The sequence below is a fragment of the Lepidochelys olivacea genome, assembly GCF_965140295.1.
Source record: "Lepidochelys olivacea isolate rLepOli2 genome assembly, chromosome: 1".
Classification (NCBI taxonomy): Eukaryota; Metazoa; Chordata; order Testudines; family Cheloniidae; genus Lepidochelys; species Lepidochelys olivacea.
In genome coordinates this window covers 214553732-214697910 of record NC_140411.1, presented here as the reverse complement: position 1 = coordinate 214697910, position 144179 = coordinate 214553732, and the positions used below count along the sequence as shown (strand labels likewise).

Below are 144179 nucleotides of genomic sequence, written 5' to 3'. Positions count from 1 at the left end.
TCCTTGCCAAACTCCATGTATCTCTCTCAACTGTCCATATTTCCACTGGATATTGAACTCTTCTGCACTTCATGCCCTATACTGTTGTGTAGTGTGACTGTGATGGAGGAGTGATGCCTGTACTGTCTATATAGCCTGCAAATAGCTTGGGATCCTTCAGGAGGAAAGGTGCTGTGTACGTGAAGTTGTTTTTGCTGCTAACTCATGAATTTCTTCGAAGACACCTTATCAGCTACTGAAAGAGCAGACAAAATGCTTTTCCCTGGAAACTTTCTCATGGCCACTGATGGAGGCAGAGGTGTCAGAGCGGGGACGTCACAGGAACATTTATCAGCTTATCTGTGAGCTGCAGAGGACAGCTCTGAACCCTTGAGGCCCATGATTGTGACAGGAGTTGTAGAAATGGCAATACTGGCTTTCTTCCTTTTCCATGTACAGAACTCTACTCTTAAGCAGGCCTTGCATTCCTTTCCTCTCCCATCCCTTCTCTGGGCCCCCAGGATGCAGTGCAGGGCTGTCCTGCAAGCAAAATAAACTGTGGCACATGTTGTGTGAATTATGCTAATATAACACATCGTAGAATGTTCTCTGTTCTGTTATAATGCTGCAGCCTGTCCATGTCAGGGGAAAGGGTTGGCCCATTGGCATGAGGGCCTGGATAGCAGAAATACAACAGCAGTCTTCCCACCGATGAAGTGAGCTGTAGCTCACGAAAGCTTATGCTCAAATAAATTGGTTAGTCTCTAAGGTGCCGTAAGTACTCCTTTTCTTTTTGCAGATACAGACTAACACGGCTGCTCCTCTGAAACAAAATTATGAATTTGCCATAAAAAACAGGAGGGTTTTTTGTTTGCTTGTTTGTTTTTAAATGTTGGTTTCTTTGTCTTCTGGTTCTGGAGCCTTTCAGGATCACTGGGTTCACATTTTCAAACTTTTCTCTGCAACCATGAGAGCTAGAAACTTCCTTCTATTTTTATATGAAAGCTGAGATTTTCCAGTAATTGCTTGAATCTAGGAGCTGAGACATAGCGCAAAACACCAAATACTGTTAGAGCTAGCAAGAGTGCTGACCATCCCATTGTCATCTGGAGAAGGGAGGAGTGGGGGGAGTGAGGAGAGTCAGGACACACAGACAGCATGAGGCTGTCAAACTGTGGAGGGTGGAAGGATGACCCTATGGGCAGGGTGAGTTCACCTCTTACCAATAGGCCAGGACTGAGGATGCCATTCAGGGTTTCCACAAAAAGAAAAGGAGTACTTGTGGCACCTTAGAGACTAACCAATTTACTGTTACTCTGATTCAGGGTTTTGTCACTCCATTCTGACCAGCCAGTAGGTGGCAGAGCCCATCGGTGGCAGAGAGTGCTGATGGAGATTCAGTGACACGCCCAGCTGGCACCCTGCTTAACCCCTTATCCATACCTTCCCTCCCTCTTTATGTACACTATCTCTTCTACTTTCATTCCTCCACCTGCTTCTTCATCTCCAACCATGAATGAGGACAGAAAGCCTATGAGGCTCCCCATGCTCAAATGGCAGGGAAACTTAGCCAACCATGGCAGGGAAAAGGGGAAGGAAACTCTAGCATTCAAGTCAAGGAGGGATAGTGGGATAGTCTAACTCATAGCAGAGGAGGTGGCAGACAAGCTTACAATAGGACTAGGGCAGGGAGGGTGGAATAGTGTCATTTCTGTGGGCCCTTTGGAGAGAAGGAAATGGCCAATCCAGCCTGGAGCCAGAGCACACTTAGGCCAGGAAGCTGAGTTTGTATGAAAGAGGCAGAAGCTGGATCAGGGAGCCTGATATCCATGGAAAGGAGAGAAACCAGAAGTAAGGGTGAAAATGGAGAGGGGTGGGGGAGATCAGGGGAAGCCGGGAAAGGACTGGAGGGCGGCAAGACTGGAGGGTTGGATGGTGGGGGGGGGGAGGGAAGGAGGCAGAAGGGGAGACAGGAGGAAAGGAAGAAGGAAGGTGATGCAGAGAGAAAAGAGCAGGAAATATGTGAGAGCCAGGAAGAGAGCAGGGGTGGATAATCATGGGGAGGGAGGAAAAATCAGGGTGTTCAGGGCCTCAGGGAAAGGAGGGCAGGAGATAGAGAGGATTGGAGCTGAAAGCCAAGAGGCAGGGAGGAGATCAAAGGTGCAGGTAATAGGAGAAGGTGTTAGATAGAAATTGTAAAGCACCTACCTCTTCCTATTATTGTCATTTTCCCTGGGCGTAATTCTGCCTACTGAGAATGCCTGAGTAACTTTAATGCCTGGTTTTACTGCTGAATTGGGAAAGGTTTCTAAGAGCGAATCTGACTTAATTATAACATCACTTCAGGCTAGATCCACTGAGTTCTCGTTTGTGTATACATGAGTTCGCAAACGTGATACTGAGTTTAAGCTTTTCACACAAGACGTTATAAGGACTCAAGCTAATCATAATACTTAGAGCTTGTATAGTGCTATTTGTGTTCAGGTGCTAATTACGCGATGCAGCTCCAAAAAGGCTAATACAGCAGTTCCCAACCTTTTGAGGGTTGCATCCCCTTAAACCTGTCTGTGCCCTCCCCCCCTCCCCCCGCCCTCCCCAAAGCTGGAGCTGAGAGCAGGGCTGTGGCTCTGGGGCAGGTGGGATGCGGCCAGGGATAAGGGAACTAAGGCTGGGGCTGCAGCTGGGGATGGGGATGGGGCTTGGAGCTTGGCTGCGGCCAGGGGTCGAGGCTAGGGGCAGGAGCGCAGCTGCAGTTGGGCTGCAGTGGGGGCCGGTAGCCAGTCCTGCGGCTAGGTGCGGCTCCACTTCCAGCCTCTCCCCCAGCTTCGGCCATGGGCTGGGAACAGAGCCGCAGCCAACAGCCACGGTTGGGGGCTGGTGCAGGGCCAGGAGCAGAACCACACCTAGATTGGGGAAAGGGCCAGGTGCAGGGCCAGAAGCCAGAGGCGCAGCGGGGGGCAGGACCGGAGCAGAGCTGGGGCAGGGATGGGCTGCGTGGCACTCTCTCCCCACCTCCTGTGGGGGCTGGCACAGTCGCCACCGATCCTCCCTGGATGTTCCTTCACGCCCCCCCTAGGGAGGCACATCCCACAGTTTGGGGACCTCTGGGCTAATAGTCTGGGGTGAATTAACAGGAGTGTCATAGGTACGACACAGGGGTTGATTGTCCCGCTCTACCCACTGGTGAGGCCTCAGCTGGAATTCTGCATCCAGTTCTGGGTGCCACACTTTAGGAAGAATGTAGATAAATTGGAGAGAGTCCAGAGGAGAACAACAAAAATGATAGAAGATTTAGAAAACCTGGTCTATGGGGAAAGGTTAAAAAACTGGCCATGTTCAGTCTTAGAAAAGAAGACTGACGGGGGACCTGATAACAGTCTTCAACTATCTTAAGGGCTAGTATAAAGAGGATAGTGATCAGTTGTTCTCTATGTCCACTGAAGGTTGGACAAGAAGTACTGGGCTTAATCTGCAGCAAGGGAGATTTAGGTTAGTGTAGCGGGGTGGTCACCCCGCTCCGGCCCTGAAGGGGTTAAAAGCAGCTCTGGAGAGGGCTGCTGCTGGGAAAAGCTGAGTGAGTAGCTGACCACAGGTGTAGCCAGCTTAATCAGGGCCCAGCTGGCCCTTATAAGAAGGCTAGGGGCCAGGATCTGAAGGAGGCTTATTCTAGGCCAGAGCCAGGGCAACCTGCAGGCCTTGGTGAAGACCTACCTACTGGGGCTGCAGACAGGCAACCTGGGAATAGGTAGAGGTAGAGGTAGAGGCAGAGGCAGAGGCAGCGGCAGAGGCAGCTGATCCTAACCCCTTGCCAATGATGAGTGGCCATTACACTGCAGTCTGCCCCAGTGAGCGGGGGCTAGATGACGACTGGCAGTAGCCACTGAGGCAAGGTGGGTTTAGAGGGTTGGGGGTTCCCCAGGGAGGGGACACCCAGAATGTTGGGGCAGAACCACTGGGTAAAGATCACTGGGGTCTGGGAGGGACATGGGGCCAGTGGGAGGCAAGACACTGGCCTGCAGAGGGTGCTCCGAAGGCTGGAAAGGGCTAATTCCTGGACCAGCAGCAGGAGATGCTGCACTGGTGAGGCATTGCATTACTACAGTTAGATATTAGGAAAAGACTTCTTAACTATAAGGACAGTTAAACTCTGGAACAGGCTTCCAAAGAAGATTGTAGAATCCCCATCACTGGAGGTTTTTAAGAACAGTTGGACAGACACCTGTCAGAGATGCTCTAGGTTTACTTGACCCTGCCTCAGAGCATGGGGCTGGACTTGATGACCTCTTGAGGTCCCTTTCAGCCCTACATTTCTATGATAGCTGTGATTCTATAAAATTCTGCCAACACTCCTCTGGGGTGCTGCTTTCCTATTCAAAAAAGCAAACCTTGAACGACTTTTATTTTAGATTATGGGAAAACAAAACACGGTAGAACAAAAATAAGATCCCTGCAAAGGAAAGCACAGTGTATGTATCTCCCTTATAATAGGCTGGAATCACTCAGAATACAAAATGGATGTTGTTGTATAATGCACAGATTTCACCAATTTAAAGGTGCATTACACAGAAACGAAAGACATCATGATTTCAAGATACACACACATACTTGTGATGTATGCAAGTAAGAATAATTATCCTCATTTTACAGACAGGGAAACTGAGGCAGAGAAGTGAATGACATGCCCAAGGCCAGCAAGTCAGTCATAAGACCTGCATTAGAACTCAGGAATCCTTCCTTGCAACCGCATACTTAGTCCTCCAGAGTACACCACCTACCCAAATATGTGCTAGAAACTGAGCTACCCACAGTCCTAAAAGGTAGTGTCTACTCTCCAGTTATTTTTTTTACAATTACAGTTGCATCTGGCCAGAGAAAATATCACATGATATATGATCTGAAGTGCAGTTTTACTGTGAAAAGTGATTAGGTAAAAATGTTCCCTTCCTACCCAACAGACCTGCTCCTTTGGGATATTCAGAGTAAAATCTGCTGAATTTAATAACAAGGCAGATATTTACTGCTTTTTACTCATGTTTGCCTGCAGAGCCAGCACAGCTCAATGAGAGGAAACTGGAGTCTATTCCTTCTTGTGCACCATCAACAGCATGGGGAGGAGGTAACCAGCCCTCTGTGGAGAAAGAAATGGTTCGGGACTATTTAGAAAAGCTGGACGTGCACAAGTCCATGGGGCCGGATGCGTTGCATCCGAAACTGCTAAAGGAGTTGGCGGATGTGATTGCAGAGCCATTGGCCATGCTGATCGGGGGAAGTCCCGGACAACTGGAAAAAGGCTAATGTAGTGCCCATCTTTAAAAAAGGGAAGAAGGAGGATCCTGGGAACTACAGGCCAGTCAGCCTCACCTCAGTCCCTGGAAAAATCGTGGAGCGGGTCCTCAAGGAATCAATTCTGAAGCACTTAGAGGAGAGGAAAGTGATCAGGAACAGTCAGCATCATGGATTCACCAAGAGCAAGTCATGCTTGACTAATCTAATTGCCTTCTATGATGAGATTACTGGTTCTGTGGATGAAGCGAAAACAGTGGACGTGTTGTTCCTTGACTTTAGCAAAGCTTTTGACACAGTCTCCCACAGTATTCTTGCCAGCAAGTTAAAGAAGTATGGGCTGGATGACTGGACTATAAGGTGGATAGAAAGCTGGCTAGATTGTCGGGCTCAACGGGTAGTGATCAATGGCTCCACGTCTAGTTGGCAGCCGGTATCAAGTGGAATGCCCCAAGGGTCTGTCCTGGGGCCGGTTTTGTTCAATATCTTCATTAATGATCTGGAGGATGGTGTGGATTGCACCCTCAGCAAGTTTGCAGATGACACTAAACTGGGAGGAGAGGTAGATACGCTGGAGGGTAGGGATAGGATACAGAGGGCCCTAGACAAATTGGAGGATTGGGCCAAAAGAAATCTGATGAGGTTCAACAAGGACAAGTGCAGAGTCCTGCACTTAGGACGGAAGAATCCAAGGCACCGCTACAGACTAGGGACCGAATGGCTAGGCAGCAGTTCTGCAGAAAAGAACCTAGGGGTTACAGTGGACGAGAAGCTGGATATAAGTCAACAGTGTGCCCTTGTAGCCAAGAAGACCAATGGCATTTTGGGATGTATAAGTAGGGGCATTGCCAACAGATCGAGGAACGTGATCGTTCCCCTCTATTCGACAATGGTGAGGCCTCATCTGGAGTACTGTGTCCAGTTTTGGGCCCCACACTACAAGAAGGATGTGGAAAAATTGGAAAGAGTCCAGCAGAGGGCAACAAAAATGATTAGGGGACTGGAACACATGACTTATGAGGAGAGGCTGAGGGAACTGGGGATGTTTAGTCTACGGAAGAGAAGAATGAGGGGGGATTTGATAGCTGCTTTCAACTACCTGAAAGGGGGTTCCGAAGAGGATGGCTCTAGACTGTTCTCAGTGGTAGCAGATGACAGAACAAGGTGAAATGGTCTCAAGTTGCAGTGAGGGAGATTTAGGTTGGATATTAGGAAAAACTTTTTCACTAGGAGGGTGGTGAAACACTGGAATGCGTTACCTAGGGAGGTGGTGGAATCTCCTTCCTGAGAAGTTTTTAAGGTCAGGCTTGACAAAGCCCTGGCTGGGATGATTTAATTGGGGATCGGTCCTGCTTTGAGCAGGGGGTTGGACTAGATGACTTCCTGAGGTCCCTTCCAACCCTGATATTCTATGATTCTATGAACAGAATTATTCATTAAGTTCCACCTGAGCAAACTCATTGAAGGCAAAAGGGCTGCACAGGTGACAGGGCAGAATTTAGCCTGCAGACCCCTTACTTGTGGTGCTGATGTCTGAGCTGGAAAGAGCTCAGTTTGACTCTCAGAGCCCAGGCATCAGAAATAAACATATTTTTACCTGTAAACTGAGCCCATTGGATCTGGAGTCACTGAGAGCCAATAAACAAGAAGCCCCATGATGCCATTTACAAGGAATCATTTTTCAGAGTAGAATTGTTTTCTTGAAACACTTGTTCCCTTGAAAAGATTTTTGGAAAATTGGTAAATGCACAGTGTTAGGGTTCCTTCCCCACTTTGAACTCTGGGGTACAGATGTGGGGACCCGCATGCAAGACCCCCTAAGCTTATTTTTCCCAGCTTAGGTTAAAAACTTTCCCAAGGCACAAATTCCACCTTGTCCTTGAACAGTATGCTGTCACCACCAAGTGATTAAACAAAGAATCAGGGAAGAGACCACTTGGAGATGTCTTCCCCCAAAATATCCCCCCAAGCCCTACACACATAAGGGCTGCTCCATAGACTCTGGCACTAGACTTCACTGCCCTGACCCTAGGGGCATAAACCGTCACACTCTGGTATAACTAATTGGATTGAGACATTCTGAAAAACAATGCTGTAGGAAACAAAGGATATGTAGTACACAGGTGTAAATCAGGAATAAATGCTGAAGTCAAAGCAGATATACTGATCTCACTGAGAGGAGAACTGGGCCCAGAGATTGAACAGTTGCACATACATACAGTGCAAGTGGAGATTCAACAAGTGCAAGTGGAGATTTCTGGGTGCAGCAAAATTGTAGGGGAAAGTCACTCATTTGGGGCCCAATTCTGCAAGGTTTTCAAGTTGCAGTGGGGGAGGTTTAGATTGGATATTAGGAAAAACTTTTTCACTAAGAGGGTGGTGAAACACTGGAATCATAGAATCATAGAATATCAGGGTTGGAAGGGACCTCAGGAGGTCATCTAGTCCAACCCCCTGCTCAAAGCAGGACCAATCCCCAACTAAATCATCCCAGCCCGGGCTTTGTTAAGCCTGACCTTAAAAACCTCTAAGGAAGGAGATTCCACCACCTCCCTAGGTAACCCATTCCAGTGCTTCACCACCCTCCTAGTGAAATTTTTTTTCCTAATATCCAACCTAAACCTCCCCGACTGCAACTTGAGACCATTACTCCTCATTCTGTCATCTGCTACCACTGAGAACAGTCTAGATCCATCCTCTTTGGAACCCCCTTTCAGGTAGTTGAAAGCAGCTATCAAATCCCCCCTCATGCGTTACCTAGGGAGGTGGTAGAATCTCCTTCCTTAGAGGTTTTTAAGGTCAGGCTTGACAAAGCCCTGGCTGGGATGATTTAACTGGGAATTGGTCCTGCTTCGAGCAGGGGGTTGGACTAGATGACCTTCAGGGGTCCCTTCCAACCCTGATATTCTATGATTCTATGATTCTAAGGTGTTGACCGCCTCCTGAGAGCTGTTGAGTGTTCCCAACTGCTATGGAAGTGCATGGGAATTGAGGGTGCTCACCAGCTCTCAGGATCAGACCATGGAGGTGACCTACAAAATGACACCAATGTAACTGGCCCTTTTAAGAGCAAACTGAAAATCAGGCCTCACTAGCATGTATCCTCACTTTAAAATGGAACCTCCACCCATTGAATTCCTTGTCAAACCGCCCATTGACTTTGGAAGGAGTTAGGGTCAAACCCTTTGACTACTTCATCCAGGCTTGCTCATTTATAAAAAGTAGATATAGTAGAAATAAAACAGGCTTGGAGAAGGGCAACAAAAATGAGAGATGTTTGCATGTGCATATATATGTCAGGGGGGATTTAAAGGAGTCAGGATTAACAGATTAAAAAGAGCAAAAGTGTAAAATGCCACTGGCAATGAAAAGAAAACAGTGAAAATGGTGGGGGGGGGAAGGAAATAAAATTTTAATGTAATGTACTGAAGGAACTCAAAGTAGGAGAGGCAATTAATTTAGGAAGAGTCAAAATTTCTTTAAACCTAGAAAGAACAGCACTTGCAGTTAAATTAGCTAGGATAACAATTACAAGGCCACCAGTATATGCTTCTCGGCATATATTGACCATCATCAGTGGTCAGGAAGAAATGTGCAGCTATGGTATTGCATGGAAAGAAAGGTGATAAGCTGAGACTGTGAGGATCCATGTAAAGTGCACAAAATGATCTCTTGCACTGGAGTATTCTGGGCTGCTAGAGCTGTGATGCTGCAGACTGGGCTATCTGGCCATGCTCAATAAAACTGCCATAGTCTCTGCTCTGAGAACCTGTGTCTCGTCTACTAACCAAGATAAAGACACAAAACGCTTTGGCTTTGGCTTCCTGGAGTAGCCTTCTTTATCTTTAGAAACTACATCCCGCCTTCTCTCACTCTGTGCTTCCTCCAGCTGGCCTCATAAAACCTCATATTTGCTAATGATATGTGTGACGCATGGATAGAAAGGGTTAAACAGCTTGCAGGCTGAATGACTTAGTCCTGTTAGAAAGGTATGCAAATGATAATTAGGGCCATAAATAGGCTAGAACTTTGAAATGCAAACCTATATTGTTAGAAGTAATACTAATTGTGTGTATCTTAGATGCTACCCATAAACAGACAGTTCCTGTCTGTCACTGTAACTACTGATTCAGAGATCAAAAGGGAATATTAACATTTGGATGAATCTTGGGTAAAATAATGTCATTGTCTATATGTCATTGTCATTGTCTTTTTGAAGTTTGTGATAATGGATAAATTTCTCTTTGTTAATTTGTGTAACTAATTACTGGTGTTTAGAAAGCAAAAGGTTACATCAAAAGCCTGTTTACCCAGGATGCTAGAACACTGTATAAAAAGACCCGTGGGTCCTGATCCTGTTTATCTCAGATCTGCTTAAACTTCATCTTTGAGTCACAAGACTGAGGTCCCAGTTATGCTGGTATGACCTTAATATGATATTTGGACATTGGATTATAACCTATGAACTGAATTCTAAAGGAGCTCTTTGAAACTACAAAGCTCACCATTTCTGCTGTTTTCAGAGTAACAGCCGTGTTAGTCTGTATTCGCAAAAAGAAAAGGAGTACTTGTGGCACCTTAGAGACTAACCAATTTATTTGAGCATAAGCTTTCGTGAGCTACAGCTCACTTCATCGGATGCATACTGTGGAAAGTGTAGAAGATTTCTGCTGTGAATCTGGACCTCGGTGAATTGAACTCACATCTGTACATATATTGATCTTTTAACCATTCTCTTGCTTGTTTGTTTTTTAATTTTTAGTTTAGTTAATAAGAATTGGTTGTAGCATGTATTTGGGTAAGATCTGAAACATGCATTAACCTGGGAGGTAATGTGTCCGATCCTTTGGGATTGGTAGAACCTTTTCTTTAATTTGATGAAACAAGATTTTTCGGAAATCATCATGTTTGACTTAGGTACCTCGATGGAGGCCTGAGACTGGGTCACTTTAAGAGAACTGTGTTTGGACTTTGGAGTAACCAGTGAGGTAATAAAGAAGCTGTTTTATGTTGGCTTGGTAAATCTAAGTATTGGAATATCCACCAGCTTTTTGGGGATCGTCTGCCCCATTCTTTGCAGTCCACCCTAATTGAGTGACCACAGCTGGCCCCCACTAGGATCCCGGTCACAGTATCTATAGGTCTATAGGAATCTAATGGCTGCTGAGGGAATTAACCCATGATTAGAGTTGGTCAAAACTTATCCAACAGAATTTTTTCTATTTGAAAATGCTATTTTGTCAAAATTGAAACTTCCAGTGGAAACATGTCAGTTTGGACAAAATTTCATTTTAATAAAATGTAAAAGCATTTTTACAATGAAATGTTTTGACTTTTTAATTTAGAATAGTGTTTTGTATCAAATTTTTTTCTCTTAAAAGTCAAAATTTGAATGAAACTTTGATTTTTATTGAAATGAAACATCTAGTTGTGTTCTGTGGAAAATTCTGATTTAGAATGAAAACAAATTTTTCACAGAGCAGAAATTCTAGTCCCTGTGCAGCTCTACTAACCTAGGGTCCCATGACTCAAAGCAAAATGGTTTAGTCATATTCCATTCCGTAATCATACTGAGATACCCAGACTTCCCGACCCGCTGCTATAGTGAAACTGGGGACCAAGAGGTGAAAAGCTCCATATCCCATCCCCTGACTGTTCTGAGCTTCCAGTCCCCCCAGGAGCCTTGACTGTGATCTTAATTCTGTTTCTGGGAGACAAGCAGCAGGTGGGTCCCAAGATGAATGGATACAAACACAGCCATGACGATCAACAGACGGAAAATCCAGGAGCTCCAAAAGAAGAAGACATGGTGGCGGGATGGACCAACTGACAAATTCTCTGGGGAAACAGGAAGCGGGACAGGACTCAGCAGAACAAATCCAAGGGCCATCAGTTAGCGTTCCATGCAAACTAACACAGGCTAAATAATTTCACTTTGAAAACTCCATCTAAGAAAGCAGGGACAGGGTGGAAGCAAGCATAAACTAACCCAAAACTCTCACTCCAAAAACTTGGACCTTTCACCCCAAATTTCAACTACCCCCATAATTCTTCTCACTCAACTCAAAATTTGCATCCAAAAATTCAGCCCTGGCAAACCTTCAGCCCTCACTCCTTTAAAACTCCCTCCTCCTCATGCTTCACACAAAGAACCCAAACCACAGGGTTTCCAGGGCTGTGAAGAGCCAGATTAGAGCCATTCTCCCAATCCCACAACTCCTGCCTCGCCCCACCCCCAGCTCTCAGATCCCTTCCCCAAAGACTCCCCTCTCCCAGGCTTACTCTGCTACCCTACAGTCCTCCATAGAGTCATAGAGGACCACCACATCATCTTGTCTGACCATTTGTAGATCACAGACCACCAGCACCACTCAGCACCTACACACTAAATCCATAGGCTTTCTGCCACTGGTGGGAGGCAGGAAGGAGAGAGACATGCCTCCCACAAGGGTTTACTATCCTGGTGATGTTCCCCTCCTCATGGCTAATGGACTCAGGAAATCATTCCCACTTTCTCCCCATCACCAATTACCCTCTGCAAGCCCACTTTGCCTTGGACTGGGGAGAATAAGGGGTTCCTCAACCACAGGGATCAGGGGTGGGATCAAGACAAGACCTTGAGTCATACCTGGGTCTGAGCAGACCACCACCACGGCATTCACATCAGCGTGGAGCTTCCTCTCTGACAGCCATGAGCTGCACTGAGAGATGTTGTGGTCTGCAGGGCCACAGAGTAGGCCATGGAGTGCCAATGAGTGGCCTGATGCTGGCATAGATGATGTCTCCAGAGGTGATCCACAGCCCAGACTGCCACAGAGGATGGAGGAGGATGCGGTGCTCCAGCCCAGGCTGCACACAGTGCCCCATCTGCCATGGAGAAATACCTCTACACGCCCTACACAGGGGCCTTGGTCACCTACCAGGCGCACACCAGAGATATCTGCAGGAGAAAGGGCAAGGTTGGGGACAAGTACTGCAGATTGAGACTGGCCCTGTGTCGGAGAGATTTTGTTCAGTACCACAGCAGAATGTGGCCTCCAGCCACACAGGACCAGAGCCTGGTCCAAAGCTGAACCATGGAGATTCCAATGCAGATCCACACCCCAGCTGTTTGCACACCACCGCAGAGTCATGAGCATCCCAGTGCTTATCACACACTGTGCCCCAGGTGGCTTCATGCAGTACCTCCAACCACCCAGTGCAGGGGTTGTCTCCACCTACCAGTCGCACACTAGAAATATCTATGGGAAGAGAATCAATGAGAGGAGTCAATGTACTCCTTTCCAAGGGCTGAAATTCTCTCACACTCTCCAACGTACCAGTGATCTGTCAGTTTATATATAGGTAACCTGAACTGAAGTAGTTCTCAGGGCTGGTAGCCACCTTTCCTTATTCCCTTACAGTCTTCTGCCACTATGTGATCACTTGGTGTCTTGCACTCCCATCCTTTTAAGCTCACACACATCTCAAACTATTGCACCATGCTCCAGTGGCTAGGGCACAAAACTGGTGGACAGGAGACCTCACTTCCATTCCGATCACTGTGTGATTTTGGGCAAATCACTTAACCTCTCTGTGCATCTGGAAAATGGGGATAATTATGTTTATCCACTACTGTAAAATGTTTTGAAATTAAGTAAAAAAATCTCCTGTATAGGTATGAAGTACGGCTGTCAATTAATTGCAGTAAACTCACACAATTAACTAAAAAAAATTAATCAGCATTAATCAGTTTTAATCACACTGTTAAACAATAGAATACCAATTGAAATGCATTAAATATTTTGGCTGTTTTTCTACATTTTCATATGTACTGTATTCTGTGTTGTAATTGAAATCAAAGTGTATATTTTTGATTAAATATTTGCACTGTAAAAATGATAAAATATTTTTTTCAATTCATCTCATACAAGTAATGTCATGAAAGTGCAATTTACAAATGCAGATTTTTTTTGTTACATAACTGCACCAAAACCAAAACAACGTACAATTTTAGAGCCTGGAAGTCCACTCAGTCCTACTTCTTGTTCAGCCAATCGCGCAGTCAAAGAAGTTTGTTTACATTTACAGGCGATAATGCTGCCTGCTTCTTACTTACAATGTCTCCAGAAAGTGAGAACAGGAATTTGCATGACACTTTTGTAGGTATTTACATGCCAGATATGCTAAACATTTGTATGCCCCTTCATGCATCAGCCACCATTCCAGAGGACATGCTTCCATGCTGATGATGCACATTTAAAAAAAATATGTATTAATTAAATTCGTGACACAATTCTCCCCCAAGGAGTCTTGGCTGAACAAGAAGTAGGACTGAGTGGACTGGCAGGCTCTAAAAGTGTACATTGTTTTATTTTTGAATGTAGTTTTTTTTACATAATTCTACATTTGTAAGTTCAACTTTAATGACACAGACACTACTTGTATTAGGTGAATTGAAAAATACAATTTATTTTGCTTGTTTACAGAGCAAATACTTGTAACCAAAAATAAATATAAAGCACTGTACACTTTGTATTCTGTGTTGTAATTGAAATCAATATATGTGAAAATGTAGAAAACATCAACAAATATTTAAATGGTATTCTGTTATTGTTTAACAGTGTGACTAATCATGCAATATTTTTTTAATCACTTGACAGCCCTCGTGCAAAGTATTATTAATTATTATGTGACCAGTATGCAAGGTTAAATGTGGTAGTAAGAGCCTAATATGCAGAGAGAGAGATCTCTCCCACAGATCAGTGAGATGAAAAGAAGAGCATGCCTAGGGAGGTTGTAGACTCTCCATCATTGGGGATTTTTAAGAGCAGGTTGGACAAACACCTGTCAGGGATGGTCTAGATAATACTTAGTCCTGCCTTGAGTTCAGGGGACTGGACTAGATGACCTCTTGAGGTCCCTTCCAGTTCTATGATTCTGTGATTCTAATGGATTCCATTTCATTCACCTTGAGTTTACAGCTTCAGAATTAGGAGTCAGACACAATCTGCCAGCAGTTGTCTGGGAAAACATGGCCAGAGAGTAGGGGTTGGCGATTACTGTCTGATTTAAAAGCCACTAAAAGTTAGAGAAACAAGACGAGCTTAAAATTGTAAATGTGATATAATCCATCACATTGTCTTCTCTATAACAGGAAAGGCAACAAAAACCTCAAATCCGAATTATTATTAGTGATGTGGCCATTTTAAGAAGTAACAAATAGAGTCTTTCCAAAATAATAATATCCTAAAAAAATTCTTTCCAATTTTCCACAGTTTCTGGACCCCTGCACATTCCCTACTATTTAAAGGTCAAAATATCAAAAGCAATTAGAACTGAGTGAATAAGGAAGCATAAGCTTAGTGAATGCATCTTTGTTTTCAATAAAAAGCTTAATAGGGCAGTTCAGTGTTCACACTGGAGTATGTCCAGTACAGTTGATTGTGAAATGTTTTTTCCCTATGAACTTTTTTATTACAATTTTTTTTAATTTGCTACACAAATTTTTGAGTTCTCAACAAAATTTCCAAAACTGACATTTTCTTGATTTTCAGCAATCAGAGTTGATTTAAGATTAACTAATATAAACTACTTTTAAACTGAAATAAGAGCCCTTTGCATTGGTTTATCTAAATTATATGTTAAGTTAAACCCAGGGATCTTTCTCATGCAGACAAGGCCACTGTCTTCCAAACTGACACATTTCCCACCCAATGTGAATTTTTCATGCTAAAATTATAACTTCCCCACCTTTCTGAAAGGAAACCAGAGAAGTCAACATGCTTCCCTAGCAAGCACAGTACCATCTGCATTCAATGTAACTGGCTGATCAGAGCTGCAGACTCACCCTCTGCCATGAGGTCCCCGTCAGAGAGAAGGCAGAGTAGGAGGAATCTCAAGGTGGATATCATTATCCAAATTAATTCTTCACGGTGCCCCAGGAGAGGAGATGTGTGAGCAGGTGACTCCGGACCACAGTTAGTGCGGCTTATGTCACCACTGCAGAGTGCGAGTGCTGGACAATCTCTTGACTTCCTGCCATTCAGCTCTGCAGTCACCCCCAATGTAGTGGCTTGTGACCACAGCCAATGTCTCATGCAAAGTGTTGGCTGTGGGAAGTAACTTGACTTATTGTTATCTGGCTCTGTGGTCTGGCTCTTCAGCCTGGGGTCCTTAGGCTGCTCTCAGAGTTACAGAGACCTTGGAAACTTAGCCATAGAAGTTACTACTACTAATTATAACAACTGGTGTTTCTATAGCACCTCTGAACCTCAAAGAACTTTACAGGCATTATTGAATTTACCTTGAATGGGGCCTGATTCTGCCCTCACACTGTTGGAAATCAGGAGTGACACATGGGCATTACACTGGTGTAAAATTAGTAGCCTCCATGCTTTCATAGAATCATAGAATATCAGGGTTGGAAGGGACCTCAGGAGGTCATCTAGTCCAACCCCCTGCTCAAAAGCAGGACCAATCCCCAATTAATCCCCAATTGGAAGCAGGGATTTGAAATTAGGTAGCAGGAAAGGGGTCAATATAGTGAAAAGGATTTGCTTTTTGCTAGCCCTGTGAAAATCCACCCAAATTAAACACTTCTGGAAACCATCATTTGCACATGTGGTTTCTTAGGATATATCTACACAGCTTACAGAAGCGAGCCTCGCAGCCTGGGTTGACTGACTTGAGCTAGCAGGGCTCATGCTAGTGCTCTGAAAATAGCTTTGTAGAGAGCACTTTGAAGTTGTGAGTTGGGCTGTGGCTCAGGCACTGAAGCCTAGGAACAGGGGTTTGGCTTCAAAGCCCAAACTCCAACCTGGCCTGCAACTTCAAAGCATTGTCTACACAGCTATTTTTAGAGAGTTAGTGCAAACCCCATCAGCCCGAGTCTGTCATCCTGGGCTGGGAGGCTCACTCCTGCTGGGTAGAGGCTGACAGCATTCTGGCGCAAAACTTCTTTTACCCTTCTTCCTCACCAGAGCTCACTGAGCATGCTTTAGCCTGGGGCCGAGCAGGACTTTTCCTGTAATTGGTCCTTGTGGCTGCTGTGGGGCTAGATGCGGGGATGGAGACTAGGGATCCTGTCTCCGCTGTGCACTCAGTGACTCCCTTCTGGCACCTTGGCAGCGAGGAAGAGAAGGAGGAAAGAACATGATTGAAATGCAGAGGGATTGGCAACGGGGGGGGGGGAGGGGAGTAGAGGGAGATCAAGTCAGAGGTGGGGGGGATAGAAGCAAGGACAGCAGAGGCAGAAGGAGGCATATGTCTCTTCCTGTAAATGGCTCATCACATTGTTATTTTGCTGTGTTAATGGACCCCCCCCACACACACACACAAAATGTGTCTGTGAAACCTATTTGGCTGATTTTCCTTTATCTCATCCCTGCTGCCGATCGAAATTTATTCATCAAAATTTTTTTGGTCAAAAACAGCTTTTCAACAAAAAGGAAAATTTTACATTTTGAAGAATTGTGTTTTTGTCAGAATGTTTAGTGGAAAAAAGGCATTTCCCAACCAGCTCTACCCTGCTGCATGAGTAGGAAGACATCCCAGAGTGTATTGCTCCATATGGTACTGGTGCTGTCCTCTGTGCACTCCCTGCTCACTACAGGATTGTACCCAGGTTGTCCCAGGGTACATTGACACCCTTTTAGTCAGTGGGGTGCATGTAGACACACAAATATCATTTACACATAGTTAAAGGTTAGAAAAGCTGCTGCTGTGTGGGTGCTGCTTGCTTGCATTTGCTATAAGCAGGTCAGATGAGAATGCCACAGCCTGGTTACAATGCACATCCATCCTTGTACTGCGGACCAGGCTATAATTTTGCATTCCTTTATAACAGAATTCTGAAGGATTCTAGAGACTGAACTGTGGAAGAATTTCTGGTCTGTTTATGGTTCTGGAGCTCTGCCAGCTCAGAACTGCAGAGACAGCCTGATGTCTTCAATTACTGATTGCATTTTCTACTTGAGCTGGAGAACTCCCCCCTGCAGCCTTCACACTCACTGAAAGGCATCTCACTCAGCTGGCCCGTGCTTGCCAGGGACAGATCTGCTAGGCCGGAAGAATCCCATGCACTGATACAGGCTGGGGACCAACTGGCTAAGCGGCAGTTCTGCCGAAAAGGACCTGGGGATTACAGTGGACAAGAAGCTGGATATGAGACAACAGTGTGCCCCAGTTGCCAAGAAGGCTAACGGCATATTGGGCTGCATTAGTAGGAGCACTGCCAGCAGATCAAGGGAAGTGATTATTCCCCTCTATTCGGCACTGGTAAGGCCACATCTGGAGTATTGTGTCCAATTCTGGACCCCCTACTCCAGAAGGGATGTGGAGAAATTGGAGAGAGTCCAGCGGAGGGCAACAAAAATGATCAGGGGGCTAGGTCACATGACTTACGAGGAGAGGCTGAGGGAACTGGGGTTACTTAGTCTGCAGAAGAGAAGAGTGAGGGAGGATTTCATAGCAGCCTTCAACTACCTGAAGGGGGGTTCGAAAGAGGATGGAGCTAGGCTGTTCAAAGTGGTGGCAGATGACAGAACAAGGAGTAATGGTCTCAAGTTGCAGTGGGGGAGGTCTAGGTTTGTTGGATATTTGGAAAAACTATTTCACAGGAGAATGGTGAAGCACTGGAATGGGTTACCTAGGGAGGTGGTAGAATCTCCATCCTTAGGGGTTTTTAAGTCCTGGCTTGACAAAGTCCTGGCTGGGATGATTTATTTGGGGTTGGTCCTGCTTTGAGCAAGGTGTTGGACTAGATGACTTCCTGAGGTCCCTTCCAACCCTGATATTCTATGATTCTATGCTAGACCTAAAGAGTATTCCTCCATGAACTGTTCTTCCTCCTGTAAGCAGAGTCTGAATGAGCTCTCCCCTGACATCTAGTGACGCTCTGGGGGAAAAGACGTCAGTAGCAGACTCTGTTTTCATAGACGTGCCTGGTGCAGCATGATGCTTTGCCAAAATGATCAATTTTGGCTGGTTTTGGATTACAAATCACTCTAGTATTTGAATGCAGGGGTAAGGAAATGTTGTCATGCTTACTGTCTGAGTTAAAGGGCAGCAGAACTGTGCTTGGCCTGCCCTGATTGAGGGGGTTATCCTGAACTGAACCTCACTTGCTAAGCAAAGAGAAGGGATGCCAAATTCCAGGGAAGCTGAGAGTGGGTGGGACAGGTGTTCCTCGTGGTGGATTGGTCTCTACCTAAAGAGTCCTAGACACTCTTTGACCTGCCCCTTTCTAGTGGTTAATGGCAGAGCTAATTAGACTCAATTAAAAGCCATTGTTTCTTGTTGGTGATTCCTAGTGCTGACATCACTGCTGAGTGGGTCTAAAAGCTAATCCTTAGCTCTTGCCTGGGAACAGTGAAAGAAAACACAGAGACTTCACTGGCTGTGAGGTTCCTCATTCCCTGCTGAATTTACTAAGAGCCATGTTAAGGGGTGGAACCTCAGCCGGTGACATCACAGAAGCAGCAAACAGTGGTGACCAGTGGCAGCAGAGTGGCAGTGGCTAGCAGTGGTATAGAGACAGTGGCAGCTGTGAGCCAGTTGCAGAGGCAGCAGCAGAGGCATTGTTTGATTCCCCCAGGGGTGGGAGGTGAACCCCTGTGAACACAGCTCTGAACTCTGGGTCTTTGCCAACCAAGTACAGCAACTGTGAGTGGAGTGCAGCAGAAGGAGAGGGGAGTGATGTGTTAAATCATTTGTTGGACTTTCACACACAAGATTGGAAACTGAGGCAAAGAACCCAGCCCAACATACTGTGCAGTCAGGTTTGCTTATGGTCACATGCTTTTGAATGTGGTTGTGGCATTTTCCCAAACTAATGCTGGATTCCCTTTCCCTTCTAATAAAAGTTCTCATTTGTTGACAGACTCGGTGCTTGGGAGTGGGGAAGTATTGCCTCTTAGAGGTGCCCATGGGTGGTGTGACATTTTCCCAGACCACTGGGTGGGGGCTTGAGCTAGTTCTGTATTGTATTATTAAGAGGAACCCCTTGATATTGAACCTGGCCCTTGTTGCTGCTGACTCCACCTGGTAGAAGGTTATACTCTTGCATGCATGGGGTGGGGCTGGGGTTTGCAGGACTGGTTTGAGTAGATGTATATGGAGATGGGGCCACATCATGACCCTTCCAGCTCAGGGGAGGTTAGTCAGAAAAATTAATCTAGACTGGGGTAATCTCAGCTCTTTTGGAATTGCACTACAGGGGCTCCTCTTCCTACATCTTTCTACAACTCTCCGCAGAGGCAGCCTCAGACATGGGAGGTCATGGGAATGCAGTTCCAATGGAGTTGTGATGCCAGGAACTGAGGAGGGAGGAACCAGGGGACCTTGAGTCAGTACAAAGAAACATAGATGTTGTGACTGGGGTCCTGGGGGGCCACTCTGAGATTGGCAATCAGGGCAAACTGCAAAGAATGGGGCAGACAATCCCCCAAACTGGTGGTTATTCTAATACTTAGATTCACCAAACTAGTAACAAAACAGTTTCCACAATACCTTACTGGTTACCCAGAAGCCAGAACTACAGTAATAATAAAAAAACAAGAGACAGAAAAGGAGATGGCAAAAGAGGGACCATAAAAATTTAGAAATAAGAAGGGAAGAGGACATTTGGTGGTAAGAATGATGTTATTTATTCCTTGCATATGAAGCCATATTCTGAAAGGTGCTAAGTGCTCTTAACTCCCACTGATTTCAGTGCGAGTTTGGGGTTGCTACTTCTGAGACATGAAATGTTATTTTTATTGCCCTTAGGTCAAATCTCTGCCCACAGCCTGAGCAGATGGGATGTGCACAGAGGAAGTGAGTTTGCATAGGGTCTTTGTAGATGGAATCCAAGTCCTCACCTTGCTGCACTTGCCACTAGCCTGCCAGTAGTCTGACAGGCAGCAGCTTCTTGGCTCCTGATTGGCTCTCCACCCTATATAAACCCACAGGGCATTCCAGGAAGTGCCCACAGAACGGCATGGATCTCCAACCCGGACCCTGAACCCATGCACTGTATAGCAACCCCTCTGACGGGAAAAAAGCGCCATCACCACCACAGGCTGTGTTTCTACTGTGGAGGATCTAGCCATGCACTTGCCAACTGGCCACCCCGCGGTCTAGTACTATGCAGTTTGGGAAACAACCACACCCAGACCTGGTAGATGTGGTTGGTCAGGGTGAGTCCTGAAATAATGCCCCTGTCATAAATATAAAGGGAAGGGTAAACACCATTAAAATCCCTCCTGGCCAGAGGAAAAACCCTTTCACCTATAAAGGGTTAAGAAGCTAGGATAACCTCGCTGGCACCTGACCAAAATGACCAATGAGGAGACAAGATACTTTCAAAGCTGGAGGGGCGGGGGGAGAAACAAAGGGTCTGGGTCTCTCTGTGTAATGCTTTTGGCAGGGACAGAACAGGAATGGAGTCTTAGAACTTAGTAATCTAGCTAGATATGCGTTAGATTCTGTTTGTTTAAATGGCTGAGAAAATAAGATGTGCTGAATGGAATGGATATTCCTGTCTTTGTGTCTTTTTGTAACTTAAGGTTTTGCCTAGAGGGATTTTCTATGTTTTGAATCTAATTATCCTGTATGCTATTTACCATCCTGATTTTACAGAGGTGATTCTTTTACTTTTTCTTCTATTAAAATTCTTCTTTTAGGAAACTGAATGCTTTTTCATTGTTCTTAATATCCAAGGGTTTGGGTCTGTGGTCACCTATGCAAATTTGTGAGGATTTTTATCAAACCTTCCCCAGAAAGGGGTGCAAGGTTTTGGTGAGGATTTTGGGGGGAAAACATTTCCAAACGGGCTCTTTCCTAATAAAATAAAACCAGTTAGAGGTTTGGTGGTGGCAGCGAAAGTCCAAGGGCAAAAGGTAAAATAGTTTGTACCTTGGGGAAGTTTTAACTTAAGCTGGTAAAAGTAAGCTTAGGAGGTTTTCATGCAGGTGCCCACATCTGTACCCTAGAGTTCAGAGTGGAGAAGGAACCATGACATGGTGGCAGAGCAGTGAGATCAACTTGAAATCGTTTTGAGATTTTTTGAACCAGAAGCACAGATTTGAAAAGGATTTTTTTTCCTTTGGGCTGCTGGAAAGCAGGTTAAACTGAAAGCAGTTAGAGGTTTTTTTGCTCTGCTTTGGGGCCAGAGCAGAGACAAAACAAGACTACAAGAAGGATGTCCTCACACTACAAGAAGGATGTGGAATAATTGGAAAGAGTCCAGTGGAGGGCAACAAAAATTATTTTAGGGGACTGGAACACATGACTTATGAGGAGAGGCTGAGGGAACTGGGATTGTTTAGTCTGCGGAAGAGAAGAATGAGGTGGGTTTTGACAGCTGCTTTCAACTACCTGAAAGGGGGTTCCAAAGAGGATGGATCTAGACTGTTCTCAGTGGTAGCTGTTGACAGAACAAGGAGTAATGGTCTCAAGTTGCAGTGGGGGAGATTTAGGTTGGATATTAGGAAGAACTTTTTCACTAGGAGGGTGGTGAAACACTGGAATGTGTTACCTAGGGAGGTGGTGGAATCTCCTTCCTTAGAAGTTTTTAAGGTCAGGCTTGACAAAGCCCTGGCTGGGATGATTAATTGGGGATTGATCCTGCGCTGAGCAGGGGGTTGGACTAGATGACCTCCTGAGGTCCCTTCCAACCCTGATATTCTATGATTCTATGATTAAAAGGGAATTGTCTTTTGTGAGCTGGAATTTTCTCTACCTAAAGGCAGGGTAGTCAACCTCCTGCAGGGAAATTCACAAGTCTTCACAGACCAGAAGTATTTTTTTTTTTTTACCTAAGAGCAACTAGAGGGGTTTTCTGCCTATTTGCCTGGAGACAAAGGTGTAAGGGGGTTTTGGGGTTTTTTTTTTTAGGATTTCTCTGTAGGCTGACAATCACTATCAGAGAATATAGGTATCATATTACAGCACACCAAAATTTTACAAGCCAAGGGTTTTTTTTGTTTTCTTTCTAACTCTCAGGTGTAAAGTTAGTTAAAAACAGAGAGGTTAGGATGACAGACTCCACGGTTCAACAAAAGCTGGAATTAGCCAGATTTGAGGCTGACGAAAAACAAAAGGAACACGAAAAACAGGTAGGACTCAGATGGATGGAGATGGAGGAGAAGGAAAAAGAGAGGAAGCATGCATTGGAGATGGAGAAGGCAAAGGCTCAGCAGAATATACCAACAAACCCTAGCAATCCTTCTCCAGGTACCACTTCCCATCCCAGAAAGTTCCCCACCTACAAGGCAGGCGATGATACCGAAGCCTTTTTAGAAAACTTCGAAAGGGCCTGCCTTGGGTACAGCATCTCTACAGACCAATACATGGTAGAGCTGAGGCCGCAGCTCAGTGGACCCTTAGCTGAGGTGGCGGCTGAAATGCCTAAGGAACACATGAACCAGTATGAACTGTTTAAAACCAAAGCAAGAGTCAGAATGGGGATAACACCCGAGCATTCCCGTCAGCGGTTCAGAGCCCTAAGGTGGAAACCAGATGTGTCATTTACCCAACATGCCTACCACATTGTGAAACATTGGGATGCCTGGATATCAGGAGCAAGTGTTAAATTTCCAGAAGATTTGCCCTTCCTAATGCAAATGGAGCAGTTCCTAGAGGGTGTTCCTGAGGAAGTAGAAAGATACATCCTAGATGGGAAGCCCAAAACTGTAATCGAGGCGGGGGAGATCGGAGCCAAATGGGTGGACGTGGCAGAAAAGAAAAAAACTGGTCGCAGTTGGAGCGGATACCAGAAGGGACAACCTCAGACCACCCCCTACTACCGGGGGCCACCCAAAGCCCCAACTACCACCCAAGGAACCCTCCAGACACCTTATCGTCCTGCCACCCCGTTCTCCAGCAACCCACCTCGCTCCAGTGACCCATCAGCTGGATGTTGTTTTAAATGTAATGAGCCAGGGCATGTAAAGGCCAACTGCCCCAAGAACCCCAACAGATTACAGTTCATTGCACCGGAATCACACCAGAGGTCCTCAGGCCCAGATACCTCCCAGATACCCTTGGAGCAGAGGGAAACTGTGAGTGTGGGCGGGAAGAAGGTCACCTTGTGGAGGGACACCGGAGCACAAGTATCAGCTATCCATGCTTCCTTAGTGGACCCCAATTTAATCAATTTAATCAGGGAACGGATGGCCAGGATCCCCTGGGAAAGGAGTCCAGGAGAGCTGGCTGTATTTCAAGGAATCCCTGTTGAGGTTACAGGGACAAACCATCCCGATGAGTCGAAAGAATAGTAAATATGGCAGGCAACCAGCTTGGCTTAATGGTGAAATCCTAGCCGATCTTAAACATAAAAAAGAAGCTTACAAGAAGTGTAAGGTTGGACATATGACCAGGGAAGAGTATAAAAATATTGCTCGGGCATGTAGGAATGATATCAGGAGGGCCAAATTGCACCTGGAGCTGCAGCTAGCAAGAGATGTCAAGAGTAACAAGAAGGGTTTCTTCAGGTATGTTGGCAACAAGAAGAAAGCCAAGGAAAGTGTGGGCCCCTTACTGAATGAGGGAGGCAACCTAGTGACAGAGGATGTGGAAAAAGCTAATGTACTCAATGCTTTTTTTGCCTCTGTCTTCACTAACAAGGTCAGCTCCCAGACTGCTGCGCTGGGCATCACAAAATGGGGAAGAGATGGCCAGCCCTCTGTGGAGATAGAGGTGGTTAGGGACTATTTAGAAAAGCTGGACGTGCACAAGTCCATGGGGCCGGACGAGTTGCATCCGAGAGTGCTGAAGGACTTGGCGGCTGTGATTGCAGAGCCATTGGCCATTATCTTTGAAAACTCGTGGCGAACCAGGGAAGTCCCGGATGACTGGAAAAAGGCTAATGTAGTGCCAATCTTTAAAAAAGGGAAGAAGGAGGATCCTGGGAACTACAGGCCAGTCAGCCTCACCTCAGTCCCTGGAAAAATCATGGAGCAGGTCCTCAAAGAATCAATCCTGAAGCACTTGCATGAGAGGAAAGTGATCAGGAACAGCCAGCATGGATTCACCAAGGGAAGGTCATGCCTAACTAATCTAATCGCCTTTTATGATGAGATTACTGGTTCTGTGGATGAAGGGAAAGCAGTGGATGTATTGTTTCTTGACTTTAGCAAAGCTTTTGACACGGTCTCCCACAGTATTCTTGTCAGCAAGTTAAGGAAGTATGGGCTGGATGAATGCACTATAAGGTGGGTAGAAAGCTGGCTAGATTGTCGGGCTCAACGGGTAGTGATCAATGGCTCCATGTCTAGTTGGCAGCCGGTATCAAGTGGAGTGCCCCAAGGGTCGGTCCTGGGGCCGGTTTTGTTCAATATCTTCATAAATGATCTGGAGGATGGTGTGGATTGCACTCTCAGCAAATTTGCGGATTATACTAAACTGGGAGGAGTGGTAGATACGCTGGAGGGGAGGAATAGGATACAGAAGGACCTAGACAAATTGGAGGATTGGGCCAAAAGAAATCTGATGAGGTTCAATAAGGATAAGTGCAGGGTCCTGCACTTAGGATGGAAGAATCCAATGCACCACTACAGACTAGGGGCCGAATGGCTAGGCAGCAGTTCTGCGGAAAAGGACCTAGGAGTGACAGTGGACGAGAAGCTGGATATGAGTCAGCAGTGTGCCCTTGTTGCCAAGAAGGCCAATGGCATTTTGGGATGTATAAGTAGGGGCATAGCGAGCAGATCGAGGGACGTGATCGTTCCCCTCTATTCGACATTGGTGAGGCCTCATCTGGAGTACTGTGTCCAGTTTTGGGCCCCACACTACAAGAAGGATGTGGATAAATTGGAAAGAGTCCAGCGAAGGGCAACAAAAATTATTAGGGGTCTAGAACACATGACTTATGAGGAGAGGCTGAGGGAGCTGGGATTGTTTAGCCTGCAGAAGAGAAGAATGAGGGGGGATTTGATAGCTGCTTTCAACTACCTGAAAGGGGGTTCCAAAGAGGATGGCTCTAGACTGTTCTCAATGGTAGCAGATGACAGAACGAGGAGTAATGGTCTCAAGTTGCAGTGGGGGAGGTTTAGATTGGATATTAGGAAAAACTTTTTCACTAAGAGGGTGGTGAAACACTGGAATGCGTTACCTAGGGAGGTGGTAGAATCTCCTTCCTTAGAGGTTTTTAAGGTCAGGCTTGACAAAGCCCTGGCTGGGATGATTTAACTGGGAATTGGTCCTGCTTCGAGCAGGGGGTTGGACTAGATGACCTTCAGGGGTCCCTTCCAACCCTGATATTCTATGATTCTATGATTCTATGATTCTAAGTCATGCCTGACTAACCTAATTGCCTTCTATGATGAGATAATTGGCTCTGTGGATGAGGGGAAAGCAGTGGATGTGTTATTCCTTAACTTTAGCAAAGCTTTTGATACTGTCTCCCACAGTATTCTTGCCAACAAGTTAAAGAAGTATGGGCTGGATGAATGGACTATAAGGTGAATAGAAAGCTGGCTAGATTGTCAGGCTCAACGGGTAGCGATCAATGGCTCTATGTCTAGTTGGCAGCCGGTATCAAGTGGAGTGCCCCAAGGGTTGGTCCTGGGGCCGGTTTTGTTCAATATCTTCATTAATGATCTGGAGGATGGCATGAATTGCACTCTCAGCAAGTTTGCAGATGACACTAAACTGGGAGGAGTGGTAGATACACTTGAGGGTAGGGATAGGATACAGAGGGATTTAGACAAATTAGAGGATTTGGCCAAAATAAATCTGATGAAGTTCAACAAGGACAGGTGCAGAGTCCTGCACTTAGGATGGAAGAATCCCATGCACTGTGTGACAAAGCTCTGTCGTTGCCTCCGTGGGTCCCGCATTTCCTGGCGGATTTCGCTAGCCTCAGAGGCTCACTGTGACCCTCCACGTAACACTTCTCTCTCTAGAGACAAGGGTCACAGTCTACTGAGCCATTTTCATCATAAACCAGTGAGGAAGGTGAGGAGAAGTTATCCTTCCTATCCACAGTCTCTGTTGTCTCCCAGTCTCAGTGATTAATCAGGGGGCAAAGGGGTGGGGGGGAGCCCGGGCCCACCCTCTACTCCGGGCTCAAGCCCAGGGACCCTGATAGTATCAGCTATGGTAGCTGACCTTTTAGAAACATGACATGTACAATTCCCTGGGCTACTTCCCCCACAGCAGCCCTCACTTCCTCAGGCTCCACTTCACCCTTACCTCAGGGCCTCCTTCCTTGTGCCTGATATGGTGTGTACTACTCAGTCTCTCCAACAGTGCAACTTCCTCCCACAGCTCCTGACATGCACACCCACCGACTAACTGGGAGGCTTTTAACTAGTTTCAGCCAGCCCCTGATTGGCTTCAGGTGTCCCAATCAACCTAGCATTCTCCCTGCCTTCTGAAAAGTTCTTAATTGGCCCGAGGTGTCTTAATTGACCTGGAGCAGCTGCCATTTCACTTATCCTGGTACCAGGGATTTGTTTGGCCTGGAGCTAATATATCTATCTCCCACTACTTTTCTATAGCCATCTGGCCTTGCCCCGTCACATATCCCCCCCGCCCCCCCTCCCCGCTCAACACCATAGAGTTGGGCAACTTGGGACACCAGACACTATGCTCGTGACAGACCATCAGCGTTGCCATGGTGGCATCAAGCCCTGTGCCGTATGCGGAACTGGAATGGTTGGAGGGATAAGAACCACCTGGTGACTCTCGCATTCTTTTCGTTACTCCACTGCATCCACTGGAGGGGTGCATGGTCCGTCACAAGATTAAATCGCCAACCTAAGAGGTAATAATGCAGTATCTCCATAGCCCATTTGACAGCAAGGCATTCTCTCTCGACTACTGCGTATTTCTGTTCTCTTGGGAGAAGCTTCCTGCTTAGGTAGAGGATTGGGTGTGCCTCTTCTCCCACCATTTGCGACAGAACTGTCCCCAACCCCACCTCGGAAGCATCTGTTTGTAAAATAAATTCCCTGTTAAAGTCCGGGGCTATGAGTACGGGGTCATTACAGATGGCCGTCTGAAGGTCTGTAAATGCCCCCTCTGCTGCGTCGGTCCACTTTACCATGTCTGGACCTTGGGCCTTCACCAGGTCCGTTAGGGGACTTGCCCTAGTGGCAAAGTGGGGAATAAAACGTCGGTAGTAGCCTACCACACCTAGGAACGCATGGACCTGCTTCTTTCAGGTCGGCCAGGGCCAGTTTTGAATTGCCTCTAGCTTATTCGTTTGGGGCTTCACTATGCCCCTTCCCACAATATATCCCAGGTACCTAGCCTCTGCTAGCCCTAAGGTGCATTTAGCGGGATTAGCAGTGAGGCCAGCTCGCCTTAAGATGGGCAGTACTGCCTCAACTTTCTCCAGGTGGGTTCCCCAGTCTGGCGTATGGATGATGACATAATCTAGGTATGCAGCTGCATAACTAGTATGGGGGCGCAGCAGCTTATCCGTGAGGCGCTGGAATGTGGCCAGGGCCCATGTAACCCAAAAGGGAGGACGGTGTACTGGAATAGCCCATCTGGGGTGGAGAACGCTGTCTTTTCTTTAGCTTCTTTGGTCAGAGGAATCTGCCAGTACCCTTTTGTCAGATCCAGTGTAGTCAAGAATCAGGCACTACCCAGTCGGTCAACCAGTTCGTCGATGCCTGGTATGGGGTATGCATCAAACTGGGATATTTCATTCAGTCGGCGAAAGTCATTACAGAATCTCATGCTACCGTCAGGTTTAGGCACTAGAACAATGGGACTGGACCACTGACTGTAGGATTCTTCAATAACCCCTAATTCTAACATTTTCTTTACTTCGGCCTTGATTTCTTCTCTTTTGGCTTCTGGGATTTGGTAGGGTCTCAATGTTACCTTGGCTCCAGGGATCGTGTGGATATGGTGATAGGTCTCAGTCATCCTCCCTGGTTTTGTAGAGAACACATCTCGGTTGTGATTAATCATGCCGGCTGCCTCGATCTTTTGGATCGGCGTCAAGTCAGATGATATCCTCACTTGCTCGTGTAAGTTATCCTCCTGGGGAAGGGTCTCCTGCATGACTAAGCATGCCTCTCGATCATACCAAGGTTTTAGAAGATTGATGTAGTAAATTTGCTCCGATTTCCAGTGGCATGGCTGCCGCACCTTATAGTTCACCTCTCCCACGGCTTCGATTACTTTGTAGGATCCCTGCCACTGGGCCAACAGTTTACTTTCTGCTGTGGGCACCAGTACCATCACCCGATCCCCTGGTTGGAACCGTCAAAGCTTCACTTGGTGGTTATAATGGGTTTGTTGGGTCTCCTGTGCTCTCTCCAAGTGTTCCCGTACAATGGGCATAACTCGGGCTATCTGATCTCTCATCTGCAGTACATGCTCAACTATGTTCCTTCTGGGATTTGGCTCCTCTTCCCAGGCTTCTCTGGCTATATCCAATATGCCCCGAGGGTGGCGCCCATATAGTAGTTCGAATGGAGAGGAACTCGTGGAGGCTTGCGGAACCTCCAGATGGCAAACATGAGGTAAGGCAATAGGGTATCCCAATCTTTCCCATCCCGGCTCATCACTTTCCTGATCATGGCCTTGAGGGTCCTATTGAACCTTCCCACAAGGCCATATGTCTGCGGGTGGTATACAAAGGTCCGTAGGGCTTGTACATGGAGCAATGAACAGAGATCTTTCATCAACTTGGTCACGAAAGGTGTCCCTTGATCAGTCAATATCTCCTTGGGTAGCCCAACCCGGGCAAAGATTTGTACTAGTTCCTTAGCTATTGTCTTGGAAGCTATGTTGCGGAGGGGAACAGCTTCCGGGTACTGGGTTGCATAGTCCAGTACAACAAGCACATGTTGGTGGCCCCAAGCTGTCTTCTTTAGGGGCCGTACCAGATCCATGGCTATCCGTTCGAAAGGAACCTCTATTATTGAAAGAGGTATCAAAGGAGCCCGCAAGTGTGGGCGAGGGTTATGTAACTGATACTCCGGACAAGAGGTGCAGTATCGCCAGACATCTTCATGTACTCCTGGCCAGAAGAACCTCTGCAGGATCCATGCCTGGGTTTTCTCTTTCCCTAGGTGTCCTCCAAACAGGTGACTGTGGGCGAGACTCAATATGGCTTTTTGATGTTTTCGTGGCACCAGAAGTTGTTGTATCTCTTGCTCCTGCACTTGTACCGCGTGGTACAGGAGATCTTTCTTCACTATAAAGTAAGGTCCGGGACCCTGGACCTTCCCATCCACGGATATCCCATCGATCTCGGCCACCTCTTTCCTGGCGTTATCATATCTGGGGTCCTCCGCCTGGTCCAGCCCAAAAGTCTCTCTTCCAGGACTAACCTGCCTAAGCTCCCAGGGGCCGGCTTCTGCTTCTTCCAACAGCTCGCCGCCATCATGGCTGGGGGCAGCCTCTGGCTCACCTTCTGTGGTGGAAGTTTCTCTGTTGGCCGCTCGTGTCCATATGCCTACTAGGGAGGTCTTCTGGCCCTGGGTCAGGATCCGGGTTCCCAAGGCCTTCGCGGCCCTGCTCTCTTTTTTTGTCTACAGCAGGAAACCAATCAATTATTGATGAGCCAGGCGACCCAAGATTGTGCCCTCTTGAGAGAGGTGGTGGACCAGCTGAAGATCCTCACCACCCAGGCCCGGGGGTCCGACGGGACGCCAACCCTTAGGGCCACTGATTATCTGCCAAAGATGACATCAGGAGATGACGTAGAGGCATATCTCCTCTCATTCGAAAGGACTGCTCAGCTTGAGGCATGGCCCCAGGAGCAGTGGGCCATCATTCTCGCCCCTTTCTTGTGTGGAGAGGCTCAGAAGGCCTACTCTGACTTGCCTGCCACAGATGCCACTGACTATACCCGTCTGAAGGCAGAGATCCTAGCACGATCGGGGTAACAGTAGCGGTAAGGGCCCAGAGGTTCCATGAGTGGAAATACCAGGAGAACAAACCCCCGAGGTCCCAGCTATTCGACCTCATACACCTCATGTGGAAGTGGTTACAGCCCGAGGCGTGCAGGCCGGAGGAGATTTTGGAGACCCTGGTCATAGACCATTACATGTGGGGACTGCCGCCAGATCTCCGCAAATGGGTAGGCCAGAACGATCCATCCACGTATGACGAGATGATCACGCTGGTAGAAAGATGGATGACAGCCAGGGAACTGACCCGACTACCCAAGGAAGGCCCCTTTTGAAGCAAACACTTTACCCCAACCCTGGAAGGTTGGTCAGCCAACCCCCCAGTGAGTCCTAGGTGGAAGAAGGGGGGGGGCGAAAACCAGTGGGGACCCCAGAAGGAAGGGATTTGCCTGAGTGGGGGGAACCCCGGAACTAAACCCCCTAACCCCCAGGATAGGGGAGTGATTAAAAGCAATTATAGATGTTGTGCATGTGGGGAGTGGGGACACATAGCAGCACAGTGTCCCAGCACCGAGGAGCCTATCCAATGTAACTTGGGGGATTGGGAGTTCCCATGCTCCCTTATCCACCTTGCAGGGGTCGCATTAGCCCCGCATAATTACACCAGGACAGTGAGGATAAATGGAGCAGAGACTACAGCGCTTGAAAGATGAAAGATTTGTTGGGAAAATGGGTGAAGGGTAAAGAGGTGGCAAATTTTGAAGGAATGCTTGATCTTGTTGCTCAAGAGCATTTCTAGATCATATGTAAGGCTGATGTAAAGCAGTGTCTATGGGACACAAATGTAAAGTCTGTGGATGAGATGGTTCTATTAGCTGATGCCTTCAAACAGACTCTAGCATCTATTGAGGGCAGGCCACAGAAGAGGGGTTTAAAACTGGTGGGAAGGGAGGATCCCATTTTGCCCCTGGGAAGGGAGAAGGGGGTTGGGAGCCTAAATATCCTTTTACACAAAAAACATTCCTCTAACCCTCATCCCCAATCTCCTGTAAAAGCAGAAGAGCCCAAAAGGTGCTATCAGTGTAAATTCCACTGTTCACCTGAGGAATAAATGCCCTGTGCTAGGAGGAAGCAGGTAACCAATAGCTCATGTTAGTTCTGCTGTCCTCAACACAGAAACCCCCCAAGCAATTGAAACCTATCATATTGGTTCTGTGAGGTTAGCCTCTGCAGAACCAGATATGGAGCATGTTAAGGCTCTCCAAATTAATGGCAGGGAGTACTTGGGGCAGTATACTTGTTCAGGGGCTTAATCTCCAGATCACAACCTGAGGGGTATACCTGGGACTATATTTTTAAATGCCTCAAGCATTATCTCTGGATCTGCGTGTTTGATTCCACCTGCATTGTTTCATAGCTTCCCATCTGTGCATAAATCAAGGTCACTGCACAAATGTCCCCACTGATTGCCAGGGGCAGGGACTAACTTTGCATTTATTTACTTTGTTTAAGGTTTCTAAAATGCACCAGTTGCCTGGTCTTGGGGGCACACACAGGAATTAGGAAAATAGAAATTGTTTATTAACAAATAATAATGCACTGAGACTCTTGTCGCAGCAGACAGACCTTCACAGTCACCACTAGCAGCATCTCAGGTAAACGGGTGAGTAAACAGGGGGCCTAATTCTGTCCTGTGGGTCAGCAAATCAGGATTTAATCCCACCAGTGTGAGGAATGAGCACTGGAGCCTTGGTCTGTTCCCTGGGCGCACCCTGCCCCCAGACATCCAAATCCAGGAAAAGTGAGTGGAAGGATCTCAGATGTCATAAAGGGAGAGAGGTGGGTCCAAACTACAGGGGGGATTATAGAGCAACACCTTGAATTGCACCATGCAATGAATGAGAAGCCAATTCAGATATCAGAGAACTTGTGTGCTATGGTCCCATGACCTACAGCTCTAGTGAGAGAGAAGATAAACGTGGTTCTGCAGTGTGCCCATGCACAGCACAAGAAGGTAATGCAGTGAGAAGATTACAGAGCCATGGAGAACTGTGCTGGGTCCACTTCACAGACTAATCATTCCAGTGATGTAGCTAAACTCAAATGGATAAAGGCACTTCTTGTCACAGATGCTACCTGGGGATTTAGGAGTAGACTTGGAGACTGTAGAAGAGTGTCTCACTGGCTGGTGTGCCCCCACATGGCTGAGCATGAGGTAGCAGGCTCTTCTTCTCTGGCTTCCCCTTCTCCTGGCTCGTGGCCTGCTTTTTCTCATGACTCTGACCAAGTCACTTTCAGTCCCACCCCTTCCGGGGTAGCAGCGAGTCCCACAAAAATGGTCCATTGATTTCATGCCAGGTCTTTGGCCCCTGACTCTGGGCCCAGGGTTCCTTACACCCCTTGTCTCCAGGCTTTCACTAGTAATTACCCTTTGTATTAGGGGTTTCATGCCACCTTACTTAGTGGCCACTAGGGATCCCTGGCCCTTCCTCTACTCTTGGTTCCAGTCAAGGGACTCTGTAGCAAACAGCAGAGGTCTGTTTCCTCAGACTCCTTGCTGCCTCCCTGGACTGCTTCTGACCTTGGCCTGTCTCTCAGACCTTTTCTACAGCTTCTGTGACAGGGGCCCTGTCTGGACTCTGCAGCAGTCTTCTTTCCATCTCTATAGCAACAATGCCTCCCAGGGTGCCTTCCTTGTGGTCTCCCAATGTCTCTCCTGGCCTTTTACCAGGGTTCCCGTCTCAGAAGAGGATCCCATGGTCTGGTCTGGTATGCTTCCTGCTTTCCTACAGCCCTGAAGCCCTTTCTTTATATTAACCACCCAGCTCCTCCCCAGCTGGGACTCATCCTTAATTGGGCCTCACCCACCCCACAGGTGCAATCAGGCACTAATTTCTCTCTGGCTTCAGTTAGTTCTTTCATTACCAGTGTGGGGTACACCCCACATCACAGGGATGTAGTAGTCACACATGTTGCAAACCTCACTGGCAGATTGGGGAGAACTCCTTCAATAAGGGAGATAACAGCACCACCCCCTTCCTTCAAATACTTCCCTCATCTACCAGTATCTTCAGCCAGCTTGTTCTCACTATGGCCACCTAACGGCTAGAGCAGGGTGACTGCACCATTCATGTGAGATAGAAAAGACACATCCTGATAGTGCCACTGCCCAAAACAACTCTTGCATCTCAAGAGAATGCAGGCAGAAGTCCAGCAACAGAGTGGGGGCTACTCAGTTGATTTTACCTAATGCAGCATGTATCTACCCTATGGCTCAGGTGGTGTATGTGTGCATTCGGTGCAAGGAGTTCCTGGCCCTCAGAGACCATGTACGGGCTTTAGAGACCAGAGTGGCGGAACTGGAGGAGCTGAGGGAGACAGAGAGGTATATCGATGAGACTTTCCGGGACACAGTAGAACTGTCCCACCCCCAGTCTGACAGCCTCTGTGCTGTTGAGGAGGATGAAAGTCCCAGGGAAGGAGAGCATCTAACTGGAGCAGAGGGAAACAATCTCATAGTTGAGACCCTCCTTCCAGATGATGTTGTGGTATCCTCTCACACTGAGGATACCTCTCCGGGGGAGGGAACTCCAGCTATTAGAAAGAGACAGGTATTAGTAATGGATGATTCAATCATTAGAAACATAGATAGCTGGTGTGATGGGTTGGATCACAGAAACCCCCTTGAAGCTGCCAACTGATGTGCCAAGACTACTTCTGCCCCTGCTTTCTTGCCATGGCAGCTTGGGACTTCAGTGCCCTGCCTGGTTTGAGCCAGACCCACTAGCCTGCTGCAAACCCAGACCCAGGTCTGAACCATGTCCCCTAACAGCTGTAGGCTTAATTGAAAGCAGCTTAAGAAGTGTTCCTGTCTTTAGCACTCAGATGCTGAACTCCCAATGGGGTCCAAACTCCAAATAAATCTGTTTTACTCTGTATAAAGCTTATACAGGGTAAACTCATAAATTGTTCACCCTCTATAACAGTGATAGAGAGATATGCACAGTGCCCCTCCCCAGGTATTAATACATACTCTAGGTTAATTAATAAGTAAAAAGTGATTTTATTAAATACAGAAAGTAGAATTTAAGTGGTTATAAGTAGTAACAGACAGAACAAAGTGAATTGCCAAGCAAAATAAAATAAAACATGCAAGCCTATGCCTAACATAGTAAGAAAACTGAATACAGATAAAACTGCACCTTCAGAGGTGTTTCAGTAAGCTTCCTTTTACAAACTAGTCTCCTAGTCCAGCAATCACTCACACCCCCTGTAGTTACTGTCCTTTGTTCCAGTTTCTCTCAGGTAACCTTGGGGGTGGAGAGGCTATCTCTTGAGCCAGCTGAGGACAAAATGGAGGGGTCTCCCACGGGCTTAAATAGACTTTCTCTTGTGGGTGGAGACCCCCTCCTCTCTCCTATGCAAAGTCCAGCTCCATGATGGAGTTTTGGAGTCATATGGGCCAGTCACATGTCCATGCATGACTCAGTTTTTACAGGCAGCAGCCACTGCCCACATGCTATCTTGAATGTCTCCAGGAAGACTTCTTATGTGGATTGGAGCATTCCAAGATCCATTGTTCATTAATTGTTTCTTGATTGGGCACTTAATTTGCACATTCCTTTCTCAAGAAGCTGACCAAATGCTTTACTAAGGCTACTTAAAAGTCAAGCAAGTACACAGCCAACAGTCAATACTTCAAGTACAAAAATGATACATGCATACAAATAGGATGAATAGATTCAGTAGATCATAACCTTTATAGAGATATGTTATATGGCATATGTAGCATAAAACATATTTCAGTTATGTCATATATACATTCATAAGCATATTTCCATAACACCTTAGGGGGTGCACTATCACAGTTGGGTTTGCAATGACCAGGAGAACTGCATGGTGACTTGTCTGCCTGGTGAATCTTGCCCACATGCTCAGGGTTTAGCTGGTCGCCATATTTGGGGTCGGGAAGGAATTTTCCTCCAGGGCAGATTGGAAGAGGCCCTGGAGGTTTTTTGCCTTCCTCTGTAGCATGGGGCACAGGTCACTTGCTGGAGGATTCTCTGCTCCTTGAAGTCTTTAAACCACGATTTGAGGACTTCAATAGCTCAGACATAGGTGAGATTTATTGCAAAGTGGGTGGGTGAGATTCTGTGGCCTGCGTTGTGCAGGAGGTCAGACTAGATGATCATAATGGTCCCTTCTGACCTTAGTATCTATGAATCTATGGTACAAAGGTTGCGGATCTCTCAAGGAATCTAGATGTGTAGTGCTGGGGAGGAGTCGGCGGTCGTGGTACATGTAATACCAATGACATAGGGAAGGATAGGCGAGAGGTCCTGGAGGCCAAATTTAGGCTGCTAGGTAAGAGATTGAAGTCCAGGACCTCCATGGTAGCATTTTCTGAGATGCTCCCAGTTCCACACACAGGGCCAGTTAGACAGGCAGAACTGCAGACTCTCAATGCATGGATGAGATGATGGTGCAGGGAGGAGGGGTTTAGATTCATTAGGAACTAGGGAAACTTTTGGGAAAGGGGGAGCCTATACAGGAAGGATGGGCTCCACCTAAACTAAAATGGAACCAGATTGTTGGCACTTAACATTAAAAAGGTCGTAAAGCAGTTTTTAAATTAAGGGCTGGGGTACGGAGGAGCACATGGTTTGGCCATCCCTTGGGGAGGATCTATTAATAGAAACTCTCTATGTCCAAGTGAGGATGAGAGGATGGAAAATGATAAAATACAGGCAGGGTCTGATCAGAAACAATCAAATAAAAAAGAGTCCCATTCAATCACATCATGTAATGGCAGACAGCTAAAAGGAGATAAGTTTTTAAAGTGCTTATATACCAATGCTAGAAGTCTAAATAATAAAATGGTTGAACTAGAGTCCCTCATATTAAATGAGGATATTGATATAATAGGCATCACAGCAACTTGGTGGAATGAGGATAATCAATGGGATACAGTAATACCAGGGTACGAAATATATCGGAAGGACAGAACAGGTGGTGCTGGTGGGGGAGTGGCATTATAGGTGAAAGAAAGCGTAGAATCAAATGAAGTAACAATCATAAATGAATCAAAGTGTACCATAGAATCTCTATGGATAGAAATCCCATGCTCTAATAATAAGAATATAGCGGTAAGGATATATTACCAACCACCTGACCAGGATGGTAATAGTTACTGTGAAATGCTCAGGGAGATTAGAGAGGCTATTAAAATAAAAAACTCAATAATAATAATGTGGGATTTCAATTATCCCATATTGACTGGGTACATGTCACCTCAGGATGGGATGCAGAGATAAAGTTTCTTGACACCTTAAATGACTGCTTCTTGGAGCAGCTGGTCCTAGAACCCACCAGAGGAGAGGCAATTCTTGATCTAGTCCTAAGTGCAGCACAGGATCTGGTCCAAGAGTTAAATATAGCTGGACCGCTTTGTAATAGTGACCATAATAGAATTAAATGTAATATCCCTGTGGCAGGAAAAACACCACAGCGGCCCAACACTGTAGCATTTAATTTCAGAAAGATGAACTACAGAAAAATGAGGAGGTTAGTTAAACAGAAATTAAAAGGCACAGCGCCAAAAGTGAAATCTCTGCAAGCTGCATGGAAATTTTTTAAAGACACCATAATAGAGGCTCAACTTAAATGTATACCCCAAATTAAAAAACATAGTAAGGGAACCAAAAAAGAACCACCGTGACTAAACAACAAAGTAAAAGAAGCAGTGAGAGGCAAAAAGGCATCCTTTAAAAAGTGGAAGTTAAATCCTAGTGAGGAAATTAGAAAGGAGCATAAACACTGGCAAATGAAGTGTAAAAATACAATTAAGAAGGCCAAAAAAGAATTTGAAGAACAGTTAGCCAAAGACTCAAAAAGTAATAGCAATTTTTTTTAAGTACATCAGAAGCAGAAAGCCTGCTAAACATCCAGTGGGGCCACTGGACGATTGAGGTGCTAAAGGAACACCCAAGGACGATAAGGCCATTGCGGAGACACTAAATGAATTCTTTGCATCGGTCTTCCTGGCTGAGGATGTGAGGGAGACTCCCAAACCTGAGCCATTCTTTTTAGGTGACAGATCTGAGGAAGTGTCCCAGATTGATTTATCATTACAGGAGGTTTTGGAACAAATTCATAAATTAAACAGCAATAAATCACCAGGACCAGATGGTATTCACCCAAGAGTTCTGAAGGAACTCAAATGTGAAATTGCAGAACTACTAACTGTAGTCTGTAACCTATCATTTAAATCAGTTTCTGTACCAGATGACTGGAGGATAGCTAATGTGAAGCCAATTTTTTAAAAGGGCTCCAGAGGTGATCCCAGCAATTACAGGCCTGTAAGCCTGACTTCAGTACCTGGCAAACTGGTTGAAACTATAATATTGAACAATATTGTCAGACATATAGATGAACATAATTTGTTGAGGAAGAGTCAACATGATTTTAGTAAAGGGAAATCATGTCTCACCAATCTACTAGAATTCTTTGAGGGGGTCAACAAGCATGTGGACCAAGGGGATTCAGTGGATGTAGTGTACTTAGATTTTCAGAAAGCTTTTGACAAGGTCCCTCACCAAAGGCTCTTACGCAAAGTAAGCTGCCGTGGGATAAGAGGGAAGGTGCTGTCATGGATTGTTAATTGGTTAAAAGATAGGAAACAAAGGGTAGGTATAAATGGTCAGTTTTCAGAATGGAGAGAGGTAAATAGTGGTGTCCCCCAGGGTCTGTTCTGTTCTGGGACCAGTCCTATTCATAAATGATCTGGAAAAAGGGGTAAACAGTGAGGTGGCAAAATTTGCAGATGATACAAAATTATTAAAGATAGTTAAGACCCAGACAGACTGCATAGAGCTACAAAAGGATCTCTCAAAACTGGGTGACTGGACAACAAAAATTTAATGTTGATAAATGCAAAGTAATGCACATTGGAAAGCATAATCCCAATTATATATAAAAAATGATGGGGTCTAAATTAGGTGTTACCACTCAAGTAAGATTTTGGAGCCATTGAGGATAGTTCTCTGGAAACATCCACTCAATGTGCAGCGGCAGTCAAAAAAGCCAATGGAATTCTGGGAATAATTAAGAAAGGGATAGATAATAGGACAGAAAATATCATGTTGCTTCTATATGAATCCATAGTACGCCCACATCTTGAATATGGTATGCAGATGTGGTCACCGCATCTCAAAAAAGATATATTGGAATTGGAAAAGATTCAGAAAAGGGCAACAAAAATTATTACGGGTATGGAATGGCTTCCGTATGAGGAGAGATTAATAAGACTATGACTTTTCAGCTTGGAAAAGAGACGACTAAGGGGAGATATGATTGAGGTCTATAAAATCATGACTGGTGTAGAGAAAGTAAATAAGGAAGTGTTGTTTACTACTTCTCATAACACAAGGATGAGGGGTCACCAAATGAAATTAATAGGCAGCAGGTTTAAAACAAATAAAAGGAAGTATTTCTTCACACAATGAACCTGTGGGACTCCTTGCCAGAGGATGTTGTGAAGGCCAAGACCATAACAGGATATAAAAAAGAACTAGATAAATTCATGGAGCATAGGTCCATCAATGGCTATTAGGCAGGATGGGCAGGAATGGTGTCCCTAGCCACTGTTTGCCAGAAGCTGGGAATGAGCAAGAAGGGATGGATCACTTGATGATTACCTGTTCTGTTCATTCCCTCTGGAGCACCCGGCACTGGCCACTGTCGGAAGACAGGATACTGGACTAGATGGACCTTTGGTCTGACCCAGTAGGGCCATTCTTATGTTCTGACTCTCTCCCACACCAGCCTAACATAGACTCTGGACAGAAGAAGTTACACAACAGAGTCTTGCAGAAGGGCACACAAGAGTTCTTGCAGGGAAGATGAGCAGTTAGCCAATACCAGAGCTGGGAGAAAACCTGGGAGGGAGGGGTTTCTTATGAAAAAAACCCTTTTTCTTTTGTTTACATTCAAATTTTTGCCAGAAAATGTCAATGAAATTGCAAACATTAAAAAAATTCCCCTCACCCTACCTACCATAACTCTCTGGGATCCCTCTGGAAGGAAAGAATGAAGCCATTCAAGGAAGTTCCCTCCACCCCATCATGGCAACAGGGCCAGAAAACCTTAGCATCAAGGGTCTCAAAGGCTGATGGCAAATCTCAGAGATTCAGCACAGCTAGGAGAATATCAGGAAATGAAATCAGAGCAGTTTCCATGCTATGCACAGTATTTAACTTCACTGAGACAACCTCAGGAGACCTCAGAGATCTCCCCAAATTCTTCCCCACAACCGTTTCAGTAAAGTTTCCTAGAACATGGAAAGTAAAAGCAGGGCCAGAGTTTGCAAGTATGACAGACTGAAGACATGGGTTCTTGAGTATGGCCCTACCAATGGCTCTTTTGAAACAGGATGGTTTTTTGCTCTTCCATTGGAAGGCATTAATAGTTTCAGTCAGCAGTGAACACAGTGTCCCCTCCATTGCATGAAAGGCATTGGTGTAACATGGAAGTTACAGGCTAGAGCTCCCCAGAACTTGACAGTACTACAGTCAGCCATTTTGTGTGTTCAGCCACTGATAGCTGAAAACCAAACATCACATAACTTGGAAAAATCTTAGGCCTTTGTGAGACAATGTAAGATAGCTGCATATTTGCAGTTTGTTAATCAGAATGAAAAAATGAATAAAACGTTATAAAAAAAGAATGAGTGAATAGCGAACTTAGTTTTAGGTGCCCCTGACATATTGTTGTTATGGCTAGAAATACTAATAATAAGTAGTTTATTGAAATTAAAGGAACTGGTAACCCAGTAAAGGTTATTATTCTGACTCACTTAAAATCACTATAGGTTATATGTTTTATTAAAATTAGCTTTATAAAAATTCAGTAAAAACCTCAAAGCAGTCCCAAACCACTTTTCTAAAAAAAGAAAAAGTTTTCTAAACTCCCTATCAGCTGAAAAAAGCCCCTAAAAGTCCAGCTAATAATTACTCAAAAACATCTCAAACTGTAACTATATCTAAAATATTGTAAACCTATTGCTTATGTCTGTGTGCTTAAATCTAATAGTTTTAAATAAAAGCATGCTTGCTTATATCAGTCATTTATCAAACAGAAACTGCTGTGTTCCCATTAATTTATTCCTAGCACCACCTAAAATAAAACAAAAAGAAAAGGAGTACTTGTGGCACCTTAGAGACTAACCAATTTATTTGAGCATGAGCTTTCATGAGCTACAGCTCACTTCATCGGATGCATATCGTGGAAACTGCAGCAGACTTTATGGTTAGTCTCTAAGGTGCCACAAGTACTCCTTTTCTTTTTGCGAATACAGACTAACACGGCTGTTACTCTGAAACCTAAAATAAAACAGTTAAGTTAGCACTGTTTGGGGTTCTAAAAGCCCTGGGTAACACTGTGCTAAATGCAAGTAATACACCATAGCAAGTGAGCTGTTCCAGGGTATATGCTGAAGGACCGGCTGGATTTTTTGTGACACTACAGGATCAAAGTAAAAGCTGGTCAGTAAGAGTCATGTCAGCCATTCTCCTGCAGCACATGACCCCCACAGCTGCCTTTTTGAAATGCCTCAGCAATGACGTGGGCCTTAGTGGGGCGGTACAGTAAGGTGTGTGATGAATGCTAGTTACATCCTAGGCAAGATGGAGGCCCCCGTCACCTGTGCTGGGCTTCTGCAGACCAAAGTCCAGTGTGGGTGCAATGAATGTGTTGTATCAATTAGTTCTTGGTGTCCTCACTGTTCTGTAGGGGAATCATGGGATCGCACAACCACTACTCATCCCAGCCCCTGGCTCTGTCAACCTATGAAGAGATTAGGAGGAGTTTGTCCACAAAAAAACCTCAGTCATGTTTTCTCTTTCTGCCCTCTCAACTCCCAGCAGGTTCTGTGCCAGTGCTCCAGATGTTCCTGTGGGAACGTGCTTCTAGTTATATGGCTAAGGTACTAACCGTTCTGTGCCTTAGCTCTCCCTGTGCACCGGGGATAATGACACCTGACTCACAGAGATGATGTGAGGATAAATTGATGAATGATGCTCAGATACTACAATGAGGGGGACCATAAGAGTACCTAGAGAGACAGACCATTCAGTTGACAGATATTGTAAAACTCAGCCAGGATGCTTATTTGTCTCAGTATGTTTCTGCTTCCAGTACAGCCTCTTTCTGTTACACTCAGAATGGACATGACCATATTTTTGAAAAGCTCAGTAGGGCTATGTTAATCTCCTCAGAAGTTCTGCTGCTTGTTTTCACTTTCATTAGTGATACTAGGACAATTGTCTGAATATCTTAGGCTGTGTGTGTGTATGTCTGTGTGTATTTCACAGGAAGTATCAATTTCAGCAAAATTTTGGACAGGAAATTACTTAAATGTATTATTTCAACTTATATATTGTATTATAACACCACACAATATCCCCACACACACACTCCCACGACAACACCCAACATATACACATTCCAGCAACGCCCCACCCTATCACACACAAAACCAACATGTGCTCAACACCCTCCACACATATCACACTCAATTCACACCCCTCACACATCACCCAAGCCACACACAACACATAGACAACATACACTACACCACCATCACACACTTCATCAAACACCCCACACCCAACACTCATCTAGCACCCACACACCCACTGTCAGACACACACACACACAACACATACACACCATCACACACACATGTTACTTTAGCACCCTCCTGACCAAGATGGAGTTTGCTGTGCAGGCAGCTCTGGCCAAGAAAAAGCATGTGCAGGAACACAACAGGGAAATTGCCTTCCATCCCAGGGGCATCTGTTCCACACACCCTGGAGTGAACACACAGACACACTGGAATAATACAGTGAATATAGGAAAGGGAAATATTTATTCACAGAGGGATGAATGGAGAAAAACAACAGTGGAGAAAATAGGGGGAGTAGTAAGACAGGGTTACATTCAGCTAGGGTTGCCAACTTTCTAATTGTACAAAACCAAACGCCCTAGCCCTGGCCCTTCCTCGAGGACACGCCCCTGCCACACCCCTTTGCCGAGGCCCTGCCCTCCACTCACTACATTCCCCCTCCCTTGGTGGCTCACCCTCCATCACCCTCACTCACTTTCACTGGGCTGAGGCAGGGGGTTGGGGTGCGGTAGGGGGTGAGGGCTTTAACTGGACATATGGGCTCAGGGGTGGGGCCAGAAATGAGGGGTTTGGGGTTCAGGAGGAGGTTCCAGGATGGGGGTGGGGCAGAGGGGTTCAGGGTGTGGGAGGGGGCTCTGGGCTGGGGAAGGGGGTGAGGGGTCCAGCTGGGGGTGCAGGCTCTTGGGTGTGGCAGTTGATGACAGGTTTGGGATGCAGGAGGGGGCTCCAGGTTTGGGGGGGCTCAGGGCTGGGGCAGGAGGTTGGGGAAGGGAGTTGGGCCATGGGCTTACCTCCAGTGGCTCACGGTCAGTGGTGCAGCGGAGGGGGCTAAGGCAGGCTGCCTGCCTGTCCTGGCACCGTGCTGCACCCGGGCTGGAAGTGGCCAGCAGGTGTGGCACCTAGGCGGAGGTACGCAGGTGGCTCTGCGTGCCGCTGTCTCCCACAGGTACCACCCCCGCCCCAGCTACCATTGGCCGCGGTTCCCGGCCAATTGGAGTGCGGTGCTGGTGCTCGGGGCAGGAGCAGCGCTCAGAGCCCCGTGGCCCCCCACCTAGGAGCCAAACCTGCTGATGGCCGCTTCCGAGGTACAGCGCAGAGCCAGGATAGGTAGAGACTAGCCTGCCTTTGCTCTGCAGCACCGGCGACCAGACTTTTAACTGCCCGGTTGGTGGTGCTGACCAGAGCTACCAGGGTCCCTTTTTGACCGAGTGTTCTGGTCGAAAACTGGACACCTGGTCACCCTACATCCAACGCAAGGCTCCACAGGCCCAGCGGTACCACAACATGACAGGACAGACACCTAGCACTGCATCTACACTCAAAGTTCAGGAGTACTGGACAGAGTTCCAGTCTGGCAGTGAGTCTTGGGTGCTCCTGGTCATCTTTGGTGCCAGTGAACTTTCCCCAACAAAGCCCTCTGGTGCCCCCTTCTGCCGCTCTCTGCAATGCCACACAGAGCGATAACTTCTCCACTTAGCTAAATACAGTCTCTCTCCTTATTCCCAATGCAAGGTCACAAGCCTCAGTACTCACAGCCCCGTATCGCTCTGGGCAACAGTGATAGTGGGTCCAGCTCTGGTTTGTCCTTCTCAGGTGATTGCTCCCTGGCAGGATGCTCCTCCTGGCTCCTGTTCTGGGGTTTCCCCAGTCAGTCACTCTGTCCCTCCCAGGCTGCAGGCAGGTTCTCGGCTGCTTCACTATGTGATGGCCTGCTCACTGTAGCCCTCTTGTCTTGAGCTACGGACACACCCATCCTGGTTTTAATAGGGCCACACACAAGGTTTTAAAGGGACCACGCTCTTTAAACCCCAAGGCTATTACACATACAACACAACCATATCACACATACAGAGGCATTTTAACCTTCTCTTAGATATTCCCCTAGAATATCATCTCTAATTCAAGGTCTCAGTTCATATATTTAACCAAGAGCTTCAGAGGTTTTTAGGCCCCGTTGAAATCAATGAAAGTTAGGAGCCTAAATACATCTGAAAATCTGGGCTTTAATGATTTGGGCCTGGGACACCTCAGGGATTCCCTCATATTCCATGACTGCATTCATCACCTTTGTCCCTCAGGCACAATGGAGCTGTCTCAGGCCAGGGGAAAGCTCATATGTGCAACAGACAGTTTTTGTAGGTGGGGTGCATCGGCGGGCTGATCAAAGACTTTAGAACAAACTCCCACAGGATCTACAAAAATCACCTGAACCTCTTTCTGTTCCACTTGCCAGGGGGCTACTTCAATCTGCCTTCACTAACAGAAGCTTGTAGCACATCATAAAACAAAACCACCAATAACTGCCTGTAACCCTCCATAAAAATCTGTATGTGCTTTTTCTCTTAGGGGAGGAGGGAGAATGAACCACACATGATAACAGAAAATAATGTCACTTTACTAAGGCCCTTTTCTGACATTTTGGGGTTTCACCCAGACCAGTAAGGGGTTGCGTCACCGCCTGTCCTGTAACCCTGGGTGTCTCTGTCCTGTGCAGCTTTGGCTCAGGGCCCTGACATAAGCAGCCTGATCACACCCTGGCTTCCACCACCCTGTTTACTCCTTGAAGGGTGACACCAACCTCACCCTTTCAGTCCACAGACTCCTGAAAATCATCTCCCCTGCAGTGCCCAGTCCCTCTCACTGTACCCTCACATAAGTTATTGCATTCCCTGCCTCCAGAGAGACAGAGTACACACAGCAGCCCGATAGTTTGGCTGAAAACCCACACTTCAGCTTAATGCATAACTCTGAGATGTTACTGTAATCAAACAAAAAAAAATGTTTATTAATGAGGGCATAGGCTGGAGTGATTACAAGTAACAGATAGGAAAGTTTACAAATAAAACAAACAAAACATACTTTCAAGTGACATTTAATTCTAGCAAGTTACAATCGTTGCCTGATCAGTTTCCTAAGTCACATCAAATCATCAGCATCCCTGGTCCCCCACACCACAGGACTCAACTGTCATAGGCTTGAAGGTGCTGTGACCTGTTGTCTGGGATGGATGACAAAACAACTTTTTGCCTCTGTTTATATCTTCTCAAAGTCCACTGACCCTGTTTCAAGAGGTAGGGAGGCTTTCTGGGAGTGTAGCCTCCATCCCGCATCAAGATGGTTAATTGGTCAATTCCCCCCATGATGGCTTTGTTTACCTTGCTTATAAATGTCCTTTTCATTGTCTTAGGTCACACCTTGCTTAATTTACACTGGAGACTCAGTCAAGCTGCAAAAACACATTCCTTTCTTTGAGAAAGGCAGCGCTTAGGCATGGTCTGCCAAATACATTTTAGAAATATATCTCCAGCACACATCTTTATTTCTTCACACCCGTATATACATCATGCCATTATATTAATGAGCAGCATGTTAGCAGTTTGCATAGAACATCTTACACAACACCTTTTAGATACAGATTATGAGTGAATTGGAGCAATGAGAGTGTCAGGCCCGATAAGAGTTCTGGTATAGTGTGCCCTCTGCCCATTGGCTCCCTGGGTCACAGGAGGGAGGCAGAATGAACACACATGATGAAAGACAATAATGTCACTTAATTAAGGGCCTTCTTTTTAGATTTTTATTTTGTTTGAAATTTCCAAGGAATGTCTCAGTGTTTATTTCAAAAATTAAAAAATGGTGGAAAATCAGTACAAAAAATTAACTTGACAGTTAGCTGGGGAAATATCAGGGAAATATGACTCTCTTCTCCTAAGATTTTTTTTGTGCATTTGTTTTTTAAACTTTCAAGCCCCCCTGACCCCCCAATATGTTCTGAAATGTAAACAGTTACAGTTTTTTGTTTTTAACCCATTTTATCATAAAAAGTAGTTCACTACCTTTATTTTGCTTTGACTGCTGATGACTATCTGCACTATCTGTACAGCTGGTAATATGTATGTGGTGGGTGTGGGATTGACACCAGTACATACACAACACTCAAGTTGTTCCAGTGCTTTTGACCTGGCTTCCCACTCTGGAAGGAGAGATGGTGGCTTGGTAACCTGGGTCACCCAGGTTACCAAGCTGCCATTTCTCCTGGAGCAGCGAGATGGAGTTCCAGCACATCTAAAAGTTGGGTAAAAATTATTAAAAACGGAATAATGATTTTTGTAAAACTCAGCAAATGTTCATTAAAAATCAGTATAAACCAAAGATGAAGGTCCTTACACTTAATGCACCACTGAAAGATTCTCCAGTGCTAGAGTAATAGGCATGGTATATGAATTTGTATAGAGGAGAAGAGAAGAGGATGGGAAGGGGGTATCTTTTTAACTGCTATCTAATTGTGTGTGTGCATTAAGGTTCCTATAAATAATGTCCATTTATCCTCCTGGATTTTAAAGGAAAGTCTGGAGTTTGGATGGCGGTTAGGGGCCATCTCTGGAGTTAGGATTATTCTGTTCCTGGGTTTTTAATCATTACCACACGACTGACGGAACGTTCATTCTCCATCCAACACCCTATTGAACAACCTGCAATACCGAGAGGTGACATTTTGCAATTATTATTTTTTGGTGGTTCAGACTCCATCTCACTCCCTTATGATCCCTTGTGCACCTTGGGAGAGAAGCATCATTCCTGGAATCAACTTTTTAAAAGGATTCAATATGAAAAAGCAGAAATTCACAATGAAGAAATATTAGGAATAAAAAAGCAGGACAAGATCCAGGCAATCTGATCAATGAGAAATTACAGGGAAAAATCACAGACCCCGTCTCAGTCACACTTATATTTCTTGCAACTACATAAAACCCCAATATAAAAGGTGACTGAACTAGATCCGTGGCAGGGACTATCTCTGATGCCCCCATGCCCAGTTAGCATTTAGAAGAGAAAGAGTCTAATCATACAGCATTTACATCCTCACAGGATATTTGATTGGAACTCAATCATTCTTATGTTGATGTCTTAGGGACGACAGCTTCAACATCATCATAACCCGGGTCTCCAGGAGGCGGGAATGGGCCATCTCTCTCAGTCCCCGAGGCCCCTTCACTTCTTAGGGAGTGCAGATTCCAATCTGAAAATATCAAAGGATGCACATTACAGCCAATATATCTATTCTACACCCATGGGCACTCACCTAACATGGGTGAGCAGCCTATAGTATGGGCTGTGAATTATCCCCTCTGTTCCTCTGATTGGGATCCTGACAGGTTTAATTCATTATGTCATTCTGTTCCACAAAGAAAACATCTGGGAGTAGATTCTCTCCATGCTGAGATCTGCCGGGTGCAGAAGTGTGGGGATGTCAGTGACTTGATGACACCTTCCTGATGATTCAGTAGGGACTGCTCTAACTCCTGATAGCTGGCATAGTCCCTAAGGGGACATGTGCCAGGTGAGACCTGGGTGGGGGGAGGAGCAGGGCAGGGTCCCTACCCCAGGGGACATGCAAAGGCAAGTAACACAAAAGGGGAGGATGTCATAGAGTTCATCCTGCCCACACAATACATGTTTACATGTTATTCCCATCAAGTACAATGAAATGCACATTTCATCCCAACACACTTTCCTCTGAGGTACAAAGTGGAAGCTCAGCCCCCAGCCTCAGACTGTGAGGTGCTCTGGTACAATGCTAATGGAGCCATTTGCATATTGAAGAGCATGGTTTCAAACCTGAAGCCAGGCCACTAACTAACCCCATCTCAGGGCCCTCCTCTTCCCGTTACCATCCAGGGCACTGCCACCTTGTTTGGAGAAAAGACACTCAGGTCCTGATCCTGCAAATAGACTCATGTAACTTTGCTGATCTGGACAGTCCCACTGAAGTTGGCACTAGGATGGGGCTTGCAGAGGCTATATCCACCCCAAAATTTATCTTAGCATCCCCATAGCCACCCAGTAGCAGCTGCCACTCTCCAGTCAACTATCTCTGAAGGCAGAGTGGAGAGAGTGGCAGCTTCTGGCTGGGTGCCCAGCTCCAGCAGCAGCAGAGAAGTAAGCCCAGGTGGGCTGCCGGGGTGCCCAACAGCAGCCCCCAGCCCATGTCCCTGCCTGCCGAGATGAGCCATCCAGGGCAGGTGGACAGTCTGGAGCTCCCCACAGTGGCCTAGACTGACCTGCTCTGGCCCAGGCTCCTGGGCCCCGCCTCCCAAGGGCTCTGTTAGCCGGGAGCCAGGTCTCCCTGCCTGGACAGCTTTTAACGGCTGCAATCAGCCAGTGCCTGGCACTGGCTGGCTCTGGCTTCCAGCCTGCAACCTGGCCCGGGGGCAGGGCAACAGAGAGGGGTGGGACCCCATGGTGAGGAGGAGCACAGACCCCATCCACCCCCCCGCGCGCAGCGTTTTCTGTCTGGCCCACCTCAGTCCCCTCACCAGGAAGAGGCTGGTGCCACCCTTGAGTCAGTGAGAATATTCATATGATGAGAGTGACAAGTGGGCTCCAGTGTTTGCAGGATTAGGGCCTTATCTAGGAATCATTATGTATTTCAGTCCATTTAAAAGTGTTTAGCAGAAGTCAGAGTCGGATACAGCTGAGAAGATTAGTTTAACAATAGCTGTATTTTAGTGAAGTGACAGTGACCTCTAGTGGTCAATAGAGGCTGTCCCAGGTTATTTGCTCCCAATACATAGGCCCAGCAACGTTTTCTGCAATTTTTATCTCAAATGTGTCCACACACAGAGACAAGGAGAGAAGATTCCTCACAGCCATCGTTTTGGCCAGCGTCACTTCCTTGCTGCATAACCCACATTCCCACCTGGAGATTGTTCCTGTGGGTCACGGGGAAACATGGACATTTCCAGCACTGCCATCTCCAAGTGTTTGGAAATCAGGAGTAAGACCTCACATATCATGAGATTGGCTTAAAAATCTTGAGATTAAAAAAACATTTTGGTTTCCTTTTGGTTTCTGTTTGTCTTCTGGTTCCTAAGCCTTTAGGTTAAACTTGGTTCATGATTTGTGTTAGGATATAGATATTCAGGCCTGTCTGCAAAGGCCTGTACTTTAAGAATTTAGGTGTAGTCTTATCACTTGGCTAGTTCTAGAGGTATAAAAGAAAGAATCAAAATCACTGTCTGCCGGTGTAAGGTCCTTCTCTTACTGTGACAGTCTGAGGCCCTGTGCTTAGGCTAAGGCCTTTGGCTAAGCAGCAGAGGCAGCCATAAGCTAGGAAGCGAACAGTCACATCCTCACATTCCAAACTAGTCACATTGAAATAAGGTGCTATGGGGCTGTTAGGAATACAATCCTGTCCTGATAGTGCCTATCACCTCCAGAAAAAGGGAAGTGCCTAGAAAATGTAAAAGGAAACTTAGTTTGATAGCATCCTGTCTGGCAAGAACTCACTTATCAATAGCTAGGATGTGAAATCCTCACTTCTGTATTGTCTTGTCATTATAGTTCCCACTTTGCTATTGTTTGTCTGTATAATCTCTGTCTGGTTCTGTGATTGTTCCTGTCTGCTGTATAATTAATTTTGCTGGGTGTAAACTAATTAAGGTGGTGGGATATAATTGGTTACATAATCATGTTACAATATGTTAGGATTGGTTAGTTAAATTTCAGGAAAATGATTGGTTAAGGTATAGCAAAGCAGAACTCAAGTTTTACTATAAGTTTTACTGCAGTCTATCAGGAAGTGAGTGGGTGGGTGTGTGGGGAAAATGGGAACAGGGAATGTGGGTAAGGAAATTGGAGTCATGTTTTGCTGAAGGGGGAGATGGGAACAGGGAATGTGGGTAAGGAAATTGGAGTCATGTTTTGCTAAAGGGGGAGATGGGAACAGGGAATGTGGGTAAGGAAATTGGAATCATGTTTTGCTAAAGGGGGTGATGGGAACAGGGAATGTGGGTAAGGAAATTGGAATCATGTTTTGCTAAAGGGGGAGATGGGAACAGGGAATGTGGGTAAGGAAATTGGAATCATGTTTTGCTAAAGGGGGAGATGGGAACAGGGAATGGGGGTAAGGAAATTGGAATCATGTTTGGCTAAGGGCAGGAATGGGAACAAGGACACAGGTGTAAGGCTCTGTGGTGTCAGAGCTGGGAAGGAGGACACTAAGGAAGGAAACTGGAATCATGCTTGCTGGAAGTTCACCCCAATAAACATCGAATTGTTTGCACCTTTGGACTTCAGGTATTGTTGCTCTCTGTCATGCGAGAAGGACCAGGGAAGGAAGCGGGTGAAGGAATAAACCCCCTAACAATTTGAGGCTTCTTTCTGCAACCATGAGGGCTAGAAAACTTCCTTTTCTAAACTGAAAGCTGAGATTATCATGTAACCATCTAAGTCTAGGAGCTGCATCTTTTACCAAATATCGGGCAAGTCTACACTAGAAATTTAAGCTGGCCTATCTTAGGTCACTTACGCCACCGCAGTAATTACTGCGATGGTTTATGTATACGCTGTCCTCCTTCTGCCCATCGTGTGGGTCCTCACCAGGAGCTCTTCCACAAACTTAAGACGGGCAGTGTGGGGGGCTGAGGAGCCTGGTTGCCCCATATCTCTTGGCTTCCCTCTGTTGGGAGCCAGATCCCCACTCCCTGCTTCCAGAAGTGTGGCTGGCCCCCTGGGCTCCTGGCGGGGAGCTCTGTGCCTGTTGTCCAGGTGGCTCCTGGGAGCCCAGGCAGCAGCCCAGCTGGGAGTGGGGAGCCAGGCAGGTGCAGCGCGGCTGGGAGAAGGGAGCGGGGGAGCTTGTCAGGCACCACCCAGCTCGGAGTAGGGAACAGGGCGAGTGTAGCCTGGCTGGGAGCAGGGAGCTCCCAACCCAGTTTTTTTTTGTCAATTTTGTCTAGCATGGAGCCATGAAATTGACAGGAATGACAGCCATCAGCTGATGTACTTGAGGCAGTGTCTACACAGACATTGCATCACTCTAACTGCACTTACATAAGCCCCATGCCTCTCATGGAGGTGGAGTTATTATGTTGGTGTAGTAGAGCACTTACATCAGCAGGAGCAAGGCTGTAGTGTGTAGTGTCATAATTAGGTCGACGTAAGCTGCCTTACATTGACCTAACTCTGTAGTGTATACCAAGCCATAATGAGACTAGCAATCAAACTGCAAGAATTGCAACAGGGCTTTTCCCCCACTCACCCCTCCATGAATCCCTGTTCCTGTCACTCTCTCCAGGGGCCCAAGTAACTTCTGGGGCACACTGCCCTGAACCAGAATCATCTTCAGGGTCAGAAACTTCTCTGATATCATCATAACTATCCCCTGGGACATCTCCAGGCAAGGCAGGGCCCTCTGAAACAGAGAATTAATGGTAATGAGAAGAGACCTTCCACTGAATAGAGAAATAAATTATACACGAGGTAGGAAGAGCCCCGAGGTACTGACACTCCCACAATGATAAGAGATCATAAGTACCCTTCTCCCCTCGCAACCTCAGTGTCAGAGGAATTTTATACAGGTCACATTTATCTGACACATTTTAAGGACTTGATGTGTCTGTAAATTGCTGGATGGAACCTAAAGCAGAAACCCAGGTGGGGATGTGGGAGATCTGGAAAGAGGTGGGTGGGGGTAGGGTCTATGTCAGAGGAAGATTTCTGCACTGTAATTTGTTATTATACTAATTATATATCAATTAGTAATTAGTAACAGATAAATGACACTTTAATTTGATCTGTTTATCACCCACTTCCTAAATTTTCAATTATGATTAAAATCTTGTTTTGTTCCATTTCCCTGAACTAGTCTGGCCCATAAACCACCCTTCGATCTGCAGCCTCTGGAAGCTGTGCCACCAGTTCAGGACAAGATATGGGTCTGTGTGTGAAATCTGTACATCCCTTCACATATCACAGTGCATGTGAAACTCACATCTAGATCAGTGGACCCAGCAAAGGCAGGAATGGTGGAGAGGGACCGTTACTGCAGAGCAGAGGGCTGTGCCCAGAGAGATTGTCCCCTAATATTGTGAGTAATGTTAGTGCACGTGAAAGTGAGGGCCAGGGATCAGTGACTGGGATCGGGCAGTGTGGGCAGGGGGAGAACAACCTTCTTCTAGAGTCACACTGGTTGGCTAATGTGCCTCTATTCTGACCTGTGGCACCACATGCTTTGCTACTTCTTGGTCCTCTCAGTGCATCTCTGGACTAAACCGTTGCACACAGCCATGCTTTATGGGAGAAGAGTTTGTCAAACAGCTGCTTGCAGAAGGCTTGATCCTGTGAAGTGCTGAGCACTCTGAGCTCCCACTGATCGCAGCAGGACTGAAGATGCTCAGCACCTTACAAGAGCAAACCCATAAAGCACAATTTTTGTGTCTACAAAGACAATATTATTAACTTTTTCCTGGGATAATGCTGCTCCCAGAAGGCAGATTCACTCCTCACCTTGGTCGTCTGGAGTCTGGGGGTCATCATTCAATGCAGGCTCCTCCACGTTATCGTAATCCAACTGAGACCCCCCAGGGGAAGCGCCTTCTGGAAAAGCAAACACAACACTCAGCTCCCTCTGAACACACCCAGTTCCTGAGCAGGTTTCTAGTTCCCCATTAAGTGCCTGTTGCATTGGAGTCCAGGCTGTTTATTATGGTGTTTGTAGGAGAAGTCACAGGGTGATCAAGGAGAAAAGGGAAAGTCATGGACATTCTGCGAACTAGGAGTGGTGTCACTGTGACAGGTTCCCCCTGGAGTGCCACCTGGAACTGGGGTACCACTGAGCCCTCTGACTCACCTGCCTCTCACACTGTGTTGCTGTGACAAGCTGCAGACCCACTCCCAGACCTACACTTTGACCAGCATCACACCCAGCTGCAGTTACATGCAGGCTCTCTGACCAGCCACTGTATGAACCAACAATAGAGAGGCTACAGCCAAAACAACTCCCAGCTTCCCAGTCCAGGACCCCAGAGCTGTACCACCCTGCCCTGGTTCAAACCCCGGCCACTATGAATTTATTATCCAGTTTGCCTCCCCCTCAATGTGCACAGGAAATGCAACAGCCTTTGCTCCTTGAGCTTACATTTCCAAGCATTTCATTCCAACTCACTCATTTAGATAAAGAAAAAACAAGTTTACTAACTACAAAAGATAGATTTTAAGTGATTATACATGATAACAAACAGATCAAATCAAATTACCTAGCAAATAAACAAAAATGCATACTAGAAGGATAGGATTTGACTTAATTTCTCATCCTGACTGATGATACAAGCAGGCTTGCAGATTCTCAAGGTAAAAGCTGCATTTGCTTTACAGCTAGGAATCCCAAGGTTTTCATACACAGGCTAGAAATCCCTTTAGCCTGGGTTCAGCACTTCCCCCAGTTCAGTCTTTTGTTCCTTTAGGAGTCTTCTTGTGTCGGGAGTGAAGAACCATGGATGATGTCACTTCTTGCCTTATATAGATTTAGCATATGGCAGGACCATATGTTTTAATCTTGGTTCCCAGGCCAGTTTGTGGAAAAATACAGACATCCCAAAATGGAGTTCAGAGTCATGTGGCTTGGTCACATGCCCTTGCATACCTTGCTGAGTCATAGCAGCCATTACTTACAGGCTGTCTGGAGCGTTCTCAGGAAGTTTAAGCTATTCCACAGCCCATTGTCTTTGTTGATGAGCCATTGGCACTGTCTGCCTTCTTCATTATAGTACCTGAAAGGCTGGCTGTAGGTGTGTTCCAGAGTAAGCCCAATACAGATCCATAGTCAATATTTATAACTTCAGATACAAAAATGATACATGCATACAAATAGGATAATCATATTCAGCAAATCATAACTTTTCCAATGACACCTTACATGACCTGTCTTGTACAAAATGTTTCATAATTATTCCATAATCATATTATAATATCACAATGAAGAATATGGGGTGCAGTGTCACAGCAACCTTTACTTTCTCATAAATAGTTTGGGGCCCATCCCCAGTGAATCCAATAGCAATGTTGTCAAGCCCTTCCATGGGATCTGGATCTGTGTTGGTGCTAAGCTAACACTGGACACACTGACTGGAAGACAGTAGCTGCTGCACTAGAACTGACCTTTGTGAATCCAACTGGACTATATAAACATGGTGTAAAATCTCTAAGATTATATGGGCTAGATTGTGATTCGGGCTTGTGTTCATGCCATGGAAGCAGGTGGGTAAGACCATGGGAACAGATTAGCGTTTTGTTTAATGCTCGGTGCCAGATGTGAAATTCAGATTCTTCCATTGCAAGCAAATATTTCTGGGCCCCATTCCTTGCAGCTCCTCCTGTGGGGGAGGGTACCATGAACTGCACACAGGAAGAGCCAGGATTTGATCACATATTTCCATTACAGGGTTCATCAGAAATCTTTGAAAGTCTGGTTAAATCTGATCCCATCAGAAGGGATACAATCAGTGCTGGGCCATGAAATCGAGTGAGGGGAAATGACAGCTTTTACAGAAAATGCTGTGGAAATTAAATTCTCCACCCAGATTTGAGTCTTTGTATGCCACCTTACCCCATTACCTTGTTCTGATCCAGAATCGTTTTCCCCCTTACTGTCCCCGGTGTAATACTGCAGCTTCGTCACTGAATCCTCTGCATAGGAGACTGGAGAGACAACAAATGAGATGTTATCAAAGTGAGAGCAGCTAAACTGACCGCTGGCTGATGCACTCGGGTCCTAGAGCAGGATTTACAGCATCAGTATATTCCAGGCATACCCAGACCAAGGCTCTTCTACAGTTGAAGTGCAACCCGTGAAGAAACTACGGTCTAACACAAGTTGTGGTTAAAATTAATATTAACACCAGTTTTTTTAAAAAGCTATACAAATCAGTGAAAGAATTTCAAAATTGGTTTTCTCTCCTACTGAGTGAACCCGATAGTGTGAGAGTGAGATTCACAGAAAGAGAAGCTCTCACTCATATGTGCATTATGTCCGGAAATTGCATCATTCTGTATTCAAAAGTTGTGCTGCGTTGACTTCGGGTGTTTGTGATCTCCCTGCATTCTGCAGAATACAGGCTGTGTTAACTGTTCATATGTCACATTTCAATAGTTTTAGATTTAAGTTTTAACCCTATGTTAATTTCGTGGATAACAATGACATCTTCAGATTGTAAGAAACACAAGTATGAAGAAGAAAACCAAAGTTTTAAATCAGATTGGGAGGAAGATTTTGATTCACTATTAAAGGTGGCAAACCCCTGGGCCTTATCCGCAATGCATCGCTCGCTCATTACAAAGCAAGCAACTTGAAAAGTCATTATGAAACGAATCACAATAAATTTTCATCTAAATACCTTTCTGAATCAGAATTAAGGAAAAACAAGCTAGCCGCATTAAAAATACACCTAAATAGTCAGCAGACACTACTTTCAGCTTTCAGTAAAGAAACTGACACAACGACCAAAGCTAGTTTTGTTATTTCATGAAATAGTGCACATGCTCGCTTGTGTGAATCCCCATATAGTGCAAATGATTGGTTAGTGTTTTTACATAGCTATGTTTTAAGTAAAATAATTGGTTAAGGTATAGATAAGAGAAATCCTTATTTTAATTACATAATGAGGGTCAAAAGACAAGCTTGTTGGAACTTAACTCAAAGAATCAATCCTGAAGCACTTGCATGAGAGGAAAGTGATCAGGAACAGCCAGCATGGATTCACCAAGGGAAGGTCATGCCTGACTAATCTAATTGCCTTTTATGATGAGATTACTGGTTCTGTGGATGAAGGGAAAGCAGTGGATGTATTGTTTCTTGACTTTAGCAAAGCTTTTGACACGGTCTCCCACAGTATTCTTGTCAGCAAGTTAAGGAAGTATGGGCTGGATGAATGCACTACAAGGTGGGTAGAAAGCTGGCTAGATTGTCGGGCTCAACGGGTAGTGATCAATGGCTCCATATCTAGTTGGCAGCCGGTATCTAGTGGAGTACCCCAAGGGTCGGTCCTGGGGCCAGTTTTGTTCAATATCTTCATAAATGATCTGGAGGATGGGGTGGATTGCACTCTCAGCAAATTTGCGGATGATACTAAACTGGGAGGAGTGGTAGATACGCTGGAGGGGAGGGATAGAATACAGAAAGACCTAGACAAATTGGAGGATTGGGCCAAAAGAAATCTGATGAGGTTCAATAAGGATAAGTGCAGGGTCCTGCACTTAGGACGGAAGAACCCAATGCACAGCTACAGACTAGGGACCGAATGGCTAGGCAGCAGTTCTGCGGAAAAGGACCTAGGGGTGACAGTGGACGAGAAGCTGGATATGAGTCAGCAGTGTGCCCTTGTTGCCAAGAAGGCCAATGGCATTTTGGGATGTATAAGTAGGGGCATAGCGAGCAGATCGAGGGACGTGATCGTTCCCCTCTATTCGACATTGGTGAGGCCTCATCTGGAGTACTGTGTCCAGTTTTGGGCCCCACACTACAAGAAGGATGTGGATAAATTGGAGAGAGTCCAGCGAAGGGCAACAAAAATTATTAGGGGACTGGAACACATGAGTTATGAGGAGAGGCTGAGGGAGCAGGGATTGTTTAGCCTGCAGAAGAGAAGAATGAGGGGGGATTTGATAGCTGCTTTCAACTACCTGAAAGGGGGTTCCAAAGAGGATGGCTCTAGGTTGTTCTCAATGGTAGCAGATGACAGAACGAGGAGTAATGGTCTCAAGTTGCAGTGGGGGAGGTTTAGATTGGATATTAGGAAAAACTTTTTCACTAAGAGGGTGGTGAAACACTGGAATGCGTTACCTAGGGAGGTTGTAGAATCTCCTTCCTTAGAGGTTTTTAAGGTCAGGCTTGACAAAGCCCTGGCTGGGATGATTTAACTGGGAATTGGTCCTGCTTTGAGCAGGGGGTTGGACTAGATGACCTTCTGGGGTCCCTTCCAACCCTGATATTCTATGATTCTATGATTCTATGATTCTATGAACTCTAGGATACAGCTCAAGACCAAAGCTGCTAGGACTTTTTAACCCTGCAGGACAAGACTGTGCAGAAGCCAGAGCACAAACAACACGACCCTGACTGGCCATCAGGAGACGTCCATCTGTTTTATTGGGAGTGGTGAGCATAAGATGCTTGGTGTGTGTATTTTGTTGATTTGTTGCTAATTGTTAATAAATACTTGTACATGTTTAAGGATATTTACTGTGTCCTGAATCCATCTGGAATGGGTGTTAGCCCTGAGCCAACAGAGGGGTAGAGTCTTGAGCCCACAGAAGGATAAAGTTGGGTCCCTTATGCCCTGAGTACCCATGAGGATGGGGGGAGCCCTATATTATGCCCTGAGTACCCACAAGGGAGGGTAGGGGCGGAGTCATAAATTGTACAGGTAACACCACTTCTTAAAGAAAAATACTCCCTCTCCCTGTCCTGAATATAGGGGGAAGGGTAGCAATCTTTATTATGAAGTATCATAAAATCTCTCCTTGGCAGCTGTACTGGATTGCCTTACCTGTAAAGGGTTAAACAGTTCAAATAACCTAGCTGGCACCTGACCAGAAGGACCAATAAGAAAAGAAGATACTTTCAAATCTGATGAAGTGAGCTGTAGCTCATGAAAGCTTATGCTCAAATAAATTTGTTAGTCTCTAAGGTGCCACAAGTACTCCTTTTCTTTTTGAGGATACAGACTAACACGGCTGCTACTCTGAAACCTGTCAAATCTAGGGGGGAAGGATTTGTTTGTTGTTCTGTATGTTGTTCCTTCTCCAGATGGAGGGAGAAGCCAAGAAGGTACAATATCTTCTGAAACATATACCTGGAATAATCCATCTAAAACCACAGAAAATGTAAGTAGTGCAAGGAAATGCGTTAGGTTATTTCTTGTTTTGGCTTGTGAATTTCCCTATGCTACATAGGTAGTTTCATTCCTGTTTTTGTAACTGTGAAGCTGACCCCAGAAGGGAATCCTCTGTGTTTTCAATCTTTTTATTACCCTATAAAGCTACCTTCCATCCTGATTTTGCAGGTGTGATTCTTTTACTTTTTTCTTTATAATAAAAGTTCTTCTTTTAAGAACCTGATTGATTTCAGGGTCCTAAAGACAAAGGGTCTGGTTGAGCTCACTTTGCTAAGGCAACTGGTTGGTATTTTAGTCTCAAGCCTCCCCAGGAAAGGGAGTGAAGGGGATTGGGGGATATATGGCGAGGGGATAGGGATTCCAAGTGACCCTTCCCTGAATTTTTGTGTAAATCACTTGGTGGTGGCAGCAATATACCGTCTAAGGACAAGGAAAGAAATTTGTGCCTTGGAGAAGTTTTAACCTAAACTGGTAGAATATAATCTTAGGGGGTCTTTCTTGCAGGTCCCCACATCTTTACCCCAGAGTGCAGAGTGGAGAGGGGGGACCCTGACACCCCCCCTTGTTGACACCCCCACATTGCTCCAGCAGTTTTCAAATGATGCTGTAGCCTGGCCCCAGAGACAGTCACTTTCCTGACCCACAATTAGTTACACTCCAAGGCTACGGGATGGGCAGATGGGACTGGCTGCCCTGAGAATGGGGTCTAGCAGAGTCTGCTGGGGAGGAGGCTCACCTAACCAGATGCAAATTACTGTTTTGTGGGGCCCTGGGCCAGAGCAAGTGGGAGCCCCTCCCCACCCTTTCTATCAGTAGTCCGCTGCCTCTGCCCCTGGCGCTCCTGCCGAGAAGCGGGGTCAGGTTGTGGGGGCTTCCCCCCTCCCTGGCAGGAGTGCCACGCAGGCATATGGAGTGAGGCAAACTCTGTACCTGATCCCGTTCCCCGGCAGGAGAGGCAGGCAAAGCAGATCGTGGTGTGGGAGCACTGATTTTTCCAGAGCCCCGCAATTGTCCGGGGACCCTGGGCACAGGCCCCGTTGGCCCAGTTTCTAATCTGTCACTGCACCTACATGAGTTCAATAACTGGTCTCTTCACAGGCCCAACGCCCACAGCAGTCCAGGGTTCACAGAGCTGGTGGCTGAGGATATCTAGCTGTGGGTCACGGTCTCAAGATGGAAAGTTCAGTAGGAATGAGACACACACCTGAGTGACCCAATATCTGCTTCTCTCCCATCAGGTTATAATCAATCTCCTCATACACGGGATCTGAGGGTCTTGTGGCACCTGAAAAAAAAGGACAGTGTTTACATAGGGTCATAGAAACTATAGATAGGAAACCCTATTAGATCATCCAGTCCTGTGCCCTGGGGCCAGTCCAGGACTGATCCCTACAGCACATTCCTAATGCTCTGTCCAGTCTACATTTGAAAGGCGACGGAGACCATGTTCCTTTCCACAACAATCCTTTGAAGATGGTTCCCACGGGCTAGTTCACTGTCACAAGTCTCTCCTCATATTTAGCCTAAAATTTTCCCATTGTACATTAATCTCATTAAATCTTTGTTATTCTCCCTGGTATCACCTGAAATAATTTCTCTCCCAAACTGGTGTTTACAGCTATGAGCAAAATAGCACTTACATATATATACTTAGTACTTCTACACATGCTGCCTAGGGACTGTGTGGGCATTAACTAGCAAATGTCTTTGCACTTTTTAAAAAATGAAAAGTGCCAAATATTGGAATTGTCTTTGATTTTTTGGCCATTATCACCCAAGCTCTTTTCCAGCATTTCTTCTTCCTCAAACCCTCCCTCCTACTGAATCTCTCTGTTCACTGTCCTCCCTCACATGCACTTTCTTGTACTTTCCCAAATGTGATCTCTATTTTTTGTCAATATTTACAGTCTTTCTAATCCCCTATTTATTATTTCTCTGTCACCACTGCTCTCAAATGCCCCCAGCTTAGTGTCATCTGAAAGAGTTATTGCTCTCCTGGTCATTTCTACAGCCAGATCATCAATGACAATATTAAATAAGACAGGACTTAGCATAGACCTGAGGTCCCCTCATAGTTCTGCCAATGCCCCTCTCCACACCTGCAGCTCCCCCGCTATTGCAGAGGCATTTCAGACAGTGACACTAATCAGGACCTACCTCTGTGCTGTGCCCTGGCCCTTTGCACCTGTGCACCCAGAATGATTAACAGCAGGCAGAGAAGGACCCCCAGGATAATGCAGACGACAACAGGCACCGTGACTCTCCCACTGTCGGTCAGAGGACGGCGTGGGGGAGCTGGGTGGAAATGAACATACAACAGGGAGAGATTATTCTGTGAGAGTCAGGGGGGCCCAGGGGAGCTCATCAGTGTATTATTGAACCACCTAGGAAGCAGGGTAATGGCCTGGGACCCAGTCTGTACACCATGGGGGCAGCTCACAGGCTGCTGTTTAAATCATGGGCCCTGCACCGGGGGCTAGAACCAATAGACAGGAATTGTCCTGCTCAGCACAGCCTGCAGCTCCCACCCGGGTGTCATTCACCCTTAGATTTCACACTCTGTGTAAAGAAGCTCATTTTCTTAGGGTGGAGGTTCCAGCTCATTCCCCTGCGAGCCTGGCAGTAAGTAAATTTAACCCTTGCTTGGAAGAGAATGTGTTACCTGTTGTAGCCGGTGAAGCTGTTGTCTCTGTCACGCCTGCAAGGGGAAAAGGAAGGAGAGTTGGAGTGTGGAGTGAGGGGGTGATGACATGCTGTTACGTGATTGTTCCTCTGAGTCCCCATGTGCTCTGCACATCACCTACATTTCACCCATAATATATTCCTCACAGCAGCACAGGCTTAGCGGCTTAGCCTGTGCCGGATAAAGGAAGCAACGTGGTCTGATGCCCTAGCACTTTAGAATAAAAAAAAGTCCCAACACATCCTGTCTTTTAAGGAAAAAGGAGGCCTGGTCTGTGGGCAGGAATGGGGACCCAGCTGCTGTGACACCTGCTCCCCCTTAAAAATTATATAATAAAGCAGAAACATCTCCTGTCACTCACCTGAGCAATTCACTGCAGCATCTTCCTTATGACCACAGTTACTCTCACCCCAGGGCTTGGCAGGACAGTCCCAGAGAGATGACTCTGTCCCTCTGCAGTTCAACGTCTCCACCCAGATGGGACCAGTCCCCTCACCGAATGCAGCCTCGCCCGGAGCAGATACAGCAGATCCACAGCCCAGTTGTTTACACACAACGTTAGCATCTGCCATGTCCCAGGAGTCATCACAGACTGTTCCCCAGGAGCCACGGTACCAAACCTCCACTCTCCCCGAGCATCTGTCCTCTCCTCCCACGACACGTAACTTCTCCTGGTCTGGAAATACAGAAACCTCACATGTTACTGGGACAGCTGGGAATGTCCTTAGGGACTGAGGAGGAGACACAGAGAGGCAGAGATACCTGTGCAGTCTGTAGAGTTCGGGCATTCAGCAAATGGATTCTGAGATGGTTTCCCTTTCCCACCTATGGAGATAAAACACTGAGGTGACTGGACTGGGCAGCATGTGTGCTGCAGGATACAGTAGGGTTTACTGGTATTTCAAACCCCAATACCAGCACTTTATAAACTGGCCAAAAGCTAAAATCTGGTAATTGGGATAATTAGCTCTTCTGGTGTTTCTCTGGATTTTGAAGTCTTTGATCAGTTCCCAGCTGGCATGCACGTGTCTTTATGTAACTGGCAGGACAGTATATCTAAGGGTTTGTCTACACTTGAAATGCTACAATGGCACAGCTGCACCACTTCAGAGTACACACGACCTATGCCGGAGGGAGGGGTTCTCAGTGTAGGTAATACGCATCCCTGACCTAGTGCTGTTTACATGGCATTTAGGTTGGTTTAATGACATCGCTCAGGGGCATGGATTTCCCCTGGCGCAAATTAGCAGGGTCGACTTAATTTTCTAGTGTAGACCAGCCTGGAATCTACTCCATCTCCCCACTCAGACAACATCCCTGAATCCCCTGCACAGTGACTGGAATGTAAACAGACACATGAATTGAAACGCACCTTCATCACTGCAGGAACCAATAGAAGAGGAATATTAATACTCAGAACGAGCTATGTAGGAGTTGCAGGTCTGTACCTTCCCACACTGAGAGGCAGTATATTGACACTGGTTATGGCACTAGAATAGGACTTAAAAGACCTGTGTTTTATCTTTGTCTCTGCCTTCAATCTGTTGTGTGATCTTGGCCAAGTTAATTCATCTCCATGTCCCTCTGCATCTCCTCTCACCTGCCTTGTCTGTCTCAGCTGTAAACTCCATATGGCAGTGCCTCTCTCAGTCGGTGTTTTTACAGTGCCTGGTGCATTGAGGCCTTGGGGACTTTAGGTGTTACAGTGATATAAATAATGCTTCAGACACGGATCTATCAATGGACTTCACAGCCCAGACCTCAGATTGTTATTCCCAGGAAGATTTTTAACCATAAAGGCACACTATTGATGTTCTTTAGTCTACTCCTGGGGGAATTCTGCACCAAAATGTTAAAAATTCTGTACACAATATTTTAAAATTCTGCAAATTTTATTTGTCAAAATAACACTATATAATCATGCCAGTTTCAATTATTTTGGTAATTTATTTCAAAATACCTGTCAGCAAGTATGTCTGTAACAATACAGACACAGACAAAAATTCCCCAGGAGTAGAGAGTTAAAGAAACTCCTATGACAACCCAGTTCCTGTTTCTCTGCCCCCTCGCCTCCCTCAGAGACCCGAACCCCCTCCCACCCAGAGCCCAGATGCGGGGGCCCCCTGGCCCAGATTCCCACACCTTCCCGCCCCCGGAGCCCAGCCGCGGCGCCCCCCCCTTTGCCAAGATACCTGCTCCCTCTCTCGCAGAGCTCAGTCATGCCCCCCCCAGCCCAGACACCTGCCCCCTACCCCTCAGAGCCCAGGGATCAAGAGGAAGAAACAGTCTCATGCTGGGTCCCCAGCTTGTGTGGAGTTTCCTGCATGCCACCATCTCCTTCCCTCAGGGTGTGCTGGGAACTGCAGCTGTTGGGAACTCTCTACCTTCCTCCCCCTCCTCCCAGCAGTGTCTTCTATGTGCGAGCTGGGCTCTGCTGGGTCCAGCGGCCCCTAGTGGTGGCCAGCAGCACTGCAGCCCATTTCTGTGGGGGGAAAGGCAATTCTGTACACATAACATTAATTTCTGCAAAATTCTGCATTGCGCAGTGGTGCAGAATTTCCCCAGGAGTATTTAGTGGATAACTCTTACTGGGTCTCACTATGGGACTGATCCAATACCCATGGAAATCAACAGGTAAAAAAGGTGGTCTTGAGGTTAAGGCATTGGCGTAGAACACAAGTGGTTTGCAGCCAGTTCCTGGTTATACTACAGACTCCTTGAGACAGTTTTTATATCTGTTCTCTATCTATAAAATGGGGATAATAATGCTTTCTGGAAAGCAGTGTTCTTGTTTGGCTGACACTTGAGTTTGCCACAGTAGACAGCAGGATTCTGATCCCAGTTTTTGCAGCTCTGAAGTGGAGTATGAAACACTGCTTACTAACAATGGCAGTGAAGGGCTTTATTTGTTAATAGTGTTTATGTACCTACATAAGGAGAAGATTTCTGAGAGCAGAAAGCTTTTTAATCTAGTACACAAAAGCCTAACACGATCCAGTGGCTGCAAGGTGAAGCTAAATAAATTCAAACTGGCAATAAAGAACAGTTTATTTAACAGTCACCATAATTAACCATTGAAACATTTTACCAAGGTGGCTTCTCCATTACTTGAAGTATTTAATTCAAGATGGGAGGATTTTCTAAAAGACATGCTGTAGCTAAACCAGAATGTATAGGCTAGATCAGTGGGGTTTGTGAACCCCCGGGGGTTTGCAGAACATTACAGGGGCTTTGCCAGAAAAATTTCACTAATGGCGGCCAGAGGACCCTGGGCATTGGAGGCAGCAGGTGGGACAGCCGGAGCCCCAGGGAGAGCGGGGCCGGGCAGTTGGGGCTCGCAGCCTGAGCCCTGCCCCCATCAGCAGGAAAGCCAGCCCCCTGAACCCCAGTGCTCTGAGCGGGGCTGGCAGCCGGAGCCCCAGGGAGAGCAGGGCCGGGCAGTTGGGGCTGGCAGCCTGAGACCCGGCGGTCAGCGGGACCTGCAGCTCGAGCTCAGTGGAGCTCAGTTGACTGGGGTGGTCAAGGGGGTGCAGCAGCAGGAGCCCCACGCAGTGCAGAGTGCGGAGGAAATTTCAACTTAAATCCCTAGAAATATTCATTTTTAGGAGGGGGTTCACGAGATTTCACAATTTAGTGAAAGGGGTTCGCGGGCTGTTAAAGTTTGGGAACCACTGGGCTATGCAGGAATTACTGGTTAATATTCTATGGCCTGCCATATTAGATTATTTTAACAGGCTCTTCAGACCTTAAAATCTATGATTTGATTACTTCAATTTGATTACTTCACTGGGTGTTGGATTAGGTCATAACTGATCATGCTGTATAATGTGTATTTTTTAATAATTGATTTCTATGTTTGTTATTAACAGACTACATTCCTATCTCTATAACTTCAGAAACTGAAAATAAGTTTGTGCCATTGCTGAGTATGTTAAAAGAATATAACTATGAATTTCATAAAATATAGTGAAAATAAAAAATACCACAATTATATCAAAACCTGTCAGCGAGTTAGACTTGTGGTTTGAGAGTTTATATAGTATAGTTTACTATTTACCTGCACAAAAGATGTGGGTTTCTTGTCCTCTGGTACTACATGACTGCTGATTCCATGGGTCTGACGGGCATTGCCACAGGGAGCTGTGCTGCTTATTGCACCGAATGCCATCCACCCAGGTGGGGCCAGAGCCTATTCCATATGTAAAGTCTCTTAAAAGAATCCCACTGTCTCCGCAGTTCAAATGTTTGCATATAAGTGCCCTGGTGACGGCATCCATGGGACTGTTGCAAACACTGCCCCATGTCCCATTGTAGAAAACTTCCAGCCGCCCAGCACAGGCACTGCCATTCACCAGTCTCAGATCCATGAGCCCTAGAAGGAAATGCAGTTGGCTGTGACATTTTCTGATTCTGAAACACAATGTGGTTTGAAGGCTGAATCCCTGAGATCGCTAACAATTCTTCTACAGAAGCAAGATTCATTTCTCAAGTCAGAGAGACTTTTATGGAGACCAGTGACAGACATATTAACAATGGAATTGGTATTTAAAAGACACCATTCTGGTGGATAGAAAGCTGGCTAGATTGTCGGGCTCAACGCGTAGTGATCAATGGCTCCATGTCTAGTTGGCAGCCGGTATCAAGTGGAGTGCCACAGGGGTCGGTCCTGGGGCCGGTTTTGTTCAGTATCTCCATAAATGATCTGGAGGATGGCGTGGATTGCACCCTCAGCAAATTTGCAGATGACATTAAACTGGGAGGAGTGGTAGATACGCTGGAGGGTAGGGATAGGATACAGAGGGACCTAGACAAATTGGAGGATTGGGACAAAAGAAATCTGATGAGGTTCAGCAAGGACAAGTGCAGAGTCCTGCACTTAGGATGGAAGAATCCAATGCACCGCTACAGACTAGGGACCGAATGGCTCGGCAGCAGTTCTGCAGAAAAGGACCTAGGGGTTACAGAGGACGAGAAGTTGGATATGAGTCAACAGTGTGCCCTTGTTGCCAAGAAGGCCAATGGCATTTTGGGATGTATAAGTAGGGGCATTGCCAGCAGATCGAGGGACGTGATCATTCCCCTCTATTCGACATTGGTGAGGCCTCATCTGGAGTACTGTGTCCAGTTTTGGGCCCCACACTACAAGAAGGATGTGGAAAAATTGGAAAGAGTCCAGCGGAGGGCAACAAAAATTATTAGGGGACTGGAACACATGACTTATGAGGAGAGGCTGAGGGAACTGGGGATGTTTAGTCTTCAGAAGAGAAGAATGAGGGGGGATTTGATAGCTGCTTTCAACTACCTGAAAGGGGGTTCCAAAGAGGATGGCTCTAGACTGTTCTCAGTGGTAGCAGATGACAGGACAAGGAGTAATGGTCTCAAGTTGCAGTGGGGGAGATTTAGGTTGGATACTAGGAAAAGCTTTTTCACTAGGAGGGTGGTGAAACACTGGAATGCATTACCTAGGGAGGTGGTGGAATCTCCTTCCCTAGAAGTTTTTAAGGTCAGGTTTGACAAAGCCCTGGCTGGAATGATTTAGTCGGGGATCGGTCCTGCTTTGAGCAGGGGGTTGGACTAGATAACCTCCTGAGGTCCCTTCCAACCCGGATATTCTGTGATTCTATGATTCACCAATAGTTACACACAATGGTACCCAAGATTCAGAATTTAATACATGTTCTAAAGCTAAGGTAATAATACAATATTTCCAGTACCCCTTGATATTAACTGTTGTCAATGTAGACTTTTTAATGGTGACCATTGCAGGTGGATAGGTCAGGAAGAAAGACAGACAGAGAAATGGAAAGGGAGATAAACTTTCTGTTATCCTCATCTCTCTCCCCAAACACCCATATACTTCATTAAATTCCCTAGTAACCAAACTCATGAGATCATTCACAGAACAGACCTGAGCAGAGAACTCCTGCGTCCTCTTTGTGTCTGCAGTTGTGCTGGCCCCAGCCCCGGGAAGGACACTCCCAGAGATCAGATTCGTTCCCAGAGCAGTTCACATCATCCAGCCAGATCTGCCCGGATCCTTCCCCATAATGAGCAGAGACAGTTGCATTGATGGCGCGTCCACATCCCAGTTGTTTGCAAACAACATTGGAGTCTGGTAGGTCCCAGGAATCATCACAGACTGTTCCCCAAGTACCATTGTAATGAATCTCCACTCTCCCGGCACAGCGACCTGGCCCATTCACCAGCCGGATCCGCCTGCTCCCTACAAGGATGAATCCCAGTGGGTAATATGTAATATAATGATAACTGAACAGCTTCCATGCAAACCAATGATGCTGCTCCAATGGCTGAAATATTGAAATGCTTTTAAAAGTCTGTCTTTAACATGAAACATAAAGAGAAGAAGTCTGCAGAGTTAGAAAGTGATTAAGGCATGGTAAAGAGATCTTAAAAGTGCATAAGGGAATAAGGCTTAATCCTGAATGCTAGATTTACCTAGGAGAAAGAACTAGCTGAGAGTTTGTGGATTTGCAGAATCAGTCATGCCTTCAAAACTCAAATCTTTTCAAACATGTATTTGAAAATAAGTTTAGAGGGCATTCAAGGAATTATTAGCTCACAAGTTTGCTTAAGTACTAATAATTATGTTTGTAAGTGCTGAAGAATTGGGAGGTACTAGAAGATTAGAGGAAAGCAAATATGGCACCAATTTATTTTAACAATTATGTAAGAAAGACAAGTGATCCTGATTACTACTGTCCTGTAATTCATATTCCTATCCCGAATCCAATGTAACCATAAGCCATTAGCAGCTGAAATTTACAAACAGGTCATGCTAAGTACCTTATACTGCTTTTTAATAGCTATCACATCAATGGATGATAAGAATACAATAGATGTAATAACTCTGCATTTTAGTAAAGCATTTGATAAAGTTTCTCACAAAATCAAGTTTTCAGCATTCAGCATTCTGACTTAGATATGATTTTGGCTAGGATGTGATCAGCTACAGGGATGAACACAAAATATAATGATAAAATGGCAATATGTTATATATAGCAAAAGTCTCAGATTATACAAAACTGGGAGAGACTATGAACACTGAAAAGTGTGAAATCATAAGCAAAAATATAAAGCCCCATTATATACCATTAACTTCTAAATATAAATCCACACTAAAGTCAAAGGAGAATTGTGCTTACATCCTGATGACACTATATGGCAGGGGTGGCCAAACTGTGGCTCACAAGCCACATGCGGCTCTTATACCATTAAATTATGGCTCGCAAGTTCCCTCCATCCCCCCTTCTCTGCCTACCACACCCGGGGCAGTGCAGGGCCGGGGGGAGCTCCGGACCTCTGCCTTGCAGTGTGGTGGTGGGGTAGGAGCTTCTGTCCAGCAGAGAGGAGGGTCTCAGGACTTCAGTCCTGTGGGGTGCACCTGCTGAGGCTCGGGGCTTCAGCAGGAGTGGGACTGAAGCCCCGAGCCCTGGCTCCTGGCAGGTGTGCTCCGGCTCTTGAACTTCTAAAGACCGTTGTATCTGGCTCGGTGAGCCAGTAAGTTTGGCCAGCCCTGCAATATGGCCCTTGGGTAAGGAAATCAAAATGAGATTCAGTTCAGGAAAATGGAAGTGAATATGATTAGGGGTCTGGAACACATGACTTATGAGGAGAGGCTGAGGGAGCTGGAATTGTTTAGCCTGCAGAAGAGAAGAAAGAGGGGGGATTTGATAGCTGCTTTCAACTACCTGAAAGGGGGTTCCAAAGAGGATGGCTCTAGACTGTTCTCAATGGTAGCAGATGACAGAACGAGGAGTAATGGTCTCAAGTTGCAGAGGGGGAGATTTAGGTTGGATATTAGGAAAAACTTTTTCACTAGGAGGGTAGTGAAACACTGGAATGCGTTACCTAGGGAGGTGGTAGAATCTCCTTCCTTAGAGGTTTTTAAGGTCAGGCTTGACAAAGCCCTGGCTGGGATGATTTAACTGGGAATTGGTCCTGCTTCAAGCAGGGGGTTGGACTAGATGACCTTCTGGGGTCCCTTCCAACCCTGATATTCTATGATTCTATGATTCTATGTCTGGTAAAAAATAATATGAAACACATATAATCATTGGGATCAGCTGAGAAGGAGCAAAAGTTAAAGAGACCTAGTGGCAAGAAAGGTAAATAGAACAGATATGAGACTGCAATCATGGGCAACAAGTATCAAAGATGGGGGAAGCTGTGCCTCCCCAAACAGCCTAGCCCACGATCTGCCCCCAGGCCAGGCCCTCTCCTGTGGTACACAGTGCACTGTCTGGCCCAGGCTGGCTGGGGCTGGCTGGCCTGCCTCCTGCAGAGACTCCGAGTGGCTGGGGCTGGCTGGCCTGCCTCCTGCAGAGACTCCGAGTGGCTGGGGCTGGGGCCGTGCTACCCAGCGCACTGGGGCTGGGGGCGCTGCAGCCACACAGCCTGACACTCTGGGGCTGGGGCCTTGCCCCCCGGCCCCTTGTGCTAGGGCTGGGGGCCACGGTGGGGTGCTTTGGGCTCCTGGGGGGGTGGGGGAGGGGAAGAAGAAGAGTAGGGGCAAGTCCTTAGGCACAAGGGGAGGGAGAAAGAGGGGCACAAGGGGAGCGGCGGGGCCTTGGGCACAAGGGGAGAGCCTGGGGGCTAGCCTCCCCCAAAGGCCGGGTCACTGGCCACCCATTCGTGCAATGTGATAAAACTACAAGAAACTAAGCTGTCTACTCTAGACTGGATGTATAGAGGCATCATATCGGAGAGCTGGGAGAGGAGAGAGGTTCCCAGTATGGTTCTCAGAAGAACTAGTTGAATTTTTCAGACAGAAACATTTTCCATCTGAAAATGATGATTTGACAAAATTGCAACAATTGTGTTGATTTTTTCAAAGTTTTAGATCAAAGTATCAAAACATATTGTTTCAATAATGCTGAAATGTTTAATTTCTGCTTTATCATTTCTACTTTTATGTTATATTATGTCATATTACAATTATAATAAACATAAAAGTCAAGGCAATGGGGTCAAAACAAAATGTTGTTTCAATTTTTCTGAAACAAAATTTTGGAATTTTTGCTTGTGTGAAATTTCAAATTTTAATTTTAATTTGGAGGAAAAAATCAAAATTTTCCCAGTTTCCTGTGGAATGGGAATTCTGGTTTCTGACCCACTCGAGTTCTGAGGAGCACCCCTACCTGATCCTGCCCCCTTGACACCATGAGGGGAAAATATGAAACAATCTGTGTCTTTAGAAATCTGTTTAATCTACTTTGGGAGAGCAAATACCATAAATGTAAGTTATTGTGTGGTGTCATTACAGGGCAGAGTTAAGGCTGTCTATTTCCAGGGATCTACTACCACTCAGGACAGGGCTCTCATCACTGGGCTATGAGACATCCTGATGTGGGTCTCTTTCCCACTGACATTGTTCTACTTTAATTAAATAAATATAATTGGGCAGAGAAAGAATTATTCTATTGCCTAGAGTGCTCATCCTAGAGGCAGGAGATCTCTGTTCAAATCCCTCCTCCTTATCAGGGAAAGAGGGGACTTTCCATATCCTAGGTGAGTGTGTTAACCACTGGGATAAAAGTGGCACTCCTTTCTATTTCCTTCCTCCCCCCACTCCTTTTTGCTGTTCTACATGGAGTTAGATGTCCTCTGAGCATGTCTACCAGATTGGACTCTGCACACGAGTTAGGCACAGAAATGCCTTTCTTCCTCCAGTTCCTGAAGCACACTCTGAGACTGGTGCCTCCCTGCAGCTCAGACTTACATCCACACTGGAATAAAAGACTTGTGATATGGCTGCAGCTGACCTGGGTCAGCTGACTCAGGCTCCTGGGGCTCAGGCTGCAGGGTTAAAAATTCCTGTGTAGACCTTTGGGCTTGGCTTGGGGCCCAGGCTCTGGTATCCTCGTAGCACCTGACCTGGGCCAGTCGCAGGTGTTTAATTGCTGGGTAGACATACACTTAAGTGCCTGTCTCTGTGAGAGGGGCAGAGTTTAGGACACACGCCTCTCACTAGCATCTCCCATTGACTAATTTACAAGGCTTCCTGCCTAGTGAGCTGGCTTTTGTGAGTCCCATTCTAAGGCTCCTATCTCTTCCCACTCATTGTATAGGGCGCCTAACTCAGGTGTTGTAGATCATGTCATTCCTGTGATTTTCTAAGCTCTTAAAAGATAAGTTTTGCAATGCCTACTTCCTTTGTAGCTCCAGGCTTTAGTGATCTTTCTTTGAACTCCCACATCTCTATTGTTTGCAACAGGTCTTGGCTATTCAGCAGAGGGAATCTCCTGTGGCTACAGCACTGCCTTTTCTTTGTCTCATGAAACTTTATTCAGATTTGGCTAAGATATACAGTGTTCAAAATTGCCATTTCCCTTCTCTCATTTGAGTTCTTCAGGAAAATGTTGGCAGCCCCTCAAAATCACTGACCCTTCACTAACACTATCATCAAAGCAAAAGCAGAGCATTCACTGTACTGTGACCAACTCGGAGTTACCAGAGCAGCTGTAGAGGGGGAAGAGAGCAGGACTGGGTTCCTGCCCACTCCTCTTTAAATCCCCAAACCCAGCACTTGGTCTCAGTGGCTCATTTACCACCATACCCCACACTCTGGGGGCAGAACATGGGGCTAGAACCCCAAGAACCTGGCCATGGAGTAAAAGAGACACAGAGTGGATTTCCCCCAGCCATCCTGCTGTCACAGCACATGGTCCAACAGAAAATCCTGAATCTGGGGTAATACATGGAGTGGGAGTTCCCCAAATTTTGAAGGTGAGGGAGAGAGAGCCAGACCAGGCTGGATTTCCCCACAACCATCATGCAGACCCAGCAACCCATTCCCTTCTTGGATAACAGCCTTCTCCTGCTGCTAGCTGACATTGTTAGTTCTGCAGGTTAAATAGTAGCAGCAATCTGGGCTCTTGTGCCAAAGGTATGAAGTAGGGGTCTGACCCCACTGAGGAGTCACAGGGGGAGGTGAGTGGTAGGGGTGCACATACTAGAATTTGGTTTTACCTCTCTCTTTTTATAGGAAATTTCACATAAAATTACATTAAAAGAACGTTATTTGGGTTGCAGATTCAAGCTGTCAAAAGTTAGGAAATAGATTTACGTTTGCTAGTGCAACCTTACCATGGGCTCTTTGTGTGTGTGCATTATGATACCGACTTGGGAGTATTTGATCACAGACTATTTTTTTCACAGGCCCCACTCCGTGCACAGGCTGGATTGTGCAGAATTGCTGAATTGCTGCTGGCGCTTAATCGCTAATGTAGTTATGCTGTTGTTTCTGCATATAACACACATACTTTTACTGGAGACGGTCCATAATGTGAATCTCAAATCCATATCTGTTTGAGATCTCAGCACAAGGTGGGTGGAGGCAGGCCCTGGGGTGGGTCATGTTCCTATTGGACAAGGACAGGCTGTTTGTAAAATGTTTACAGTAAATCACCTGAGCAAACAACGCCAGCATCCTCAGTAATTCTTGCCTGGGCTGTCTCAAATGCGGAGATGTTGCAGAGAGTCAGGCGAGTCTCATTTCCTGCACACTGGACACTTCTCAGCCCCACAGGGCCCGTTCCTCGCCCAGACTTAGGGGGGTTAAAAACTTTCTCAGTAACTCCGCACTGGAGCTCCCTGCACACCACGCTGGCATCGTTCATGTCCCACTGATCATCCAGCACTCTGCCCCACACACCATGGAGGGAAATCTCGACTCTCCCATCGCACCGGCTCTCTCCATTCAATAGTCTGAGCGATTCCGAATGACCTGGACCCAGGAGAGATGGGAAATAGACTGTGCACATTAGGAACAATACGAACTCTATAGTAGCTCAGTGAATAAAATGACCCATATTCAAGTCATTGCATTGATACAGGCATCTGCATGTGTCACAAGGAGGTAGTGATCATGTGTGGCAGTGGTGTGTGTGACACAGAGATCCCTTGGCAAAGGCTCCCCAGTCCTTTGAAATTCTGTCCTCAGACCTGACAAACTCACTACACTGAACACACATCTTGTAGGGAATTTATCCATAAGGGGTAACAGGTAAGTGTCTACAGAAAGCTCATAACTTATCACGATTCAGAACCATTATGAGATGTATGTGCAGGTAACATTTAAGTAATCATGGAAGTATATTGAATGGAGACTTTACGGACTTGCAGTAAAAGTTAGTCACCAGGGATAACAGGTCTCAGTGATGGCCCATTCAAGCAGGAGGGAGCTGTCACCCCCCCCTGGTTAGCCAGTGAGGTAATGTGAGGCTCAATTGCTCCATTCCCAGATTATCAATGGAAACCCTCAGAGACAACTGCAAACAATCAAAACCAAAACAGAGGTAAAAAAGAAAAAAGGAACAATACAACAGCAGGGAATCACCCTGCCTATGAATATAGGCAAAAGACTGGTTCAGTATAACACAGAGTGGGAGAGGCATTCTGGATCCTGTCACTGAGGAGACATTTTTTGGAGCAGGGGTGTGTTTGTGCAAGTTTGGATCCTGATTCCTCTGAAGCCAGACAGCACTGCAACAGACTTAACTTTTCCGGGAAACCTGTTTTTTAGATAGGAAAGGTAACTGTTGATAAGTGTAAGCCTTAGGTCATGTTTTATGGTTTTGTTTTATATTGTAACCGTTTGTTTTCACCACTCTTTCTTGTTTCTAGTGAACTTTCTTTCTTAAATAAATTTTCTCCTGTTTTATTATAAGAGCTTACAAGTGCTGTGTATTATACAGGAGTTTACATTAAAACTAGTAAACTGGGGCAAACTGCACTTTTGGAGAATCTGGGTCTTCTGTGAGTAGCCAGTGTCAGGGGCTGGATATCACAGGGGAATGATTCAAAGGGACTTGGAGACTAGGATGCACCTTGTGTTAACCTGCAAGGCAAAGACATGGCTGACATAGCCCAGAGGAGAGTGAGTGACTAACAGGCTGATGATGTTAGCGATCTAACACCCAGCCACCATGGGCAAGGCTACCTCTTGCCAGAGGCAAGAGACCACTAGGTGCCCTGGGTCCCTCAAGAACAATCACAGTTTAATCAGAGTGTTCCCACAGTGCACAACACTACAGCTATTCTCATCTGGAGACTATGGGGAGAAAAGTACAACTTAGAACAGCCCTGAATCTGCTCTTAGTTACACCAGGGTCTGGGCAAGGCCCTACATGGCACCAGAATAAAGAATGTAAATGTGGCTTAAAGCTGCCTTCCCTGCCACCCAAGTGCAGGAATGGAGTGACTGAGCAACAGGTCTATGGTCTCAATGAGAGTTAAATACCTTGAAGACAGAGAATGGCACCTGAGTAGGCAAATGGGTTTTGTGACTGATCTAAGGGAAATGGCCAAGGAACATTAATGGCTTGTGGTATTAAGGAAACAATCCAAGGTGCTCTGGAGAACAGTGACCAGTGAGTCTTTGTGCCAAAATCTCTAGAAAGAACAGAAAAGAGAGAGAGAGAGAGAGAGAGAGAGAGAGAACCCTGTTTACAATGGGGAAACTCTAGTACGTGGTCCCACATAGTTTGTTTTGTTTGTTTGTCTTGATTTTAACACAGAGAAATTAACTAATAGATCCAAAATGTGGTGCGGTGGCAGTCACTGCATACTTATGGTTGGGACTGAGTTTCTTTTATAATTTTGGCCACCCTCCTAACTTATCCTAATAAAAGAGTATTGGCCTCTATGTTGCCCATTGAAATCTGTGGTAAAGGACCATTTTCACTGTCTAATATAAAGTAAACCAGTTGAGGGTGCACCTTAAAGTACAAAAGGGTTCACCAGTCTAAAAATCATTTAATGCTTCATTACTTTGTTTCTTGACAGAACAAGAAGCAATGGTCTCAAGTTGCAGTGGGGGAGGTCAAGGTTGGATATTAGGAAACACTATTTCACTAGGAGGGTGGTGAAGCACTGGAATGGGTTACCTAGGGAGGTGGTGGAATCTCCTTCCTTAGAGGTTTTTAAGGCCCGGCTTGACAAAGCCTTGGATGGGATGATTTAGTCGGTGTTGGTCCTGCTTTGAGCAGTGGGTTGGAGGAGATGATTCACTCTGCATCATGAAGAAGAGCAGAGTTGAGGCTGGGGGGCTGAACTGAGGGGTGGCAACTCAGAAGGAACAGAACTGATGGGTGCCTGGGTAGGGACAGAACTATTTGCTGGGCAGGGGTCAGGCAGATGTGGGGGTGAGCGCTCCTGCAGTCAGGGCCGAAATCATCTTACCCAGTACAGTGGGGCAGCCACCAGGGGCACTCTCAGTACCAGTCTGATGAATTCTAGCTCTGTCCTAGCAGCTCCTTTCTGTTGGAGTCAAATGCTTCTATTCTTCTTGTTCAGTCTTAGCATCTTCCATGATAAAATGGTCTGGGAGGCAACATTGCTGAAGTGTGGAATACAGGGATTTCTCCAGGTAGTAACTATTATTTAACTGCATAATCCTTGATTCTAGATCATTCTTCCTCTCCCTGTGCTCTGGAGGGCAGTGTCAGACACTGAGGGGCAGGTGTCATTAATCCAGCGTTTCTGCTGCACTTACCTGAGCAAATCACACTGGCATCATTGTCATGTGGGCACGGAGATGCCCCCAGGGCAGTCACAGGGCAATGGCCCAAATGTGGTTCAGTCCCCTTACAGTGAAATGTGTCTCTCCAGACAAAGCCTGTTCCTTTCCCAAAATACCCTCCTCCTGGAGTTGATACAGCGAACCCACAGTCGAGCTGATGACAGAGAACGTTGGCATCTGATAGATCCCAGTGTGAGTCACAGACAGTTCCCCAGGCACCAAGAACCTGGATCTCCACCCTCCCTGAGCACGCTGTGCTGCCGTTCACCAGCTGGAACCCTGAGTGCCCTGGGGAGAAGGGAGAAGGGGTTTAGAGAGGGAGCCTTGGAGCAATTTTATATCAAATTGATAAGTACGGGAAGTCAGGGGTGACTGATCCCTTTCTTATTGTTTGGGTTTTACAGGAAGCTGATGGCACCCTCTTATCCCAGCTCCCTACAGAGTGAGATTGTTTTATTGCTGCACCCTAATCTAGAATACACAACACTGGGATTTTAAAGACATCATGCTGAATTCTTACTTGAGCATATGGCGCTGGCATCATTTGCATGTGAGCATGTCTGATTCACATGTGATATCCTGGGACAGTCCGCAAGGTGTAACTCAGTCCCCACGCACTGCAACTCTTCAGTCCAGATCAGCCCCTGTCCTTCTCCAAAGTGAGCTCCTCCCGGGGTAGATAAAGCTCTTCCACACTCTAATTCATTACAGATAACACTGGCAGCTTTGAGATCAAAGTGTGCATCACAGAGTGTAGCCCATGTTTCACCATGTCTTATTTCCACACGTCCTGAGCAGGGATTATCTCCTCCCACCAGCCGAGGCTGTGAGTAGCCTAGAGAGTCAAACAATCCATCAATGAATGTTACACTTACACTCCATACTCGCCACTACACCTTTCAGTAAATAGACATGTTTTTCAAACTTTTTCATAACAATGTTTAGAAATCATGGATTATACCTATGAGTACGTTAAAAAATACAGTACCTGTAATTAAATATCTGTTCTTGAAATATGGACCTTTGTGTCACTATTTAGAAACGAACACTACTGTCAGTGTTTTTTAACTAATTGTGAAGGATGTGAGAGAGGCCTGTATTATTTTATGAAGTTTTGCTTGTTTTCTTGCTGTGTTGTCTGCTACAGGATTACTAAAAGTACTCCAAGAAGAGGTGTGTTCTTAATTCAGTTTAGCTAACTTGGGTTAAATAGCAGTGAGGACACACCAGTTCAGCTTTTAACTCAGGGCAGGCCTATACTACAAACGCTGCATCAGCAACTGCACCAGTGCAGCTGTAGTGCTTTGATGAAGACACTCTAAGCCGAAGGGAGAGAGCTCTCCTGTCAGCTTAGTTATGCCAGCTCCACAAGAGCTGGTAGCTATATCAGCAGGAGAAGCTCTCCCACCAACATAGCACTGTCTACACGGACGGTTAAGGTTGGTATAACTAGGTCTCTCAGGGGTGTGGGTTTTTCACACCTGTGAGCAATGTAGTTATACCCATAGTATAGACCTGACCTCAGATTAGCAGTTCAAATCAAGCCCAGGGCAGCCTGAGGTTGAATTTGAGCTGCTAACCTGAGTTAAAAGGCAAGTTGCCACGTTTTCACTGATATTTTAATTAGAGTTAACTAATGGGGGCTAGCTAACCCATGTTAAGAATACACTTTTTTGCAGTCTATGCATTCCCTGAGGGTTAAATCAGACCTGGATGGTTTGTTTCCACAAGAAACAAGACAATATTTTAGATAACTCATTCACTGATATTCAGAAGAAAATACAGGTGACAACACCTTTGAAGTTTTAACACTGTCCATGCTGTGATCAGCTGCTTGGCTAGTGAAGTTGGGGGAGATCCAGGTGGGAAACTGGAATAAAATGCTTTGAAATGGATAAAAAGAATGTCCCTGAAAAGCAGGCAGAGGAAGTGGTCAAGTTATTGCTCAAGGGGAGCAAACTGACACAGAGACAGGCCCTGGAGGATGGGTCTTAACTTTTAAGCAGTTGGACCTGCCTAAGTTTTAAGGAAGATGCTAAGCTTTAGGTAAGATAGAAGCATATTTGTTGTGTAAAAACTTGTTCTGCCTTATTCCCGCTGCTGCGATTAAATAATACTGATACCGAGGCAGTGGCAGTGCATAACCAGCTGGCTCTGTCCCTGATGTAAGGGCACTCTCTATTGGAGATATTCCCTGGGGGAGGTTGCACTTGTCCTGTGGCCCCATGCTCCAGGTTAGCTCTGCCATTAACCTGTTGTCTGACCTCAGACTAGTCATTTCACCTTTCTGGGCCTCAGCTTTTTCCTCTAGTCTTTGTCTGTCTTTTCCATTCAGACTGTGAGGCAGAGACTGACTATTACTTTGCATTTGTATAGTGCCAACTACACTGGGCTCTGATCTCATCTGGGGCCTCAAGAAGCTGTACAAGTAACTAATAATAACAACTGTCCGACAAAGTGAGCTGTAGCTCACGAAAGCTTATGCTCTAATAAATGTGTTTGTCTCTAAGGTGCCACAAGTACTCCTGTTCTTTTTGCGAATAACAACAGTGGAGCTGCTACCAACACCTTAGTAATTATGCTTTGGCTGTCAATTTGCCATCTTTCACCATGAGCTACAACCTAAACTCCTGATTTTGTTCTTACTCAGTCCTTACTGAAAACAAAGTCAAATTTGTATTAAAACCAAAAGAAATTTTGCCAGAGTAAAGACTGAGAAGAAAAAATGTGTAAGGACCTCAGGATTTGGCAATATGAATGGGTCTGAGCCTAACATCCGGGGAGGCAAACTTTAATTCCAAGAATAGGCATGATTTTAGGAGTCAGAGAAGAACACTCCTCTCCCCAAGTGTGAATTGAGGGTGCAAATGTATTTATTTATTATTATTACTTATTTATTATTATTATTATTATTTTATTAGGTTATGGTAGCATGTACGGTGTGCTAGATGCTTTCCAGACATTCTAGAAGGGAAGGTTCCTGCTACAGGGAGTACATGGTCCAAGGACAGAGAGACAGGCACAGAAAGTTTAGAGGAAGGGGAGAAGAAATAGGGCAATTTTATACAAATTAAACAGATTTATTGGAGACAGCATGGCATGTGAGATAATTAGTGTTGCCCACTCTCCCCACTGTACTGGGTAAGATGATTTTGGCCCCGGTTACAAAAGCTCTCACCCCCACATCTGCCTGCCCCCTGCCCAGCAAATAGGTCTGTCCCTACCCAGCCAACCATCAGTTCTGTTCCCTCCCAGGTGCCAGCCCTCAGTTCAGCCCCCCAGCCTCAACTCTGCCCCTCCAGGGAGCTCCGCCCCCTCCCAAGCCAGTGCTGCGGGAGGGGCAGCGGCATATTAACGCCTAGGCCGGCAAGGCCTAGGCCTAGGGTGGCAAATTTGCAGGGATAAATTTATAATAGCAGCCAGAGGCTGCTTCCTCCGGTGCCGGTTTGCGCCCTCTGCCCCCGGCCCCGCCCCAACTCCACCCCTTCCCTGCCCCCTCCCTGCCCCTATTGGTCCCCTTCCCCAAATCCCCACCCCAGCCCCGCCTCCTCTCCTTCATGAACCTGTTTCATGCACAAGCACTGGCAGGGAGCGGGGAGAAGCAGGACCTGGCAGCCGCTCAGGGGAGGAGGCAGAGGTGGAGCGGAGGCGAGCTGGGGTGGGGGCGGCAATTATTTCTGGGCCTAGGGGCAGCAAAATCCACCACTGGGGATGGGGGGAGCCTGTTGCTCACAGGAAGGGAGGGAAACGGGGGGGAAGAGCCACCCTGAGCTGATGGCTCTTTGCTTCCCCCCCCCCACAATGAAAATGGCTTCAGGTTGCTGAAGGGAAAGGGGGAGGAAGAGAGCTCTGCCGGAAACAGTTATGACTGGGGTTGTTTTACCCCAGGAGGTGGGCAAGTAAGGCAGCCAGCCAATCAGAGGACTCAGGATGGAGCTTCTTGCCCCATTGTAGGACTGGGCCCCAGACCAGCCACAGTTGTATCACTTGTGGGAAAAATTGCAAGAGTGGGCAACTCTGGGCTATAAGAGGGACTAAATGTGAAGAGGGCAGGGCCCTTGTAGATGAGATCCCAGAGGCCACAGTGTTGCAGAGGGACATGTAGTGAAAGGCACAGAGATTTTAGAAAATAGAACAAGGGGGTTCTTCTGCTTTGCCTTCGGGTTTCTGAGCCTTTAGGGGTCACTTGTTCAAACTTTTCAACCCACCCACAAAGGCTAGAAACTTCCTTTTGAAAGTATGACACAAAACAAAATGGCAAGAGTTGGTACCACTGCAGCTGTGAGGAGAGAATGATATTTTTGGTCCCACCTCTCGCCTACAGCTCTTGCAGGCGCAGAGGTCGTGTTTTAGAATCCGAGCCTGTCCTACCAGAGCTGCTGGAGCCTGAATCCCCTCTTCCATCCATCTCACCTGTTTCCCTTTCTGGGATCCGCACCAGCTCATCCTTTGCCTATGTCTGGCTTTAGAGCATGAGCTGTACAAAGGGTCCAGCCAGGCCAGGAGAGCACTGAGCTGCCAACCTCCTGCTCACCTAGCTGCACCACTAGCAGCTCCTCCTTCCTTAGATTTTATTTATTTTCCCCCACGTGTGCCACAGAGTCCTGCAGGCTTTTATTTGTGTGTAACCCCAACCTACGGTTGCCAGCCCTTGGAGTTCAGGATTCAGCCTCTAGAGGGCCTTATCCTAAAGGACTACAGCTATAATGGCTACTAGAGCCTCCTGACCCCATTTCCAGCCTGCTTGGAGTTAGGGGTGGGGACAGAAGGAACTAAAAACCTTGTCCAAGGCCAACAGGGAGGCTCCTGCATGGGGTATCTAGATGAGCAGTCCACTGAGCCTATGACAAGCCAGAGCTGCACAGCTCTCAGCAACAAGACAGACTGATTTTACACAGAGGGTTTTAGTTTGGAAGCTGGAAGAGAGACAGCACCACTCAGAGATTCATGCTCTTAGACTCTAGCTGCATGGACCAGGCAGCACCAGCATTTGGAGAGAGAGAGATCCTATCTGGGACTGGCTACCGATAGCCAACTGAGACCTTAGGAGGATTCCAGACCAGGGAATAGCAAGCCTGGTTGGATCCAGGACATGATCCTGCCCCATTCAGGGACGGAGAAAAGCTAAGGGGACTTTTGTGTAAGCTGGCCAGTGCTGCAGCGGTGAACACACTATACCAGGATACACAAACTCAGCCATACTGTCTGCCTTGGTAAGGTGCCAGGCAGACAGCTGGGGTTTGGAAGAACTTATGAGTGTTAAATTCTGAAGAATAGGCTTACTTATTACTAAAGATGATCAGCAATTTTGCCACTCAAGTTACTGGTTTTATGGTAAGTATGAATGAGGGTGGGTGAATATGAATGTTGTGCTGGGAGTTTTGTACTGATTTGTGCGGGTGGTGAATGAGGGGTGTGTGCTAAGGTGAGGAGCTGTGTGTGTTTGTTGTTATTGTGTGTTCTGTAAGTGGTTGTGTTGATTTGTATGTGGGTTGTGTTGTGCTGGGAAAGCTATGTTGATTTGTTTGGGTGTGTCAGTTGCCTTGGGGAGTTTGTGGTGAGTTGTATGGGTGGCAAATCAAACTTTGAAGAACAGTGGCATTTGGGCCAAGGACCCCATGATCTGTGCTGTCCCTCTTGTATCACTGACTCATTACAACCAATTAAATTTTTGCATGAAAATTAGCTGTAGAGTAGGAGTGGTGAATGGTTGAGTTAACTCCAATATCACAATGGTCTAGGACTCTTGGCATGGCATAGATGGGTACGTTACCGTTATATTATATATAGATTAGTTAACCTTAACCTTTTCCTTCCCTTGAGCCTAGTTTCCTGTTCACAGTAAAGTTACCACCACTGCTATGCTGTTATTTTTTATGTGTCCTTCCTTTGCTGGGGTTTGTTTTATTTACTTGATTGTCTCCTGTGAAAAGGCAAATAAAAAAATAAAATAAAACTAGCAGCTATCAGCGGGAACAAAATAGCTGTAATCAAAACCAGCATGAAATAACTCCCTAAAAAAATTAATAAAAAGACAAAATAAAAAAATAATAAAAAGAAATAAAAAAAAAGCACTCATCAAACAACAATTGATTAGCGCATAATCATTCAAAAATCATTGGTCCCAATGAAAAAAATCATTATATAAACAGGGTGCCTTGCCATGAAACTTTGGGTTCGTCCTGCCGAGACTTCCCCAGAGCTTCATGTCGCGACTGACAGAACCCAGCTCCTACCTACCTGGCCACTAGATTGCGCCGGACTCTGGACTGGTAACTATAACATTGACTGGCGGGATAGTGTGTGTGTGTGTGTGATTGAATGCATACGCTAATTGTTGTATCTTCAATAAATATGGCGTATTGCCTTTTCCCCTGAAAAAGATCTTGTGTGCTTCTTATAAGCATAACAATAGTAAGTGCCAGGGAGAGAAAAGGCCATACCCCAGAAGAGAGGGCACCTGTGTTAGTACATCAGGTGCCAATGCCTTTGTCTGTCACACTGTGTACTCAAAGAATATGTCTATGTCCAGTGGAAGGTGTATGTGCACAGGAGACCCTTCCCATACTAGATGCAATTATGCAATTTTACTCAGCCCTTGCACAACCACAACAGGAATTTGGTGAATTCTGATCACTCCATTTTACGATAGATACTGATAAATCAGAGAATGCTATAAGGAGTGAGACTATGCAGACACACTGTGGACCGGGGGGAACGAAACTATGGCCAAATGCACCCCTGTAATCACACCCTACACACTATTGTAATAATCTTTGTATAAAATATGCCTTCTGAGGTATCATTTGGAAACTAATAACTCACTGGGCAATAATATCATGGGGAAATGTGTGTAGCATCATTATATGTGAAGTTATGAAATTCCCCTGTATGATGTTAAAGGGACACGTTCAAATTCTTGTGGTCTGATTAGGCAGAACTGGTCAAGCAGGTCTTAAACAAAGGGATGTGCAGTTACCTCAGTTTACATATACTCTGTAAACAGAATCCTCAGACAGCAGGGGAGAAAATAAAGGAGACAAAGAAAATCTGCATCTCAGAACACACAGGTGAAAAAAACAACATGAAGCATCTTTCCTCACTAGATTCCAGGTCTCCTTCTGCTCAGCTGGACAGAATTTTATGAACTGAACTATATAAGTGAAGGGCAAACACCCCTGAGTATCTCTCTTCCTGTACCTAAGAAGAAAAACAAACAACCGTTGGACTTTGGGGGAGGGGTCCTGACCTGAAAAGTTTGGTCTGTAATGCTGTCAGAAGGATGTGGTGAGGACTTGACTTTGAATCAAGTCTAGTTTGCTACATTAGGCACTTCAAAGAGTTTTTTAAATTATTTCTTGTAACCATTTCTAGCCTTTATGCCTCATTACCTGTACACACTTAAAATCCATCTCTTTGTAGTTAATGAACTGGTTTATTCTTTAATTGAATCTACTCCAGTGTGTTTAAGTTAAATTGTCTGGGTAACTCCATTGAAGGTGGCAAGTTGTTGTGTACTGATCCTGAAAAGAGACAATGGACCTAATATCTCTGGACTGTCCAAGAGAGGGCTTGACACTACAGAACATACATTTGGGGGGAAAATCCAGGATTGGGAGTGTGTTGGGGTCACCTTGCAGAAATACCGAGGCTGGTAACAGGCAGAGTGTAACCCAAGTGAGGCTGGCAGTCTGCAGTTACACACACACGGTCAGGTTGTGACCTGCATGCTAGCAGGCTGTTTGTGAGCAGCCCAGATGGGAGTTACTGCAGCAAGGCATTGTAAGACCCCTCACTGGTCTGGATTGCACCCTGAATGTCACAGAAACTAATGAAAATATGAGTGTAAAAAGATCAGGGGGAAGAAAGGAGACAAGGAAGGAAAAGGAGGAAGACAAGGAGCAATGGCCAAGAGCTAAAAATTAAGGGCCTGATTCCCCACTTCCTTTCAGCTTGTGTCATCAATACCTGTACTTCATGACTACTATATGAATGAATAATGCCAGGACCAGTCTGACAGAGTGATTTCCAGTTTGGTAGCATTTTACATTCATTCACAACATACTCAAAAGTGAAGAATCAGGCTCTAAATTTCACTCTGGTGGTTGGGAATAATTTTCTAAAAGCCTGAGTGATCATGCAGTTGAATAAACACTGTGGGAGATAACAGATCTACCATTAGATGCTTGAGATGAGGTTAGACAAGACTCTAGTTGGAAATGCCTTGCATGATGCTGTAATTGGATCTGACTACTCTCTGCCACTAAAAGTTTGTATTGTCTGATACTTTCTAAGCTCTCAAATGGCTGCATAGCGAAAAGTATGGGTCTGTTTCCTTTGAAAACATTACTACTCAACAGGATTTTATGGGCTTTCCAGATAGGCACTCCAATGCCGTGGTGATAGATGCAGTTTAAATATGTACATAGAATAGCTTATTAAATACCAATACTTTCCCTAGTTTGGATATACAAAATAAATTTGAAACCCATAAAAGGAAAATGGAAAATGTGGTATTGAGACAACTGCAGTGAGGTTAATAAAGGGGACTCTAAAGATATCTGGGTTGGGAATTACATAGGGATTTGCTCACTATAATGTGAGAGTAATAATTTCAGGATTTGATCATATTTACCCACTTCTACATTAGTTTGTGGGAATGGAACAAACTCTGGATTCAATCCCTTTTCTCACATGGCAAGTAGAAGGATGGCTGATTTCTTACCTGAGCAGGTCACTCCAGCATGGAAAGGATGAGAGCATGTTGACTTTACATTCCAGTTTACAAATCTGCATTCCCAGATTGTTGACTCACTCCCATGACAAACATCTCCTACCACCAAGTATAATGTGGAATCTTCTCCGAAGTGGGCAGCACTATGGACACTAACTGCAGAACCACATCCCAAGTGTTTGCAAGCTACTGCAGCATGTTTCATAGGTGAGACAGTAGAACACAAAATGGCGCTCAGTTCACCAATCTTAATCATCACTCTCCCAGCACATGGGTTGTTTCCGTTGACCAACTTCAGATCAATAGCTCCACCTTCAAGTAGAATCAGGACAGAGTTATTGGAGAGAGCACTGAGCCACATCCCCATTATTATTACTAATGGAACTAGTCAAATAGTATTTGAAGAATATAATACTGTAACTCCTCGCTTAACGTTGTAGTTATGTTCCTGAAAAATGTTACTTTAAGCGAAACGATAAGTGCAGCGGAGGGCAACGAAAATAATTTGGGGGCTGGGGGACATAAATTATGAGGAGAGGCTGAGGGAACTGCAGAAAAGAAGAGTGAAGGGGATTTGATAGCAGCCTTCAACTACCTGAAGGGGGATTCCAAAGAGGATGGAGCTAGGCTGTTCTCAGTGGTGGCATATGACAGAACAAGAAGCAATGGTCTCAAGTTGCAGTGGGGGAGGTCTAGGTTGGATATTAGGAAACACCATTTCACTAGGAGGGTAGTGAAGCACTGGAATGGGTTACATAGGGAAGTGGTGGAATCTCCATCCTCAGAGGTTTTTAATTTCTAGCTTGACAAAGCCTTGGCTGGGATGATTTAGTTGGTGTCGGTCCTGCTTTGAGCTGGGGATTGGACTAGATGACCTCCTGAGGTTTCTTCCAACCTTAATATTCTATGATCTGCAGCAAATATTGTACAAAGGTTGTTGTGTGAGGTGTCTATGAAAAGGTTATGATTTGCTGGTTATAATTATGCTATCTGTATGTGTGTATCATTTTTGTAGTCGAAGTTTATGAATATTGGCTATGTACTTATCTCAATGTGTAGCATTAGTGAAACATTTGGTCAGTTTCTTGAGAAAGGAATTTGCAGATTAAGTGCCCAATCAAAAAACACTTAACTGACAATGGACCTCAGGAGACTCCAATCCACATGAAAAGTCTTCCTGGGATGTTCAAGGTAGCATGTGAGCAATGGCTGATCTCCCTGTAAAAGAACTGAGTCATGCATGGACATGTGACTTGCCCATGTGGCTACAAACTCCATGTTGTTGCTGTGATTTTGCACAAGAGAAAAAAGGGGTTTCCGCCCACAAGAGAAAGCATATAAAAGGCCCTGGAAATCCTTCCATTTTGTCTTCAATCCTGCTTCTTACTTCTGGAGGAACCTTGCTACAAACTGAAGCTCTGAACAAAGTACAGACGCTCCCCAACTTACACAATCATTCTGTTCCGCGTAACTCAAATTTTGCGTAAGTCGGAAACGTATACCTGATCTTTAAGCAAAAAAAAAAAACGCCTCCTATTTCTAGTTTATGGAACTTTTTCTGTAAGTGCGGATTTGCATAAGTTGGGTCTTGCGTAAATCGGGGAGTGTCTGTACTGAATGACCCATCCCAGCTGTGGATGTACTTCAGAGACTTGACTTGAACCTGCAGTTTATTCCATCACTGCTACAAGCCTGAACCAAGAACTTTGCCGATGAAGTGAGCTGTAGCTCACAAAAGCTCATGCTCAAATAAATTGGTTAGTCTCTAAGGTGCCACAAGTACTCCTTTTCTTTTTGCAAAGACAGACTAACACGGCTGTTACTCTGAAATTTGCCATTACTGTATGTAATTGATTCCATTTAACCAATATTAACTCTTATTTATATTTATTTTTTTTATGAATAAACCTTTAGATTCTAAAGGATTGGCAACAGCATGATTTGTGGGTAAGATCTGACTTGTATATTGACCTGGGTCTGGGGCTTGGTCCTTTGGGATCGAGACATCTTTTTTCTTTTACTGGGGTATTGGTTTTCGTAACCATTTGTCCCCATAACAAGTGGCACTGGTGGTGATACTGGGAAACTGGAGTGTCTGAGGGAATAGCTTCTATAACTTAAGGTTAGCCAGTGGGGTGAGACCAAAGTCTTCTCTGTTTGGCTAGTTTGGTGTGCCTTAGTAATAAAAGAAATCCAGCCTTGGGCTGTATTTGCCCTGCTCTAAGCAATTTGTCCTGAATTGATACTCTCAGTTGTGTCCCGCCAGAGGCAGCATCGTTACAGCTTTTTCCCTGTCCCCTCATTGACTCAAACCCTCCCAAGTGGTTCACAGTTAATTCTGTGTCCTTCTTTTAGAATGGCACGCCCCGCACACAGCCAATCAAGTTTGCACAGAGTAGCAGGGAGGGGGAAAGGGAGAAGAAAGGGGGAAGGGGCTCTACCCAGTCCCACACACTTTTTAGTTTCTTACAGGAAGTAGATAAGGGAATAGATTCAAAAGTTTTATGACCATTGGAACTGAAGATACCTCAAGGGACGAGAATTCACCAGGATAGGATTACTTAGGCCTGGTCTACACTTAAAATTTAGATCAATATAGCTAAAAAAATTCACACTCCTGTTCACCATAGCTATGCCAACCTAAACCCTGTTGTAGATGTGGCTAAATTGATGTAAGAATGAAAGTTAGATTAACTAAATCGATGGAAAAGTCTCCATCACTGTGGGAAGCATCTACACCGGGGTGCTCCAACAGCACACCTGCAGCGCCATAGCTGTGCTGGTGTAGTGCTTGTAGTGTAGATACACCCTTTGACTGTAAGCTCTTTGAGGCAGGGACCATCTCTTTTTCTGTCTCGGTACAGATGAAGCACGGTAGGGTCCTGGTGCCTGACTGGGGCTCCTAGGCACTATGGTAATACTACCGATAAGAAAGAAATACATTTTCAAAGAGGAAGAGGAGATGATGATGACAAAACTAGCACAGGGCCACGGGTCTTGTCTGTGCTTTCCACCAGCTACATGAGCATTCTGTTGAAGCTAAGTACTTCTGAATAATGGAGGAATATCTGCAGGACAGTAACAAAGCACTATCTACAACTGATCAAATACTAAAAAATGAAGTTGGTGAATTATTTGCATATTGATTCAATCATATCTCAGCTCCTTAGCATCGCCACCTTCAGGAATATTCAGAAATCTAACCAGACACTCTGGTGACCTTCTCCAGACCTGGTGAAGACCTCTGTGAAGCACAAAAGCTTGTATCTTCCATCAACAGAAGTTGGTCCAATAAAAAATGTTAGGATCCTGGAGCAGGGAGGTGGGTGGAGTATGTGATCCATTGTGGAGGGAAGAGAATTATTCCGCTACCACCACCAAACTAATACTAGTTACTGGGGAAGAGCTGTTTGGACGCGTCTTTCCCCCCAAAATACTTCCCAAAACCTTGCACCCCACTTCCTGGACAAGGTTTGGTAAAAAGCCTCACCAATTTGCCTAGGTGACTACAGACCCAGACCCTTGGATCTTAAGAACAATGAACAATCCTCCCAACACTTGCACCCCCCCTTTCCTGGGAAATGTTGGATAAAAAGCCTCACCAATTTGGATAGGTGACCACAGACCCAAACCCTTGGATCTGAGAACAATGAAAAAGCATTCAGTTTTCTTACAAGAAGACTTTTAATAAAAATAGAAGTAAATAGTGTTGGATCATATTAAAGAAGTTCTGTATTAAAATCACAAATGAGTTTGATTCCCCAGAGTTTCAATTCCAGGGTATTACTAATTAAGAGGTCTCTTGGTTTTTGGTGCTGTTTCTCTCCCTCTATGTATGAAACTTGCAAGCTGCTAATTGTGTTAGTGCATTCTAAGACAGAGTCTGTTCTCAAAGCAATTCACAGAGAGAGAGACTCAAAGCAATACTCTAACAACAGAAACAGCACCCAGAGACTCCCCACCCTTTTGTTGTATTAACAATTGTGATTAAAATAGAGATAGAGGATGTATGTGGATGGATGCTTGGTGTGGATAATAACTGAATGATCAGGGAGGTGCCAGCCTAAGAATCCAGTGTCCATCGGCTGAAGAAGGCGTCATAATCAGAGGATCCCCCCCCGGTGGGCAGACTGGAATCCACCCAACAGCCTCAAGAATGGGAGAACCAAAGAACAAGATAACATCTTGGAGCCGTCAGGAATGTGCTATCTGCTGATTGATTCAGCAATAACATGATGAAGCAATTCCCATAGACTGGCATAGGAAGAAATTCCTATAAAAATAGACTCTAAAAAGTGAGAACTTTGGGGTCTGATTCTGCAAACCAACTTCCAGGAGCATCAGATGAGCATCTGACAAGGCCCTGCTCCCTCCTCATGTCCAGGCCACCTGGCCAGTGGCTTGGCATGAGCAACTCTAAGGCTGGTAACTATGATAACAACCTTGCAGAACCTGTGTGTGTGTATGTTTGTATGAATGAATGTGAGAATAAATTTGAGACTGAATGAAATGTTATAACTATAACTAACTGCTTACTATGATTCTTTCTGTATTCACAATAAATGTGGTATTTTGCCTTTTTCCCTTTAATAAGATCCTGCTGGTTTTTATTTTATTGGTACAACATTTTGGTGGAGAATTGCGAAAGGGGGAATATTGGTAAAAAACCTCAGTTATTGTAAATATTGGTGTGCACACCACCAGCTCTAGTGAGCTAGGCATTTCTATTAGGTTAACCAGACCTGCTGGCCTCCGAGAAGGTAGCAGGGAAAACAGATTAAACCAGACCTGCTGGCCTCCGAGAAGGTAGCAGGGGACCTGCTGGCCTCCGAGAAGGTAGCAGGAAAAACAGATTAAACCAGACCTGCTGGCCTCTGAGAAGGTAGCAGGGGACCTGCTGGCCTCCGAGAAGGTAGTAGGGAAAACAGATTAAACCAGACCTGCTGGCCTCCGAGAAGGTAGCAGGGGACCTGCTGGCCTCCGAGAAGGTAGTAGGGAAAACAGATTAAACCAGACCTGCTGGCCTCCGAGAAGGTAGCAGGGGACCTGCTGGCCTCCGAGAAGGTAGCAGGGAAGAACAGGCTAACCGGACCTGCTGGCCTCCGAGAAGGTAGCAGGGAAGAACAGGTTAACCGGACCTGCTGGCCTCCGAGAAGGTAGCAGGGAGAAACAGGTTAACCAGACCTGCTGGCCTCCGAGAAGGTAGCAGGGAGAAATAGGTTAACTGGACCTGCTGGCCTCTGGGAGGGTAGCAGGGGACCTGCTGGCCTCCGGGAAGGTAGCAGGGGAAAAACGCATAGATTAAGCTATGATTTCAGAATCTAGGCTGTGTCACTTGCTAAGTAATACCAGCAGTGACAAAGAGATTGAAATATCCATGTTAAGATGTTTAAAAGAAAACAGGGTAAGCCAGTACTAGAGGGAGGAATGGAGTCAGAAGGAACTCCAACCTCACCTTTTGTTAAAGAAATTACACCTTTTAAACAAATCCTTCAAAAATTTGGGCACAGTCCTTGGACTAAACAAGCCCTAGCTGATGTCTGCACTATTTCGGACCTAGAGGATAGATTGGCTCAGTATATCCTCATATACAAACCTTCTAGTGCTGCCAAAAGAGATGCAGCAGCAATCTGGTTGTTGTGGGAGGCATGTAAGGATTCTTCTCTCCGCTTGTCTTCATGTAAAGAGGAAAAGGCACAAATGGAAAAGGGAGCAGACAATTGGAAGGTGCTGGCTACAAATATCCAAAGCCAGCTGAAAATAGTGAAAGAGGCACTCCAGGAATACAAAAAGAGTGAAAAAGTTAACTCTGCAGAGGCTGGAGGGAGGCAGGTAAAGGGGGAGAAGGTCCTATGTAGGGCACCCCCAGGCATAATTACAAAGAGAAAAGAGAGTTAAAAAAAAAAAAAAAGTTAACTCTGCAGAGGCTGGAGGGAATTAAGCAGTTAAACTTTGTATTTCACCCAAACAACTTTTAACCGAAAATGTTAAAAAGGAAAAGTGTTAGAGCATTCTTGGTTTCTTTGCAGCCATTCTGAAAGAAAAATGGGCCCTTTTCCAAAGGAATGTCTGTAAATTAGCCAGGCAAAAATAAACTATCTGATTAAAATCATTTGACTGGACAATTTAGTCAAATTTGCTAAAAGAACATAAGAGGGTTCTATTGGAACTTAACTGCGTCAAATGTATAAAGGGAATGTAAGATGTAAAAAACAGAGCAGTGTGGAAGGGATGTTGAAGGAAAAGAAAATGTGTATGTATCTGTCTGTGTGTGTGTAAATATGTAAAGTTCTAAGGACCAGTTAGTTTTGTTTTTGTTAATGCCACTAAAAATCCATTTGACTCTTTAATTCAAAGTTGCAAAACTGACAGACCTTTTTGCTAGACACAGGTAATTAGTGTTGTTTGGCTTTGGGATTTGGCATTTAACCCTTAAAAGGTAACTCAATGCTTTACAAAATTTAAAATGTTTTTAAGTTGTGGCTGCAGCAGGGCAGTCAAAATCAGGAGAATATATAAAAAAAAAAATTTGGATTCTTTTTGTTTGTTTTTTGTTTGTTTGTTTTTGTAACAAAATAGCAGATGAGAGTTGTAGTAAAAAAAAATAAATAAAAAAAGACAGTGCCTCTCTGAAGCAACAGCAGGGGTGAGGTGCACAAAACAAAAGGAAGCAATGTTAGAAACACTGAGTCTTAAAATGGCTCTGAGTAATCAGACTGTCACTTTGATAAAGGTACATGAAAACTCTGTAAGCAAAAAAAAGAAATAGTGACACCTTATGTAAAAATGGATCTGGATAATGTTATAGAAGTTAAACTATGGAAGATATGTGCATTTGCCCCAGAACATGTGCAGGGTATATTGTAGAAGGGGCAAAAGAAATGCAAACATACCATGCTACTTAATTAAAATGCTATTAGGGCTCCAAAGGGAGCCACAATAGGTTGGGTTTTCTTTTTCAGATTGCTGTGTGTTTTGGAAGCAGAAGTTAAAAGTAATCAAAACTCTGGTGAAAGTTGATTGTGTCCCTTTTAAGATAGAGTCTCTGAGCTGCTGATGGCTTTAAATCCAAAAGCAGGAAGTTTCTGTGAAAATGCAAATTACCTAAATGATAAAGGAAGGAAAGAACTAGCAGCACAAAGGAGCTGCAGATAAAGGACATACCTGGTCAGCAAACAAATTGTCTAAATAAAAGGCATGGGATAACAAGATAATTTTAATACATTTAATGATAATAAGTATCCCTGTAACAACATATAGTGTGTATGATTTTTGGAAAAATCCTTTAAGGTCGTATGGTAATGATGCTTCTCAGTTATTACCTGTAAATAAAACTTAAAGCTTAACACAGCAGGAAAAACATTATAAACTTGGTCTGCTGTATAAGAAGGAAAACTCAGGGATTTAATGACTAAACAGTGGGATAATTTCCCCATAACCCTTAAAAGGTAAAAGCCATTGAAACCTGGCCTGCCTATAGGACAAAAACAGGAAAATATGGGGGCAATTTCTCTGTTTTGCCTGCAATCAGCAAGGGTATTTGTAAAAGAAATATTTTAAGCAATAATCTGCCACCCCAAAAGGGGTAGAAACATGTTCTTTTTGTCTTTCAGAAAATCAGGAAAAGCTGCCAGCTGAAAAGCAACCCAATACCATGAATCTACTGTCACAATAGAAATTGTGTTCTGTGTTCTATGTTTTGTCTTGTGTTTTGTGTTGTTGCTAGCACTGTTGTGTGTTTAAAAAAAAATAAATACTGAAGACCTGCAGGAACTTAAAAATAAATTAAGCTTTCTGTCCCAGCTACAGGACAGCCTGATACAAAAACAAGTACATGCCAATGTAGACTTGGTCCAAATTGGTCTAGGTAACCTAAAAGGCCAATGGAATCTTTAGTAATGGCTTAATACTACCACATGGCTTATCCATAAGAAAAAAAAATATTAGAAATAGGAAACTACACAGCCATAGCTATGGGATGCACTGAAATGCAGATACTTGCACTAGCTACTTTGGAACACAAAATGTTCTGGGTCATATTGGGAAATATTAAGGGTTTGATGCATTTGTTAAAAAAGAAAGAGATCATTGTTTGACACTTATCAATATGAATGGATGCAATATGTTTCCACTATTGTAAACCAGACTTGTTAATGGGAGAAATTGTTGTCAAAATTGCACACCAACAGTCCCTGGAGGCAAAGGTATTGAAGGTTAACCCACTCCCCATATTACACATGGGATCCTTTTGGCTACCCTGGACCTTGAGCCAGTGGGCTGGGGAGGGAGGGAAGCTATTGGACACTAGAGGTTGTACTGAATGGACTCCTCAAAAGTGGGTGTGCCTCACCTTGCCTGTTGCCCCAGAACCTTGTAGTAAAGATACATCACTAGGATCATGTATGTGGCATGAATTGGAATCACAAACTCAAATTGCCTCACAGTACTTTCTCTTGAATAGGCTACATAGAAAGTGACACTGACGATTATAAATCTTAGTGTCAAAAGGGGGATTATGTTGGATCATATTAAAGAAGTTCTGTATTAAAATCACAAATGAGTTTGATTCCCCAGAGTTTCAATTCCAGGGTATTACTAATTAAGAGGTCTCTTGGTTTTTGGTGCTGTTTCTCTCCCTCTATGTATGAAACTTGCAAGCTGCTAATTGTGTTAGTGCATTCTAAGACAGAGTCTGTTCTCAAAGCAATTCACAGAGAGAGAGACTCAAAGCAATACTCTAACAACAGAAACAGCACCCAGAGACTCCCCACCCTTTTGTTGTATTAACAACTGTGATTAAAATAGAGATAGAGGATGTATGTGGATGGATGCTTGGTGTGGATAATAACTGAATGATCAGGGAGGTGCCAGCCTAAGAATCCAGTGTCCATCGGCTGAAGAAGGCGTCATAATCAGAGGATCCCCCCCCGGTGGGCAGACTGGAATCCACCCAACAGCCTCAAGAATGGGAGAACCAAAGAACAAGATAACATCTTGGAGCCGTCAGGAATGTGCTATCTGCTGATTGATTCAGCAACAGCATGATGAAGCAATTCCCATAGACTGGCATAGGAAGAAATTCCTATAAAAATAGACTCTAAAAAGTGAGAACTTTGGGGTCTGATTCTGCAAACCAACTTCCAGGAGCATCAGATGAGCATCTGACAAGGCCCTGCTCCCTCCTCATGTCCAGGCCACCTGGCCAGTGGCTTGGCATGAGCAACTCTAAGGCTGGTAACTATGATAACAACCTTGCAGAACCTGTGTGTGTGTATGTTTGTATGAATGAATGTGAGAATAAATTTGAGACTGAATGAAATGTTATAACTATAACTAACTGCTTACTATGATTCTTTCTGTATTCACAATAAATGTGGTATTTTGCCTTTTTCCCTTTAATAAGATCCTGCTGGTTTTTATTTTATTGGTACAACAATAGAAATAAAGAAATCCCCCCTGTAAAATCAGGATGGTAGATATCTTACAGGGTAATTAGATTCAAAAACATAGAGAACCCCTCTAGGCAAAACCTTAAGTTACAAAAAAGATACACAGACAGAAATAGTTATTCTATTCAGCACAGTTCTTTTCTCAGCCATTTAAAGAAATCATAATCTAACACGTACCTAGCTAGATTACTACTAAGAGTTCTAAGACTCCATTCCTGGTCTATCCCCGACAAAGACAGACTATAGACAGACACACAGACCCTTTGTTTCTCTCCCTCCTCCCAGCTTTTGAAAGTATCTTGTCTCCTCATTGGTCATTTTGGTCAGGTGCCAGCGAGGTTACCTTTAGCTTCTTAACCCTTTACAGGTGAGAGGAGCTTTCCCCTGGCCAGGAGGGATTTCAAAGGGGTTTACCCTTCCCTTTATATTTATGACACGCCCCCCAAATCTCAGCTAGGGTGAAACACTGGCTGGGATTTCTTCCTGGAGCTCTAAGAAAAACAGAGTTAATAAGACACATGCATCTCTAAATATCCTACCAAGTACATAAAGACTAACAATATTTTCCACATCTCAAGGACGATTTTAACCAGTTGATTCTGGGAAACTTTCACGGGAGAGTGCATCAGCCACTTTGTTAGAAGCTTCTGAGATGTGTTGGATGTCGAAATCAAAATCTTGGAGGGCTAAACTCCACCGAAGAAGTTTTTTGTTAGTTTCCTTGATGGTGTGAAGCCACTTCAGTGCAGCATGGTCAGTTTGCAGGTGGAAACGCCGTCCCCAAACATATGGGCGTAGCTTTTCCAGAGCGTAGACAATGGCGTAACATTCTTTTTCAGTGACTGACCAGTTGCTTTCCCTCTCAGACAGTTTTTTGCTGAGAAACACTACAGGGTGGAATTCTTGATCAGGTCCTTTCTGCATTAAAACTGCTCCCACACCACGCTCGGACGCATCTGTGGTTACTAGGAACGGTTTGTCAAAGTCTGGGGCCCTTAGTACAGGGTCAGACATGAGTGTCGCTTTAAGCTTGTTAAAGGCCTTCTGACACTTTTCGGTCCACTGAACAGCATTTGGTTGTTTCTTTTTGGTTAGGTCTGTCAGTGGGGCGGTGATTTGGCTGTAGTGCGGTACAAATCGTCTGTAATAACCGGCCAAGCCTAAGAAGGATTGAACCTGTTTCTTTGACTTTGGGACAGGCCACTTTTGGATAGCATCCACTTTGGCCTGTAGGGGGCTGATAGTTCCTTGACCCACCTGGTGTCCAAGGTAAGTCACTCTGTTTAGGCCTATTTGACACTTCTTAGCCTTAACAGTTAGTCCTGCCTCCCTTATGCTCTCAAGGACTTTGTGTAGATGTTCCAGGTGGTCTGCCCAGGAATCCGAAAATATGGCCACATCGTCAAGGTAGGTGACTGCATATTCTCCTAATCCCGCTAGGAGACCATCTACAAGTCTTTGGAAAGTGGCGGGTGCATTTCGCAGCCCGAAAGGGAGTACATTAAATTCATACAGCCCGAGATGTGTGGTGAAGGCTGACCTTTCCTTGGCAGATTCATCTAGCGGTACCTGCCAGTACCCCTTGGTTAAGTCCAAGGTAGAGATGAACTGGGCCCGTCCCAGTTTCTCTAATAGTTCATCTGTGCATGGCATTGGATAGTTGTCTGGGCGAGTTACAGCATTTAGCTTACGGTAGTCCACGCAAAAACGTATTTCCCCATCTGGTTTGGGAACTAGAACCACTGGAGATGCCCATACACTTTCAGAGGGGCGGATTACACCCATCTGTAACATATCCTGGATCTCCCGTTCTATAGCAGTTTTAGCTTGAGGAGACACCCGGTAAGGGTGGACCCTAATTGGGTGAGCATTACCTGTGTCAATGGAGTGGTATGCCCGTTCAGTCAGGCCTGGGGTGGCTGAGAACGTTGGCGCGTAGCTAGTGCACAGCTCCTGGATCTGCTGTCGCTGCATACGCCCAAGGATCATGGAAAGGTTCACCTCTTCCACACCACCACCACATTTCCCTTCATAGTAGACACCTTCGGGCCACTCAGCGTCATCTCCTCCGTGGGCTGTAAACTGACAAACCTTTAATTCTCTGGAATAAAAGGGCTTTAGAGAATTAATATGGTACACCTTAGGCTTTCGGTTGGAGGTGGGGAATGCTATGAGATAATTAACAGCTCCCAGGCGCTCCTGGACCGTGAATGGCCCTTCCCACGATGCTTCCATTTTATGGGCCTGGAGCGCCCTTAAGACCATGACCTGGTCTCCTACTTTGAAGGAACGCTCTCTGGCATGTTTATCATACCAGGCTTTTTGCTCTTTTTGAGCATCCTGTAGGTTTTCTTTAGCAAGGGCTAAAGACGTTCGGAGGGTGTTTTGTAGGTTGGTTACAAAGTCCAGAATGTTAGTTCCTGGAGAAGGTGTAAATCCCTCCCATTGCTGCTTCACCAACTGCAATGGCCCCTTAACTTCACGGCCATATACAAGTTCAAATGGGGAAAACCCTAAACTGGGAGGTGGTACAGCTCTGTAGGCAAAGAGCAACTGCTGCAACACTAGGTCCCAATCATTGGAGTGCTCATTTACGAATTTACGTATCATGGCCCCCAAAGTTCCATTAAACTTCTCCACCATGCCATTTGTTTGATGGTGGTAAGGAGTGGCAACCAAGTGATTTACCCCATGAGCTTCCCAAAGGTTTTTCATAGTTCCTGCCAGGAAATTAGTCCCTGCATCTGTGAGGATGTCGGAGGGCCAACCTACCCTGGCAAAAATGTCTGCTAGTGCCTGGCACACACTTTTAGCCCTGGTGTTGCTTAGAGCTACTGCTTCCGGCCATTGGGTGGCAAAATCCATGAAAGTCAGTATGTACTGCTTTCCTCTGGCTGTCTTTTTCGGAAAAGGACCCAGAATATCCACAGCTACTCGCTGAAATGGAACTTCAATGATGGGGAGTGGCTGGAGAGGGGCTTTGACCTGGTCTTGGGGTTTTCCCACTCTTTGGCACACCTCACAAGACTGGACATAGGTAGAAACATCCTTGCCCATTCCCTCCCAGTGGAATGACCCCCCCAAACGGTCTTTGGTCCTGTTCACCCCAGCATGGCCACTAGGGTGATCATGGGCTAAGCTCAAGAGCTTGGCCCGGTATTTAGTTGGAACTACCAACTGTCTGTGAGGATGCCAGTCTTCCTGGTGTCCCCCAGAAAGAGTTTCCTTGTATAAAAGTTCTCTTTCTACAACAAACCTGGATCGATTAGAAGAGCTGAGAGGCGGTGGGTTGCTCCGTGCCACCATCCAAGCTCTCTGGAGGCTTTCATCTGCTTCCTGTTCGGTCTGGAACTGTTCCCTTGATGCTGGAGACATCAGTTCCTCATTGGATTGGGGACCTAGGCTTGGTCCCTCTGGAAGCGATATAGGGGATGGAGCTGTTTCTGTTGACTGTGAACCGCTCTCCGCTGGTGCACTATGTTGGGATTCAGGCTCCGGCTGAGCCTCTTGTGTAGGGTTATCGGCTGCTGCCAGTCAGGTTCGGTGGGGCCCTCTGGTGTTGAGGTTGCAAGTACTGGATTCAGTGCTGACACGGGGTCTGGTGTTGGTTGTTCGGCTGGTTCCGGTTCTGGGACTGGTTCCGTCTGGGTCTCTGGGACTGGATCCACTACTGCTGTTGCAGACATTGGCCTGGGGTCCGGGTCCATCACCTCTGACCGGGTCCTGATAGAAGTTTCCGGAACAGAGCTAGGCCTCACGGCTTGTTTAGCCTGGCTGCGGGTGACCGTTCCCACCCTCTTGGCCTGCTTCACATGATTGGCCAAGTCTTCCCCCAACAGCATGGGGATGGGATAATCATCATAGACTGCAAAAGTCCACATTCCTGACCAGCCCTTGTACTGGACAGGCAACTTGGCTGTAGGCAAATTGAAAGAGTTGGACTTGAAGGGTTGAATCGTCACTTGGATCTCTGGGTTGATTAAATTGGGGTCCACTAAGGAAGCATGGATAGCTGACACTTGTGCTTCGGTGTCCCTCCACGCGGTGAGCTTCTTCCCGCCCACACTCACAGTTTCCCTCCGCTCCAAGGGTATCTGGGAGGTATCTGGGCCTGTGGACCTCTGGTGTGATTCCGGTGCAATGAACTGTAATCTGTTGGGGTTCTTGGGGCAGTTGGCCTTTACATGCCCCAGCTCATTACATTTAAAACATCGTCCAGCTGACGGGTCACTGGGGCGAGGAGGGTTGCTGGAGAACGGGGTGGTGGGACGATAAGGGGTCTGGAGGGTTCTTTGGGAGGTAGGTGGGGCTTTGGGCGGCCCCCGGTAATAGGGTGTGGTCTGGGGTGGTCCCTTCTGGTCTCCGCTCCAACTGCGACCAGTTTTCTTCTTCTCTGCCACCTCCACCCATCTGGCTCCAATCTCTCCTGCCTCGATTAGTTTTGGGTTTCCCATCTAGGATGTATCTTTCTATTTCCTCAGGAACACCCTCTAAGAATTGTTCCATTTGCATTAGGAAGGGCAAATTTACTGGAGATTCAACACTTGCTCCTGATATCCAGGCATCCCAATGTTTCACAATGTGGTAGGCATGTCGGGTAAATGACATGTCTGGTTTCCACCTTAGGGCTCGGAACCTCCGACAAGACTGCTCGGGTGTTATCCCCATTCTGACTCTCGCCTTGGATTTAAACAGTTCATACTTGTTCATGTGTTCTTTAGGCATTTCAGCTGCCACCTCAGCTAAGGGTCCACTGAGCTGCGGCCTCAGCTCTACCATGTATTGGTCAGTAGAGATGTTGTACCCAAGGCAGGCCCTTTCGAAGTTTTCTAAGAAGGCCTCAGTATCATCACCTGCCTTGTAGGTGGGGAACTTTCTGGGATGGGAAGTGGTACCTGGAGAAGGATTGCTAGGGTTTGTTGGTATATTCTGCCGGGCCTTTATCCTCTCCACCTCCTCCACATGCTTCCTCTCTTTTTCCTTCTCCTCCTCCACATGCTTCCTCTCTTTTTCCCTCTCCTCCTCCACATGCTTCCTCTCTTTTTCCCTCTCCTCCTCCACATGCTTCCTCTCTTTTTCCCTCTCCTCCTCTACATGCTTCCTCTCTTTTTCCCTCTCCTCCTCCACATGCTTCCTCTCTTTTTCCTTCTCCTCCTCCACATGCTTCCTTGCCTCCATTTCCCTCTTGTGGGCAGCCTCCTGCACCTCCTTCTCCAGCCGCATGAGTTCTATCTGTCTTTCATGTTCCCTTTGTTTTTCCTCAGCCTGAAATTTGGCTAATTCCAGCTGTAGTCGAGCTGCGGATTTGGTTATTCTAACCTCTCTGTTTTTAACTAACTTTACACCCGAGGTTTAGAAATAAACAAACAAAACTTGGCTGTAAAATTTTGCTGTGCTGGAATAGAATACCTATTCTCTGATAGTGATTGTCAGCCTACAGAAAAAGACAATTCCCTTGTCTCTGCTCTGGGCCCAAATTAAAGCAAAAAACCTCCAACTACTTGGAAACCTGCTTACCCAGCCCAAAGAAAAAGCAAATGGGTAGAACACACACCCCCTATTTACTTTTAGGAAGAAAAGAAAAAAAAAACTCTGGGTTGGAAGACTGTGAATTTCCCTGCAGGAGTTAAGTACCCTGCCTCCAGGCAAAGAAAACTTGCAATTCACAAAAATAATCCCCTTTTGTCTCTGCTTGGCCACAAAGCAGAGAAAAAACAAGCTGCTTTCAGTTTCAGCTGCTTTCTGGACTTCCTTTCCAAAGGAAAAAAAAATTCCGTTTTAAAATCTGTATTTCTAGTTCAAAAAATCTCAACTGGATCTCAAAATGATTTCAGGTTAATCCCACCACTATGCCACCATGTCAAGGTTCCTCCCCCACTCTGAACTCTAGGGTACAGATGTGGGGACCTGCATGAAAAACCTCCTAAGCTTACCTTTACCAGCTTAGGTCAAAACTTCCCCAACGTACAAAATATTCCACCCGTCGTCCTTGGATTGGCCGCTACCACCACCAAACTAATACTGGTTACTGGGGAAGAGCTGTTTGGACGCGTCTTTCCCCCCAAAATACTTCCCAAAACCTTGCACCCCACTTCCTGGACAAGGTTTGGTAAAAAGCCTCACCAATTTGCCTAGGTGACTACAGACCCAGACCCTTGGATCTTAAGAACAATGAACAATCCTCCCAACACTTGCACCCCCCCTTTCCTGGGAAATGTTGGATAAAAAGCCTCACCAATTTGCATAGGTGACCACAGACCCAAACCCTTGGATCTGAGAACAATGAAAAAGCATTCAGTTTTCTTACAAGAAGACTTTTAATAAAAATAGAAGTAAATAGAAATAAAGAAATCCCCCCTGTAAAATCAGGATGGTAGATATCTTACAGGGTAATTAGATTCAAAAACATAGAGAACCCCTCTAGGCAAAACCTTAAGTTACAAAAAAGATACACAGACAGAAATAGTTATTCTATTCAGCACAATTCTTTTCTCAGCCATTTAAAGAAATCATAATCTAACACGTACCTAGCTAGATTACTTACTAAAAGTTCTAAGACTCCATTCCTGGTCTATCCCCGACAAAGACAGACTATAGACAGACACACAGACCCTTTGTTTCTCTCCCTCCTCCCAGCTTTTGAAAGTATCTTGTCTCCTCATTGGTCATTTTGGTCAGGTGCCAGCGAGGTTACCTTTAGCTTCTTAACCCTTTACAGGTGAGAGGAGCTTTCCCCTGGCCAGGAGGGATTTCAAAGGGGTTTACCCTTCCCTTTATATTTATGACAATTGTGGGGGGAAGAGAATTATTAGTTATTAGAGAATTGAGGTAAATTTGGGAATTTGACTCCCAACCTAACTCTATCTGTCTATTCTAGCCTAGTGTAGGCTTTTCTGTAGAACGTATAATTGCAGCAGCTATATACTACCTCTCCTACTCCTACACAGCAAGGTCACCAAGGCCCAGGATAGATTGTCTGGAGACTATTGGCCATATTAGTTCATACACATGAATTCAAAGTTGAACACACATATTTGAGCAAATCTTCCAATGTCTTTCTAGGTGACACAAGGTAGGTGGGGTGGAGTTTAATCCCTTACTGCTCCAGTCAGTCCTGTACTTTCCAGCACCCATACTCCCTTCTTGTTTTTGCATTTGTTATCCTATATACTCAGTTGAGTTCTGGGCCTTGTGGTCCCTCCCCTCAAGCAAGGGGTCCAACATTTAGTTTTGGGTGTGCCTAGGCTCACCTTTTTCCAGAATCCAAATAAACCTGTCATTTCCAGGAAGAAATTATTGTGAGCTGGAAATATACAAGTGGCAGGATGTCTGGTTTCTTACCTACACAGAAAGAAAAGGAGTACTTGTGGCACCTTAGAGACTAACCAATTTATTTGAGCATAAGCTTTCGTGAGCTACAGCTCACTTCATCGGATGCATAGGTCAAACCAGCATAGTTTCAGAATTTGATCATATTTACCCACTTCTACATTAGTTTGCAGGAATGAAACAAGCTCTGGATTCAATCCCTTTTCTCTAATTCCAAGTAGCAGGATGGGTGATTTCTTACCTAAGCAGGTCACTCCAGTATAGAAAGGATGAGAACATGTTGACTCTGTATTCAGATTTTCCAGTCTGCAGTCCCAGATTGTTGATTGATAACATACATCTCCTACCATCAAGTATCGTCTGGAATCTTCTCCAAAATGGGCAGCATTATGGATACCAAATGCCTCTCCACATGTTGGCAAATTTCTGCAACACGGGAAGCAGTAAAACACAGCTTCATCCACTGACCATTACGTTCAATCTCCACTCTCCCAACACATGGGTTGCTTCCATTGAACAGCCTGAGATCAGCAGCTCCACCTTCAAACACAATCAGGACAGAATTACCAGAGAGAGCACTGAGCCACGTCCCCATCATTATTATTTTATGTGACCATCGCTTATTAGCACTGTAGTGTCCAGGAAGTGGATCTCTTGTGTGGACTGGTCCAGGCTGAGGTTGATGGTGGGATGGAAATTGTTGAAATCATGGTGGAATTCCTGAAGGGCTTCTTTTCCATGGGTCCAGATGATGAAGATGTCATCAATATAGCACAAGTAGAGTAGGGGCATTAGGAGACGAGAGCTGAGGAAGCGTTGTTCTAAGTCAGCCATAAAAATGTTGGCATACTGTGGGGCCTTGCGGGTACCCATAGCAGTGCCGCTCATTTGAAGGTATACATTGTCCCCAAATGTGAAATAGTTATGGGTGAGGACAAAGTCACAAAGTTCAGCCACCAGGTTTGCCATGACATTATCGGGGATAGTGTTCCTGACGGCTTGTAGTCCATCTTTGTGTGGAATGTTGGTGTAGAGGGCTTCTACATCCATAGTGGCCAGGATGGTGTTTTCAGGAAGATCACTGATGGATTGTAGTTTCCTCAGGAAGTCAGTGGTGTCTCGAAGATAGCTGGGAGTGCTGGTAGTGTAGGGCCTGAGAAGGGAGTCTACATAGCCAGACAATCCTGCTGTCAGGGTGCCAATGCCTGAGATGATGGGGCACCCAGGATTTTAAGTTTATGGATCTTGGGTAGCAGATAGAATACCTCAGGTCGAGGTTCCAGGGGTGTGTCTGTGCAGATTTGTTCTTGTGCTTTTTCAGGGAGTATCTTGAGCAAATGCTGTAGTTTCTTTTGGTAACCCTCAGTGGGATCAGAGGATAATGGCTTGTAGAAAGTGGTATTGGAGAGCTGCCGAGCAGCCTCTTATTCATATTCCGACCTATTCATGATGACAACAGCACCTCCTTTGTCAGCCTTTTTGCTTATGCTGTCAGAGTTGTTTCTGAGGCTGTGGATGGCATTGTGTTCTGCACGGCTGAGGTTATGGGGCAAGTGATGCTGCTTTTCCACAATTTCAGCCCGTGCAAGTCAGCGGAAGCACTCTATGTAGAAGTCCAGTCTGCTGTTTCGACCTTCAGGAGGAGCCCACCTAGAATCCTTCTTTTTGTAGTGTTGGTAGGAAGGTCTCTGTGGATTAGTATGTTGTTCAGAGGTGTGTTGGAAATATTCCTTGAGTCGGAGACGTCAAAAATAGGATTCTAGGTCACCACAGAACTGTATCATGTTCGTGGGGGTGGTGGGGCAGAAGGAGAGGCCCCGAGATAGGACAGATTCTTCTGCTGGGTAGATTAACAATATTGCTGGGTGGGTTAAGGGAACCATAAACACCACCCTATACCGGAAACCTACTGACCGCTATTCCTACCTACATGCCTCCAGCTTTCACCCAGACCACACCACACGATCCATTGTCTACAGCCAAGCTCTACGATACAACCACATTTGCTCCAACCCCTCAGACAGAGACAAACACCTACAAGATCTCTATCAAGCATTCTTACAACTACAATACCCACCTGCTGAAGTGAAGAAACAGATTGACAGAGCCAGAAGAGTACCCAGAAATCACCTACTACAGGACAGGCCCAACAAAGAAAATAACAGAACGCCACTAGCCGTCACCTTCAGCCCCGAACTAAAACCTCTCCAACGCATTATCAAGGATCTACAACCTATCCTGAAGGACGACCCATCACTCTCACAAATCTTGGGAGACAGGCCAGTCCTTGCCTACAGACAGCCCCCCAACCTGAAGCAAATACTCACCAGCAACCACACACCACACAACAGAACCACTAACCCAGGAACCTATCCTTGCAACAAAGCCTGTTGCCAACTGTGTCCACATATCTATTCAGGGGACACCATCATAGGGCCTAATCACATCAGCCACATTATCAGAGGCTCGTTCACATGCACATCTACCAATGTGATATATGCCATCATGTGCCAGCAATGCCCCTCTGCCATGTACATTGGCCAAACCAGACAGTCTCTACATAAAAGAATAAATGGACACAAATCAGATGTCAAGAATTATAACATTCATAAACCAGTCAGAGAACACTTCAATCTCTCTGGTCACTCGATTTCTGATCTCAAAGTGACTATTGTTCAACTAAAACTTCGAAAACAGACTCCAACGAGAGATTGCTGAATTGGAATTAATTTGCAAATTGGATACAATTAATTTAGGCTTGAATAGAGACTGGGAGTGGATGTGTCATTACACAAAGTAAAACTATTTCCCCTTGTTTATTCACCCCCCCTCCGCCCCACTGTTCCTCAAACGTGCTTGTTAACTGCTGGAAATGGCCCACCTTGATTATCACTGCAGAGGGTTCCCCCCCCCCCCCCCGCTGGTAATAGCTCATCTTAAGTGATCACTCTCCTTACAGTGTGCATGATAAATACCCATTTTTTCATGTTCTATGTGTATATAAATCTCCTCACTGTATTTTCCACTTTATGCATCCGATGAAGTGAACTGTAGCTCACGAAAACTTATGCTCAAATAAATTGGTTAGTCTCTAAGGTGCCACAAGTACTCCTTTTCTTTTTGCGAATACAGACTAACATGGCTGCTACTCTGAAACCTGTCATTATTATGAATGGAGCTGGTCAAATAGTATTCAACAAATATAATATTTGGCAAATAGCAGTGGTTTATGCTTTGTGAATCTTTCACAAACAAGTCCCAATGTTTTTTCTAAAATATTCTATATTCTCTGTTTCAAAATATTTCATTGGCATTATACGGAGATGGTAAAATTGTTAATAAAGATACAAAAAAGGCAGGAGTGTTCAATAAATAATTTTGTTGTATATTGAAAAAAAGCAAGATATTTTAGTCATATCACATGAGGATGATGAAATACCTTCTAGTCCATTAATAACTAAAGAGGATGTTAAACTATTTACTGGGGATAAACATTTTAAAATCAGCAGGGCCAGATAACTTGCACCCAAGAGCAGGCTGAGAAGATTTCTAGCCTGCTGATGTTCATTTTTAAGAAATCTTGGAATACTGGGGAAATTCCCAGAACGCTGATGAGATTACTAGAATGGTTGTGTGACTGGGATTCCAGGGGGGCCACAGTGAGATTGCTTAATCAGGGAAAACTGCAAAGAATGGGACAGACAATTCCCCAAATTGGTGGTTATTTCTAATAATTAGATTCATCAAGCCAGCAACAAAACAGCTTCTACAAGACCTACTGGTTACCCAGAAACTATAAATACTGTTCCCTTAAAGCAATCCAGACTTGGGCTCCCACCCAGACAGCCAAGTCAAATATGATGAGGGGATGACTGAAAATCTTGTTTATCATATAAAAAGTTGTACCAATGCCAACGAATCAGACACATTACCCTCCAGGTCAAAGAATACTTAATATTCTTATTAACTAAACTAAAATTTATTTTTTAAAAAAGAGAGAGTATTGGTTAAAAGATCATTATATATACACATATGAATAAAGTTCTTAGGTCAGTTTCATAATAGAGATGGTGAGCTTTAGAGTTGAAAGGAATTAGCTTAGTTGAAACAGAATTAGTTTAAAGAAAAGGAGTACTTGTGGCACCTTAGAGACTAACAAATTTATTTGAGCATAAGCTTTCATGAGCTACAGCTCACTTCATCGGATGCATGCAGTGGAAAACACAAGTGCCACAAGTACTCCTTTTCTTTTTGCGGATACAGACTAACAGGGCTGCTACTCTGAAACCTGTCAGAATTCGTTTAATATGTTATAGGCCAAGGTCCAATATCAGGGTGAATATCCTGATATTGGACCAAGAATGGAGACCTCAGTCTTGTGACTCAAACTTCCCCCAAAGAAGCTTAAAGAGATCTGAGATAACAGTATCAGGGCCCAGGAGTTCTTTTTATAGTTCTCTGGCAGCCTCTTGACAACGTGCAGTCCTCCGGTGAACAACAGGCGATCATCGTGGCTTTGAAGCCTTCTATTTCCTAAGCACCACCAGTAATTAGCTGCATGGATTAGAATAAGGCAACTGCCCATCTCCCGCCAGTTACAGGTAGCTTACTACAAACTTCAAAGAGAAATAAAGACAATGATATTTCAGAGTAGCAGCCGTGTTAGTCTGTATTCGCAAAAAGAAAAGGAGGACTTGTGGCACCTTAGAGACTAACCGATTTATTAGAGCATAAGCTTTCGTGAGCTACAGCTCACTTCCTCAGATGCATATCGTGGAAACTGCAGCAGGCTTTATATATACACAGAGAATATGAAACAATACCTATTCCCACCCCACTGTCCTGCTGGTAATAGCTTATCTAAAGTGATTTCCAGCACAAATCCAGGTTTTCTCACCCTCCACCCCCCCACACAAATTCACTCTCCTGCTGGTGATAGCCCATCCAAAGTGACAACTCTTTACACAATGTGCATGACAATCAAGCTGGGCTATTTCCTGATGCAGGAAATAGCCCAGCTTGATTGTCATGCACATTGTGTAAAGAGTTGTCACTTTGGATGGGCTATCACCAGCAGGAGAGTGAATTTGTGTGGGGGGGTGGAGGGTGAGAAAACCTGGATTTGTGCTGGAAATCACTTTAGATAAGCTATTACCAGCAGGACAGTGGGGTGGGAATAGGTATTGTTTCATATTCTCTGTGTATATATAAAGCCTGCTGCAGTTTCCACGATATGCATCTGAGGAAGTGAGCTGTAGCTCACGAAAGCTTATGCTCTAATAAATCGGTTAGTCTCTAAGGTGCCACAAGTCCTCCTTTTCTTTTGACAATGATATTGTTACATTCACGGTTCATCTAAATGTTAACATTTCCTTTTGATCTCTGAATTAACAGAACATAGTGACAGACAGGAACCATTTGGTTACATTGTTAACCTCCAACAAGATACAGGTAAACATTTTCTAATTCTCTATCAGTACAAGTCTATATTTCAAAGCTCAAGTTTATCTAATATGGAATGGCCCTAATTACCATTTACATACTTTTTAATATGTCTCTAAAGGTTGAATTTGGGTTATGTAGCCTGCTTTTGGACTCAGTGTCACAGGTTGATACAAGTAACTGTAAATGTAAGATACTTAGACTTTTGTAAGGTGTTTGATTTAGTACTATACATCATTCTGATCAAAAATAAGCACTATACAATACAGCAACTCCTCGCTTAACGTTGTAGTTATGTTCCTGAAAAATGCTACTTTAAGCGAAACGATGTTAAGCGAATCCAATTTCCCCATAAGAATTCCTGTAAACGGGGGTGGTTAGGTTCCAGGGAAATTTTTTTTGCCAGACAAAAGACATTATAGACATTTACAGTATAAGTTTTAAATAATTTTAAACAAACTATTTAATATTGTACTCACCAATGATGATTGTGAAGCTTGGTTGAGGCAGGGCGTAGTGGGGTCGGGGCGCGGGGGCTTGGCGTGGGGTCTGACACTTCTGCTAGGGAGTGGGGTCGGGGGCTTGCCCACTCCCCAGCTGGAATGCCAGGTGGGCGGAGTGGAATAAGTCCCCACGCCCCGACCCTGCTCCCCAGCTGGAACGCCAGGTGGGCGGAATGGGGCAAGCCCCCACACCCCGACCCTGCTCCCCGGCAGGAGCGCTGGGCGGGCTGGTGGAGTGGGGTGAGCCAAACAACCTTAGAACAGAATGTTGTGTGACTTTAAACGAGTATGTTCTCTAATAGATCAGCAACCTAATAATGAAACAGTGTTAACCAGGACGACTTTAAGTGAGGAGTTACTGTAATAATAAAGCACATTAAATGGATTATGATCTCCAAAAGTGGCTGCTAATGAGGAATCATGATTGAATGGTGTGTTTGTAGTGGGCTTCTGCACTCATACTGTGCTGATCAGCAATGATCTGGAAGTAGTTATATAAGTCACTGCTGATAATATTTGGAGATGACACAATGATTGGCAGAGTGGTAAACAATGTGTAGTGAGTAGGAGTAGGGAGTTGATTTTACCTTTGTATATGGCAGTTCTGGTGTTCACATATTTTAAAGGATGTTGAAAAACTGGAGAGGGTACAGAGAAGAGCCACTATAATGATTTGGGGGCTGGACAAAATGCCTTATAATGAGACACTTAAAGAGATCCATCTGGTTTAGCTTGTCAGAAAGAAGTTTGAGAGGTGACTTGATTAGTCTTGTCACAGGGATGCCTCTATACTGGGCTGCAATACTTTGGTCTCATTTTGGTTGTTGGGTTTAGTGTGTGGGTGCTGGCAGCCTGTGGTATACAGGAGGTCAGACTAAATCAGGGGTTCCCAAACTTGGTTCGTGGCTTGTTCAGGCTAAGCCTCTGGTGGGCCGTGAGACCCTTTGTTTACCTGAGTGTCCACAGGTACGACCATTAGCATCTGCTAGTGGCCGCGGTTCGCCATTCCCGGCCAATGGGAGCTGCGGGAAAAGGCGCAAACTGGGCCACCACTTCACGCAGCTCCCATTGACTGGGAATGGTGAACCACGGCCACTGGGAGCTGCGAGCAGCCGTACCTGTGGACGCTCAGGTAAACAAAGGGTCTTATGGCCCGCCAGGGGCTTACTTGGAACAAGCCGTGAACTAAGTTTGGGAACCCCTGGACTAGATGAACAGGCGGTTCCTTCTGGTTCTAAACTCTATAACTCAGATGGTGGGTTTGGCTTTCATACGACAAAAGTCACAGGTGCTTTCTCCGAGGGAAAATTTGTTATCACTTATTTGCCCTACCCTGGGCTGGGAAAGAATATGCAGAAAAATATTCCAAACACAAAACCCAAAGTCGAAATTCAGGTTTCCCAAGACCACATGTTTCAGCCTGCAGTCCTCTGAGATGTAGCCCCTGCATCTGAAGCTTAACTGATCCAGCATTCAGATTCTGGAGGCTAACAACTTTCAGCATTTGAATTGCCCCCATGCAGACTCAGGAGAGCTGTTTTTATCTGGCCCTTCTCTTATCCTGATAGGCCTCAGACTCTGCTTTCCTCAACAAGCCCCACCTAATCATTCAGGATTAAACAAGTGTAATTAGCCCCTGTCTTTTCTGGCCAATTGTTAAGGCAACCCAACTGATTCCCACATGTCATCACTCCCTAGTGCTCATCTGATTTCCAAAAGAAAGTGAGAAAGGAATTTGAACAGAAAAATGTTGCAGTGGAGCAAAGGGAAGAAAGAAAAAACAAACAATGTGATCTTTCTTACTCTATTTGTATCACATTCACTAATTTAACCATCCTACATGCAATGTGAGTTTTATAGACTAATGAAACCTCCCCTAATAACGCATACACCCTGTAAAGCACCAGACCACTTTGTCACATACCCCTCCCTTCCTAGGAAGAATTACTGTTTCTATTTGCATCTCTCCATAGACTTTATGTTTTATCTCAAACTGATATAATTGTAGGGCTAAATACCATCTAGTAATGCACGTTCTTATCCCTCATTGTGTTTAACTAGGTTAGTGGAAGGTGGTTAGTTAATGATGTACTGGTTGGTCCAAATGAATAGTATTTTAGCATTTACATGCCAGAACTTATTGATAGATGGCTCAAATCCACATGTTGTTCAGCTGTTACTCTTCTGCCCCTTTGGATAATCTTCTGCACTCATATACCTTTCTTTCATAGAATCATAGAATATTAGGGTTGGAAGAGACCTCAGGAGGTCATCTAGTCCAATCCCCTGCTCAAAGCAGGACCAACACCAACTAAATCATCCCAGCCAGGGCTTTGTCAAGCTTGACCTTAAAAACCTCTAAGGGTGGAGATTCCACCACCTCCCATTCCAGTGTTTCACCACCCTCCTAGTGAAATAGTGTTTCCTAATATCCAACCTAGACCTCCCCCACTGCAACTGGAGACCAATGCTTCTTGTTCTTCCACCACTGAGAACAGCCTAGCTCCATCCTCTTTGGAATCCTGTCACGTTATTGACTTGAACTGGGACCATATAGAACATGGTTACAACCAAGGTCCTGTAGTGGCACCAAATCTTGTATAAAGGGGGTCAAATAAGGTGTCTCAGACAAGGTTATGGTTTGCTGGTTATGATTATGCTGTCTATATGTGTGGATCATTTTTGTAGTTAAAGTTATGAATATTGGCTCTATACTGTCTATATTTCAAACTTATGCTATGCTTCTGGGTGACACCCCAGACAAGTTGGTGTCAGCTCTGCCAAGCCTACTTGATGGCCCATTAAGGGCCATCAGCTATACAACTGACCAATGAGAGAAGGCAGACATGCCTTGTGACTCAGCAAGGTATGCAGGGACATGCCTATGGACAGAACTCTGAGGTTTTTCCATGCCATGTGATGGACAGCTTGTCTCTGGAACAAAGAAAGAAAGATCACATGGCAAGAGAATATAAAAAGCTGCTGCAGCTCCTCCATCTTGTCTTCAATCCTGCTTCATACCTCTGGAGGAAATTTGCTACACTGAAGCCTTGAACAAAGGACTGAAAGACCCATTCCAGCTGTGGATGTACTCCAGACACTTGATTTGAACCTGCAGTTTATTCCATCACTGCTGCAAGCCTGAACCAAGAACTTTGCCATTACTGTATGTAATTGATTCCATTTAACCAATTCTAGCTCTCATCTATATCTTTTTCCTTTTATGAATAAACCTTTAGATTTTAGATTCTAAAGGATTGGCGACAGCATGATTTGTGGGTAAGATCTGATTTCTATATTGACCTGGGTCTGGGGCTTGGTCCTTTGGGATCGAGACACCTTTTTTCTTTTACTGGGGTATTGGTTTTCATAACCATTTGTCCCCATAACGAGTGGCACTGGTGATGATACTGGGAAACTGGAGTGTCTAAGGGAATTGCTTGTGTGACTTGTGGTTAGCCAGTGGGGTAAAACCAAAGTCCTCTCTGTCTGGCTGGTTTGGTTTGCCTTGGTGTGCATAGCCCAGCCTTGGGCTGTGTAACTGCCCTGCTTTAAGCAATTTATCCTGAATTGGCACTCTCAGTTGGGTCCCGCCAGAACCAGCATCATTACAAACCCCCCTTCAGGTAGTTGAAGGCTGCTATCAAATCCTCCCCGCACGCTTCTCTTCTGCAGACTAAATAAGCCCAGTTCCCTCAGCCTCTCCTAGTAAGTCATGTGCCCCAGCTCCCTAATCATTTTCATTGCCCTCCGCTGGATTCTCTCCAATTTGTCCACATCCCTTCTGTAGTGGGATGTGGACAAATTGGAGAGACTCCAGTGGAGGGCAACGAAAATGACTTTCTGGCATATGCCTCCTCTGATACATTATTACCTAATTCTGGGGGCATGGTCAATGCTAAATTCCTTGTTTTCCTTTCAATCCAGGGTCTTAGTATATTTATATGAAAGTTTTTTCTCTTTTCTTCAGATAATTCGATTTCACAATATGTCACTCCTACCTGCCTGGATACTACAAACAGACCATGCCATTTAGCTAGCAGTTTATCTTTCGTAGCGGTGGGTAACAATAACAGAACTTTACTTCCCACCCTAAGCTGCCATTCCTGAACTTTTTTATTATATCATCTTGTTTGTGCCTGCTCTTCTAGATTTTCTTCAGCTATGTGGGAGACCTCTGCAAGTTGTCCTTCAGGTTTATAATGTAATCAATAATATTGGAAAAGTCAGTGGTTCATCCCTGCACACTTTCTTTGATCATGTCTATGGATCACTAAGCTGTCAGCCATACAGCTCAAATGGAGAGAATTACATTGAAGCCTGTGTGGCTTTTTAGTAAGCAAATGAAAGATAAAGTCCCACGGTCTGGGTACGGACTGTGCATAGAGTTTTAATGTTCATTTCAGGGATTGATTCATCCTTTCCACTAGCCCATCCACCAGTAGATTAGGGATCATTTGGATAAGGGCTAGTTCAGAGGGCTTTAATGCCTAAGAGATGGTAAAAGGGATGCTTGGAAATTAGTTCCCTGATCCGTCAGGAACATTCTATGGATGTCCACCTTACTAAAGAGTATCATCACTTCCTCTGCAATTGTCATGGCAGTAGCACTGTAAAGGGACTGCCTCTGGATATTGAGTCATATAGTCACAAATAATTAAAATGTATTGATTCATTTGGTAACTCTGTTCTAATGGAGTCATTGCAATCCTTGCAAATTGTGTACCTACAATAAGAATTGAAATCAGCTGTCTGTTTTTTATTGTTTCTGGTCCACTATCTGACATACTGGGCAGGATTAACACCATTCAGCTCCTTCTTAATAAATATTCAGCCAGAAAAATCTTTGCAGAATTTTGGCCAATATCTTGTCCCTCCCTGTAAGGCCTGCTAAAGGAACTTGATGAGCTACCTTTGACTGCCAGCCAAAAATGTTGGGAACTACCAGCTGCTTCACCCATTTACTGGTCTTAGGATCTCACATATCCTATATAAAACACTATTCAGTACTGTAGAGGACCTTAGTTTGACCAAGATCCTCCTCACACAGCCTTTTATAGAAAGTCTGATGATACTGTCTTCTTTTTATATTTAGCAATATCCATAGTTTCTTTCACATTGTCTGTATGGATGCCAGTGGCCCTTAGTCACTTAACATCTGTACACTGTAATGTAAGCCCAGGGTTAGCGGAATTGGAGTCAGCAAACCGTGGGTATGAGAACCCAGGTCTTGAGCATCTACATTGATTACTGACCCCTGGCTGAGAATATTTAAACCTGGGGCCCAACCTGGGGCTCCAGCATCTGTATTGCAGCACACAGTCCTGAATCAAACTAACAATATCCCAGATGTCCTAGCGCCCTTCTGAAATGTGGCCATTCTAGCCCTTTATGTGTGATGCATGTGACATTCTGCACCCCAAAGCCCCATATATTTACCATGGTGATGTAATTATGATACGTTTTGTACAAAGTATGCCTTGTGAGGTATCATTCTAAAAGTCTTGATCTGTGAAACATTAATATCTCAGTGGATTGTATGTGCTATCATCATATGTGAAGTTATGAAATCTTGCTATGTGTGAATTACTAAAGTGTGATGTGTGACTGGAAACACCCAAAACCAGCCTTTCAGGTACAACAATAGAGTAGCCAGACAGTATTAATTGCTGTCATCAACACCCATCAAGGGAAGAATCCACTAGCTCAGGAACTCTGTATAAGGAAGCCTCGTCGGAAGGAGCACAGAGACCATGGAGAATGTTTGGCCAGTGGGGGTGGACCACGTCACATACACAGACTTTCCAGCAATCTGAAAGAAACTATAAAAGATGGGTTGTGACATCATCACTTGTCTTCATTTCTCCACAACTCAACACCTGGAGGAACCTCTGGAAGAAAAAGGACTTTGAATAGGGGAAGGGAACGCAGACTGCAAAGCAGATGCAGCCTGTGCCTCAAGAATCTGTAATCCTGCAGATTCAAATCCTATCTAATTTGTATAAATCTTAGATTGGATTTTGTTTGATTTTCTAGGTAACTTGCTTTGATCTGTTTGTCATCACTTATAATCACTTAAAATCTATCTTTCTGTAGTTAATAAACCTGTTTTATGTTTTATCTTAACCAGTGTGTTTTTGAGGGAAGTGTTAGGGAATCTTAGCTCTGTTAACAAAGGCTTGTGCATATCTTCCACACATTGGGGGGGGGGGGGGACGGACTAATTAATGAGCTTGCACCATACAGATCCCTGTGCAGTGCAAGACAGTATAATTCTGGACTTATACTCCAGTAGGGGTGCAAAGCTGGGGAGCTGTGAAATTGGCTAGTGCCTCCATTGTTAGTCATGAGTGGCTTAAGTAAAGCACTCAGGTGACTCAGTTGGGTGTGTGGTGCCACCTGCTGTCATGTTGGGTGATAACAGGGCCTGGAGGGGCTGGCTGTGGGTCACCAGCAGAGCAATGTGGGAGGCAAACCCAGCTGAATGATTTGGGGGCACAGTGGTTCCAACAGCTTCCAGGCTTCATTCCGGGTGTACACCCCGTCACAATGCACTGTGAGATAACTTGATTGTCCATTCCTGTGCATCACAGGTAGTTTGAGCAGCCCACCAACACATCCTGCTGAGCCAGTACTCCCAGCCAGGAAGTGCAGCTACTGCAGCTGGAGCTGGATGCACCCAGGCAACAGAAATTAGGGATGCCCTGTGCTCTCATACCATGGATTTGCATGGGCCAATGGAAGAGGGAGAACAGTAGCTTTATGAATGTGCTTGTGCAATGCTTCCTGTACATTAGGTAAGGGAGGGGGGAGGATTGATTCCCATGAATTGTACCTTATGAATGAGATGACCACTTAGGAAACTAGAATTGTGGGTGGGGGGAGGTGAACTGTGAATGTAGATGTCTGTACTAAGAAATAAATAGTGTTTCTATACAACTTCACAGTTGTCCCTTATGTGTTTATTTTTATTATTTGAAATACACATTATATGATGTGATGCAGTCTGGTAGTATGATTTCTTTATCAAATAAAAATCTTTGTTTTTGAACATTTATTAGAAAAGCACAGTATTAAACTATTGCCGGGTGGGCCAGCTGCCATTAGCACACCAAACCAGGAACAGCAAAACCAAACCAGGGACAAGGTGCATGAACAAGGGAAAAAAGTGAAACAATTTCCAAGACAGAAAGCTCCTTACTGTGGCGAGTCCCCTGGTCCCTGTTTTCTTCTCCATTCCCTACATGTTTCCTGCACACCGGGTGCTTGGGCAGTGGGGAGAAGGCATCCACAGGGAGGGGTTCAGTTTGGGGGACTACATGGGGAACATTTGGCCTGTACATCTATTGTTAGGGCCCGACTGCATGGCTCACCCAGACATGGAATTGTCCAAACTATTCCTGATCTGCAGCACATTGTACTGAGCAGGGGACTCACACCATGGGGTGGACTCATCAAGAGCCTACACGCTGGCAGCCATTAGCAAAAACAGCCACTCAAAGAGTTCTTTCTGCTATCTTCCTCCCTCAGATGCCATTCCTCTTCCAGGAACTGCAAAGCTAGTGTCTGCTCCCACACTGAAATCTTGTCCTCAAGCTGTGCAGCCAGCCTGAGCCTTTCCACTTGCCTCTCATCTTGCCTTTGCAATTGCTGCAAGTCCCTCTCTCTTTGGTACTGGACCTGCTTGTTGGCCCTAACCAGAACGTCAACGATAAGTTCATCATGGACACACTTCCTCTTGGACCGGTCTGCAGCACTATGGTGACCCAGGCTTCTATTGGAGTGTGGATGAGCTGTCGAGGCAGATGGGCATGGAAGTAGAGAAGGCACAGGTGTTCATTGCTGAAATGTCACACCACATGAGCAGAGAAAAATTCCTTTTGGAATTTCAAGGACATAAAATGTTACTTTATAGCAATGTACTTCAGTATATTGTTAGAGACACTTCAGACCAAAGAAGCTCCTTGGACCTGTGATTGAACAGGTTAATTACATGCACAGAATATGGCAAGTGAAAAATCACAACCACTTTTTTCTAAAAATTGAAGACCAGTTTGGGCTTTGGGGGAAGGTGGTTGCTGTGGCTTTCTACATAAGACTTTGTCATTTCAGGCATTCCACATTTTGGAGGGCATGACATTTCTTGTGTTTCCAGAGTGGAAAAAAGAGGTTTTATTCCAAGCTGCTGGTGGGAAGACAGCAGTGTGTGACACTGAAGTAATCAAATGTATGGTGAGTGAACAGTACATCTAGGAGAGGTGTCGGCAGGTCAGCTACCCCTGTGGCCTGAAAAATATGTCCTTTCCCAAACTGTGACTTACCTATCTGAAGTTCCTGTTATGGGAAAAGTTTGTAACTATCAGCACCTGGGATTGGGTCAACATTCATTAGGCAATCAACAGGATCTGCATTGGCATCCACACGGTTGGTGCCATCCCATGGCTTTCGATACAACCTGTTATGACTACATGCAAACACACAGAACCCCACCAGCATCCCCGTTCATCCCCCTGCCTCCTCTGGCACAATTCTGGACTGCATTCAAACCCCCAGATGTACTTCAGACAAATGGATCACACAGACTACGCTTAACTGAAATGGACTACTGTTGTAAATGGACTACATTTCAACGCCTCCCACAGTTCACTGTTTGCAGATGGCTCATTACAATGTTGGGTTGGTACAAAGCGGGAAGACAATATAAGGATCTTATTTTTAACAGGCTGGCACGTCTTAGCAAATATGTATGCTTTTCCAGTAAAACTTCACATTAGGAGGCTTGTTTCACTGTTTGCACTTCCCGGTCTCCATTTTGAATTCCACATAGTAGGAGGGATGGGGGGATACTGAAGGATTGCTGAGTATTTGCATGCAGTCATAACAAGTTGCATTGGAAGCTGTGGGAAGGCACCAACCATGTTGATGCTAACGCAGCATCCTGATGACTTGTAATAACTTTTGCATTAGTTCGTTAATCAGAAATCCCTCTCAAAGCTATATTAATAAACACAAAAATGGAACCAGAAACTTATCCTGCTCTGGGGCGACTTCTGCCTCTTTAGTTTCTTCTGCTGGTTCTGTGGTGGACCAGTCCTCCAGGGGGCATTGAAAAAGCTCCTGAAAGTATAGCCCCAGGATATGCTGCAGCTGCTCCTGCAGCAAAGCCACCTTGGGGACCTGTTTCAACACCAGAGTCAATTTGGTGGCTTCATCCAGCACCAGCTGCTGGCTCCGGTGCTTGACTGTGGGGCCAGCAGTTCACCATCCCAGATATCCAGGTCATTGTGCACAGCTGTTGGCTCTGTACTAGGCACAGTGCCCAGCACCTGGTCAAAGTCATCCTAAAATGGGCATGATGGGCAAGTTCCCAGAGGTGTGGTTCTGATTTCTGGCTTTGCAGTAGTCAGTCTTGAGCTACTTTAATATGCTTTCCTGGGAGTTGATTGGCAGCTCGTGGGATAGAGAGGACAAAGGACAACGGCACATGAGATTGTGAAACAGCTTTGGTGGATCTGGCATGGGTGTGTCCACACGACAAAATGATAAGGCTTGAATTCTGGGTCCTGGCTGGACTTGGGCTTGGACTCTCCACCTGTGTGGGGTCCTAGAATCCTGGGTATGAGACTGAGTTCAAAACATTTGTGCGTAGACAGACTGGGGTTTGGGCTTGAGCCTGTGCTGAAGCACGGGCTTACACTGCAGTGCAGACATACCCATAGTGTTCTTCCTCTTTCCTCTGGCAAAGTGGATCTTCCTCCCTTCCCCCATCAAAAATATCTGAGGAAAATGGAAACAGATCCTATTTCTCTTCTTCCTTGGAAACTTTTCCCAATCATACCTGACTTCAAGTGGTAACAGTCATAATACTGGGCTCTTTTAATGAAATTACCAAGAGGTTAACAAAATTAGGAATATTTTTCCAGGGGCTCCATTTGGATCGGGGGGCAGTTCCCCCTCTCCCCCATATGCTTCATACCAACTCAAGCTAGGGTGCTCTCCTTGTCCGTGGGGAGGCTGTTCATGGTCTAGTCTGGGACAGGGAGGTGGGGAGCAGAGGCACATTGAGAAGGTTACAGAAGGCTGGTCCCTACCACTGGCAGCAACACTGAAATGAGAACCCAGTACACCAGCTGGCAGGGAGATGTGGTGCAGGGGAAGGGAGAGTGGGAGGAGGAGAATGAGCTGCCACTGCCACTGGTTGCCCAAGCCAGGCTGAAATGGCAACATCCTCCCTACAAACCTGGGGGTGGGGAACGCAGGGTTGGATGACAGATAAAGAGACGGTGTAGCAGGACTGGATGAGGGACAGAGAGGGAGAGGAGCAGGGCTCGATGGGGGGGCAGAGAGGAGAGGAGCAGGGCTGATTGGGGGAAGAGAGGGAGAGAAGCAGAGCTAGATGGGGGACAGAGAGGGAGAGGAGCAGGACTGGGTGGGGGACAGAGGGAGAATAGCTGGGCTGGGTGGGGGACAGACAGGGAGAAGAACAGAGCTGGATGGGGACAGAGAGGGAGAGGAGCAGGGCTGGATGGGGGGTAGAGAGGGAGAAGAGCTGGGCTGAGTGGGGGACAGAGAGGGAGAGGAGCAGGACTGGATGTAGGACAGAGAGGGAGAGGAGCTGGGCTGAGTGGGGGACAGAGAAGGAAAAACCCTAAAATCCCTTCCCCGAACACATGGTCTCAACTGCAGGATTTGGTCTCAGCACAGCGTGCCTACACTGGTGGACTATGAATAGCCTTTGATGTGTAGGAGATAACAGGGACAAGCACCCAGCCCTAGCTGTAAATTCATTCTTTCCAGGCCAGAAACTTGGCTTTTAACATAAATGCGGATATTACCTTTTTCATTTCTGGGTTATCCCAAGTTAGGTGGGGTGGGTTTGGCCGGTCCCCATAGCCTGGGGCTTCACAAGGCTCAAAGGCCAGCTCTGCTAGCCAGACGCTGTTTACTTGAGTTCATGGGAGTTAGGTTCCTATTATGAATCCCACACTGCATGTGTTCTTTTTCTAAGTGCCTGCTTCTCCCATTCCCCCTCGTGTGGGACTCAGGCCACTGCACTGGGTACATGTGTTAGGGGAAGGGATAGCTCAGTGGTTTGAGCACTGGCCTGCTAAACCCAGGGTTGTGAGTTCAATCCTTGAGGGGGCCATTTAGGGATCTGGGGCAAAAATTGGGGATTGGTCCTGCTTTGAGCAGGGGGTTGGACTAGATGACCTCCTGAGGTCCCTTCCAACCCTGATATTCTATGATCTGTTTTTTCCAGTAATTTCAACCCTACTTCTGCTCCCTTTAGCATCAACACACTGTTATGCTTATAAGAAGCATATGGGATATTTTTTAGGGGAAAAGGCAATAAGCTGCATTTATTGAAGATATAACAATTAGCATATGTATTTAATTATACTATATACATACATACATTGTTTTGCTAGTTGATAATATAGTTATTAAAGTTTAGAGTTTGGATTAATTTAGTGTCTAGCTAAGTTGATTATGGGTAGGGAGGAGCTGGGCTTTGTTGTTTGTGATATGATGCTTTGGGGAAGTTTTGGTAGGACGAACCCAAAGTTTTATGGCAAGGTATTTTGTTTATATAGTGATTTTTTTATTGGGATTAATGAGTTTTGCATTGTTATGTTGTAATTAATTGATGTTTGATGAGTGTTTGCTTTTTTAAGTTTTTTTTATTTTTATTAAGTTTTTTAGGGAGTTATTTTAAACTGGATTTGATTATAGCTATTTTGTTTTTATTGATAGATGTTTGATTTATTTTTAGAGTTGTTATTTTGCTTTTTTATATATATTTTAATAGAGGTGTGATGTAGCTTTTTGGTGCTTTTGCATTTGTTTTTTTAGCATATTTGGTTTAGCAATGGCTTTTATATTTATATTTTGATATATATATATATATTTATTTATTTATACATAAAATAGAATTAATTTATAAAGAACATTTTGAACAGGAACATTATGTTGCAATGCAAAAGAAAACAATTATGGCATTTTTTTTACTTATTTTAAAATGTTAAATCTACAACAAAGTACTGACCTTAAAGGTCTGTGACTGCCTTGGAATTAGTTTAGACACAAAGAAATTCTGACAGGTTTCAGAGTAACAGTCGTGTTAGTCTGTATTCGCAAAAAGAAAAGGAGTACTTGTGGCACCTTAGAGACTAACCAATTTATTTGAGCATGAGCTTTTGTGAGCTACAGCTCACTTCATCGGATGCATACCGTGGAAACTGCAGAAGACATTATATACACACAGAGACCATGAAACAATACCTCCTCCCACCCCACTGTCCTGCTGGTAATAGCTTACCAGAAGAGTTCCCAGAAGTCACCTACTACAGGACAGGCCTAACAAAGAAAATAACAGAATGCCTCTAGCCGTCACCTTCAGCCCCCAACTAAAACCCCTCCAACGCATTATTAAGGATCTACAACCTATCCTGAAGGATGACCCAACACTCTCACAAATCTTGGGAGACAGGCCAGTCCTTGCCTACAGACAGCCCCGCAACCTGAAGCAAATACTCACCAACAACCACATACCACACAACAGAACCACTAACCCAGGAACCTATCCTTGCAACAAAGCCCGTTGCCAACTGTGCCCACATATCTATTCAGGGGACACCATCACAAGGCCTAATAACATCAGCCACACTATCAGAGACTCGTTCACCTGCACATCCACCAATGTGATATATGCCATCATGTGCCAGCAATGCCCCTCTGCCATTTACATTGGTCAAACTGGACAGTCTCTACGTAAAAGAATAAATGGACACAAATCAGATGTCAAGAATTATAACATTCATAAACCAGTCAGAGAACACTTCAATCTCTCTGGTCACGCAATCACAGACATGAAGGTTGCTATCTTACAACAAAAAAACTTCAAATCCAGACTCCAGCGAGAAACTGCTGAATTGGAATTCATTTGCAAATTGGATACTATTAATTTAGGCTTAAATAGAGACTGGGAGTGGCTAAGTCATTATGCAAGGTAGCCTATTTCCCCTTGTTTTTTCCTACCCCCCCCCCCGACGTTCTGGTTAAACTTGGATTTAAACTTGGTAGTGGTCAGTTTGGATGAGCTATTGCCAGTAGGAGAGTGAGTTTGTGTGTGTGTGTGTGTGTGTGTTCCCGGGGGGTGGGGGTGGGGGGGTGAGAGAGCCTGGATTTGTGCTGGAAATGGCCCACCTTGATTACCATGCACATTGTAGGGAGAGTGGTCACTTTAGATAAGCTATTACCAGCAGGAGAGTGAGTTTGTGTGTGTATGGGGGTGGGGGGGGGGGTGAGAAAACCTGGCTTTGTGCTGGAAATGGCCCACCTTGATTACCATGCACATTGTAGGGAGAGTGGTCACTTTAGATAAGCTATTACCAGCAGGAGAGTGAGTTTGTGTGTGTATGGGGGTGGGGGGGGGTGAGAAAACCTGGCTTTGTGCTGGAAATGGCCCACCTTGATTATCATGCACATTGTAGGGAGAGTGGTCACTTTGGATAAGCTATTACCAGCAGGAGAGTGAGTTTGTGTGTGTGGTTTTTGGAGGGGGGTGAGGGAGTGAGAGAACCTGGATTTATGCAGGAAATGGCCCACCTTGATTATCATACACTTTGTGAAGAGAGTGGTCACTTTGGATGGGCTATTACCAGCAGGAGAGTGAGTTTGTGTGTGGGGTGGCGGAGGGTGAGAAAACCTGGATTTGTGCTGGAAATGGCCCAACTTGATGATCACTTTAGATAAGCTATTACCAGCAGGACAGTGGGGTGGGAGGAGGTATTGTTTCATGGTCTCTGTGTGTATATGATGTCTTCTGCAGTTTCCACGGTATGCATCCGATGAAGTGAGCTGTAGCTCACGAAAGCTCATGCTCAAATAAATTGGTTAGTCTCTAAGGTGCCACAAGTACTCCTTTTCTTTTTAAAGAAATTCTGGCTTATGTATATCTACCAATGACTGTTAGGCCATTCCTTTCTGCTATTCAAAAAGGGTGGCTGGCAGGATATGGTCAAATCATACTTCAATACATTTAATACATGCTACATTATTATATTATTATTCTTTATTTTTTATTTTAAATTATACAAAATACAAACAATAAAATCTACTACTACATATCCCCCTTTTGACCCCTCAAGAACAATTCTTCAATGGGTCATGTTTTATATATATATATATATATATATACTGAGAGACAATTTGGACTTGTGGTTGTAATTTAATAAACATTTTTTTTGTTGAAGAGCATATATAACACATTTTTAGCAAGCAAACACAGGACAATATTAATACAACTAGTAATGGGTGAAACATAATAGACAATATGCTTTTAGAGGTTGTGGACCAGCTTGTAAAAACATAGGGTTTTTTTAGATTTAGCAATTTTAAGCATGTTTGTATTTGCAAGTAATATTTGAATGACACGCTTCTTTATATTTTTTTGTGTTTGTTGTAAAAACTGAGTCACCTCTGTTTTTTACAACAAGTGATTAGTTAGATTGTGCCAATTTAGGCCAAGGGTAACAGAGAAATTAACCGGGGTGGTGGTTATAGTGCTTTGTGCTTTTTTATTTTTGGTAAATAGTACATGTGATTGCTAGTATATAATACACGGGCATTATATTTACATTTATTTACTGGTGGTTGGCTAGTATTTGCATTTCTTTTAAATATTGTTTTTTATGATGTAACATACACATTGTTTGTTGTACAAAACACGTGTTACATTTTTTAGTTTGTTTTATACATGTTTTAAATTATGTGTTTTTGCTGCATGGTTTTGTGGTGATAGGTAGGGACAAGCACACTCATTTCTGAGGGCTTCATTTTGTATACCCTTGGGTGTTTAATAATGTATTTATTTTTTAGCTTATTGACCCATAACCCGGGGTAGCTAAAAGGATTTTATGGTCAATTTGGGGAGCGGGCTTATTTTTTATATTTTTGTTTTTATAGATTGTTGGTGAGCAATTTTAATAATAATTTTATTTATAACAAATTAGGCTTAACTGTGCTGGAAACATATTGCATGTATTTATATTTGTAGGTGTTAAATAAGGACCTCTTCCGTTGTTTTAAAAGATGCGTTAATACCCTAACATTTTTAGATATTATTTAAAACATTTTATGTTTTAGTGATGCTAAATTCAGAATTTGCATTTTGGTACATTTTATGGCTAAGGCAGTTTTACTTTTTTATTTTATTTGTTGTTTATATAGCAGCTAGGAGGTCCTGTTTAGCCACCGCCACATATTTTATGTTATTTTAGGGTTTTTCAATGTATTTGTACTAAATTGACAGTATTATTTGCTTGCTTGTGAATGAGACTATTTTGCAGTTGTGACAAGAAGCTTAATTTCTTTTTAATTACTTTTAGGTTTATAGTATTTATATTTTTTTATTTAAATGTAACTTTTTAAAATATGGTGTTTATTACATTTTGTTTTGTTTGGCTATTGGAGTGTTGATGTATTTTTATTTAGACTGTTATAATAGGAAGGGAGTAGGGGGAACATTTGGGTTTTAATTTATACACGTTGAACTGAGTTTAATTTATACCAATTTTTCTTTTTACTAATAGTAGATTTAACAAGACATTTACTGGATTACTTTGAGTTACAAACAATTTTTTTTTATTTTAATTGGGATACTTTTTTGAATGCATAGCTTTTGGTTTAGGTTTTGGTGCATGTGTTTGGGGACCATAGTTTTAATTTATTACAGGGTATTGGACCGTATCCCAAAATAGCCGTTAATATTGTTTTTGTTTTAACAGGCTTATTTTATTGGTATGATAATTGTGGGTAGCTGGAACTTTAGGTGGTATTTTTATAGGGACCCTTTATTTTAACCCCTATTTTTCAGTGGTTTGGTATGTTTGTGGTGTTTATAAGGTGAACCTTAAGTTTTACTCTTTTTCTTAGGCATACATTTTGGTATTTTTTAAAGGATTTTAAGAGTTGGCTAGTACTTTTATTATACCATTTTTTTAGGATTACTGGATTACGGGTAGGAATTTATGATTGGTAGGTGGGGAGTGAATTATGTTTTAAATATTGGCTTATAAAGAGGGCTGCATTTTTTTTATGATTGCTTTAATTAATTGGGCACTAAAAGTTTTTAGAAGCAGGTAAAGCCACATCTTACACTGGAGTTTTATTTTTTGTGGATTAAAATTGTAGTGGTTAAGCAGCGCTTTGTGCTTAGGTTTTGGGAATTTTTTTTTCAAAGAATGTAAACATTATTATTTATGTAAACAATTTAATTTGTGAAACATGTACCCATTTCAGTTTTTTATTTTTTTTAATGCGGCATACCCATGGGCTAAGGCAGTTTACTATGGAGTAAGGGCCTATTTATTTTTATTTTAGTGAGTGACCCTTTTTTTTATTTTAAGGTACATGATCTGCTTTCTTTGTTTTTTATAAGGCTGCCTTTGTGGGCCTTTGCTTTGAATTTTGTTGTTTATGTGTTTGATGGCTTGATTAACACTATATTGGAGAGTGGTTTTATTTTTTTGTAGCTATTTGAGCTATTTAAAATAATTATGTTAGGTTATATTAGAGCTTTTTTTAAAAATTTTGTACCAGATAACTCGGATTAATTATTAGGCATATTGGATGTCCAAACAGAATTTGGAAGGGTTGAATTTTTGTTTTTAGTTTATTACTGCTGCAGATGGCAGCCAAAATGAGAAGCAGTTTATTTGACCAGTCTTTTTGTGTGTGATTTACTATTTTTTGGAGCACTTTATTAATAGTGCGGTTCATGTGCTTTACTTTGCCTAAGGACTGAGGCCAGTATGGTATATGGAGCTTTTGTTTAATTCCCAAGGCTTGTATTATTGTTGTAAGGATTTTTTTTTACAAAGGCTCCCCCATTGTTAGAATCTATTATTTTGGGGGTGCTATATTTATATGCTACTTTATTAAAAAACTTTTTGGCCATTACCCTGGTGCTATTATTTTTAGTAGGAAATCATAGAATCATAGAATATCAGGGTTGGAAGGGACCCCAGAAGGTCATCTAGTCCAACCCCCTGCTTGAAGCAGGACCAATTCCCAGTTAAATCATCCCAGCCAGGGCTTTGTCAAGCCTGTCAATGCTTTTACCCATCCTGAAAAGGAATTAATTATTACCAATAAATACTGGAATTTTTTTTTTACTTTTTGGCAATTTATTAATAAGATTAATTTGAACCCTGTGCTATGGCCCAAGCCTTTGACGGTGCATTATGGGTTGCTAGTGCTGAGGACGAGCCTTGTCCTAAGCGCACCACACACAATTTCGGACCGACGTTTTAACTTTTTTTTTTTATACACTTTCATTTTGCTATTTGCTCAAGCCTTTTAAAAGTTTTTTTTTTTTTACTTTTTTATGCATAAACTGATGTGGGCTACATTAAGTAACTTATGTTTTTTTATTTTTTTTGGAACTTGGATAGGGCTGTCTGTAGTGCCATTTGTTGGCTTTGATGTGTTAGCACAGACTTTTTTTGGTTACAGCTGCTATGTTATGCTGTTGGGCTATTGTATATACTCGATTATTCCAGGTGGCTTTTATACCCATTTTTTTGGGTACATGTTGGCCTTTACATGTTGCACCATTAACTCTTTAGGGGGGTTTGTTACCCCCTGGTAAATATATTTTTTTTTGTATATGCAGCTTTTTTTATTTGCTGCTTTTTACCTGTTTTTATACCAATCATGTATTTAAAACTGTATTTCCTTCACACAAAAATTACTGTTAGCATAAATATAAACGGGCTGTGGGGAATTTTTATATTGCTTTAAAACCTGATAAATTGCCTGGAGCTTGGCATGCTGAGCCAATTCATGGTCTAAATGTTTTTGAATGATTTTTTTTTAAGTTAATGGCAGCGTATTTTACACACTTTTTTTTTTACTACCATTGCACTTTTATTAGGAAACCAAATGTGCTTTTTTTGGCCCATAGTATTTCATTCTTTTAGTGGGGGTGCCTTTGGTAAGGCAATTTTTTGCTCCAGAGTGACCTCTGGACATTTATGTTGGGTTTTTTTTTAATTAGGGCATGTATTAGCATGTCCGGCTTGGACACTGTTTTTGTGGTCACCCCTTTATTAACTAAAGTACACGTCCATTGAGCCATTTGGGTGTTTGAGACTTTACCTCCTATTAATTTCCCTGATAAAATGTACTTGAGAGGAGTGTGGGTGCTTTGGATAGTAATAGGGACTGTTCCTGTAAGAGGCTTAAAAGATTGTACTGCCCAGACGGCTGCTAGACACTTACGTTCACAGGGATTAAAATTTATTTTTGCTTTTTGTAATTTTTTGGATTTATATGCTATTGGCCCTAGCTTTTTTTATTATTATTATTATTTTGCAATAGTGTGGCAGCCAAGGCCATGTTATTAGCTACCAAATGAATAACAAAAGGCTGTGATTCATTAGGGAAACACAGGGCTGGAGCTCTGAGAGCCCTTTGTTTTAGCAGGGTTAAAGCGGAGTTTTGCTTTATTTAATTTTTATTTTGTTTTGTTTTTTAGCAGTTTTTATAATGGATGAGTTATTTTACCATATTTTTAAATGTGTGGTTTAAGAAAATTGAATTCTTTTAGTAGTACTTTTAAAGAGTGGACGCTGGTAGAGGCTGGAATTTTTACCAGTGCCCTTACCTTCCTTTGATTTTTGAAAATTAGTGCCAAAACTTTTTCTGTTAGTGTTTGAGTTTGTTCTTTAGTTTCCCCAAATATTAAAATGTCATTTACATATGAAAACACAAAAGGCCTTTCTTGTGGACTCAACTGGTCTAGCATATTCACAACATGCCGATGGGCAATAGCCAGGCTGTTGTGATATTCCTGGGATAAATGACAAAAGGTCCATTGCTGCCTTTTTATTGTAAAGGCAAACCAATCTTGTGAGTCCGGATGTAGGGGCATGACAAAGAAACAGTTGGCCAAATTAATAACTGAGAAATATTTAGATGCGGCTTTCACTTTTTGTATTATCTGTGTTATATTAGCCACAATAGGAGCCATAGGGATGGTGCCCTTATTGATTCTTTTATAATTAATTGTTAAATGCCAGGATTGGCCGTTTGCTTTTAGCACTGGCCACACAGGGGAGTTAAAGGGTGAATTCATTTTTTGAATGACCCCCCCGTTGTTTTAATTTTTGGATGGTTTGCACCAATTGGGCCTTTGCCTCTCTCAGGTAGAAGTATTGTTTTTTAGGGAGGCACAAATTCCCCAGCAATTTTACAGAAGCATTAATTTTACCACACTCTGTTTTTTTGGGTTTTTTTTTTTTTAGTTTATACTGAGTGGAATTTCAAGTGCCACTTTTCAGCTTGTTGAGCTGTAAGTGCAGCTACTGGTCTTTCCCTCCCCTTTTGTTAATATGATATTTTGCCCGATTTTTTTTTAATGGCGAGGGGGAACTTTTAACTTTTAAAGAGTACCTTTAGGCATATTGATTACCACATTAGTTTTGAACAACCAGTCGGATCCCAGAATAATTTCATTAACAATATCGGGAGTTTGGATCAAATCCCCTCATGTCTCAAACCCTTGCACCGAAAAGGAGACTTGGGTCCATTCCCACCCGAGACTAGGTTTTCCTTGAAAGGATTTTAAAGCTACCTGTTTTAAATTTTTTTTTTTTTTTTTTTTGCTTTTGGGGTTGTTTTGATTAAGGATACAGTGGCTTCTGTATCTATTAAAGCTAGTGTAGGGGTATATTTACCCTGCTGAACATACACACATGGTCGTCCCCTGGGATCCCAGGAGACCTTGTCTATGACCTCCACATTTGTGCCCCTATTGGTGGTGGGGATTCCCCGTTCAGCGGCCCCTCTATTCTTGCCCCAAAAAAGGGAATGGGTCTGGGAAGCATTGCATTGAGGAAGAAGAGGGAGGTCCACTAGGAGTTAGACTAGCCACTTCTTTTGGTGGTGTTTGCAACCTCATGGTTTCCCTGACTAGTTCTAATGTAGGGGCTCCGTTCCACTGTTCTTGGTTTGCCCCATGCTCCATCAGTGTTCGCCAGGCTATCTGGCGAACTTTATTTTCCGTGTGCCCACCTCCCTCCTTTGATTGCTGGGAGGAGGTTGTCTGATATTGCTGGAGGTCTGGGTATAACCGATCTCCTTGTCACCCCTGGTTTCCCCGTCCACGGGAATGGCCTCTAGTATATTAAGTTGCAATGCAAAAGAAAACAATCATGGTATTCTTTTACTTATTTTAAAATGTTAAACCTACAAAAAAGTGATGACCTCAAAGGTCTGTTACTGCCTTGAAATCAGTCCAGACACAAAGAAATTCTGGCTGATGCATCTCTACCAATAGCTGTTAGGCCATTCCTTTCTGTGATTAAAAAAAAATAGCTAACAAAATATAATCAAATCATACTACAATACATTTAATACATGCTACATTGTTATCTTTTTTATCATATTCTTTATTTTTTATTTTAAATTATACAAAATACAAACAATAAATTCTACTACTACACCTGAACTGGCATCATCCTCCATGGGGCATTGGCAGTGCAAGCTCCTGGGGCTGGGACCATCCATTTACTTCTCTAAGACACTGAGTACATTTAAAGTACATTTTGTACTTCAAAAATAAATCCAAGAGCTTCCAGGGGCCTGTGACCCTGGCCCTACCTGCTGAAAGCTCCCCTTCCTCCTCCCAAAAGATCTGTGGTACCAATTTTTTCCTAATACTAATGAGGAGTTGTTTCCATCATACCCCCATCATAAGAATCTCTTGTCCATTTGGATCTTAACTTCCACCACATGACATATCTTGGTGTCTCCATGGACACACATAATGGATGTTGAACTTATGGGTTGTTATGTTTCAACGAATGTCCTTGAAACGGAGTTTGGTAACTTCCCTGAATCCACCAAGGTCTTTACCACCTTCCCCTCCTGTGCTACTAGTTTATAAGTGAAGATCCCCACACTTGACAAGGAAAAGTTGCCAGCTTCCCCCCACCCCACCCCACCCCACCCTCCATGCATCTCTACAATGGGAAACAATGGTTGCAAACAACATTGGTGATCCAAGAGCTTAGGGTTAACCAGATAGCAAGTGTGAAAAATCTGGATGAGGTGGGGGGTAATAGGTGCCTATGTAAGAGAAAGCCCTGAATATCGGGACTGTCCCTATAAAATTGGGGCATCTTTTCACCCTACAAGAGATAGTCCCATGGTCATATGAGGTTGTCTCCCCAGAGAGACACAAATTGAAAAGGAATAGGCAACACCTTCTCGAAATCCCAGAAGGGAGGGAGATAAGTGGCACTGTGTCTGCCATTTTGCCCAAGAGGGACCCAGACAGGCAACAACCGCAGCCCTTAGACATGGCACAACCACAACTAATAGACTTACCATTGCCTGGCAACAGTGGCACTGCTGATATATCAGGGGAGACCCGCAGGTGGAAGCGACAGATCTGGGCAACTCCGAGATTAATTGAACACTGATAGTTTTATGCAGTGCTGATCTGCTAGAGTTCAGACAGTGGCTCGGAGTTATCACTGGATACCACACTGTGCTCTTTATATGCACAGCACTTAATCACAGTGGACAACTTGATGTGCTTAAAGTTACATCTGTGTTAAAGAGCTTTGTTGGAAGGGAGTTTACATTAATTCCCATAGTCTGATGGGTTGATTTTTAAGCTGTCCGTGTTGTGTTTACATCCCTTCATGCATAGGCCCTGGTGCATTCATAGGCGCTGACTACGTGGGTGCTCCAGGGCTGGAGCACCCACAGGAAAAAATTAGTGGGTGCTCCACATCCACTGGCAGCCAAGCTCCCCCCTCCTCGCCTCCTTCTTCCCCCGCCCACCTCGAGCGTACCGCATCCCCGCTCCTTCCCCTCCCCGCCAGCGCTTCCTGCCCTCTGCCGCCTAACAACTGTTTGGCGGCGCTTAGGACTTTTGAGTGGGGGAGGGCACGGGGATGTGGCATATTCAGGGGAGGAGGCAGAGAAGAGGCAGGGCAGTGGGAAGGGGGTGGAATGGGGTGGGAAGGGGGCAGGGCTGGGGTTGGAAAAGGCGGGGTGGGGCGGGGACTTTGGGGAAGGAGTGGAATGGGGGTGGGGAGAGGGTGGTGCAGGGACAGGAAGAGGTGGGGTAGGGGCCGGAGGGGGAGGTCAAGCACCCATCGGGCAGAGGGAAGTCAGTGCCTATGGGCGCATTTGTGACCTCTCCCCCCTTGAATCCCATATTTATTTAAGGCCAGACTGTGCAACACTGGTGAGCCCTTGCTCACAGGAGTCATCCCACTGACTACACAGCCCCACTGGGACTGCTCCAGTCACAATGGGCTCAGTAGTGTCAGGAAGAGACATTAGCAACAATTTTCAAAAAAGAATTTTTTTGTCCTAATGAAAATGGCCATGAAATTATTTTAGGTTTGTTGAAGTTTTTTATTTTCGTAAATTTTCTGAAGGTTTTGTGGATGGAAATTTAGGTCTATTGCTTGAGGTCCAGCAAGTAATCACTTTCCGTTTTTCTGTTTCCATTTTTCCTTAGCTGTCCTCAGCTATTATTTTATTCAAACTCTTACACACGCTCATGGTTTGTTGGATTATGAACTTTTAACTAGATACACATGTGATGACGATATTCCTGTTCCACAGAGACAAATTAAAGCCAAGAAAAGCAGAGTTATGACCAGACTCGATGAATGCTCTGACCATGTATTAATACACAGTTCATGAATGGAATCCATGGCCACCTTCTCGTTCTGTAGGGTACGAGTTATGCCCATTGAAGCTACTAGGAGTCATTCCACTCTGCAGGGAGAATAGGGACCCATGGTATCACATGAAGCATCACCCATAGCATGTCAGTCTGGTTACCCAGGAATCCCAGTGGAACTCTTTGCTGTTTCTCTTTTGTAAAATTTCACTTTTATCATGAGATCAAACTCCAGCTAATTCTGTTTAATTTCTTGGGAAGTTCACATACAAACCCCACATTAGCTGCTCCAGAAAATTCCTTGCTCTAGAATTCCCAGCTCCTACCCTCCCAGGCACAGAGACGTTGCAGAGTTATCTGTGATCTGTACATACCAGGTGTGATACCACGGTTTGTCTCTAGAAATGTATTTGAGGTTTCTAAAATCTGATTCTCATCTTCAACTTCACTGGTTTATACTTCAGCTCCAGAATAGCAGTGTATCACACTGCAGGAACTCACAGACATATGCTGCTACTGGACAGTTCAATGGCCCAACACATGGATCATTCAAACCCTACTGAAATTGGTCCAACACATTTAACGCACACAGCACAGTAGCACCATTTTAAATTGTATGGACTGTACACATGGAATTATTCACATGTTCCATGCAGAGGCACAGAGCTGGACCAGGGGGATAAGGCTAGAGTTCACAATACAGAGACCCTCCCCCCTCTTTTTTCTTCTTCCTTTGGCTTGTTTGTTTATCAGGAATTTTTAAGCATTGAAGCCATTAGTGTCACTAAAACCAACTTTGGGCTCACAGTGCTACAAGAATGGGATAATTTATAAAGTACTCACAGTCAAATAATCTTTGATTATTGCACATGTATAATCTCTCTCTCTAAGAATCATGCACGGGAGATAATTGGAGACACAAGTTTACTTTAATTCTTGCCCTTGTTTCATTGACTTCTGGAATAAAACCCTGTTTCTAGTGGAACTGAAACTAACTTCCTAGTTCCAGTCTGTCCATCTCAGTAAGTGAAATAGCAGGCACTTACCCATGGTGACCTGAAGAGACAGGAGAAGCACACAAAGCAGCTGAGTGCCGAGATGTCCCTTCATTGCCATCCTCCTGACAGTGCCCTGGCTGCACCTACACACCCTGCCAGGGCTCCTCTGTGTCTGACAAGTGACAACAAAGCAGTTGCAGGGAAATATATAGATTCAGACACTAGCATCAGCTGCCAGAAGGAACCAATAGAAACAACATTCACCTTTTTAGCCATTATCAGAGGGTTTATCTAAAACTTTATGTACCCAAAACATCCAATACAATTCTAAAACTCCAGCTGTTACCATATATGAGTGACGAGTCCGCTTCTGATGTCATGTTCGCTTCAGTCTCGGATCATCATGTAACCGCCCTCCTTAGAACAGAGCAGATCAGCGTGAAAAATGATTCTGCCTTATTAGGCAAATAAATGCAGAGACTCAAATGCTGCTCATTGTATAAATCTATTAGAAAATTTGAAAGGAAAAACACCTTTAAAATTCAACCCCACAGAGCTGTGCGGGTCCAATTGCAGCCATGCCACTAGAGCTGGAATGTTACCATTGGGATCAGCAGTATCAGAAACGCAGAGAACAAGCCCTGCTCCTGTTGTGGAACCCAGACTGGTCAGGGCTTCCTGAGTGGAGCAGGACCACAGATACATTGGTAGTAAGAGTGTGTCATACAGCTTCCTTCTTCAGATGTGACCATCAGTGGCTGCAGTCTTGCAGGCTTGTGCTGAGTACACACTGATTGGGTTAAGAATAGAGCTGGTCTGGGATTTCCCAGTGAAGCAGGGGGCTTTTTGGTCAGAAAATGCTGATTCGTCAGCAACAAAGTGTTTTACGGAAACATATCTGTTTTGATAAATTTCTGACCAAACACAAGCAGTTTCCAATGGTACACTGTCTGGTTTGCTACCAGCTTGTCAGACAGGCTACTTCCAGAGTCTGTGGCTCCAGGGTAGCCCCACCATGAGGAAGTCAGGAACCCCAGGATCCAAGGCTCAAGGGGACCCTGTCATGCAGACTGCCCTGGGGCCAGAGGCCCCAGGCCTTCCAGGTTCCCCTTAGCCCCAGCTAAACTGGGAGTCTGGGAGCTTTGGCTCAAGCCAGGGCTTTCGGGTCTTCCAGACTACTATGGGGGGTCCAGCCATCTAAAAGGCCTAGAAACCATGGATGAGCCAGAAGCCTCAGACCCTGGGCTCCCAGGCTCAACTTCCATTAGACATTTCCAAATCAGCTTCTTTTTTCAGATTTTTCCTTTCATGGGAAATTTCAACTTTTTGTTCAGAAACAGAACGATTTTTTTTCAGAATGGAAATTCTGACTTTTGACCATGTTGGTTATTAGTGATCACCCCTGGTGTTGTAGTGTAGTTTGCAACACTCTCCAGGACTCTCAGTGAAGGCCAGTATTTAGGGCTCCCCTGTGTGGTAACTATAGGCAGCACAAGCTGCATTCGTCTGTCTAGCAGCTAAAGACAATGCCAGGGTCCTGTCTGATTGCATCAGTCTTGAATAGAGCTTCTGTTGTGTAGTCAATGTGCTGAATCCCACCTCTCCTGTACCGTGAAGAGCTCTACACTGGCTATAAGGACACAAGGCCCCCCGGTGGAGACATCAGCAAATTAACCAAGAAAACAACTGCCTCCATCCCATGGAAAAGCGGCTGGAGGAAGGTCCATTCACATGTAAAATTCAACCTGAAGAAGCTGTGTGTAGATGTCCAGATGTGACTCACTGGCTGGCACACCCCCTTGTGGCTGGGCATGGCATAGCAGGCACTCTACATCTGGTGCACACCACTGCAGCTGAAGCCCTGCCATGATCTGCTCAGCCCTCCAGCCCCATCAATGAGGAAGCCCTCAGAGCTCCTCTAGTGATGGGGTGCATTTTCTCACCAGCAACTACACACCACACCATTGTAACTCTAACTCAGGAATCAATCCATGCAACAAACCTCAATGCCAACTCTACCCACATAGTGTGGATGATTCTTTGCAAAGTCTCATCCTCACCTGTGGCTTTGGCAATTTCAATCCACATTCTGTCTGTGACTGGGAATATTTTCTTATGAGGTTCACATGCACATCATGTCCAATTCCTCTTTAAATTCCTGCCTAAGGACTACATTCCTCAGGGCGTGTATAATGGGTCTATTGGGCTCAGTCAACTATATCTTATATTCTGCTGAAAACTTTTCAATCCCCTTAAAGACTTCTTAGAGCTGGTCCTCAGTGTATGTGATCCCCTGCCCCTCTAAAGAGTACACTGACTTTATAAGACCCAGGGTCTGACACATTTTCAACACTAGCATTGGCACCCTTTTCCCTTGCACAATTACAAACATTATTCTTTCTACATTGCCTTTTACCTTTACTTCAAGCTCACATACACTGCAGTGGGGAGGCTGCACTCCATGAGGAAAAGGGCTAGAACAGGCCAGAGAGGCTGCGCAGACCAGCAGCCAATCAGCAAAGGCCTGTGGAGAGCCAATCAGGGCAAAGGGAGAGGCAGCCAATCAGGGCCAGGCTGGGTCCTATATAAAGGCTGCCTAGCAGCAGAGATGGGAGTCTCTCCCTAACTAGCAAGGGAGGAGGATGACTAGCTCCTGAGGCAAGGATGTAGTGCCTTGGACAGAGTAGTGCTGGGCAGGCTTGGGGGAGCAGAGGAGAGCTCTGGCCCAGTTACCTGCCAGGCTGTGGCCCCTGCTAGAAAGGGTTGAGAAGGTGCATGGGGCCAAAGGGGAAGTGGCCTAGGGAAGTTAGTTGGACAAGAGGGGAGAAAAGAAGGGCAGAGAGACCCTGCTGCTAGAGGGTCCCTGGGTTGGGACCGAGAGTAACAGGTGGACCTGGGTCCCCCCCTTGCACTGCACCTGGCCACAGAGGAGTGTGGCCAAGACAGACTGCAACTTGCCCCTGCAGTGAGGGGCTAGGCTTTGGGGTTGTGGTTGGCCACTGAGGCAGGTGCAAACTGAAGGACTGCTGTTAACTGCCCCCCACCCTGAAGGCAGTGAGACTGGAGTATTGGGCAGTGTCCTGAAGAGGATGCTGCAGAGCGGGGTGCAACATAGCTCCCAAACCAGCAGAGCAGATAGCAGGTGAGACACCATGCCCAGAGGGTGCTCTGCAGCGGACAAGAGCTAATTCCCAGAGCAACCCACAGGAGGTGCCAGCAGTGGTGAGTCGTGACCCTGTCACAACACCAACAGGGGGAATCAGCTCCACACTGTAAGATCTGAGCTTTACCTGTTTTTATTCAATGGACTATGCTTTTTTCTTTAAGTCCTGCTATCCCATGCCCATCAACAAGGTTGCATACTGGCCAGTGAGTCACTTTTCTAAAGTCCCCAAATACTCCTAAATCCCCAGGCAGCATCCATAATAAGAACCACCTTTATCCATTCATGTGTATTTAGCTAAATCACTGCAACAATTTGTCTGTGAAATGGACTCATCACAGTTGTCCAAGGCTCTATAATGCTCTCATGAGTTACCATCCTGTGCTGTACATGGGCACACCGCAGACCTACGTTATCTTCACTGTCAAGTGCTGTCTGTCATAAGACCATAGCACTCCAATACTTTGATGTCTGCATTGGCTTTTATCCATGGCAAGGTGCAATTCAAGGTGTTTCTCCATAAACCCTTCTGTAGTTTGAGTCCTGGATAAATCAAGGACCCACTTCTCTCCCTTCGTGACATCTGAGATCCTCCCACTCACTTTTCCTGGATTTGGATGTCTGAAGGCAAGGTGCCCCCAGGGAACAGACCAAGGCTCCAGTGCTCATTCTCACACTGGTGGGATAAATCCTGATTTGCTGACCCACAGGACAGAATCAGGCCCCTTGTTTATTCACATGTTTACCTGAGATGCTGCTAGTGGGGCTTGTGAAGGTCTGTCTGCTGCAACAAAAGTCTCAGTGCATTATTATTTGTTAAATAACTTATATTCTCCTAATTCCTGGGTCTACCCCTAAGACCAGTGTTACCAGATGTGGCCGTTACTTTGGGGTATGCTCATTTATTAGTGTTACTCTTCTGGGGCGGGGTGGTTTTGTAATTCTATTAATGTACCGCTTATGTCACTTGTGTGTTCATATGGAGCTCTACTCCTTCCTTCTGCAAGTCCCCTCCCAATGGAGCTATCCTGCAGGACCTAGGTTCCCCAGGACTGGGTTCCTCCAGCCTTAGGACTAGATGAACACACGTGTACACACACACTAACAGAGCAAGTCTGAGTGGACCGGGTCATTCAGCACTCTCAAGCTGATCCCCTTACATGTCCCTATCCCACTTTCACATCACAATTGTACTGGTAGTAACCTGCTTGATGAACAAACCCCACAGGATTTTTGGGCACTACAGGGATCTTTAGCTTAGGTAAAAGAAGCACTGCTGCAGAGTAAATGGGGGAAGCTAAAACACAAAAGAATAAAGTGCAGAGAGAGAGAGGCAACCAGCTTAACCATAAGTTATTTATTGAATAATAGTGATAACTACACAAGGAGAGCCTAAACCAACATAACGTATATTATTAAAGGTTAATAACTGAAGTAGAAAGGAAAATGGAGAGAGAAGGGGGAAAAAAGGGTCTCACCACTCAGGACCCTGAGCTACCACCATCACCTGGGAACCCTGACCAGTTCAAGCCTCCTGGAGACAGGCAGAGCCCCCAGCACCATCAGGCAGGAGATGGAGTCCCAGTGCAACTGATGCATAGTTTGGATCTAAGCATCAGGACACTGACTAGAGGGTGAGCAGGGATTTTGTAGAGAAAATACAATGGTTCAAGGGAGAACACTAGATTTGTTTATAGGTAAACTGATGACTCAAGGGTTTTCTTTAGGTTAGACAATAGGAGCTGATCACTCTTGGCTATGGGTGGTGGTTTCTTCCAGGGAGCTCACAATGTAACTAGGCTGCTTCAGTATTTTGGATATCAATCAAGGATTTATCACTAGAATTGGTCTGATAATTGCTAAGCTGGATGTGTGTAGGTTCATTAACATCTGGAGCAGAGATTCCCATGATGCAGTGCTTCCCTGCTTTTCTGGTCCCTAACCCTTCCTTCTGCAAGTCCCCTCCCAATGAAGCTATCTTGCAGGACCTAGGTTGATGAGGCTAAGGATGTTATGCAAATGAGGCTAGGGGAGTTGTCTCTGTTCTTCATTCTGTATGCTAATGGAGATGTCTTAATCTTGTCACCCTTGTCAGGAGGGGTTTAGGTATGTCTCTGAATGCCCTTCACTGCTCTCTGCAAGTTCTTTTTTCTCTGATGGGTTTTGGTTTAAGCAGAGACTGGGGTGTGTGTGTGTGGGGGGGTGTCTTTCATGAGTCAGACAGGCTGGATACTACACCCCAGTTCCCCAAGAACACAGACCTGACTGATATCACCAGGCATTTGGTGCATTTTATAAATTTGAAATGAAGTAAATAAAATGCAAAGGTTAGTCCTTGGCTATCTCTGAGGATGTTTGTCCAGTGATCTTGATTCATACACATGGGAAGCTATGAAACAACACAGGTGGAATAAAACGCACAGAGCCAGAGATATTGCCTCAGGCATTTAAAAATAAAGTCCCAAATATTCCCCCTCAAGTTGTGATCTAGAAAATAACCTCCTGAACGTGTAGATTTTTAGGTACAGAAACCACAGTGCATGGCAACTTGCCAACATGAGACATGAACTCCCCCCAGCAGAGCCCAATCCAGGAAGAAAGTGGTTTCTCTTCCTCCGCTCATTTCCCCCATTCAGTGTTACTTCTAGTAAAACACTGTGTGAGCTACAAATCTTCAATACATTGGTTTAATGAGTTTGTGGGCATCCTGGGGGTATGGCCACTCTGACCCGCTATCCCAGCACTTTAGTAGCTAATGTGATCCATAGAAATCTCTCTAATTGTGGGGACTGAGGGCCAGGTGGTTCAGGTGGGTTTAGTCCATTTAGGAGCAGACAGGGGAGGGAAAGTGGGTTCCCACTGAGGAATAGAGGCCCCTGGGGTTCTGACAGACATGTTGGAGGAGATGTGTCAGTAGGCAGGAGCCCCAAGTTTGAAAGGCAGTTTTATGGCAGCTCAGGTGGGGCTATAGGGGGTGTTCTCCCAGAAGCCAGGTGAACTGCATCAAACTGACTTAGTTAAGTATCAGAGCAACACAGGTAATTAGGAGAATATCCAGAATTTTCCTGAGGGTCCGGGGTGGCTTATTTGAAGGTATCCCTGGGACTGAGCACATCATGGGAGACTAACACACTTTCTGTCTCCCCTGGGGTTGTCACATTCACCTAAAATGCTCATTCAGAAATGGATTTTGTGCCCAGTGTCTCTGGGTCAGCAGCAGAGTTCCCTCTGTGCTGGGCTTGGGGGGAATCAATGGCATATTGCAGATCCGCCCCCCCCCTTTCTCAGGGGCACAGATGGAAGCTCGCCCATTGTACAGAGGTGTGGAGGGGATTTCCCTTCTTGGGACTATCATCTGCTTGAGTCCCCATCAGCCCTGGCCTCCTCCCTCCACTCCTAGTCCCCACCGCAGGGCCAGGGGTCTCCATGCTGGATCAGTGGCATGCGTCACTCCAGCAGCTCTCCATTGTGAACTCGGCCACCCTCACAGTCACAGAAACTCAGCAGCCCAGATTCGTTCAGCAGCTCCGTGGTGGGGTCCAAAGTAGATGATCCCGCACATAATGCCTGCACCATGGAGCTGTCCAGCTAAGGGAGGAACTGGGGCTGCCAGGGTTCTGGAGGGGGTTTCCATGCAGTTCCCTGTGAGATGCTACTCTAGGGGGTTTGAGCCCCGGACAGGGCTAGGAAGACTTGTTCAGCCTCTGCCCTGAAACCTGATTGTATTGATGGGCAGCCCTAGCAAGGGGCCCTGAGTCCTATTAGCCTGTAATGGTCATTTTTCCCCCAGGGAGCAGGCAGCCTGGACCAGGTCAGTGTATTATTATTATTACATCCCTGGACCTCTCCCCCGCCCCCACCAGAGGGATCAAGGAGAGTAGATTTATAGCAGCGTCTATGGCAGTGGTTCTCAAACTTTTGTATTGGTGATCCCTTTCACACAGCAAACCTATGAGTGCGACCCCCCCCTTATAAATTAAAAACACTTTTTTCATATTTAACACTATTCTAAATGCTGGAGGCAAAGCAGGGTTTGGGGGTGGAGACTGACGGTTCGCAACCCCCCATATAATATCCTTGCAGCCCCCTGGGGGGGTCATGACCCCCAGTTTCAGAACCCCTGGTCTGTGGGAAACAGGAGGCAGGGGTTAGCCCACAAGTCCCACATCACCTGCCTGTGGCCCAAAGAGAGGAAGCTGAATGGAAGATTCATAAGATGGCACCAGCTACATTTGAGCAGTTAATAGAGCAGCCTTGGGGAATCTGCCACCTGCTGACCATCAAGTGCACTTGGACTACATCCTGGTCTGGGCAGGAACCATAGAGCTAGCTTAGGAAAGGCTGAAGAATGTACGAGAGCAGCTCTGCTGAGCAAACCAACAGACCTTTCCCCCTGCAAAGGGCAAACTGTTCCAAAGGAAACCTGTCCCTGGGGGCAAGTTGTTAGTTGCCATCCCATGGACCCAGGGAACATTGCTGCAGGAGCAGAGTGGCTGTACCCCCATGATGCCCTCCAGCTCATTAAAACAGAGTGATAGTGGTCCAAACCAAGCCTGAGGAGATGGGGTATTTGTCCCCTACTGACATGGCACTGCTTCCCATAGATTCAGCAAACTAGTCTGGAGCCCATCAACCATGTCTCCGAAGTAGCAGATGGTTTCTCATTATGAGAACCCTCCAAGTGTGTTTATGAGGGCAGCCAGCCTGGGTTCACCAGGATTCTTGCCAGCAAGTTAAAGTATGGATTGGATGAATGGACTGTAAATTGGATAGAAAGCTGGCTAGATCGTCAGGCTCAAGTGGTAGTGATCAACAGCTCGATGTCCAGTTGGCAGCCAATATCAAGCGGAGTATCCCAGGTGTCTGTCCTGGGGCTGGTTTTGTTAAACATCTTCATTAATGATCTGGATGATGGGATGGATTGCACTCTCAGCAAGTTCGCGGATGACACTAAACTGAGGGTAGGGATAGGGTCCAGAGTGATCTAGACAAATTGGAGGATTGCGCCAAAAGAAATCTGATGCCGTTCAACAAGGACAAGTGCAGTGTCCTGAATTTAGGACGGAAGAATCCCATGTACTACTACAGGCTGGGGACTAACTGGCTAAGCGGCAGTTATGCAGAAAAGGACCTGGGGATTACAGTGCACAAGAAGCTGGATATGAGACAACAGTGTGCCCTTGTTGCCAAGAAGGCTAACGGCATATTGGGCTGCATTAGTAGGAGCATTGCCAGCAGATCGAGGGAAGTGATTATTCCCCTCTATTCGGCATTGGTGAGGCCTCATCTGGAGTACCGTGTCCACTTTTGGGCCCCACACTACAAGAGGATGTTGAAAAATTGGAGAGAGTCCAGTGGAGGGCAACAAAAATGATTAGGGGGCTGGAGCACATGATTTATGAGGAGAGGCTGAGGGAACTGGGATTATTTAGTCTGCAGAAGAGAAGAATGAGGGGGGATTTGATAGCTGCTTCCAACTACCTGAAACAGGGTTCCAAAGAGGATGGAGCTAGGCTGTTCTCAGTGGTGGCAGATGACAGAACAAGAAGCAATGGTCTCAAGTTGCAATGGGGGAGGTCTAGGTTGGATATTAGGAAACACTATTTCACTAGGAGGGTGGTGAAGCACTGGAATGAGTTACCTAGGGCAGTGGGTGGAATCTCCATCCTTAGAGGTTTTTAAGGCCCAGCTTGATAAAGCCTTGGCGGGGATGATTTAGTTGGGGATTGATCCTGCTTTGCGCAGGGGGTTGGACTAGATGACCTCCTGAGGTCTCTTCCAACCCTAATCTTCTATGATCCATCACCTAGATCAGTTCCTCTGTCAGAGACTTCACAGAAACAATTGTGAAAGGATTTACTCCTTAAATTAAGATTAAATCCTCCTTAATCCCAGCATTGGCACGACAGTGTTTCAAATGCCCTGCATTTCCCTACACCTCAGAAATCTGCACAACTCATAGCTGGGAATGATCAGAGGTTTTGTACGCACTGCCACTGGAAATGCAGATCAGTGCCTAACTTGTACAGCACAGTCTCTGATTAGGCTTGTGAGTGCCACACTTGGCTTTGTTTTGCCAGAGTCAGCTCCAAGTTATCAGACACTCAGTGTTCCATTCTCTTTCATCCAAGAGTGAAATCCATCCACCCTTGTAGTAAGCAGTTTAACAAAGATTTTAAAATCTTTTAAGGAATGATCCAGATAGCATTTCTATTTTGAAAGGGTTTTTTAATTCTTTGTCACTAGATCCTCTTCCATCCTGCTAAACAGCATGATTTTGCCATCCTGGGGCTCATCTGATACAGAGCAGCCTTCCTAGGAGACAGAGTTTAATGTGAGGTTTTGCAGCTGGGTTCCACCTAGCAACAAAAAAAGTGCCAAGAAGCATTGCAAAGACTTCTTCAAGATTACAGTTATGTGGCTGGATTTCCTCTGCAAAGCACAGGATAAGAGTAAAAACTGATGAGTAAAGAACTGCCTCAGCTGTTCTACTGGGGCACATGACCTCAACAGCTGCCTTTTTGAAATGCTCCAGCAATGATGTGGTTCTCAATTGGATATGCTGCCTGGTAATAGCACCTGTCCTGTCAGTGTCATCCCCTGCTCCCTCTGCACACGCAACCCTGTCAGAAATGGTCTAGATTTACTTGATCTTGCCTCCAGCCTGGGGCTGGACTTGACTTCTCCATGTCCCTTCCAGACCTGCTTTTCTATAATTCTATGATTGTCTGCTGGGCTCCTGCAGACCAAACTCCAGTGTGGGTACAATTAATGTGTTACCAGTTATTTCACTGCTCTGTGGAGGAATCATGAGATCTCAACCACTTCTCCTCACCTCTCCTTGCTCAGTCCACCTATGGAAAGATTAGGGGGTGTTTGTCCACAACAGAACCTTAGCCATGTTTTCTCTTTCTGCCCTCATGATCAAGACCCCAGGAGCATTCCAAGCCAGGGAATCAGCAAGCCTGGCTGGGGTCAGGAGAGGATCCTGCCACACCTAGGGGTAAAGGAGTTTGCTTAAGCTAGCCAAAGTGCTGCAACACTGCTTCCCATCACACTCAATCTGAGCTGTGCCATCTGCCTTGGGAAGGTGCCAGGAAGGGAGCTGGGATTTGGAGGGGCTACTGAGAGATAGGAGCTGGGGAACTGGCTTATTTATAAATGTTAAGTATTAACCTTAATCCCTTCTTTCCCCAGATCCTGTTGTTTTTAGTTCCCAATAAAGTTCCCCTCTGTTATACTGTTGTTTTTATAAAAAGAAAAGGAGGACTAGTGGCACCTTAGAGACTAACCAATTTATTTGAGCATGAGCTTTCGTGAGCATCCGATGAAGTGAGCTGTAGCTCACGAAAGCTCATGCTCAAATAAATTGGTTAGTCTCTAAGGTGCCACAAGTCCTCCTTTTCTTTTTGCGAATACAGACTAACACGGCTGCTACTCTGAAACCTGTTGTTTTTATGTCATTCCTGTGCTTGTGTTTATCTTATTGTCCCCTGTGTACTGGGCTTTACACAGCTTGCCAGCTAGTAGTAGTATCACTGATTTCTCAGGGGATAGCAGCCCTGTGTATCAGGCACAGTGAGCAGTCACTTTAGGTGGAGGGATCAGGTGCTAAGAAAGAGAACCCAGGACTCAACCCATGTGAGGAGAAGGGAGAAGCAAAGGTAACAGCAAGCGCCAGGGATACAAGGGAGGAAGCTTAAGCCACACATCGGGGAGGGACTACATCTAAAAAGAACAGAAGGAGAGAGAGACCCTCTGTTTACAATGAGAAAAGTCTAGTACATTGTCCTGATTTGGTTGGTTGGTTTGTTTAGATTTTCACACAAAGAAATGAACCAATAGATCAAAAGTACGGTGCAGTGGCAGCCATCGCACAGTTATGGGTGGGACTGAGATTCTTGTATAGAACTGATTTTGGCCCCCTCCAAACATCTCCTGTTAAAGGAATGTAGGCCTCAGTATTGGCAGTTGAGATCTGTGGTCAAAGTCCATTTTCACTGTCTAATTTAAAGTAAATAAGTTGGGGGGGTGGGTGTCCCAATCTATAATGCCTTAAAGTACAGAGAGGTTCTCCAGAGTTTAAAATTCATTTAATATTTCATAGCTTTGTTTCACCATTTTGGATAAAATAATGACAAGGAGGAGGGTGACAAAACATCATTTCCTGGATTCACTAAGTTATGATGTAGTGCCCAGGGCTGAAGGTTAACTGACTAGTGACTGAGTGCAAAAATCACCAGTATTTTAAACAGGAGCTTCAGGATGGGAGATTGGCTCTAATGAGCTAACTTTCACTCGCTGCCAGGGCCAGGAAGCAGGAGGAGGCATCCAGTGAGTGGGCTTGTTCCTTCTCCAGGTATCTTACAGTAGATTCTGGGGTTGGGGAACATCCCCCCCTGCTCTGCTGGCGTCTTCCATACACCATGCTCTCCCCAACCCATCCCAACACACTCATCTTCTAACATCACAAGATGGCGCCTGCCTGGTGAAGATATTAGGGACCTGAATCACTATTGTTCTGCACTTGTGATTTGTTTGTTTTGGCTCAGCCACTTGGGACAAGGAAGTGGCGCTCAAAACATTTTCCACTAGGGTTGCCAGGTGTCTGGTTTTCAACTGGAACGCCCGGTCAAAAAGGGACTCTGGCAGCTCCGGTCAGCACTGCCAACCAGGCCATTAAAAGTCTGGTCAGCAGTGCTGCGGGGCTAAGGCAGGCTAGTCCCTACCTGTTGGCACTGTGCTGCGGCCCGGAAGCAGCCAGCAGGTCTGGCTCCCAGGTGGCGGGGGGACACAGGGCTCCATGTGCTGCCCCGACCCTGAGCACTGGCTCTGCAGTCCCATTGGCCAGGAACCACAGCCAATGGGAGCTGGGGGGCGGTGCCTATGGGCGACAGCAGCGCACAGAGCCCCCCACTCCGCCACCTAGGAGCTGGACCTGCTGGCGGCTTCTGGGGCGCAGCATGGAGCCGGGACAGGCAGGGAGCATGCCTTAGCCCTGCTGTGCCACTGACTGGGAGCCACCTGAGGTAATCCCAGAGCTCCCTCCTGCACCCCAAATCCCTCATCCCTGGCCCCAAGCCCCAGAACCCCCACACACCGCAACCCCTTGCCTCAACCTGCAGCCCCCTCTCACATCTGAATCCAATTGCCCCACCCCCTCAACCTGGAGCCCCACTCCAGACCCTGCACCTCCAGCCAGAGACCTCACCCCCTTCCTGCACCGCAACTCCCTGCCCCGAGCCCCCTCCCACACCCTGAACCCCTCATTTCTGGCCCCACCACAGAGCCCTCCCCCCCTCCCACACCTCCATCCCCAGCCTAGTGAATGTGAGTGAGGGTTGGGAAGAGTGAGCCACCAAGGGAGGGGGAATTTTGGGGGGCAGGATCTTGGAGAAGGGACAGGGCTAGGGTGTTCAATTTTATGTGGTTAGAAAGTTGGCAACCCTATTTTCCACCCTGTCTGGAAAAATGGCTAAAGCCACTGCTGCATGTGAGGATAGCTGCCCCTCTCCCCCCCACAAGCATTAGTAATCTTGTTAGACACATCTTACCTTCTGTGCTTCCCCCACACCAGGCCTATGCCCATTTGTCTGCCCCCTGTGAACAGACTTAAGCTTATTGGGGACTGAGAAACATACTGAGGCTTGTTTGTAGCTGATGAGAACCCTACTGAAGTGTGTATATTTTATTTTAAAATGCAGAGGGGTTGGAGAATTGCCAAAGAATTTCTAAAGGCTTGTGGGAAGGGGGCCTCCCACCATGTAGCACCTATACATGGATGGGCGAGCCTTAGTAGAGTCCTCATCTACAGACACCCCTCAGTAGACTTCTCAACGATTTGCAGTTGGGAGCACTTGATATTTCTGAAAATCAGGCCGCAGAGATCTCAAGTTAGGCACCCAGAAATGAGGAACACACCATTAGCAGCCATCTCTGACCATGCTGGGTAAGTGACTTGCCCAGCATGACATAGGATGTTTGTGACAGAGGAAACAATAGAACCCAGGTTCCCAGAGTAACGCTGAAGCTGCCTTAGCCATGAGACCATCCTTTCACTTCCTGCTCTCCCGTGCCCCATTCACAGCACACTTCACATCTTCTGCAGGAAATAAGGCAGATGTTTTACAGGGGAGTGAAGTGGTGTGCCAGTGGCTGAGCACAGGATTCCTGAGCATGACAGAGCTGTGAAGTGAGTCTCTGCTCCACTATGCCAGCTATGGCAGAGAAGCAGAGGGGGAGCATGAGAGCTGTTACCCAAGCTCTTTTTCCAGTGTGCTTTGTCAGGCAGGAAGTGGAGTGGAAGTTTCCCGCACAAGAAATAGCTGAGATCTGGGCCATTGCATCATGGTGGTGTTCCAGGCAAGCAGAGCTACTGTGAAAACAGAACTCCTGTCCTATGGAAAATTCACATATTTCAACAAAGCAGGATGACAAGACAAAATGTTTAGATTTTTGTGGAACAAAACATTTAGAAAAGTTTCATTTTCAAATGTCAAAATGGAAAAAAAATGACAATTTCAAATGAGATTAACTGTATTGATTTGTGAAAATGAACCAAAATAAATATGGTGTGTTTCCTTGCAACTTTTGGAAAGCTAAAAATCTTGGTTTTCCAGTTTGATTTTTGAATGTTCAGGGCTTCCCCTTCACCCCTTTGCTTGTTGTTTTTTACTTTCCCCATTTTTTCCACTGGAAAAAGGAGTGAAAGATATGAAAAAAAGGTAAAATTGGAAGAACTCACTCTTCACGTCGCTTTACTGTTTTCCAACTGACAAAAACTGGAAAACAGTAACAAAGCAGTAGGTTTCCTCCCCCACTTTCTCATACATTGCTGATGTCTTCCAAATTTGGCCAACCGGGAAACAGAAAGTGTGGGAAATATACACACCTTTCACAAGTTTTCACTGTTTAATTTAACATTCTTCCCCGCTCCCCCCCCCCCCCCCACACACACTTTCTCACACTCTGTTTTCCAGCATCTAGTACATCTGCCCTACAAAAGGAGAGGCAAATGCTCCTATTCTTCTTGGTAAATTTTAGTTTCTTCCCTGGTAAAATGGTCTCTGCAGAGCAGGCAAAGTTGCTGAAGTTCCTACTGGGGACCTGTAACAGGGTGCAGCTGGGCACCTCTGGCTTCTGCCCCTTCTGCACCCACAAACCAGCCAGAGACCTCTGCATTGGTGCAATCACCCATGCTCTTTATTTACAGTATGCTTTCCCA

General features: G+C 45.2%; 1 protein-coding gene and 1 long non-coding RNA gene across 2 annotated transcripts; both read right to left on the bottom strand.

Annotated features, from left to right (window-relative positions):
• Window positions 1–10695: 10695 nt before the first annotated feature.
• On the bottom strand, window positions 10696–15325 carry LOC311514759. Its single transcript, XR_014709934.1, has 3 exons — window positions 15092–15325; window positions 11891–12202; window positions 10696–11100 (listed from the first exon to the last, which is right to left on the bottom strand). It is a non-coding gene; the product is annotated as an uncharacterized lncRNA (long non-coding RNA).
• A 30977-nt stretch (window positions 15326–46302) lies between these two features.
• Window positions 46303–129910, bottom strand: LOC311514757 (scavenger receptor cysteine-rich domain-containing protein SCART1-like; the record flags this gene model as incomplete). The annotated part of the gene is given in 18 exon segments (XM_084617450.1): window positions 46303–46747; window positions 50768–50920; window positions 52015–52104; window positions 54121–54204; window positions 58603–58683; window positions 59556–59693; window positions 60061–60096; window positions 60443–60757; window positions 60844–60906; window positions 64139–64453; window positions 65990–66304; window positions 71510–71827; window positions 74597–74911; window positions 75144–75458; window positions 83349–83669; window positions 100377–100550; window positions 100553–100675; window positions 129841–129910. Coding segments are annotated over 18 exon segments (3351 nt in total). The 3' UTR covers window positions 46303–46622.
• Between the last annotated feature and the right edge of the window lie 14269 nt (window positions 129911–144179).